This window comes from Protopterus annectens, chromosome 17.part0 (assembly GCF_019279795.1).
Source record: "Protopterus annectens isolate FY-2018-M chromosome 17.part0, PAN1.0, whole genome shotgun sequence".
Taxonomy (NCBI): Eukaryota; Metazoa; Chordata; order Ceratodontiformes; family Protopteridae; genus Protopterus; species Protopterus annectens.
In genome coordinates this window covers 351,392,220-351,536,398 of record NC_056751.1, presented here as the reverse complement: position 1 = coordinate 351,536,398, position 144,179 = coordinate 351,392,220, and the positions used below count along the sequence as shown (strand labels likewise).

The 144,179-nt window shown below is 40.0% G+C and overlaps 1 protein-coding gene across 1 annotated transcript; it reads right to left on the bottom strand.

Annotated features, from left to right (window-relative positions):
* Positions 1 to 27,271: 27,271 nt before the first annotated feature.
* On the bottom strand, positions 27,272 to 99,208 carry LOC122791343 (L-lactate dehydrogenase A chain-like). The gene is made up of 8 exons (XM_044059060.1): positions 99,066 to 99,208; positions 77,921 to 78,057; positions 68,492 to 68,609; positions 54,082 to 54,255; positions 43,877 to 44,050; positions 43,358 to 43,475; positions 38,004 to 38,127; positions 27,272 to 27,939 (listed from the first exon to the last, which is right to left on the bottom strand). The coding sequence occupies exons 2-8, from the start codon at positions 78,047 to 78,049 to the stop codon at positions 27,775 to 27,777; spliced, it is 1,002 nt and encodes a 333-aa protein (XP_043914995.1). The 5' UTR covers positions 78,050 to 78,057; positions 99,066 to 99,208; the 3' UTR covers positions 27,272 to 27,774.
* Positions 99,209 to 144,179: the final 44,971 nt, after the last annotated feature.

The window sequence follows — 144,179 nt, the reverse complement described above, 5'->3', positions numbered from 1 at the left end:
GTCAAATGTTTGCCTCCCCTCCACAAAACCACATTGATCCATATCTATCAATTTTGGCATTCTTTTAGCCGTTATAGACATAAATACTTTATAGTCATGGTTTAATATTGAAATGGACCTGTATGAAGCTAGATCTTCTTCTTTAGGTGTTATGTCTAACACCACTATCTTCCAGGATGTTGGTATTTCTCCTCCTCTTAAAATACTGTTAAACAAAACATTACAGATAATTGTAAGTTTGTTTCTCTCCTAGCTTCCAAACTTCCACAGGAATACCATCTGTTCCTGGAGACTTTCCTGTCGATTGGTTATACATCACCATTTTTATCTCATCTTCTCCTATCCTAACTGTTAGTAATTGAGCCTCCTCTTCCTCTAACCTTGACATATTTAATTCTTCCATAAACACTTCCATTTGCACCTTTTCTTGATTTCATTATTTTTCTGCTTTATACAGACTCATAGAATTTCCAAAATATTTCTAATACTTGTACAGGATCCTTTGTTATCTTCCTTGCTATAGGCTCCCTAAGCTCAGTGACAGCCCTTTCTACTTTCTGTTGCCCGAGTCATGCTACAAGCTTTTGTGCTCTAGTTATCAAAAACAGTTGCTTAATGGCAGTCTTTCTAAACTAATGCACATTATCGAGGTAGTCCCTTATTTTCTGTTTAGCATTCTGCAGTTGCTCATTTTCATGTTTTCTGAGATCCCCCCAGTTTACAATACTTTAACATTTGTCAGTCCCTCTAAATAATTCTTACTTCTTAACGATATCTCCCTTTCATTTCCACCTTTTTTTTAAACTCCACTTAACTCCCTTGTTATATTTTCAGAAGACATTTTATCTTCTCTAATACTTCCTGAATAATTTTCACTACCCATTCCTTAAATTCCTCTCTTTTCAACAGATAGGTGGAAAAGCATCAGTGTCCCATTTTTATTTCATTACCCTGTGTTTTTATTTGTTGTTATTGGTGTGTGATATGAAAAATTATTGGATGCATATCAAGACCTTGATTTAAATGCACATGTTCCTGAGGAATGTATATTCTGTGTAGCCTAGCTCAGCTTTTGTATCTTGGAGAATAATATGTAAATTCACTCCGAACCCCTAGTACTGAATTCACATCTTCCATACCAAATAATTCCATACATTTCTTTAAAAATCTACCCTCCTTTGTTATATTTTTCCATCTGGACCCCTCACACACATCTTCACTATCATGTTCCAGTCCTCACTTGTAAGTAATATTCCTTGCCGAAAGCTGATGATTTTTCCCAGAATTTTCTTAAGTTCAATTATAGCAGTTTTTGGTGGAATATAAATACATGCCATTGTTAATTCTCCTCCCTTGCCAATAGTCCCTTAGTAGTACAAATCTGCCATTATTGTCTTTTTGTCCTCTTCTATTACTATTGGAGCTCCTCTTGCAATTAATATACGTACTCCTGTCTTCCTTTGTCTCTGGTATTCTGCTGAATAACCATCCTGAAAACTGTTATCACATTCACATGTTCAGTTCTTTCCAACTGTGTCTTCTGTAGCATAGCTATTTGCACTCTACACAGTTCACTATTTTTCTTTTTGTATTTATCTGTGAGACCATTCACTTTTATAGACTTTATAGAAAACATCATATTCTTGAGTGATTATAATTACCACCTTTTATCTATAACAGCTTTTTGGTTAAATGCTGAGTTTCAACTTTTGAGTTACATGCATGTATAGTTTGGCAGGTTAATCTTTTATACAGTTGTCTCTTGTCCTCTCCATTTGATCCTATGCCATATCTTACAGAATGTTTTGTTTTATTGAAAACCCTCAAACAAAAATACACACACACACAAAATACCCTCTAAAACCTATTAATAAACCACAAAACTATGTACATATTCAAATATTAAAGTTTTCCTCTCCTATTTGGAACAAATGTTCCAAACTGACAGCTGCACACACAGTCTCAAGCTAACCTAAAATAAAGGTTATCCATGCTAAAAGCACATGGTATAGCCTGTGGTTCAATTAAGTCCTGTCTCATTTTGTCTTATCTTTATAGCTCTCTCAACTGGAAAACACTTGAATACTTTCAGAAAACATTTTCTCAAAGCCATTTCTCTTTATCAGATCGTCTGCTAGATACATAAGAACCAGATGCAAAACTATTCACTAGAAGAAAAGCCTTATAGTATTCAATATTCTTTTTCATTTACTTGTTTTCTCATAAAACTTGTTACTAGATTAATATAATGGCCTTAACCCAGTTATTCCCCCATGCAAGAATGAGAAAAAGCAGAGAAAGTTTTTTTTGTCATGCTCTAACTAGATTTTTTTTTTAATTGCAGTGCCTACATTTCTTAAAGCTGAACAAGGAGAAAGAGAGAAGAAGGGAGAAAGAAACAACAAGAAAAAACAGGCGCACCTGCTTAGATTATTATCCCCATTACACTTAAAAATAACTGAAAAAAATACTTTATAATGATATGCACAGAAAATTATGCACTGTTTAAAAAATACTATTAAAAAATTTTGTTTTACTTGCAGTAAGCTTTCTCCTTTCTCATCCCCCCTCTCCTGAGTATTTTTTGAATATTAATGATGTGAAGTAAGGCATATGCTTTAGAGTTCCTACAAGTTTAACAAAGTCCAAGAAAGTCCAATATTTCCAGATTCTTTTGTTCTATTCCTGTTCATCTCCTTCTACCAATTCATCTCTGCTTCATTTCCAATGTACTCTTGATTCTTCTAGACAACTTATGTGCTTTTTCCCCTCGCTCAAGCATTTTCTGTTGAAACACTGGAAAAGGTTTCACTGACATGGCCTCTGTGGTCTTTATTACCAGAAGAACAAGAAGCAGAATCTCCTTATGTTTCACAGCTCACTTTTTGTTAGACAAACTTTTGAATTTTTTCCTTATAATGTACTTCATCAAAAAATGATTTTGTTCCTCCAGGGAAAAATATTTCAAATATAGCTGGGTACAGCAGTTTGGATCTCATGCATGCTTCTCGACACTGCCTGAATAATAGAATAAATTCACTCCTCTTCTGCCTGGTGTACAGTGAGTAGTCATATTACCTCAAGGCTGGTCAAACAACATGACATGCTTAAGCTACTCCATGTTCAACTAACTATAGGAAAAATCCATTACCATATTCTTGCTAGCTATAACTCCCCCTCCATGAATCAGGATACCCACACATCATTCCTACAATTACTTGAATCACTTAACATCCAGCCCAATACCATACTTGTGGGTGATTTTAACTACCCCTCTATAAACTGGGAAGTATACACCACCACTAACATACAGGCCAAAAGATTCCTTGACTTTGTGAACTCAAATGCCCTAAAGCAGCTGGTCCTTACTGCCACCAGGGAACAAATATTCTAGATCTGGTACTCATAAACATGGGAGAGTACTGCACAACCCCCTCCCCCCATGCATGATATCCTCACTTGTAAGATCAGATCACAAAATGGTGTCCCTGGAAATTAAGGGAAAACTAGACACCCCCCCCCCCCCAGAACCTAAAAAAATTAAACATTTTTCTAAGGCAAACTACTTCCTATTAAGAGATGGCATAGCTAGAATCCAAGCTCCCCCAAATCCAGAAAAAAAAAACGTTTATGCAGAAGCATATGACTACATAAACAACTGCATAGAAATGGCAGTACCAAACCAAAATAAGCCCAGGTCAAACAGCAAAAGCAAGCCACTCTGACAGACCCCTGGTCTTGATATGTTGTAAAACAAAAGAAAGAAAATCCTGTTGAGAAGTAAGAGGGAATGTGCCCAACAGAGCAATAATTCCCTCATTAGTATAGAAAAGCTAATCAGGGAACAGGTATAGTCTCTGAAAGATGATTACGAGGTAGAAAATAACCTTCAAAGCTAAAGATAACCATAAAACTATTTTTAGTTATGTCCACAGTCTTAAGGGCAGCACCCAACAATGTACAGAACTTGTTATAGAAGGCATATCCTATACTCAGGAGATATAGTAAATATGCTAGCTGATAAATTCAGCTCAGACTTCACTGTTTCCTCAGCCCCAGTTTCCTTCAAAGAAATAACCCTCTACCACTCTTCTACCAATTATCATTAATGAACACGTAGCCATAGTGTTCTCTAATGCTAAAAACATGGCTTCTTTGGGGACCGACGATATACCAGGTTGCCCCTTAAATAGTTTAAATAAGGACCTATCAGACCCAATAGGAACACTCTTTAACCACAGCTTCCGGACCATTTTTGTTCCAATAGAGTAGAGAACAGCTATGATCATTCCTCTGCATACCTGAGGACTGTCAACTGAGCCAGGAAATTACAGACCTATAAGCTGGACTAGCCTTTTTGTAAGGCCATGGAAAGAGTAATCATGGATCTGATAAAGAGGGACATAGGAATCTTCCAGACACTAGACCTGACTCAGTTTGGCTTTGTCAAGGGCAAGTCATGTCTAGTAAGTCTGGTGGCCATCTCTGAGAAAGTCACCAAGGCCACGGCTAAGGCTACCACTTACCTTGACCTGGCCAAGGCATTTGAAACAGTTCTCGACTCAGGTATTATAAGTAAACTCACAAAACTGGTCATAAATCCCTACATCACCAAACTGATTGCCAGTTGGCTCTAGGACAAAACGCACAAAGTGGGTGATTCAAGTTCCAGCAAGAGGCCTATAATTAGTGGTGTGCTACACAGCTCAGTGCTGGGACTACTCCTTTTCAGAATTTACTTATTGGATACAAAGTTAATGTGGAAAGCCTCTGAATGACAAAGTTTGCAGATGACTGCAACCTGGAGGCAAACACTGAATCCCCAAACCACGTAGCTATCCTTCAGGAGGGTCTAAATCAGGCAAACAATTGGTGTCAGCACCACAGCCTGAAACTAAATGCAAATAAATGCATCATTGTACCCTTTGGGAAATCAAATACCCCTGCTAACTACAGTACTAACAACACACCCTTAAGAGCAGCTTCAGAGGTAAGGAATCTAGGTACACAGGTGGATAGTAGCCTGAACTTTGGCCATCACATGTCTGCAGTGGTGAGGAAATCATTCTATGTGGCACAACTTGTAAGTTAAGGTATGGCATCCAGATCCAAGAAGATTATAGTCCCACTATACACAACCCTCATTAGACCGATAATCGAATACAATGTGCCATTCAGAATATACTTAACAAGGCACTTACCACAGCTAGAGTGACTCCAGAGTTTCTTCCCTAAGAAAATATAGGGTGTTAACATATTCTATGCAGATAGACTGAAAGCCCTTTCTGTACTTTGTCTCCTGCCAACTATTAAAGGGTGACCTATCCCTGACCTACAAGGCACTCACACATCCAGCCTTGATGGAGCCTGGTACATATCCTAAGACAACCAGTACAAAGGTCACACATTCCAGGGACCTAAACTTAACCAGTGAGTCAAACAGAACTTGCTGGAGAGACAGACGTGTCCTAGAAATTGCTACTTCTTTAGCATACGCTTCCTATTCACGTAAAGCAGAATCCCTCCCTGGCCGTCTTCAAGATCAATCTGGGTCAATGGATAGAGAATCATAAATTCACACCCAGGGTGGCACCCATGCCCTTATGTGTGTGGAAATCTGTAAAATACTCAAGGCATAGGCACAGACATGTGACTTCCTCCTGCCCGTAGGGCTATATACTGGGTAAAATGGGGTTAATTGGCAAGGACTGTAAAGGCTATTGAGCCGTTAGCCTAGTAATTTCCTATGAACCTATCAGCAGGGTGTACTCTGATCTTGCAGCTCTCTTTGCTACTTTGTCAGCTGACCCACATGTGGTTTCTCCAGCTGCCAACTCTAACAAGAGAATCTTGGCTTTTCTAACCATACACCACCTGATAACTTCAGCAAGTGGTTAGAATCTTAGAGAAAAAGTTTGCTCAGTCTAGTAATTTAGTCTTTAGAATTTTAAGTTATCATGGCACATTGTGGAAATTTATTTTGTAATATGCTTACAGTTTGGATGACTTTGCTATACTTTTGCCTGCTGAATAGAAGTATTATATGAATAAGATTGTTTCTAATATGACTCACATTTTGAAACATGCTAGAGGAGTGCCTTGGCAGCTGTGTCCATTATTTGTAGAAATGCAGCTGCTTCTTGTTTTATTGAGAAGGTATGCTTAGTTAAATAACTATAATTTTTTTTCTGAGGATTTAAAGAAATGAGATTTTGAATGCTCCTTTAAGTTCTGAATTTGTGTTTGGTCCTGCTACTACCCAGATTCTCAAACAGTTGCATGATAGAGGTAAACTGATGCATGGGATATCTAGAATGTTTCATAACCCCAGGTTCTCTCTTAACAAAACACCCAACTTCAAAAGAGCAAAACAAACAAAAATTCCAGCCCAACTCTAGTCAGGTTACCAAGAGGATAATTATTTCAAATCAAATAAAAGGAGGTCCTTTCCCAAAAAAGTTAATTCCCCTGCTAAAGAATGACTATGCCAAGACTTAGTCATCCTGTCCCTCCTCCCCTTCCACCAGGCTTTAACTCAACCCAGCAGCCTGGCCATAAAATGGCTCAGACAAGTGTGTGTTGACAGCAATTCAGTGAGGATATTCTTGGCAGTAGACAGAAAGTCCTCCTCCCTTGAGGAAAATCCTCCCCCTGTACCCACCAAACAAGACACACTGTTTTCTCACAGGTTGAAAGCAGGGGTTGTAAAAAACAGTTTCTGCACCACAAAAATTAAAATTATTTTTCACCAGAATCATTTTGGTACCCAAAAAGGTGTTATCATGGAGACCAGTGTGATTTGCTGTACCCAAATACCTTTCTGAAAGTACCTAAATTCAAAATTCTTATTCTGTAGACCATCTTACCTCTTCTTCCATTCAATTGTTTCATGGTGACTTTACATCGGATTATCACATTCCAATTTCCACATCAAGTTAAACCTACAAATGATGTTCATCGTGTTTCACTGTTGCAGTCATTACTCTTGGGTTATCCTGCTGGCAGGCTACCCTCAGTCAGCCTGAATTCCAAAGTCTTGGTCCGGTGTCTGTTGCTGTCGCTTCTTCCCTGACATCAGTGCGCCAGGGGTATAAAAGATGCAGCTGACGCCATTTTCTTCAGTCTTTCTTGCCGCAGTTCGCAAGTGCCGGTCGGCCGACTCCTGAGATTTTCGTTTTCGAATTTCAGATCTGAAGTCTTCATTTAAAGCTAAGTACCCCGTTGGGGAAACTTTTTTCTTGCTCCAGACCGATGTCAGAAAAAGTTAATAATTGTATTTCTTGTGGGAAGCAAATACCTCATAAGGACTTCCATTTTTATTGTATTCCTTGCCTAGGCCCTGATCACGACATAGCTAACTGCAGATTTTGTGCTAGATTTAACCAATGCTCTATTAAGCGTCGGTACGATTTTGCATTTCATTACTTTGGCCGAAGATTTAATTACATGATGTCATCGGATAGCCATCCGACTACCGCAATTCACAAGAAATGCAAGGAAAAGGAAAAGGACAGGCATCCGAGGTCCAAAACTGATGACGAGGCTTCTTCTAAGCCAGTCGCCGGTTCTCAGTGAGGCACTTTCGCAGGTTCTCAGTGAGGCGCTTTCGCAGCCCCTGACGCCCGCTACCTCAGAGCCGCAGGCTGCTTCCGACTCCCACGTGGAGCAGACTAGGCCTCTGGAAACTCAAGGTATTGGACACTTGGAAAATATTCCCTCAGAAGGGTCCGGAGCCGCTGAGCAGGCATCGGCTTCTGAGGGTGTTTTCCGGCCTACACAGTTATATATAAAACCGACTACAGCTTCAAAGGCAAAGACAAAAGCACTAGTAAAGGTAAAGAAACAAGTGCAGCAAGCCCATGGACAGGCCTCCATGCCTAAAAAACAGATGCTCAAAATGGCCGAATTTCTAATTACTTTGATCAGGGGTTCCCATCCCCCACCTGAGAAGAGGCCTAGGCAAGAGACAGAATATGAATCTTCAGATCAGGTTTCCATTTCCTCTGACTCCTCTTCTGACCAAGACTACTCCCTCCCTATGAGGATTCCGATGCTGAAGAATCTATCTCTTCAGCCTCCCCTCCTGAGGATTATTCTTTTGGGAAAACCTGCATACCATGAGGGAGCACTTCCACTAGGAGAGCCAAGACTACTCAGAATCTCAGAAAAGGCTTAGAGATTTTCTTTTACTACCTCAGCACAGGTCTCTTGCTATCCCTGCAGTTTTAGACATTGTAGATGATGTATTTTCAGAGTCTGGCCTGTCCCCTGACTCTTTACCTCCTGCACCTGTTAAGCCAGACAGATACTACAGGGTTCCAGATTCTCATTAATTTCTTTTTAAAAACCCTGCTGCTGACCCAGAAACTATTTCTCAGGGTCCCAAAGGGGTCAAGGCTTCCACTGCAACAAACCCTATCCCCTCTGATAGGGATTCAAGGGCACTGGACAGATGGGGGAAAAGGTTTACACTTCTGCTACCTTGGCTGTGAGGGCTTTAAATTGTCAATTTCATATGCTTAAATATCAGCAATACTTATTGTCACTGCTTAAACAGAAAATATTAACAAATTCTGAATATGCAGAAAACAAGGAAATGCAGGATTTACTGCAAGCAACTGAACAAGTGGGAAAGCATACTTTGCGATGTGGTTTTGATTCTCTGGAGGTCTCTTGCAGGGCCGTTGTTACAGGTTCTGTCATTAGGCGACATGCTTTTGGTTAAAGGAACAGAATCTGCCTGATCATGTTAAAGCAAAATTATTAGATGCTCCATTGCAGCATGATACTTTGGTGTTAAAGCAGAAGAGGTGTTGAAGAAAATGGAGTACAAAGCGAAATCTATGCAGACAGTTAAGGATTTCTTACAGGTGCAGCCTCCCAGATTTAGCAGGAACATGCCTACAAAGAACTGGTCCTTTCCAGTGTCGACAGCTTTCAAGGATCTACTTCATCCAGGACAACTACTGATAAAGACGGACAATACTACAGTCATGTGGTACATAAACAAGCAGGGAGGCACACATTCCCATCCCCTCTGCAGACAAGCCATGACTTTGTGGGACACAGCATTGACTTATCAAGTTCACCTGCAAGCACAATTTCTGCCAGGAAAAATAAATACTCTGGCAGACGATTTAAGCAGAAACCTCATGGATCCCCACGAGTGGAAACTGGATCCACAAGTCTTCGGCATGATGACAAGGAAATGGGGATGCCCAGACATAGATCTATTTGCCTCCCCTCACAACTGCCAACTACAGAGATTCTGCACAAGGACTTACCACAAGCAAGCATGGAAAGTGGATGTCTTATCCTTCATATGGAAAAACCTAACAGTATATGCCTTTCCCCCACTGCCTCTCCTCCGCAAGGTACCCCTAAATGTCAGACAAGAGAAGCCAAAAATGATACTGATTTCCCCAGACTGGCCACGCCAGCAATGGTATCCAATCCTAAAGAACTTGTCTCAAGGTCCAGCCTGGACATTGCTTCAAATTTCTCACTTACTGACCCAACAAAACAGTCAGATCCTGCACAGCCAGCTCAGGACCTTAAATCTGGCAGCATGGCGGATAATGTAGCCATTCAGAACACTCCTCTCTCCAAAGCTGTGATGGATGTTATTTTGGAGGCCAGGAGGCCCAGTACCAGAAAATCTTATGCAGAAAAATGGAAGGGATTCTGTGCTTGGAACCAGGCACAAGGAATTGACACGTTTGTACCAAATATTCCTCGGATTTTACAATACTTAACTGAGATGCTGGACAAAGGCCTATCCTTTTCATCAATTAAGATTTATGCCCATATCAGCTCATTACAATACGGAACCACCTATCTTTTCTCATCCTTTAATAAGGCAGTACCTCAGAGGGGCCAAAAACATAAGACCTCCAAGGAGACCACCAATACCTGCATGGGATCTCAATTATGTCTTGGAAAAACTCACACTGCCTCCTTTTGAGCCAGCCTCAACAGCCAATATAAAATTTTTATCCTGGAAAACAGCTCTCCTCCTAGCAATAACCTCTGCAAGATGAGTCTCGAAGTTACAGGCACTCATGGCTGTGGAACCTTTTATCATTTTCCATCCAGACAGGGTTTCTCTGAGCACGAACCCGACATTTATGCCTAAGGTGGTGTCCAGTGTGGCCTTTAACCAAACCATTCACTTGCCTACCTTTTATCCAAACCCACAGAACAAGGGTGAGAGGATTCTGCATTCTCTGGACATACACAGACAGCTATGCTTCTACTTGGACAGAACTAAAGCTTTCAGAAAGACTGAGCAACTTTTAGTGGCATATGCTGCAGGATCACAAGGAAAGGCTATCTCAAAACAGACTATTTCTAAATGGATAGGCCATTGCATTTGTTTCTGCTACTCACAGCATGGCAAATCAGTGCCTAGGGGCATTAGGCCACATTCAACCAGAGCAGCAGCCACTTCAGCAGCCTTCCTCAGAGGAGTACCAACCAAAGACATCTTAGAGGCTGCAACTTGGAGTTCAGTGCACACTTTTACAAAGCACTACCACTTACTTTTGTACTCTAAATCCAGAGCAGGCTTTGCCACTGCAGTTCTGCAGGGCCTCATAGCCTCTCCTAATCCTATTTATCCCAGCCACCCATCCTCAGCTTTGGGATTCAATCCAAGAGTAATGACTGCAACAGTGAAGCACGACGAACATAGTACAGTTGTGTGCCTACCATAAATGTAGATGTTCGAGTGTATTCATTGTTGCAGTCCAGGTTACCCTCCCACCATCCCCCTTTCTTTTGCTGGGTCTTATCTGTACTTCTCTATTCTATACAACCTATGTGGTGTATTTGCTTGTAGATGAATGAAATGTTTACTTTAGTGCATGCATGTTTATTGGCATAATTTATTTAGCCTACCCTTTTGGGGGCACCTGACATCTGGGGCAAGAAAAACTGAAGAAAATGGCGTTGGCTGCATCTTTTATACCCCTGGCGCACTGACGTCAGGGAAGAAGCGACAGCAACCGACGCAGGACCAAGACTTTGGAATTCAGGCCGACTGGGGGTAGCCTGCCAGCAGGATAACCCAAGAGTAATGACTGCAACAGTGAATACACTCGAACATCTACATTTATGGTAGGTACACAACTGTACTTTCTGTCTCATACTCTCACAAAAGTGTCTTCTTAGAGTGTATGATGTACACATAAAAGTATGACCTTTCTACCAGAAGTCAAAGTCCTGACTGTTCAGAACATATTCTGGAATTTCTTTCTTCAAGAAGCTGCCTCCACAATAGTTTCCTCAAAATTCTAGGCATTGTGATATCAGTGACCGTCATAACACCATTGTCCAAACTCCACATGAAAAAGATTCAAGTGGTACTTAAAAACAATTGTTAGACCCAGCACCTGCTTCCCTTGGAGTTCTAGTTACCAGTGGTGGATTTTGTGAAATGAGAGTTACAGTGATGGAGGGATCCGTTGCCTCTGTCTATACAGACTTCATCAAAAGTGTCTCATCTGCCTGCTGTGGCAGATAGGTCCATCTCCAGCACAGTATTCCTGCTGGTTAGAAAGCAGCTGCACAAGTCTTGCTCTGCTTGTCTATCGCATTTGACCTAAAGGAATGTGTGTTACATTCAGACATATTCCCTTTCTGCTGTAATTTCCCATGGCTACATGACAAATCTGCACAATACATGGGAGTGAGTCCCTCATTTACTTATTAGATCACTGTAGTGTTGTTGTCTATACCCATAGGATTTCCTCCCTTGCATGACAGGGAGAAAGATTTTGAGTAATAAAATGTGGAACATCATTTCCTTGTTGGTGTATTTTCTCCCCTCATCTTGTGTTCCCATGTCCCTTGGACTTGGAATCCACAATATGAGCTCACTGTGTATCATCTGAGTTGTCATACTGGGCCTTAGAGGCTGAAAGGACATTCCCTTGTCCAACAGTCATTGCTGCAACCACCATATTTCCTTCCTTATGTATAGTAGCAGAGGCATTCAGATATTCTCCCTTGCCAGGTCTGGAGGGTTCTTGGCCAGAGTTTGAAGGCTTGGTCTTCAGTGTGAAATCCCTGGTATAACTAGACATAAATGTCTGAAAACTCTGCTTAACAGTTTGGGTAGTCTTACTCTTCTTTATTTTTGTACATCTCTTCAACAGGGTTAGAACAGAAAACTGTTACTTTGTAGGGATTTAAGGATCTTCAACTTCATATTAAATAATTAGGGGGGAAGTCCTCAACAATCATGCCTTCTGATGAATGACTACACTATTTCTGCCATGAACGATGCATCTAGAGCATCATAGTTGCATTTCTTAAGTGTTTAGCTACCTGGTAAGAGAAATCACACAGGTCCAGTAACTCCTTTTTGAGGTCTTTATTCTTAATCCCTTTTACTTTGGCCCTCGTCTGCTCGAACAGTGTCTGTTGATAAGACACCTTGTGGGACTAGCAGTTTAAAGCTCTGAAAGCCAGGGTAGCAGCAGTGTATATTTTCTTCCCAGATCTAACCAGAGCTATGTTCTCTTTGTCATTAGGGATACGTTTCCTGAGAGGTACTGAAACTGTTGCCTTGCAAGGATGCAGAGATTCCACAACTAGATCAGGCAAAGGATTTGTATACAGGCACTTGATGGAGTTCTTGACCCTGTAAAATTAGCATACTTCATGGGAGCAAGGGAAGGGAGTCAGGCTCTAGAGATACATTCTGAAAAATATCCTCCTGGACCTCTATCACTACAGAGACAGTTAGGGGCCCTAGGGTGAAGGGGACCTATGAAGGCAATATATCTTTTCTGGGATTCTGGGTACCCCTTCAAATTCCAATGAAAGTCCTCTTTCTTTTTGTACAGAGTATTCCCAAAGGAAATATGCTGTGATGGAGAAGAAATCAAGGTATCCGATTCTATGGTCTCAGCTGATGAGAAGCTGCTACACAGGCTAGTTTGTCAGCACTGGAGTCAGAGGTTTCAAAATCTCCCTGTGGGGTATTTACCATCCTCCTCTTGGAAGGTATTCCCATTATTGATAGTGTAGTTGGCTCAGGCCTTTTAGATTTCAGGTTAGACAGAAGAGTTTTGGTCAGCTAAAAGTGGGTGTCTAAAGATGAAACCTGGGGATGGTAGAATTGAAACACTGCCCTACCTTGCCTAGGTCAATGGAAACTGAGGTGCACCTGCTTAGCTTTCTTTGCCTGGCTTCTACTATGTTCAGAAATGACTGTCTTTTGACGCCTTAGTCAGGGAGAGGGAACTGAAACCTCAATATAGTCACCAAGAACCTCTTCACATACAAATATTCTGGGGATACTTCTTTGCTCTACTGAAATCAAAATGTATGCCTCAGTTGCAGGAGGATCTCCAGTTGTTAAATGTGTGATCCAGGAAGGTATGCCAGAAGCCACATGCATGGGTACCTGCCTCACCTCATATAGAATCACAATAATGCGGAAATCCTGAAGAGTCAGTTGAATAGGCTCATAGGCTAATGACCCTGGAGCCTTTACAAGCCTAGCCCATAAGATTACCCTGGCATCATGCCACTCAACCTTAATTCCTAGTGCTTCTGTCGAGTAAAGCCACTGGCGTGATCTCTGGGGTGAAGTTTCTATTTCCCATCCACTCATCAAGATTTTTCTTGAAGAGGACCAGTGAGGTGCTCTGCTTGACATGTATGGGAAGTCTATTCCATAGTATGGGCAGTCTCTATGTTATGAACCTGTCCCTCCAGCACGTTCTGTTGATTGTGGTAATTAGGTTGAGGTCTCTGGAGCATGCGGTGGGGAGGGATTGCAATTTCTTTAGATGTAGCATTTCTAACAGAGCTGGGTTAGACATGGCTTTGTAAGTCAAGCAGAGATTGCCTCTAAGTAGGCGATATGAGACAGAATAGTTGGAGTTTTTTTGAGTCTGTCCATATAGAACAAATGTTTAATGCCTAGGATCCTCTTCGTGAGGTAATTTTGTCGCCTCTCCAGTTGTTGCAAGTGTTTAGTGAGGTACATGCCAAATGGGGCATTGTACTCAATGACTGGCCTAATGAGAGAAGAGTAGAGGGAGACAATGACCTCTTTCTTCCTGGATGCAAATGTACCACATCAAAAGGCTTTCTGACCACAGTGGCAATATGGCGGTTAAAATAGAGGTTGCTGTCAACCTGTGTTCCCAGATCTCTTATAACACCTTCTGTGATTACCATTGGTGTGGTAATTCATGGGAACCGGGTTTTTCCCAAAGGGGATGATGACACATTTTTTGGCATTGAGCTTAAGGCCATGATTCTGACACCAGTTGTTGGTCTCAGTGAGGCCTTTTTGTAGGATGTCAACATAACTTGGGGAGTTAATAATAGCTCCCAACTTGCAATTGTCTGCGAACTTTGTCAGCCAGAGTCCCTTTCGTGTTGGCCTGGACTTCTGAGAGTAGATACCAAACAGGAGAGGACCCAGGACCGAACCCTGTGGGACTCCACTTGTGACTGGTCAGCAGTCTGACAGAGTCAGCTACTTTCACACTGTGGGTTCTACCTGTGAGCCAGTTTGCAACCCACCTAGAGATATAGGGGTTGATGCCCAGCTTAGTGAGTTTTTCTATGATTCATGAGTGGGGAATGGTATCAAATGCCTTGGCCAGATCAAGGTAGGCTGTATGAATCACCTTGCCTTCATCCACAGTTCTGGTGACTGACTCAAAGAAGATGACCAAGTTGAGCAGGCATGATCTAGACTTCACAAAACCAAACTGTGTGGGATCCAGAGTTTGGTGATTTCCTATATCCTTGTTTATTAGGTCCATGATGACACATTCCATAGCTTTGCATAGCAGACTTGTCAGGCTAATGGGGCAATAGTTCCCCGGATCTGTAGTTACTCCTTCTTTGTGGAGAAGGATGACTGTAACAGTGTGCCATTCAGTAGGGACAAAGCCTGAGGTGAGGCTGTGATTGAACAGGGCACACAGGTGAGATGCCAGTTCACTCTGTAGTTCATGTAGGACACAGCCAGGGATATTGTCAGGCCCCATAGAAGCTGTATTCTTGGCCTTGGACAGTATTGTTTTAACCTGTGCAGCAGTAATACTGGGTGCCTGGCAATCTACTGGCATTGTGACTGGTCCTTTGGGGGGGGTAAAGTTGGCACTGAATCTGTCAGCCAGTATATTGGCAATATCTGTTGGCTCTGTATAGGAAGTACCATTGTGCAGCAATTCAGAGCAAATCTGGGTATTGCCGTGGCGATTCTTTACGTAACTATAGGCCTTGTGGCTGTCTTTACTATCTACTGCAATTCTGTTTTCATAGCTAGCTTTAGAGGATTTGATGAGGGATCTCAACTTTTTGTTGAGGCTGATAAGGGAGTTTTTCCAGTCTTGGGACTTCACCTTATTCTGCATCAGTTTTCTCCTTCTGTTGTAGAGTTTGTTTATGGCAGGGGACCATCAGATTGGCTTCCTTTTTTGGGGGGAGAGCATCTTGGTTCAGTTGGGTATGGCAAGATCCTTGCATTTGTGTACGTGTTCATAAGTGCAATGGTTTATGAATTGGCAGTCATGCAACTAGTCTCCATTTGCATGGGTGCCATGAAGTTAGCCACCTCTGTTTTTAGTAGCCCAAAGTTAGCTTTGGAGAAGTTTTTCACGGTGGATACCTTTGCGGGGTGGGATGGATGTGGATTTCCAAGGTGATTAGTTTGTGGTCTGATCTAATCAGGCAGGAGTTGACTATTGGTGTATAGCAGCGATCGCCCATGTTAGTAATGACCAGGTCAAGGATGTTGCTATCTCTAGTGGGGATAAGAACGAGCTGGTCCAGGGCATTGGAATTAATGAATTCCAGGAAACATTGGGCAAGTGTATTGGTACGAGTAGTTTTCCCAGTTAATGAAGGGGTAGTTGAAGTCGCCCATTATTAGAGTGTTAGGTTGGACCCTAATATTTTCCAGGGTACTTAGGAATGTGGAGTATGAATTTTGGGACATGGTTGGGGACCTATAGCAAGCTACAACCTGAATCGCTGTCTAAGCCAATGTTAGCTGCACCAGAAGTATCTCAGATGCATTATGTTGAACTACCAATCTGGAGTTGTGCGCATCCTTTATGAATATAGAAACACCACTGCCTTTGGAGCTTCAGTCCAAGTTCTGGGGCCGAAAAGTGTGGAATGAGTTATAGCCTGGTAGTGCAGGGGTGCTTTCTGCTGCCTTGAACCAGGTCTCTGTTACAGCACAAATATAGATGTTCTCCATTTTAAGGAGCGCTTCAAGTGAGTGCATTTTGAGATTTAGACTTCTGGCGTTGAGCAGCATGACCCTCAGATTACATTTGTTTGTAGCTGTTACGGTGGTAATTTGGTCTTTGGAACACCACCTAAAAAAGCACTATAGGGGTGGCATGAGCCTCGGTCAGTATCCGGAAGCCCAGGGGTGACGGATGCAGGCCATCTCTGGCAAAGCATTGAGGTCTGTCAATCATGTCATCCCAGGCAGACAGATACTGGATCCCCATAGAATGACACCAGAAACGTAGCCAATTGTTGAAATCAATCATTTTCTGTTTGTACTGTGGTATCATTTTGGGTGATGGTAGGATGCTGTGCTCAGGGCTAGGGTCATACCTGCCTGGGCTACATAATCCGACAGCTCCTCCATGTCTCTTTTCATGTAGTCCGGGAGGTACATCTCAAATCATTCATACCCACATGTACAATGACAGAGTCATATTTGTATCTGTTGTTGAGGGACCTGCATGCGTGCGTTATGTGGTGAATCCTGGTGCCTAACAGGCAGCTGACTGTTACTTTCTCCTTATTCAACCTAGTGAGTAGGACATCAGTGTGCCTCACTATCGAGTCCCCTATAACTAGTATATTGGGCATGCTGTTTTTGCCTTAGGGGCTTTGGTTGAGTGGCACACTGTTTAGGAGAGTTATGTGTCTCTTGATTAGTGTTGTGGTGGTCGAGTGCATTTCTGCCTTGGAGGTCTCTGTTTGGGTAGATTTTTATTGCGAGCCTCCACGAAGGTGGGTGCGTGTTTTATGTGAAGGCAGTGCTGGTATGTGTTCTGGAGGGCTATATGTTCCATGTGGTGTGGTGCAAGTGTTGACCTTCTCCTCTTGACTAGCTATTACGGTCTCGACTGGAGAGTGTGTGGATTCCAATTTGGATATATAAGTGCATCTCTCGCAAGTCTGAGTGTTGGGAGGTAAGAGGAGAGGGTTGTCAGTCTACAAGAAGTAGTTGCTACATTGCTTCAGGATGCCAAGTTCATCAGGTTAATAGGAGAAAGCACAGGGAATTGACCTTTAGACATACCTGGAGTGGTGGGCATTAATAAGTGCTGGAGCTGTTTCCTTGTAGAATGTTTAGTGCTGGTATCACTTTTGTATGCTACAATAATTGCTACAAGAAGTCTGGTAAAGTGCTAGACTACTAAGCTAGTAAAAGTGCAGGAAAGGAGAGAATTAGCAGATCTAAGGGAAATTTTGAAGAGCAGACTTTGGCACTGCTCAGAAGCTTACAAACAGTCCTAGATACAGCAAATCTGTATCTGGACTAGATTAGTTACAGGAAAGGCGGGAAACAAGCGCAAACACAGGCTTTTAAACCAGAAAGTTGAAAGATATGGAAAAACTGCCCCAAAAAATGCAATTTCTGGGACAGAAACCACTCCTCTTGTGGTAGATATGCTACCTAGTGCTTACCACTCCTACTGATAAGCTATAAGGCTTCCCTCCAACACAGAAAGGTTTGGTGGGGCTCAGAAGTTTATATACAGTCCTGGGTACAGCAAATCTGTATCTGGACTAGACTAGTTACAGGAAAGGCAGTTTCCTTGCTGTTCTTCCTCTTCTTGGAATGTTCCTTTTAGGAGGAAGGCTTCTGAGTGCCCTGGGTGATGCCACAGTGGCCTAAAACATTTAGGGCAGCAAAGTACAGGAGAGATTTTTGACAATGATCAGTAGTCCTCGAAGTAACATATGTGCAATGTGGACAAGACAAAAAAAAACTTATTGGGCTTGCTGCAAACTAAACAATCATTAACCTTGGCTGAAAACTCTTCTGAGCTAAAGTCTGAGTCAGGCATTAGCTACAGTATTAGACATGAAATAATAAAGGAAAGACAATTTCCTTTGGGGTATTTATCTGTCCTGGAAGACATTTTGGCTGGCTGACAGACTGCACGTGCTGCAGTGCAAACTGTCAGTGCAACTGCATGGCAAGAACGATCTGAAGAGTGCATCTTTTCCAATGTCTCTGCACTGGAAACAGAACTCTGGCCAAAGCCATGGGGTGGGAAGAGCTTTGGAAAACTGGCCCCAGCCGTATGCTGCCTCCACAACAGGGTATTCCAAGAGTGAGAACTGTAACAGTGAACACAGCAGTGAACATGAGACTATGCTAAGTTAAACACTCTTGAGTGCATGAGCCAGAGGAAGCCACATTAATTTCTGCCCACAGTGCTGAGTATCTGCTGGCACAGTGTCTGGTCCACACCCCATGAAGTAAGTTATGAGTTTATTTTTAAAGCATATCAATGGATGGAGTAATCACTGAGGAAGTTTACTGAGTGGCTCCATATATTTTACTATATCAGGTACTAAGGCAAGGAATGAGTTCTTGGACCACCACCTCTCTGCACAATTTTCAGATCTTTCCTCAGCTTGAGATCTTCAAAAGGTGGTGAAGAGGAAGCCCACATCCCTTTCAAATTGAAAAGGCTATTTGGACAAGACCTATAGCTTTGAGTTGGTAGGTCTTGTATGTGTTTTAGCCTTTTTTTTGCTTCATATTCCTCAAAGGAAGTAGTGCAACTTCTTACAGATATGGGGTGCCAGACTGTATTAAAGTGGCCTCTGCAGGAAGGCAGACAAGTACAGAAAGGACCAGGACTTTTGGTCAATGTTAAGGTCTGAGCAGTCAATGATTGGGGAGTAGGCTGATAGGAAATTTAAACTTAGCATGGAGTACAGTGGGTTGAAAGGGAGAGGCAGCTGCAGAGTTGTCATGTGATGAGGTGCAGATCTCTGGTTCATTGATATCAGAGAAATCATTGTTTGGACACTGGTACCTAGAAAGGATGGGAAATTGGCACATTGGGAAACAGCACTGTCACTGCCTGCTGCTCATGCATTTACAGGAAGGATGCCTACTGCAAAGGCATCTTGCAGAACCAGTGCTTGCATCCACTGGGAATGATCAACACTTTGAACAAAGAAAAACATGAAAAGAACTATGGGGAAGCAGTCTTCAGGAACTCCAAAGAATGTGGCATGAGCTGAGAAGGCCTCTGAGAGGCCAATGGACAGACAACTGCTGGTTACTGCAAGCCCATCACCTCTTTTAAAGAAGGTTTAAGGTATTACACAGTGGAAACTGGCTTGCCTGGATCCTACTCTGTGTTTGCCTCTGCGTCCTTTCTGTGTGACCTTTTCACGTGTAGGTTTGCCTGCTAAGAATATGCAAGAACAGGAGAAAGTACACTGCAAGAGATTTAGACCTCTGTAGATGCTGTGTTTAATCTCTAGACCTCTGAACTGGTGTAGATTTGAAAATACATTTAAAGCATACTACATCGGTATTTAATTTCTACTTTAACAACTGACTTGGCTACATTTTTCATTTCTTTTCTGTTTCCTCCATCCAACCTACACCACTCACACTAATTCTGGGTGTACAGGAGCTAGGCATCGCAACAGCCAATTCACTTGTAAATGGGTATACTTGCTCTGCCATCTGTTCCCCACTGAGGTTTGGGTAGTATGGAGAAGGCCATCTTACTGGGCCTAGGGGTTGGCCAACTCCCCCACCCCCCCCCCCCCACTTGGCTGCTCTTTTAAATTCTGCATTCACTGTCACCTGATGGGTAGCATGCCCCTACATGCCAAATTCCCATGGCTATATGGAGAAAATGTACTGCTGGCAGCACAGGCTCGAACCTCTCTAAGTGAATACCTAGTGTTCCCACTAGGCTTGCCACCTGTGTAGTGAGTCATAGCTGCTTCCCTGGCTCCACGACTGGCATGCCAGCAATAGTTGCACACTCCCATCCTACCTGGCCAGCTCCTATTGGTGCCTAAGCCCCAAAAATCAATCTTGTTTTGCCTGCGCCATAGTCAGGATTTACTTATTTACACAGTTTGGTGCTGGCTGTGAATCGGTTACATTATAAGAACTAACCAGTGGTTTATGACTGTTTATTGCTACTGGCTTGCAAATAAATTAACTGGTGTGTTACAGAAAGTTCAATGTGCGATGATGTGGCCCTTTAGAAATATGTATGTTTCCTATTTACTATTATTGTATATTTAAAAACACAAATCATGTTATTTAGTCTACTTTACCTCAAATACAAAATGGATTTCTTCAAAATGTGAACTGCAATCAAACTAGAGACCTGAATTACAAAATGTAGTGCAGTTTATAGTAATGTTCATGCAGTACAGAACACAGAGTATGCATTTATGCTTCTTAATTTAATTTGACACTGTAGAATATTGCCTTCTTCATGCAGTATGAAAGGTGCCAGAGATGTCCAATTTTATTTTAAGTATGCTAGCTGAGGTACGGCTTACCATTTTAAATTTTAACTTTCGCAGCAACCGTTTTAGAAGACCTTGTGTATTTACAGAATAGGGAGCTCTACAGATCTTCCATTTTACTGTTTGAATACTGTTTCATGAGAAGCTTCTTAAAGCAAAAACTGTCTAGCAATCTGATCATAATAGTTTCCTTAAAGGTCTGCAAATATGGCTAAAATTTGCACTGCTCATGGATGCTTTCTTACTGCCCATTTAGTGTAAATTAAGGGACATTTGTTGACCTGTTATTCTTATCAATTAACTTGTTACTTGACTATCATTTTCTCAATAGTTTAAACAACAATCGAGGAAGGCCTAAATAGGTGCAACAAGAGATGGGAATAACTATGCAAATTAAATGAAGCACACAAGATAGGACACAGCACGAAAAGGAGCAGAGTCAGTGAAAGAATAGCGGAAGACTGGTGATGTGCTTAGCACAGGGGCAACTGGCTGTGGCAGCTTTATTTGGCATAGAATATGAGGTCTGCAAGATAATGTGGAAGCTTTAGGGGGAGAATATGGCAGCTGGAGGCTCAACTGACTGTGTCAAGTGAGACAAAAAAGGGCGTGATGGAACTATAGAAAAGGCAACCAGAGACAAATAGAAAAAGATGCGCAGGAAGGAAGCTGTCAGAGAAAGTAAGGTGAAGGAACAAAGTGAGAGATGCAACCTTAAAACAATGAGAAGGAAGCCAAGGTAGTGGGATATGTGCAAACAGAAATAACAAGCAATTAGACAACACCTGAGGTGGCCATGCTAGAACCAAAAGTATAAAGAGATCAAGAATAAAGTAGGCAGAGAGGGTTGCTTGACCAGATGAGACAGGGACGGAGGAGGGTGAAAGGGACAGAACAATGGCAGTAGCAGAAGCCTGTAGGAATATTACACAAGGGCTGAGATTGGGTCATATACAGCAAAAGTAGAGAGTCGTCGTTGACCCTGTGGAGAGGGCTGGGATGTTGCAACTGGAGGGGAAAGGTTTCAAATGAGAGAGCAGCAGGATATGGGATAGGAAATTGAAGGAAGGACAACCTGTGTAGAGCGAGATGAGGGCTTTGGCACTTGGTAGAGTCTGTTAATAAGGGGATTAACAATATTGACAAGGACTTCACGTGGAGAAGGGCTTCTGCAAGACTATTTAAATGAATTAGTGTCTTTTTTTTTCTAACCAACCCAGTAAAATGATTTCTGCCATTCAGTAGTTAAGGGAAATGGTTCAAAGACAAGCTTATTTGCTGGGAAGCCATGTGGCATTTTAGATCAACAAGGTATAATGGAACTGACAGAATCTAGCTAAACTGAGGAAGAAAGTCAGCTGACTGTAGCTAAGGTGCTAAAATGAAAATGGATCAGGTAATTGCAACAGCAGAGGCAACTAAGGAAGAGCTTGGATACGTGCTGCAGCTCACACTTAAGACTGATGCACTACAAGAAATGTCTAGGATTAAAGCCTGATGCCATAGTCACTGAAAATCAATCCAGGATAGTGGAAATGGATCAAGAATAGCTGAGCTAGAAGACAAAGCTCGCAGAAACAACCCGTAGTGTCTAGGAATCCCTTAGAGTGAACATGAGAAACAATGTGCATGCTTTACTCATAAACAGTTTGCTAAATTGTCAGACATCCCAGAACAGGTCATTTTTATTAAAAAAAAAGAACTACTGTGTTGTATGAACTGTTAACAGAGTGGGTCACATGGTGCATAGGCAGATTACAGTTTTGCCTCGTGTTCAGTTAAGAAAAGAGTTCTGTCCTACCTATGAAAACTCAGGTAATATTTTGATATGCAACAGGATAAGGATGTAATGTCAACAACATTTTTCATTTCATACAACAGGTATGACAAACACAGAAAATAAAATTAAAGGTAATGTATTTATTTTCCTCAAGATTCTCCCCCAGCAGGTGCTTAAATATTTTTAGATCCAGAAAACGTGAAAAGGGCTAGGCAGCAGTAGTCAAAAGGCAAGGTCCAACCAGCTAGGAAAGAGAGGCGATAACTGGCCAGTTTGACCTGAGAATCCAGAGTGAAAACTATTGAGGACAGAGGAATGGGAAGAGAGTCTCATGAATTGTTTAAAAGAATTGCTTTTCATGAAAAAAAATTTGGCTGCCAAATTGGAAGGTAATTCCTTGATCATGCCACAGATAATGTAATGAAGAGTTCAAAACTGAAGAGGAACTCTGTACATGGGCACGTAGTGACAACAGAAAAAAAAAAAAAATATATATATATATATATATGCACATACACTTCTTTAGCAATCAATAAATGTGTACAAGTATTTTGTAAATGTTCATATTACTAAATTACAGAGGATAGACTGATGCTAATCAGGACATGGAAATATAACTAGAGACATTACTATTCTACATGCATTAGGAAACTATTTTGTATTTTAACATTTATATTTTAGTCTGTTTCTGAAAATGCTTTAAGCACCACTGATACTTGGGCACACATTTGGATAAATATCATGAGTATTAAAAGTTTGTGCAGAATATTCATTGTTTCGGCTTTTGCAGTCCATTAGGTTAATGTTTTTCATACTGCAAAGGACCCGTACTGTATTAGAGAGTCATGTCAAGTGGTAATCATTGGCAGTAAGGTAAAATAATTAGGATGCTTAAACATTTTATATACGACTGTGGAAAATGGGTGTGACATTTTGCAGTGATTCTTAGTTGCTGTGTGTAAAAAGTAATTTTCTTAATATTTTAACCATATTTCTAAAATGTATGTAGAAGTTGTTGCATTCACCTAAATTTAGAAATGAGGGACCTTTTCAACAAGATAACGGGGAAGTAGGAGTGCAGAGGTGACCAAGATGAAAATCACCTAAACGTAGTTGCATGGCACTCTTAATGAGGATGAATAAAGTACAGTAGATTCCCTCTTATCCGGTCTCGCTGGGACCAAAACTTAAGCTGGATAAATGAATGACTGGTTAATCAGAAAAAGCATACAGAATACCATTTACATGTTATAAATCAGCTAGAATGACAGGATTTGTGTTACTATGCATTTTTCTAATGACTATGAAGTCTAAAACTCAAACGTCTGTCATTATTTAGCCCAGAGGCGGTGGAAGTGTCATTCTTCTCTTTTGTCTTTTGCTATGGCTACGGCAGAAATATGATGGCCGGTTAAAGAGAGGCCAGATAAGAGGGAGTCCGACTGTAGTTGATATGTCATCCAAACAGCTTTTGCATATGGTTCTAACAAGTTTATTGTTATTTTTTGCTTCAAGATGCATCTCATAGTAGCTGAATAGGTGAAACAGGAAACCTTTGTAAAACTAACTGCGTCAGTCTCATATCTGATAAACCATACTCTCACCTCTTCCTGATGGTGGTCTGTCTCATGTTATGATTGTATGAAATTATTAAAAGGGAATGTGAATGAGCTAAGTAGACCACTTAAAAGAACTCAGAACACATGCTAAGTGATTTAGCCCATAATTCCTGTGTCTCCAAGGCGTACACATATCTAGACAAGAACATTTAAAGGTAATGCAAATAGGGGTTCTGCCAGAGTTTTTTTCATGGAATTTATGGGTGCTAGGTGACAAGGGGTAGCTATCTTGGTTTCAGGAATACACAAGAAACCACCCTATGTCAGAAAAGTGACAAACAAGATGTGTAAAGAGAGATGCTGCAAAATTATTTTAACAGTTGTGAGTAAATATATTCAATGAGGTACTATTATAACTGATCTGAATGGAATTCTGAGTAATGTATTAGCTTTCCATGAGGGTATGTTATTATGTTAAGGGGAATTAGAATATGGCATTTTATACAGTGAAAGGTCAGAAATGTTTAGCAAATAGGATGTTTAGGACCAGAATATTTCTGACCCTACTTGTTGCTATTTATTCTTAACTTCCACAAAAAAAAAAAATAAAGTTCAGGAAAGAAAGGCAGAAATTGAGACACTTTAAGAATGCAGTACCCTCTCCAAGATCTCTTTTCTGCACTTGAGGTACAGTAAAGGTGAAAGGTCAGATTTGGAGAAGAAATCTGCAGTCATAACACAGAATGTCTTTTGGATTTGTCAGAATCTCACTGCCCAAGGCTCCTGAGAGCATATACTGTGAAATTGCCCTAAGACAGCTAGTTAAACAGAGCTACAGGACACATACTACTGTATGGGGGATGAGACTGGATGTTACTCTACATTACCTGGTCTCTCCCAAAGTAGAAGGTCCAACTTCCCATCAGTGTAGTCTGTTGGATGTCTGTGTAATATGGGCTTTCTCAAGACTTAGAGGGCAACAGGACTACTAATAAAAGCAAACTATGGCATGTCATCAAATGGCTTCCATGGTTGTAGTAGCTGGGGGATATGGCAGAGGACTGAAGTGGTTAAATTGACCTAAGGATGGAGATCTCTGGTAACGGCTCAACAGTCAATGGGGGAAACGCAGATAGTTTCTGTAAAACCCCAAAGTAGATCTCAGGCCATTATGACATTTAGGATTAGATACTTTCTGATTAGTTATTAGTAATTAAAACTCAAAATTATTTTGATATATGTCATATCCTGCTGGCTGAGAAGACAATACTATTTTTTTTCTTATTTCTCTTGCCTTGTCACCTGTGTTGTATGTAAAATCTTATTTAAATTTTCATGAAGGTGAAAAACATCTTGGCAAGGGAAATGGGGGTAGAGGGGTTCAAGGGGTGGACTTGTGGACTGTCAGGAGACAGTTCAGGTGGTAACAAGCTCGGAAAAAGATGTGGCCAAGATGTTAGCATTTTTGGAAGTGTTACCTCTGTCAGCCTCCAGCACACTAAGAACACAATTAAGGGCTTGACTATGGGTAGGAAGACTGGGGAGGCCTGGGAGAGAAATCAGGTCTGTTGCTAGGAACAGACTCCATTTTAGCCTGAAAGAGACTGAACTTCTGTTTCTCTTTCATGAGGTGGTGATTTTCATTCTTTTAGATTTTTGTATTTGATGACCTCCTTAAGTCATTATTCCACCCTCTTTCTTTTTGTTGTTCTTCAATAACTTGTACCTAGGCTCACAGGCTCATGTTTGAGTTTCAGTGTCCTAGACTCTCATATCACTGCTTACAATTTCCCAGTCTCTCTACCTAGATTGATAACTACACAATTAAGCCAAGACAAAATGGAGGGAGGCATCACAAATGAGAAGTCAGGTGCTCAAGCAACAGATATACAGCAAAGAAGAAAAAAAAATGGTGCCCAAGAGTATCACTGGGAGATCCATAAAGTCAGGGTGTAAACCAGGAAATGTGATACTCTGGACTTTGCAAAAGAAGGTAGAAGGTAGGAAGTGAAACTTACTAAAATATCACTTTAAAAAAAATTCTACTTTATCTCAGCTATTTTTTTTATCTGTGTGCCAGTACTGTTTTACAGTTGGTGTAACACCTGCGTAGAAAGCAAGTAAAAGACACTGCAACCTATTCACTGACATTTTTACTGAAACTTCTCAAACATGACAGCACTTATCACTGTTTATATTCTATGTGAATAGAACTCTGTCTGTTTGAAAAGCCTAAGGTGGTGTAATTTTATCAGCTGTGCTCTCACAGTGTATTATGAGCAAAAGGCAGCTTCGCAAGAAAACAATCCCATCAGGGTATTTGCTCCATTGAAAGCAGTCAGTGGTAGAAGACAATTAAAATAGGCATTGCACTACCGGCAGGTTTGGGTTGTACAGAACTTAATGGCAAGTCAATTTTTCCCAGGTCAGTCTGTAGTTCTTCTTTAACCAGTCATGCTGAGTTTATACAAGTCCATCACCACTTTATTCTGCAGCCTCTAACTACAGCAACCACTTTAGTATGTACTAGGATAAAGTACAAATTCTTAACCTATGACATTTAAGCAGTAAGTAATTAAAGCTGCCCTTCTTCATTTCAACTCATCTCCAACCATTAACATGTATATCACATTAGTGGCTCCATTACAGTTTGGCAAGAAAATTATAAAATGTCACAGTTCAAAGCATAACATTTCCTTACATTAAATCTTGCTTTTAGGTGTGAAAAAAAGTGATCTGTATATTGTACAAGCAGCAGCTCTGGATCACAGACCAGAAGCAGAAATTAAGGAATATGAAAATACAGCCAGCCACATTGCAATCTCCAAATGGGCAAGCTTTGTCTATGCACAGAGAAGGGCACTGGGAAAAAGTAGGCAAGTATTACTTGTGTGCCTGTTTTTTTTTTTTTTTTGGAACGGGGTATAGAAACAGTTTCTGTCACCAACAATCTACTTGGTGGAGCTAAAACATCCCTCCAGTCCTAGGTTTTTGTGTGAAAGTAAGGTTCAAGTCCATGCTCCAAAGTGAAAAATTTCTCTATTCCACTAATGAGGTATCTTCCTCAAAATTAAAAGGTACAGCCCACGTGCCACTGCATAAACAACACTCACTAGCTGTGGCAGCTACTACTGTGTATCTGGCTGCCATGCAGCAAAATCTGCAAAACTATTAAGACCTGCAGTTGCACTGGGCTCACGATAGTCTGGCTGCTATATGCTTAGCACAAATAAGTGAAAACTTGAAGTGACTGTTATGGGTAGTATCAGTGAATACATATAATACTAAAGAGCCTCTGTACCCGATGCAAGGTGATCTCAAACAATATTGCACATTGTAGGCTTTCCAAAGGTATCGGTAGATTGCAATCATTAAAAAAGGAGACTGGGTAATCATCCACTTGGTGTTTCAGTTTGACTTTATTCACAACACATCTTTAACAAATTAATGAACTGAAGGGAAGCAGAACAGATCAAAAACGAAATACTAGTAGATGAAATTATCAAATGAACAGCTCTAATGTCTGTTCACATTCTCTGTTCGGTGTATGATGCAGTGTGAGGGAAGACTGTTACTCCTCATAAAACTTACTCCAAAGTATGTAACAGTACTTCTTATGTTCTACATAGTGTGCAGGCAGATTGCAAAGAAACCAAAACTTGATTAAATCTGGCTTCTAGCATTCCACAATCTCTGTACGACTTGGCCTGTACATTATTTCGGTCCCATTCAAATACAAAAACAAGCACAATGCAAAAAATGCAGAGAGAATACAGGCAACTAAGTACATTACGGGCCAGTGACTAATCTGGAGGGAATGCAGACTAACAATTGACCCTAAGTAAAAGGTTACAGTTAACCTTCACTGTACTGCATTTTCTGAAGTACTGACAGAGTTCACATTTAGTATTGAATATCCTTCTGGACACTCCAGAGAGTCTCTGCACTCTTCTGTAACTGCTGTTCCTCATCAGGTTTCAGAATCATGTTCACCACATCAGAAATTCCAGCATTCCCCAGCACACAAGGCACACTGAGGAAGACATCATTAGTCACTCCATGCATGCCCTATAAAACATTGGTGGAAAGGAATAAAAGGAGATGGGTTAGGATTGATTTTTTTCAACATTACCAAGTCAAAAGATTGCAAACACAGTGAATATCTTAGAATCTAGGACTCCTTTTCTAGCTTTTTAAAAACATTACAAGATCTTAATGAAAAATAATTCTGCACAAACATTTTAATGCAGCTGTAGCTTCTTAACTCAAGTACTATTTATCCCAGATATAAAACTCCTAATTCTGCTAGCAGGGAAACCAAGAGAAACCCATTTTAAAATCTGAGACAAGGACACAGTAAAAATCATTCCTGCATATACAAGACAGATAAATGAGATGTTTAAGTTCAACAATAATATAGTACAAGTAAAGACTAAATCTGCATTTAACAGCAGCATTTAGAGATTTCTAAAGTACAGCAACAATAGTTCAAGGAGTTATTAGTTACAGCTGGACTGCTGCAAATCACCACAATGAGTTTTCAAGGTTTTTGTTGTCTAACCACAACAATCACATCTGCCATATTTGAACTCCACTTTTATTACTGTTTAACTATCTCTCTATGAATACTCCAGTATGCTCAACTAACAGTGTACTTTCCACCTTTATTTCTCCCAATTCTTCTACACTTATATTTACTACAAGCCTTCAAATTTAGTTTACAACTATTTACAGTTTATCTACAATTGTGAACTCTTATAACTAAGTAATCATTATCTTTTGCCTCTATCAACTTAAATGTACAACTGGTTCTCCAATCAACTATGTAAATATGTTAAAAGAATTTTTCTTCCATTTTGCATTTGTACTTTATCACATTACTTTGTATAATTTTATTTTTGTTTACTTGTATGTAATATGGAGCTTTTCTCCCCAGGCCTCCAGTGAAATCAGGCTCACTGAGCCCAGTGGACCTTCCCGGTAATCAAACTGGAAATAAATAAATAAATTTTATCGGACTTGTTTTCAAGCAAACAACTAGTATGTTCTGAATCAAGGGTAGAGTATTTAATGGACTGTTGTACTGCTTATGACTGCAACAGTAGTGAGCAGAGTTCATTTACAAGGCTAGGTTGCAGAAAAGCCAGCCAAGAAAAGAAGCACACGAATGTCTTAAAAATCCGCTCATTCGGTGGGGGGGGGGGGGATGGGGGGGGGGCAACTTGAACTTCATTTACACCAACAAACATCTCCTGACAGCGACTAGCAGCTAGAAACAGCATGGGATACCTTGGATTTGTTCTTTTTGGATTTAAAGAAGGGGAAGAAAGAGTAGCAGGGCTGCTTAAGGTCCCACCCTAATCTCCAGTAAACATGTGAAACTCAGCAATGCCCGATTACTGATAGTGAGAGAGGCTGAAGAGAAACAGTGGGGTCCACCCATGTAGGCATAGCTTAAATAGAGGAACAGCATACAGTTACTAAGAGTTAAAGGGAAGGGAAAAATCTAGAGTAACCAAAGGGTATGGGAGTGCAAGTAGTACCTGCAGGTTGGATGGCATCCACAAGTTCAAAAATGTCCATAAGGAAGCAGCAAAAGGTTACTAGGTGCTGGGACCGAGGATGGCACAATGCAACCAAGGGCAGGGATGGTGTTTGTGTCCACAGTGTACTGCATAATTCTTCAAGTGCAGAGTGTGCTAGTGCTGTGCAGCCAGGGTTGGGTGGCATCTGCAGGTCTAGAGAGACCATTTTTTCATGGCAATTTATTCTGTCAGGTTCAGCTGTACAGCAACTGACACAGCACTCTTTGGTTACTGGCAAAAGTTCAAAGCACTTTGTGTTTGTAGAATGACTAAACAAGACAGGACAAAGTCTTTATTTGGATGATTCATCCAGGCTGCTACATCTGATGTGAGGGATTCTAGTAAATACAGAAGAGGATACTTTTCATAATCTATATGCACCAGAAATACCCTTCATAAAGGAAAACATTCAGTACAACATTCCCATTGCAGACCTGCACGTTCAAATTCTGTAGAACACAATTAAGCTTCACAGTAGACATTCTTCCTTCCCAGAAGGGCAAGCTACATCAAGTGGAAGGCCCTTTAGGTTAAATGTCTCTAGTCTATGTAGTCCTAAACTCTGGGCTGTGTAATCCAAGAATAAATGGAATCTGTGCCACATTCAGTGAGTTGCAGCTATGTAAAACAACAGCAACAAGCTAATTCTATCCTCTGATCTTCCTGGAAGTCAAGTCTGTTTCATCCACTGTGGCTGACCCATGCTTGTGGGTGAAGGCACATACATGATGAAAGCAGGGCGAATAGACTGTACCAAGAGTGTTCGTACTTGCAGAATGAGGTACTTTGTGGACAGTAAAGAGGGCAAATGCAGTTGCTTGACTACAGAAGATGTTTCATACCCATACTACTACAAACATCTTTGAAAGGTAGGGCACTGATATCTACACTACAAGAGCCAGTCCCCTCACCCAGTGCATCGCCACCCCACACGTGCTGGAAAGTTGCTGGAGCACTGACATATATATCAAGATCTGGTCCAATCAGCAAATATAATGCCACAGCAAACATTATGTAAAGATATGGCACTGACATCTACACCAAGAGCTGATCCTTTCAACCAATGCAATGACACCTCAGACATGCTGGAAATTTACGGCACTTAACAGGTACACTAAGATCTAACCCCTCACCCACTGCACAACAGTATAAGGCAGTACTCTTGCTGAAGACCTTTGTCAAGGTCTAAAAGTACAATTCAAATAACTGTTTCAGTTGCCATGGGGGAATGCCTCTGGAAGTAGGCAATTTGGCACAATCTGCAGTCTGTATCCTGGATATAACCCAACAATGCCCAGGAAAATCTCTGGCTCACAAATGGTAACAGAATCCATCAGTCTTTCAGCAAACATTGGCACTACAGAGCAAGACAAAGGTGGACCAATTAACCGTCTACTGGACAATCAAGTTTCCATCCTTTGGCTCCCTCCACCACATAGACCCCCCCCCCCCCGGCAAGTCATTGTCTCATGTTTCTTTCCCTCCAATTCTAATTACTCACAAGGTCCTTTGGGCAAAGCAAATCCGATTATTATAGCTCCAGCTTGGCTAAAATGACTTCAGCCTTCTCTCAGTGCTGCTCACTTTCCTCTCAACAAGTAACTACCAAGGTGATTAACATGACACCACATGGCAAACCACTCAACCTGAACAAGTATGAGTAGTCATTTGAGAAGTACGCAAGTTAAGACTTCTGATTCTGAGTTGACCCTCCCCTTGTTGCTTAGGGCCAACCTAAGTATCACATGTTAATGTGCTAATCTGTGTCAGCAATTACGTACTTAGACTTGTAGAGTACAGAATTCACAGATGCCTGTTCCATGCAAGTGCTGGGATCCAAAGGCATTGTCTGTACCACATTCTTATGGTGCACACATATACCTTCCAAGCATAGGAATTTGTGCAGGATGAATTGGAGCCACTTTACCTTGCACAGACAACTGATAAAGGTAAGCACTGCTGTGCAAATGTATGTACGGTTATATCTTTGTGTGAGAGAAAAGGAACAGAGTTTGTGTGTCTTTGGGCTCTGAGGCTTAGTGTCATTGTGTGGACCTCTTAGTACCTGTGCTACTAGGTAGATGCTTTACTTCACAGTTCCTGCTGTGTAGTGAACGATTTGCCATGCAATTGCCAGGTAATGAGACGCTGCTCTTTTGGGAATGGGGATTACTATGAATTAATAAACAACACCGCAGCACAACTCAATTCATCAGTGGATGGTGAGCTGGAATACAGTACAAGTTACTGTTGAACTTTCAATATGGAGAACCAAATTTTTTATTCAAAGTGCTTTTTTTTTTGCGCTGAAGTGCAGAACCTTCAAGTAAGGCAAAGAGACCCACTATTCGCCTTCAAAAATGGTAAACAACTAGTAGCTTGAGCATCTAACCAAAAGGTCTAGATTCTTTGAAATATCTAATACCAGAACTGCTTCAGTAATCTCTTTGATGCAGTCTTTGCCTATACATTTCAAAGTTTTGCAGTCTCAAATTTACTGCACTGTTTTACTAGATCACAGCACATTTTAGTTTTCTTAAAGGTGTTTCTTCAAGTGAGAGGAAAAAAATCCATTTCCCCTTCCCAGCACTCACATGTTATGCTTGAAAAGCTTGACTACCAGCTCTGAATTCTGAATTACAAGCATTAATGTGTAGTCCCATTACAGTTTTTCACAAGAAGATTCACTAAAACAACACCACCACCCCCCTTTTTTTGCTCCAAAGTTATTGAAGCTATACACTGATCAAGTCAACAAGTCTTATCTAGATCAATGCAAAGGTCAAAATTATGCCAATGTTGTTTCAGCCTTTGCCTTGATCATTTCAGCTAGTCTTTCAACACCACTTTGGATGTTAAGACAGTTGATACACCAGAAGGGTGTTATGCTTTCAGAAAAAACAAATTGTTTATATCCTTTAACACAGGAGGCTGCAAACAACCTTTATAAGTGTGTACACAATACACTGACTTTTGTTATGGATAAAGAAAAATCAGTTGCAGGGTCCTGTTAGAACTCATTCTGCTATTATAGCAGCTATGCTGGCAGTACAATATGAAAAGTTTAATTTGGGACATTCTAGAACGAGGTAACTGGACTACCACCTGGAAATTCACAAAATATTACAAGCTTGAAGCGCGGTCTAGAAAGAAAGGTTTTAGCATGGCTATCCTATAAGGAATCCTGTAACTGTCCAACTATCAACATGGTGAATTTTACTGCTTGGGATGCTACTCAAATGTGATTTATGATTTATAGCCTTGGTGGCCACCACTGAAGGCAAACTGTTAAGATAAATGCCATCTTCAAAGAGTGGTCACTAATAGGTTCATACTAGGCTATCTGCCCAAGGGCATTTATAAGCCTAGCCCATAGTTATTTGGCTTTCGCCACCCCTTTAGTTTGAATAAAACTATGCCTATTATTTTGCTGTGCCTCTGTCAAGCAGTGATACTGAAGTAATCCCTGGGGTATATCTGCGATCCCCCATCCACTGGTCAAGATTCCTCTTGAACAAGGCCAGCGAGGTGCTCTGCCTCACATGTACCGGGATTTTGTTCCACAGCATAGGGAGTCTCTGGGTGATGAATCTGTCCCTCCAGCATGTTCTATTAATAACCGTGTCAAGGTTTAAGTCTCCGCCCTTGTGGTTCTGAGGGATCTAGATTTTTGAGGTGAAGCATATTCATCAAATCAGGGTTTGACATGGCCTTATATGTCAGGCACAGGTCACCTCTGAGCAAGCGGTATGAGACTGAATAGAGCTGGAGTTCTTTCAGTCGGGCAGCATAAGACATATTTTTGAGACCCTTTATCCTTTTGGTGAGGAACTTTTGGGGCCTTTCCAGCTGCTGCAGGTGTCGGGTCAGATACATTCGAATGGGGCATTGTACTCAATCATAGGTCTAATGAGTGATGAGTACAGGGGGACGATGACCTCCCTTGATCTAGATGTGAATCCCTTCATGATCAGGTGGGCAATGTAGAAGGTTTTCCTAACTACTTTAGCAACATGAGTGTCAAACGAAAGGCTACTGTCAACCTGGGTCCCCAGATCCCTGATGACTTCTTATGTGCTCAGTGGATTGCCACCTATATGGTAGCTAGGGGTAACCTTGTTTTTCCCGAAGGGTATGACTATGCATTTCTTGGCATTTAACTTTAGGCCATGGCTCTGGCACCAGTTATCCGTTTCTGTGAGGCCCTTCTGAAGGATATCTGTGTCAGATGTGTTTTCGACTATGGCCCAGTTTGCAGTCATCTGCAAACTTTGTCAGCCATAACCCTCCTGTGTTTGCTTGTACTTCAGAAAAGTAGATGCCGAACAAGAGTGGACCCAGGACTGAGCCCTGTGGGACACCACTTGTGACAGGCTTTGAGTCTGACATGGCTCCAGCAACTCTGACCCTGTGGGTTCTGTCACTTAGCCAGTTTGCAACCCATCTTGTGATGTATGGGTTTACATTCAAGCTGATGAGTTTTTCGATGATACCTGAGTGGGGTATTGTGTCGAAGGCCTTTGCCAGGTCAAGGTAGGCTGTATGGACTGCCTTTCCCTCATCAATGGCCTCGGTGACTGTCTCGAAAAAGTCAACCAAGTTTAAAAGGCATGATCTGCCTTTGACAAAGCCAAACTGGGTTGGATCCAAAGTCTGCAAGTTCCCTATGTCTTTATGTATGAGTTCCATTATGATCCTCTCCATGGCTTTGCAGATAAGGCTTGTCAAGCTAATGGGACGGTAATTTCCAGGGTCGGTGGAGGCACCGCCTTGTGAAGTGGGACCACAGTCGCCGCGCCACTCCTTGGGTACGTATCCTGAGGTGAGGCTAAGATTAAACAGCTGTCCTAACTGCGGGTTTAATTCCTCATTGAGTTCATGGAGCACACAGCCGGGGACACCATCTGGTCCCATGGATGCTGTGTTTTTTGCTTTGGAGAGAGCAGTTCTCACTTGGGCGTTGGAGATGTTTGGGGGGCTACAATCCTCTGGTATAGATATCTCTCCTTTTGGTGGGGAGGGGGGGAGAAGTTTGCACTGAACCTGTCAGCCAGTATGTTGGCAATGTGTGTAGGTTCAGTAATCTTCACATCATTTTGAACTAATTCTGAGCATATCTGGGAGTTTCCTCCTAGGTTTTACTCAATAGTAAAGCTACCCACTCTTTCCTCTGTTAGGCTGGATATTAGTTATTCATGTGAACTGTTAGTCATTTCTTGTTAGTGTTCTGCATTATAAATTATGCATGAGCACCTCTTTGTGGAAGCATTAAAGAACTGAAAAGGAAAAAGGCCACATTTTTGCGCATATATGCTGGTGTGAAAGGTTTATACTGAAAAAAATGGCTAGTCCAAAAGAGTTCAGCTGGTGAGTAAAATGCACCGTACAAATTACTGTGACCTCACCTCAGAAACTTGCTGTTAAGGTGATCTTTCACAAATTTACTTTCAAATCCCATTAAGACCTGAACATAGAAATCGACCAAAATTACTTCTACGAAAAACATCTACTGATGAAGGGTAGACAGAAAGAATACATCCCCAGGACAACTGAAAGGTGTCAGAAAAATATTAAAAAATGCAGAAAAAAAGCCACTTACATATTTCCTCATTTGATTTCTTAGATTAATATCTTTATGACCTTCGTAGCAGTGGAATCCATGCCCCCCCCCCCCAAAAAAAAAGAATTCTCCATTTTATGATTAAATGGTTAAAATGCTTTCAGAACCTTTACTCTCACTATGACAAAATGCTCAGCAGCCTTGTGCTGCATGTGGAAAGATCTGTATGTTAAAACTTATTACCACCCTCTTGGTGATAGGAACTGTAACAAATAATTGCCAAGTAGATTTGTGGATCAGACATACTTCATGCATTTAACACTTTTCAGAACAAAATGGAAATCGGAGTGGCATATAGATTGTACCCCAGAAATGCTTATTTCTGGTCTAGAAAGAAAAAAAAAATGCTTGTGTGCAACTGGTTTGAATGCAAAGATCAAAACCACGGTTCCCAAATGGGTAATGATGTAACAGCGTCTGCATCTCACCACAGACATATGTTCAAGGGCAAAGCCAACAAGAGCACACTGCACTTGGGACTGATGGAACTCCACTGGGAACTAGTCCATCCAATAATCCTAATCGGTAACAGGAGAAGGAGGATGGCTTCAAAAGCATCCGAACTGTTGTGTAACAACTCGAGAGTTCCAGCCCAGTCTGAAACAACCCTGTGTTTGACAAGGCTATAGAAGCACCAGGTGTCATCTGCAAGGTTAGTGTTAGATCTCGTTCAAGAGCCTCAGTGTTTTAGAAAGAGTACTCTTACCCAGAGAAAAATCCCAAAGTATTTCTACATTTCAACACATTAACTATGGGAAATGTCCACAGCGCAAGTTGAGAGGTGACCTTTCCAAGTCTCAGAAACACTGTTATGATCACATGGCATGAAGACAGTAAGAGGTCAGCTTCTTCTAAGTACTTCTCAAAGACTGAAAACCCTAAAAGTACAGGGTTAACAATTACATGGCAGCCTTATCAAAAAGAGAGAGAATGTTTGCTTAAGTAGCTGAGGTAGGGACCACTAGTTAGTTTAGAAAACAGCTTAAGTATGCCACTCACAACAACAGACCTCTCAGGAAGGACTAGGCATATTTCAATAGAACAAGGAAAACCTAGAAAAAAACCCAGTACTTTTAAATACCTTCATACCTTCAAGCCCTTCAGTGATACGTTTCTTTGGACTGTTATTGGACTTTTTGTGCATCCATCATGCGCCAAGTAAAAACTGGTTGAAGGTTTGTGATACTATGTTTTTTTGTTTGTTTTTTACACACATATGAATGCTTGAATTTTGCTTCTGCTGTCCCAACATTGCCTACACCAAATAAGCTCATAATTCAACATCAGAGTTAAGACTGCTTACATGCTATACCAGCTTCTTAAGCAATCATAAAAGACAAAATGGACTAGTCCCACATGTATAGTTATCAAGTACCACGGGAATGAGGGAGTGGTTTTAAAAGAAGATTTATGAGAGTATTTTGTCACACTTCTTACCTTACTGAAAGAAAGGATGCTTTTTGCTATATTTTTAGCTTTTGTTGCATGAGGACCATCTAGTCCATTACTGTAAGAAACTGACGGTTGTAGTACAGCTGCAGACTAGCCAGCTATCTGGGGTTTTTTTTTTTTGTTTCTTTTAACTCCTTCCCCTTCACACTCTGTCTCCTCAAACACCCAAGGAGTAGGCAATGCTGTAGCAAGGTGATTTGCTCAAGCAAGCATTTGTAACACCACAGCATCTGCTTTCCTTATAACAAAAAACATGCCGGCAGACCCCTACGCTCCAGTGCTCACGTACTACAAAGATCCATGTGTGCTATACCTCTACCCCACAAAAGGTGTCTTGACTTAGCCCAAGTACTTACCTCCTTTCACAGACAGCTGACTCTTGTATATGCCATGAATGTAGCTGAACAACAACAGAATGAAAGGCAGACAGCTACTGGGGGATAACCCCTGCAACCACAGATTAGGAGGAATTTAGCCATTATTTCTTACAGGAAAAATAAGACCATGAAATGCGTCTCAAAATATACCTTTGCTTTAAGAAAAAATCCATTTCAGTGGGGCTACCATTGTCATTCTGGGGTAAATGAACAATCAGCTTAACTGATGCAGAAAGCTGTTTCAATAATATCTGCAGCTGACCTAAAAACACAATTTTCCCTCTATAACAACAGTAGTACTCATGAGTTTGTCCCACTAGTAAACAAGTCCAATGTCTACAGTGAGGATAGAAAAACATACAGCTTCTCCAACTAGAGGAGCTACCATATTAATAAACACCATGCAAGGGCTGTAGGGACCTCCCTGTATATGCCCTGGGTAAGACCACATAAGAAATGTGGTTAGGTTCATGGTCATGACAAGTATCCCAAGAGCTATGTCAAAAGTCATTTTTGACTGGCTCTCAATAAAAGTAAAGAAAAAGGTTACAATATCCAATGAAATATCTCGTGCCTATAAGATCGTGTGTAGTAGAAAGCCAGAAGGAAATAAAAGGGATGAAACTAAAATAGTGGAAAGAGTGCCCCATCCAGGCAGGGCTACCTGCCTTTCCACAAAATACTTGACTGTTAGTCTATATAGGTTTTCATTCCACAATAATAATGTGAGCAATGAAAATGAAAAAAATAAGCAGTAGTGCCTGGGGGTGTCACTGAAACTACAAAAGGTGGAAAAGTACCCGGGTTTGTGCTATCAGTATGGCCCATAAGCCAGGTACAGGCTGCACAAATTGTAAGTAATACAGCTAGATGTGTCATCATTTCTAAGAAAGAATATACCATTTCAGGGACTGCGTCAGGAAAGTTTTGGTGTAGATATGTAAATACAAATGACTAAACTGCAAGTTATACTTCATCTCAACAAATTAACACACCATCAGACTATAAACATATTTTGCAGAATCTTCATTGTGCCAGATCTAAAAGTCAGTTCAACTTCTACATCAAAACAAACAAAAAATTCAATATCTTCCTTACATTGACCAGCGTTGAGACTGGATGCACTTTTTTCAAATTCTTGAAAATGGATAGCGCTAGGTCAGCTACAGACAATCCAATGGCCCAGGATGTGTAACCTTTCAGCTTGATAACTTCATAAGCACTGCAAAGAAAACATTCAAACCTCTTTACACACAGCACAAAAAGTAACAGATGAATATTAATTAGTACCCAGTTAGTATACCCGTCATGTTAATGGCAGAACTCATGTCAAGGAGGGAGCTAGACCAAGTGAAAGTGTATATCCAAATAGCCACTAAAAATAATGGTAACTGCTCAGCAATTTCCATTCTTGGTTTATGCTTTGAAAGTGGAAGGTTATTTGTTTCTATCCCCTCCATCAACCAACGCTGAATTCCTAAAGGATGAGAGTTCAAGAAAACTACAGGTCTTTGTTTGCTACAGAAGAGAGTTCTGTGGCAATTATGCAGTAGTGTTCTAAGAACAGGAAGCTTCCCTGGACCAGCCCCCATCCACAAAAAAACAAACACACACACACAAAAAAAAAAAACGTCCAAGCCACAACTGAATATTTTGTGGGAAATGACCAGTCAAAATAATTCCTGTCACATTTATCTACAAGCAGAATTGCTTTTTCTTACCCACATTAATAAGGTCTTAATGCAGTGACATTGTAAGTCAGCCACCCATCTTACGTTAACACAGAAGTACAATAATACAGGTATAAATCCTAAGAATTCAGCTCCACACTCTATACACGTAAAAATCAGCTTTAAATTACAGAAGCCAAAAACATGCAGCAAGATTAAGTATATTTTTTAAAAAAACACCTTTATTGAATTATCACTTGTGATATAGGCACACTTGCATTTGTAAACAAACCATTTATGAATCACATTTACAAACATTTTACATCACATATATTCTCCCTTACAATATAATCAACCCACCATTACATAAATTGTTCAGTTCCTGTTTTTTGTTAAATCTCATTCCTCCTCCAAAACATTTTATGCAAGTATTTTCACCACATTTATTTCTATTCAATTTACTCTTATTCTTTTCAAAAGATCACACTTCCAGTTCTTTTACCTCTGTTAAAATATTCACTACTTCAAGTACACATGTTTAAACGTTGATTTCCATTTTCTAATAATTGTTTTTTTTTTTTTTTGGCAGCCACCAGAATTAAACTCAACAAGGCCTTACTATGTCTAGGCAATTCAGACCCTGTATCCCAGCTCAAAAGAATAATTTCCTTAGTTACATACATTTGCTCACCCAGTATTCCTGACAGAGAACTCTCTAGGGAATTTTTAACATCTGCCAACTCATTGCATTCCAAAAACATATGCTCCCCGTTACTTTTTTCTTCACCCTCACATCTCCAATATTTGCCATTTACCCGGGGAAAAAAATTATCTGGAGTCTGCTTGCGGTATAAAAGTACCTACGCAAACAATTCTAAGGAAAAATTCTGGACTTTGTTGCATATTTGGGAGACATACATATATTCTCCCATTGTAAAACTACATATTTTGACTCAAATTCCTTCCCCTCACACTAAACACTACACATGCAAATACTCTAGTCCTAAAGGGCTGACGAAGCATTCAAGCACTCAATCACTTTCAGTGCATTAGAATGAAGCAGATAGACTTTAGCTTAGCTACACTATTTTCAGATTTACAGGAAATATACTAAGCATTACTTTATATGCATCCAGCAGCTGTGTTTCCTCATCCCATATGGGTGGGAGATTTGGGTAGTGATTTTGAAACACTTTTCTACCTGATTTAAGTCACACAACACACAACAAATAACCTCTTCGGTCCATTTTTAGCCAAGGTATGCAGCTCAGAGAGTTACTATGAACTAAAGTTAATAAATGCCAAAGTCAGTATCCACAAAACCTATCATATACTTTCACGTTTTCCTTTCAGTCCCTTCACTGACTTTTAATGCATCATATTCTCTCACACACACAAAAAATGTTATCACCTAGTCCCACACCATGGTTGTACATTACAAGTGTCCCTTAAGACTTCAAAATGCTGTTTTACATCTATCCAACTTTAGCTCATATTACACTGCTGCTCAGTTACTCATCTAGATAAGTAACCATAGTTTCCCCTACAACTTCTGTAGCATAACACATCACAGCACACTGTGATCTTGTTCTTAACTCCATTCCACCTACCTTTATACAATGGGCAGGCAAAATACTTTGTCTTAAAAAAAAAACTGCCCTCATCCTTGACAAGGTAGTTCCCTTAGAAACCCCTACTTAAGATCTTTGTCAGGATTTTCTTTACAAACCAATCTGAAATTCATTTAATGAAGCTATCCATGCAAACCTGCTCCCAAACTAAATATGTGTATCTCAACCTACCTCACCAAAGAGACCTGCATCTTTCACCCCATGGTTTTCACATACTGACTACAACTTTCGGTACTCCATAGTGCCTTTTTAGGCAGAGTTCACACAATGGACATCCCAACATAGCAAACTCCAATCTGAATACTAAGGATAGCACTGCTGAATGCCAGAAAACTAAATAACACAATCTCTGAACTTGAGGTCTTCCTTAATCTTGATGACATCAGCATTTGTGTAATTATAAAAACCTAGTTCCACGTTAGTGACTGTACTCCCTGCATTCCAGGGTACAATTCCAATTATGTACTGAGATCCACTGGAAACTGGGGGAAGGGAGTTTGTGTTTATTCGTAACACCATTGTCTCTCACCAAATTTTGCATGATATTAATCTGGAACTGGCTAAAGTGTTAGTAAAACTCAATAAAATTAAATCACATTATAGATTCCTGTCTATGGCCCCTTCAGAGCATGTTAAATACCTCAACTTAGAAAAGTTAATAATTAAGCTAAATACCTTTCCTTTCCTATGAGTGACCTCAATTATCCACGCATAAATTGGCAAACATTCACTACCAGCACAAACTTGCCCAAAGACTTATGTACTTTATAAATGCCAATACACTTCACCTAACTGACCCCTATCTACCAAAATCTTCTTCATTTTGTCCTCACAAACATTTCTTCCAGCTGCACTGCACTGCTTGTTACCCCCTCCCTATTCAAATCTGACCATCTTTTTGCATTTTGTGACCCTTAATAACTGCTCTACTTTCAGGGACTGCTCCAAAACCAATTATTTACTTTTTCTGGTCTCATTGATAATCACAAACTGTATATTTCTCTAGCAAATATTGTAATTGAGGCTTCTGCATGCTCCTCTGAATTTTACTCCTTCCTGGACAGATATATTGAGGCATCTGTACCAATCCTGTGCAAGAATAATGGCAAGTTTAAAACCAAACCCCTACGGTGGAATTACACATCAACAAACTCTATAATAGAAAGAAAAAAAGCTCCTGGCCATCATTACCAGATGTCCACTTCATCATTATAAACGGAATTTAAAACGGGTAAGTAAGATTGTCAAACTTGACATTAGAAAATGTATGGCCATGTATAAACAAAAAGATGCAACTGATTGAAAAAACAACCATAAGTCCTTTTTTCCCCAAATATTCTAAATCCCAGAGGTAACCAGCACTTCTTCACTGTGCTTATCTCCAAAGGTGCTTCCTTCTCCGACCCCAAGGACACTGTGTCAATGTTGTCGATAAATTCTCTTCCTACCTCATCCCTACCCAAAGTCAATTGGGAGCAAGTCATTTTGGCACTTTCCAAACTAAAAAACACTACTTCTACGAGTCCATAAAAGGTCTCTGCAAGTCTGATGAGATGTATAAAGTCCCACCTGACAAAACCTCTCCATCAACACTTCAACCGGAGTATCTCTATTGGTTATGTCGCTGGGTTGTGGAGAATAGCAGTTGCAGCCCTTAAATAAAGGTGGTCACTCTACTGATCCTGAAAATTATGGGCCTATTAGTTTCAGTCGTATAATCTGCAAAGCTGTGGAACATATCGTAGTTGAACTAATAAAGCAGTTATACAGGTGACCTTGCATCCTGGGATACACATCAGTTCAGGTTTGTAAAAGGCAGATCGTGCCTGCCCAACCTGGTTGAGTTCTTTGAAAGGTTACCAAAGCCATGGATTAGGGGTATGCAGCCCAAATTGCTTATCTGTATCTTGCCACAACCTCTGATACTATCCCTCATGCTGAGATTACTGACAAACTCTCCCAACAATAACCCATACATAGTCTGTTGGATTGGTAACTGGATACCTGACAGAACTCATACCATTAAGGTTGGCGACATTACAGGAAACTGTCACCAATGATGTTGCTCAGGGCTCTATCCCGGGGCCCCCTTTGCATTGTTATAGACTTTTGTGACATAAAAGCCATGATCAACAGATTATGGCTAGTCGGGCTTGTTGGTCACAAACTGGGAGCAGTGATCAAATTCCATTCTGATATTTAAATTCTCCAGAAAGGGCTGGACCAAACAAATGCTTGCAGTATTAATCATGGGCTTCTCCTCAACACTGAGAAATGCAGTCTAGTTTTCTTTAGTAAATGTAGCACTGATACTGTTTACTATGGAGATAACATTCCAATTAAATCTGACAAGAGTTATCAAGGACTCAGATTCATATGTTGATAATAGACAACCATGACTCTTCAGCAGTCAGAAGGGCCATCTACCTTGTACAACTTATCCATTGCGGTATCTCCTTAAGGTCTAAAGATGTTATAGTACTTCTTTAGTCACACCTTGTTAGGCCCAACATTGGATATAATGCACCCTTTGGCATGTACCTTGCTAAACATCTTACCCAGCTTGACAGACCTTGACATTTCCTCACTAAAAAGATCTCTCTGGTCTTAGTATCAATTTTTACTTTGACAGACTAAAAAGCCCTGTCCTTCTAGCAAGTGTCATACAGACTGCTGAGCAGTGATCTCTGTTTAGCTTCCTGTGCCATAAATGACCCAGCTATCTTTAAACTCCTTCACATAAATTGAACCCAGTGGTAAAGCAAAAACATATTCAAGAGTCCTATATCAATGTTACCACATCAACAACAGATAGTGTGACAGATACATAAGCCAACGAACTCCCTGTTTTTGGAATAGTCTGCCTTTACTTAGTTAGTGGAATACTTCCCCGGCAATCTTTAAAACCAGTTTGGATGACTGGATGGGTGATTGGGGATTTGTGGAGATAGCCTGCTTAATGAGGGGCACTGTTAGTTACACAAAAGTATTGGGTGATGTAGCTGAGGTTCTCAACTGTTGGCTGTAAGCTTAGTAAGAACCTACTGTGCTCGTAAACTCCATGATAAAAATTATAGGCCCATAGTACACCATATCCCTACTTTCCTACAAAGCCAACACAGGCTTAATAAAACGGTGTACATTTTTTTACCTGTTTATCACCTGTTTGTGGACCTTTTTCCAGTGCTCTGGATCATTGTCTGTTCCCATCTCAGGGTTCAAAGTCTTGAGGCATACACCAGCAACATTAACACCACTCCAAACAGCCACTAAATATAAGGGAAAAACACAGATACAATATTGGTGATTTCACTTCAGTTCAGGGATACAGGACAAGTTATGCAAGTAATAGTCACTTGTCATTTAATAGTATTTTCAAAGGTATTTTAAACATACATGTGTCATCAGTTGTGCTATAAAATGTTACCTATGACTGTGCAAGGCACTGAGTCGAACTCTTAACAGGATACTCAAGTGTTTATATATGTTTCTGAGGCAAAACGTCAGAGAACTGCAGTGTTATGCTATACATCCAAGATGGCCAAGAAAGGCACTGTTACAGTACTGCATCCAAGATTATCTTTATATAGTTGAATTATACAGATTTAATTTGTGAATACACAAAAAATGCAAAATAAATACATTACTAGAGCACAGATTGTAAACGTACCACTAGAATCTCCATGCTCTCCTATCACCCATCCGTGGCAGCTAGATGAATGAATTCCTAGTATCTGTGACATCTCATAACGGAAACGAGCAGAATCCAAGTTGCATCCACTACCAATCACACGATTCTTGGGGAGTCCACTTAGCTTCCAGGCAACGTAAGTCAAAATGTCCACTAAAAAAGTTAAACATGAGTGAGATAGGGATCCTGCCTTGTGCATGGCTAGTATATCTTTCTTCAGCACTACTAAGCAAGAGATCAATAAAATCCTTTAAAGGCAAACTGCTCTGTATACACACAACACTTCATGGCAGACAGTGGCACTGCCAGATAAAAGAACAAACCAAAACAGTAGAAAGTGCAACAGTGTCTGTAAGCAGCAGAAGGTAGTCCAGTCAAGTGGACTACTTCACCTTTCCATCAATCTGGAAGACAAGGGCAAGCCATAAAAAAAGAAGAAAAATGAAAACTTACTAAGTGTCGCAGTCATTTTTCTGCTAAATTAAGTAAGTCACATTCCCTTGCTATTGTGCTTTTGCCCTTCCACATGGCAAATGCACAATCAGGGCTATCCACTGAGGGGGATATGAAGTACCTGATTAAGGCCACTGAAAGGAGATCTCTTTACTTCAAAATGAGCTAGTGAAACATATCCACTTCAACTGTGAAAGTGAAAGGGCTGCAACTAGGAAATTAAGAGCCAAGCCTACCAGGGTCCTGTAGTTTTAACTCTATGAATTCACTACTAGCTGAGGGAAGACAGTGTAGGCCTAAATATTCACAGAACCTAAGAACAGCACGGAAGTCCAGCATTAGGCTGCTCCATTTACAAGAGCAATCTGATACTGAACATCTATTGCACAAATTAAATGCAGCACCTTGCTTCTAATGAACGCGGGTAGCCTTGAAAACTGCAAGTCATTAAACAGTCAGGATATTCCAGACAGCCAAGTAAAAGGGATAGGACAGATTGCACCAAAGCCTAGATACACCCTTATACATGGTTCTTAGAATGGGTACCTGTGTTACAGCAAGCTGTGTTACAAGTACTGCTCAAAAATATACAGCACACATCAGCTTCCTAGCTGAGGGTTTCATTTAATATGCAAGGACAATGGTCACACACCATACTGTGTCTACTTTAATGCAGCAGAAGCAGACATGGTCATGCATAGCCAATGTAAAAACGCAAACCATAAAATGGGCAAGAAAGGATAATTCTTTCAAGGTGGCAATATCTTCAGTACATTCTTTCTTTATGGATTCAGGTGGGAATTTACAATTGTTAAATGGCATGCACAAAATACTTAAAATGGCAGTACTAGACTTCTAGCAGCAATCATCCCATATGGATATGCCACCCTTAGATGTGTCTTTTTCAAATGGGTCAAGAAGCTGTTATGCTCCAGTACACCAGCCTTACACTGAACACACCAATGACATGCAAATCCTAAGCCCCAGCTTCTTTACTCATTTTCTAGGCTTCCAAGTGCTTAAAGAAGAAGAAGAGCTGGTTCCTCAATCTTGGCAACAGCTACAAGAGGCGTTTAAGGGTATTTAGAAGACCCAAGTCTGAAGACTAAGCTACACATATACAAGAGCAAAAAGTGGCAAGTTTACCAAAGTACCAGCCCAAAAGTAGCAAGAAGCTTTTTCCCCCTCACTAAACTGATCTCACCTTCTCGATCAGTTCTTCACACCCAAGTGCAAGCACTTGAAGTGTCTTGAGTTACACCGAGACTAGTCACAAGTAAGCAGAAATACATAAAGGCTTTGTTCCTTTATTTAAAAAATTATGGAAATTAACTCCTCTACTTCCAAATTATATTTTTACATAGGTTCACATGTTGGTACTAGGCTATCAGCCCTAGGGCCTATACAAGCCTATCCATAACAATTCCCTGGCTATTTCTTCCTCGCTCTACACCTAGAGCTCAGTATCTCTATGAATACTTCAACAGTAGTGAGTAATCACTAAAATGTCCCACCTGTTAGGAGAACTAGTATATGTATCTACTGAACTTAAGGATATATACCTCACTGACATGCAGCTGGTTCTTGTGGACATTCCTTCTTAGCACAGCCACTACTGTCCACACTCCCTACAAACACCATATGGCGTAAGTGTCCCCTAACCCTGAGCTACCTTGTTTTGCTTTCTCTAGAACAGACATAGCCCTACTAGAGAACAACACAAAGCCTAAGGTTATGAGCTGCTAACAGATTTCACCCTGCAAACCTGGGCTTTACTTCATCACATACCTCTCAATTTGAAAGAAATTTCTAAAGCTGCTGTGTTACAAATCAGTCAAAAACGTGACAATTTATGCTACTTTTCTTCTTAATACTCAGAAGCACTGTAGTCTTGATTCAATCAGTGTTAGGCTTTTCATGAGGTATGTTTTGCTATCAAAGTTGCTGTACTTTCATGGCCATCAAATAGTATCTTTTCTTACCCACCGTCTCATTTTCATTTTCAAATCCACTGTTTGCTGGTACTATCTTGATGCACACGGTACCTAACTAAAATGTTTTTCTTAACTTTACTTTTCCAGCAATACTACTGTTCCTGCATAAAGCTTTTTCCAACCTCTTCTGCCCACAAACTGTCTGAAAAGAACTGCCATGCTGGCAGCATTTTGTTTTTCAGGCAAGGTTTTAATTTCAGTGATACACAATTATAGATGCTGATTATTTTACTGTATTTCATAAGAATCCTGTATTAATTGTTACATTTCTCGCACTTTATTGCAGTTTCAAAACTAAACTATTTGCACTGCTGCTGTAGTATTTAATCACATTCTGTCTGTTCGTTTTATAGGACAGTATTATCTAGACTGTGCGGTTTCCATGTATTTCAGCTATAAGATAGTTTTCTGCCTGCACTACTGTGGCAGAAGTGTGCTGTAGCAAAACTATCTGAGTTGGAGGCTGATGGCTGAAAGATTATTGTGTGTTTACCTGATTGGTCTGCAGGCCTTGCTGTTGTAAAACTTGTTTTTCTGATTTTATATAAGCCCTTTGTTTGTGCTAACCTGCTCTCCATGCAGCGACGGTCAGCAAGGCCCTGTATATACAAACACTGTCAAGTTAAAATTTCCTTTAGAACCATCTCTGCAACCTTCCCCAGTCCCCTTGCTGCTCTAGGAGCATCTGAGTTGCACACGGAGCAGCACTGCCTTGTTGGATAACTGCAGTTCACACTGAGTATAGTGCCCATTCTTCATCCGTGTGCTGCTATCTCAGTCCAGTTAAATCTCCCCGCTCTCTTACCTGGTCAAACCCATAGTACAACACCTGAATCCATGGATAGGCACTTTCCTGCTATCTCTATGGCCAGCCTGGTGGACATGGGCATCCTGAGGCAATGTAGCAATTGCCTCATGTATACTGACAACCACTTAATACTGAAACAAACAAACATGTTACGTTAGAAATGTAGTTACACTATGAAAATTTATACACAACTGTCACATACTGAGAAATCAAATGACAATGACAAACAGGTTGCCAGCCCACACACATCATTTCCCTCACAAAATAAGGTCTATACACACAAACCAACATATGCAGAGGTACAGTAACTTACCAAAACTTCAGAAGCCTCACATGAACTACCCTCAGAATCCAAATGCAAACAAAGCCAAATCAACAACAACCACTACACATAAAAATACACATCACAGTGTCTGTACAAGCAAGTCCCTAAGTCAAAACACTGCACATTCAAACATCTTGGCCATAGGAAACTCCATCATGAGACACACACAAGCACCCCCCCCCCCTCACCAGCTTCGATAAAGTGAAGGTTACAGTCAGTTGCCTATCATGGGCTATGATTCACCAGATCATGCAGGCACTAGGGTCATTCAACCACAAGTACCAGTATGACTCAGTCATAGTCTACATGGGTGTGAATGACCTGAGATGTATCTCCCTGGACTATATGAAGAGAGACACAATGTAGGTTGGTATGACCCTTGCATTGAGCAACATTGTACTCTCACCAAGAATGACACCACAATACAAACAGAACTCCAATAATTGGCTTAGCTACTGGTGTCATTCCAAGGGGATCCAGTATTTGTCAGCCTGGTATGACATGATCGCCAGACCACACTGCTTTGCCAAAGATGGTCTGTACTTGTTGTTGCTAGGCTTTCAAATACTGGCCAAGGCATTAGCCACCCCAGAGTGCCTTTTTAGGCAGTGCCAAACCAACAGACCTACCAACATAACACATTTTTAATGCCAAGCTGAAGGTACTACTGCTCAGTGCTAAGAGTTTAAACAAGAAATTGCACTCCCTGGAATCTCCCCTCACCCTGCTGAAGGCTGACATCTGTGCAGTTATAGAGTTGTATTACAAAGCTGTGGAAAAATACTCCAGAAGTGCCAGGCTACAATTCCTATCAGACATTCAGACCACCCTTTGAAAAGGAAAAAAAAAAAAAAAAAGGAGGAGGAGGTGTTTCCATTTACCTAAAAAAAAAAAAATCACCCCTCTAGACTGGTCAAGCAGGATGATTCTCTTGAGCTACTCCATGTCCAGCTGACCACAGGCAACACCCCCCCCCCAGCATAACATTTCTAGGTACAGGCCTCAAACCATGAAAACCAATCTGCATACCTGAAGTTACTAGAATCACTTACCATTCAGCCCAACACACTACCCATGGGTGATTTTAACTACCCCTCCATAAACTGGGAAACATATATGACCACTAACATGTAGGCCCAGAGGTTTCTTTGTCAATTAAATGGGAAGAGCTGGTCTGCACCCCCACTACGGGCTCAGATATTCTTGACACAGTACTCACAAACATGGGGGAGCATTGCACCCCACAGCATAATGTCCTCATTGGTAAGATCTGATCATAAATTGGTTTCCTTTGAAATAAATGAAACGGCAGAACCCCTTATCAAACCCTAAAGAATTTCTCCAGTGGAAATTACCTTCTTTTAAGTGACAACATGGGTCAGTTTATAGCTCTCCCTTACCCTGAAAAAAAAACATGGAGGCCTATGCAGAAGTATACATGAATGCCCTTTACAACCACTTAAATAACTGTATAGGAAATGGCAGTACCTAACAGAACTAAACCCAGGTCTAACTGGAAAAACAAGCCACACTTGTGGACCCCTGCCATAAACAGACCATACAACAGAAGGAGGAAATTCCTGTCTAGAAGTAAGTGGTAGGCAGCACAACAGAGAAAAAATCCCTCATTAATCTCAACAGGGATATAGTCAAATCTTCAAAAGCTAAATACGAGAATAAAATAGCTTCCCAAGCAAAGGATAACCAAAAAGCATTTTTAGTTGGGTCCAAAATCTTAAGGGAAACTCTCAACAATTTGCAGAGTTGGCTGTACATGGCACTACCTACACTCAGCCAGAAGTAGCAACAAACCTGCTGGCCATCAAATTCAGCTCAAATTTCACCCACTCATCACTTCCATGTCACTTCATGTGAAATATCTCCTACCATTCTTTTGCCTGTTATCATAAAAGAACAGGTCATCAATGAACCACCTAAAGCTAGGAACACGGCATCAATGGGCCCTGCTGAAATCCCAGGGTGCCTATTAAATAGCTTGAAAACATGACCTAGCAGATCCACTCGTCTCTCTATTTAGCCACAGTCTCCAGAAAGGCTTTGTCCCAGCACACTAGAGGATGGCAACAATCATCCCTATGCACAAGGGCAGACCATCAACTGACCCAAGAAACTACCGCTCCATATGTTTGACTAGTCTCATATGCAAGGCTATCAAAAGGATAACAACGGACCTAATTAACAATGACACAGGAACTCTCTAGACTCTTGACCCAAACCAGTTCAGTTTCGTCAAGGGCAGGTCCTGCCTGCTCAGTCCAGTGGACTTCTTTGAGGTCACCAAGGCCATGGATGAGGATAAGACAGTACATATTGCCTACCTTGACCTGGCCAAGACATTTGATGCAATACCCCACTTGGGTATTACAGATAAACTCACAAAATTGGGCATAAATGTCTATGTCACCAGATGGATAACCAAATGGCTCACAGACAGGACATGTTGTGTTAGAGTAGGGGAATCCACATCCAGCAAGAGGCCAGTCACCAGTGGAGTACCACAGTGTTCAGTTCTGGGTCCCCTCTTGTTTAGGATATACTTTTCAGATGTCAAGGCAAAAGTAGATGGCCTTTGGCTGATCAAGTCTGCTGATGACGGCAAGTTGGGGAAAATCGCTTGACTCCCCAAACAATGTTGATACCTTACAGAAAGAATGGCAGGTGTCAGAGCCATGGCCTGACACTAAATCAAAGAAGTACATAATTATTCCCTTTTGGAAATCAAATACCCATGTAAATTACAACATTGACAGCCCCCCCCCCCCCAAGAGTGGACCCAGTGGGGTACTCAGATATATATTAATCTGAATTTTGACCACATATGTCCATGGTGATGAGGAAATCCTTCTATGCTGCTCAACTTGTAAGTAAGGGTGTGACATCCAGATTTAAACCTTGGCCTTCATCAGACCAATAATTGAGTACAATGCACCTTTTGTCATGTACATCGCCACGCATCTGCAACAGTAGGAGCATCCTCAGAGGATTCTCATAAAAAAATACAGGGTATAACCAACATGTTATTTGTGGACTGATTAAATGTCATATCATTGTATTCAGCTTCCTACCAATTACTGAGGGGTGGTCTATGCCTGGCCTGCAAGGCAATCTCTGACTCAGCCCTGATGGAACTATTGCACATTCACAAAACTAACTGCATGAGGGTTACCTGCTCCAAAGATCCAAATCTCTGACATGAAAAGATCATGCTGGAGAGACAGATATGTGTATCAGAGACTGCTTCTCTAATGGAATAGGCTTCCTATTCACATGAACCAGAGCCCTTCCCTGACCATCTTCAAGCACAATCTGGACCAATGGATGGGAAATTGCAAATTCAGTCCTGGGGTGGCATCCATGTCCCTTGTGGACAGAGGCAGTCTGTAAAAATAGTTAAAACGCCAATTACTGACCCTTTTTATCTTTCCCCATAGGGATTTAAAACTGTCTAGGCTAGTAAGGGCTCTTCAGCCTTTAGCCTAGTAATCGCCTATCAACCTACGAATGCAGAGTGCAGTCTCTGCCAAGAGGATTTGCTTCTTGTTCAGTAACTGATACTTTTTCTCCAAGAAGTAGCAAGTCTACCCTGCCTATGTCTCAGATGTAGGAAACAGTAAAGGAAATAATAGATAATTTTACAAAAAGTCAAACTGGTGTGCAGATAGCTGCTCCTGGTCAAAAAAACAAATGTAACAGGAAAGTCTTTGTTTGTGACACAAGGATTTACTAAGGGAAAGACAGGAGTAGAGGAAGAATTCTATGATGAGAATCCTGATGATCTGTCAAAGTTTGCATTTAAATTAGTGAAACAGTATATAGGATTTGGTTACACCAACCTTTATGAATTTAGAGGTTCTATTTAGGTACTATTAATTTTCAGATACTTAGTTCATTAAAACGTTTTTTGTCTCTTACTAAAAAGTGTTATTCATGCTCTAATTTTATTTGTCAAATTTCTGCTAGGTAATGCTTTTCTAACCCAAACTACACAAGTAAGGTCATTTACCAAGAAAGCACCTGCCCAAGAATTAATTTCCTTTACTAGAAACAATTTTCTATGCCACTTCCTCTGTCCTTCAGAAGGATAACTAACACTACTGTTAATCTTAAAACATCGTTTTTAAGACTAACAAGTTTCCTGGAGAACATGCTCAGGAGCTCACGTCTGCAATTTCATTTCCAGTCATGTTAAAAGTGACTGAAGGCACCAAGTTAGACAATTCTGCAAGGATGCTATACATCACTATACACACATTTTCTAGATGAAGCCATTCTGCTGGGGTGAGATAATCCCAGTATATTTGCCTTTCTTCTCCAGAATCTCCCATTTCTCTCCAAGAGAACTACATTTAAGCATATGGTGCTAGCTTTGGGAGTAGGTATAAAGGAAATGCATTTCATGGACATTCCCCACTAAGACTGCAAACTGTATGTTGTTCAGTTTGGGAATGTTAGACCTGCCCAAGTAATAAGATTAGCTGTACTGTGCATTGTTGTTCTCAGAAGAATGCTTGTGTACCTTAAGATGGCACTCGCATCTCATATTTCAATATCATATTCCATGTTTCTTCAGGATTTTAGACTCCAGTTTGGACTGCATGCACTAACTGAAATGTTTGTGGATAAATCTCTAATAATGCTGTACAAAGAAACTGAAAGGTAAGCTAAATTTGCAGGTTCTGACAGCATCCCCTCCCAGATTCTTTACACAATCCTTTGCCTTTCTACTAAGTGAATTAGTACATCCCTTCTACATGGAAGGCAGCTAAAGCTATTAATTCTAATAAAGTAGGTACTTCATTTCAAGCAAAAAATTGGACCCCTTCCAGTGCCAAATGCCACAGTCAGAATATAGCTGCTTAAAGGCTACAGTATAGAAAATTATTTCTTAGATAAGTTAATTAAAAAAAGGTATTCCAAGCGCCACTTTCAGAAGGCTGCCTGTCAATACTGCCCTATTACCTGAATATGCAAGGCAGTTTCAGATGGACAGGTTGCAGCAGCCTGTATGGAGTGACATCATCATGTTAACACAAACTGGCTTCAACAATATCATAAAATGGTTCAGTGTCTACTTATCAGGCAGAAGATTTACTATAATGGGATCAGATGGGCAGTGAGCTACTACCAGAACTTCAAAGGAACATGTACTGTTACTCTATGTTTCCACTTTGTTTTAATGGTAAGTATTAAAGGAAGTCTGCAATTCATTCTCCCTCATGTGGCCTTGTTTAAGTCATCTTTCTCTTCACTGTTCATTAGCTGCATCTAATACACCACTTAACATAGGAGTACCCTACCACTTGAACAGCTGCATCACAAAATGTGCAAGCTTCTGTCACCTAGACCATCTCTAGAATTCACTTGGGACGCTTTACCATGGTATAGAAATACAGAGGTTAGACAAGAATTTATGTAATGGTATACCTCAACCAGACATCTAAGGTTTGCTAGAAGCTACTCACTGTAAAATCATTTGCACTTTTCCTAACGTGGGGAATATCCTTCCCTACAAAAACAGTGGCTGCAGTACACTCCATTTTGAGGCAGTACTGTACCATAGGCATCATACTCAACCTAAAAGTTCGACAATAAAATTTACCACAGTCTAAAATCTGAAATTAACTACTAGACCTTGGTCCTATAAAGAAAAGTCAAGTGAAGGAACCTATCCTTATATTATGAACCACTCATTCACTGTTTTTCCATGACACGACGCTTTTATTTAACCACATAACAGCTATGCTATCACTAGGCTAAATTCTGTATGTGATTTGTAACTACAAAGGTCTTTTTAGGACTCATTTTGTAAATACACAAAATGACAATCATGTCATTATCAATGTGCTACTTGACAATTTCAGAATCAGGTGACCAGCAAAAATCTTCAACACTGATTCCAAGCTAAGCTTGCATTGCAAGTCTAGGTATGCACTGTAATGTAGGCAGTACCCAAGTTAACTCATACAAGTAAACTGGCTCAGGATGTACCTTGTATACCTAGTTACTGTTATTACCAATGACGTTTTCCTTATCCAGCGGTCTTCTGCATTCAAGTTTGCTCACCTTACCTATTAAAATACATTATGCAATTACTGTAAAGCTCTCCCTCTACATGCATTCTCTGAAAATGAGCTCCAATCCAATAGGATCAACCCAGTTACCAAACATTGTAACAGATCTGTAACCATCAAAATTGGGAGGAAGGGAGTCATAAATTGGGTAATCTCAAACAAACAGTCCATCCCAATCAGTCCTAGACGTGAGCCAAAAAGATTATGGTTTCTGCCAGAGTTAAAGCAAAGTACTATAACAGTATTATGTGTATACTTCCCAGTCATCATTGTGTGTCCCAATAATCTTTGACCTTGGTATGAAAGGGTTGTGGGGAGACAGCACACCAGCCACTAACTCAGGCAAAATAGTGTGCATGTGGCAAGCAGCACCAATTAAGCTCTTACAGACACAAATATCTCTTCCTAGTTTAAATGTTATTTAATAAAATGGCTGGCAGAATACTAAAAATAAAATAAGAGAACTGTATTATTCACTCTCAAACTTTTTAACAAACATGAGGTGAACTGACCTGGATTAGACACAACAAGCAATATACAGTTTGGGCTGTATTTAACAATATTGGGTATAATATATTTGAAGATATTGACATTGCGCTGCACCAGGTTCAAGCGACTCTCTCCCTCTTGCTGTCGAGCACCAGCAGTAACTACAACAAGTCTAGAATTGGCAGTGACACTGTAATCTGGAAAAGACAAAACAGTTTTTAGTACTAAATCAAACCATTCATTTTTGCCAGGTAGCTGTTTCAATGGTTAACAGTTCAACAGTCTTAACACTGTAAATGCTTAACGTTTTAGCCTACAGCCAAACAGTCATCCCACACCAATATGAACAGACAAAACAGCTGCAAGAAAAGCAATTCTCCTTATAATGCTGGTTACCCAAAGCCATTCATGTTTCTCCAAATTACTTAAGACTAAGGCCAGAAACTATTTATTCCAAGACTGTCACTTCAAAAGTGATGGAAGCAACTGTCTCAGCCCTCTGCCAGGAAATACACAGGGTCCTACAGACAATGGATTCCTGTTGAATTCCCAAAGACTATAACTGCAATCTTTAGAACAGCAGCAATGAAACTGCAAATATGGGGAATATATTTCAAATACAAAGCTGTAGCACTTTCACTTACTTGTAAAACTCTGATGTACGAGGAATTCTGAATTAGGAACATATAAGGATGTGGGCGGCACAGGCATGAGGTCTGGAGATTAACTGTGTCTTGGCACTCAATTCACAACTAGGCCACCTCTCTCAGTTTAAGACAGGAAAGACCAAAGGTCCTCAGTCATTGTCTCCCATCCAACACTGTCTGAGACAACTGAGATTTTCACAAGTGACATACATGTTAGTTTCAGCTACCACCACTCCTGATCAACTGCCATGTTTTCTTTTATGTTTTTTGCATATAAGCACCCTCTGTCTTCCCCCATCCACAACCAGCTGGATATACCTGTCTGTTATTCCAACACAGTAATCAACTAAGCATCTCTGTGTGCCATGCTCCTCACCCACAACAGCATGCTGTCATACTGGTTCCTGCTGGGCTAAATTAAAATAACACGATGTATTAAAACAAAGGGGTCTTTGGAGAGACAATTCCCTTTTTCCATATTGCTGCCACATGTACATGAGGTTATGTCTATTAAACTGTCTGGCTGCAGTCCTGCACTATCCCTCCAGAGATCATTGAGCCATCAGTAACATTTATGTGGGCATCTTCTAATAAAAGGTTTATAACAAGGAAGTCTTCCATATAAAATGGGTCAGAACAAAACTTATTACAGCACTTATGTTGCAAAGTGCCACAGTGAATATATTACAGTAGAGAGTCGATTATCTGAACTAACTGGGACCTAGTGTAGTTTGGGTAATCAAACATATAATTGAACCAGATAAAAAACTTCTAAAATCTTGTTTTTTTCTGCACACAGGAATACACCTTTCAACCATTCAGTGATTCAAGTGTACAATAAAGAATATTTTTCATACACAAGCTGGCTCAAAAAAAAACATGCTCATGCGAATAGGTATGATGTTTACATATTCAGACTTTATCATTTTTCCTACCCGAAAACTTTGGAAGACTGGTTCTGATAACTGACGTTTGGATAATCGACTCTACTGTAAGTGCTTCTGTACATGTTAGGTTATGCTAGAAGCCACATAAGTAACTGTGTTTATTTCATAGGTGTGGTACTGGTTGAAAATGCATTTTTTCTGACCTTTTAGAGTATTTGACAGCCTGACATTGTCATATGGGAAAAAGAGAAGAAAAAAAAATGTAGGGGCAAAACACAGCTCAGGCTTACTGCAGGAAGCTCTGATTAAAGTGTTCAGTTTAGAAAACTTTACTTGAAAAAAAAAACTTTCATGAGAGTTTTTTCAGTCCTGTAGGCACCTGACAAGTGTTGGTGAACTGAGGTTTGACAGCTATAACTAGTACTGTAGAAAACAGTCCTATTTTGAAGGGCAAATTAGTACTAAATACATATTAACAATTGACTGTTAGGGATGTAGTAAGTCCTTAGCTGTGTTGCATGCCACTTAAGTTGTTTAATTTTTTTTTTTACCACTTTGTAAGACATAGTATTTTTAAACAAGCAAGTCGAAACTTCTTTTGGCATTAGCATCAACATCATCTCCCTTTTTCTCGTTTTGTATATGAGGTTATGGTGTGACTTCAACAGTGACAATCTCCTAGAGGAAATGTCTCCTCAACTGATGCTCCATCTTGTAGTGCTTGGACACACAGTATGGGCCTTTATTCAAGTTGCTACCTCACAAATACCTAGCAGATGCCTCTTTCGTTTTTCAGTAACCCGCCCAATTTAGAGTGTCCAATCCACCTACTGTATTTTTCAATATATGGGAGGAAACTGAACTTCCCCTTGCTCAAAAAATCAGACCATATTTTGCTTGTTTTTCTTTCTCAATTTCATTCTTGCTCTTTCGGGGTGCTCTATGTTGTTTGTTGTAAATTACTTGTTTTTTTTTTTTTTTTTTTGCCTTTTTTTCTGTTGTGTATCTGTATTCTTTGGGAGCTGTTTTTTTGTTTTAGTTAACATTATGGTGGACTGGACCACATCATATGTTTTGACTGATAACTCTCAAAACTGTTATTTGAAAAAAAAAATTCTAGTGTTATACCCCGAAAGTACAGATAGGACATAACACTATCTTTTGTTTTGGAGAACGGACAGCCTAAAATCTACTTTTGTTTTGGAGGAGAGTGGACATCCTGGAATCTAAGGAACATTTGATGGCTCTAAAGTGCAGAATTTTTTTGCATCTTTTTCTCCTCCTGCTGGTAGACAGACAAATCCTCTCCTGTTAGTTTGGGGCTCTCTATGAAGACACAGTTTGTGGGGCCATCACCAGACAACCATAAAAGGAAATTGTTCCATCATGTCATTTAGCATCTCCGACTTCAGCTGTGCTCTTGTCCAACAGCTGGTAGTGGAGGGCTGGCTTTTTTTTTTTTTTTAGACCAAGGCCACCCATAGTTAAATGCGGACCCTAATTGTCCCAGGCTGTAACTACATGCCAAAAGCAGTGCAGACAGTTTTTGAAAGATTAAGCATGCCCCCCCCCCGAGACCTCTGCTACTCATACCTAGTAACCATAATATGGGTTTCTAGCCAGGGTCTTAGCATTGCATGTTAAAAGTGAGTTATTCATATTAATCACACTTCCAGTAATACCAACTTGTAGGGATTTCTACCACAACGCCTAACTTTAGGCCTAAATTCTAAAGCTCAATACCCTTCCCCCTCCAGACCAACTTGAGGATGTCAGTATGATGTCCTTCTATTCATCTGTTACAGTATTCCTTACATGAGGGAGTTGCCTGCCAAGTGAGCCAACGTCGGCCAGTATATCATAGTCTGTTCTATGGAAAGCCTGCACATGCCAGTACTACTTTAGATCTTTCTTGTAGTTTGTAGTGCATATATTGTTGTATAGAGTATGTAGTCTGCCACTGCTTGGCTTGCGTCTTTTGGCTAGATATACTTGTATTGCTTAGGCTGGGTAGATAACTAATTGTGGGCTAAAGGTATGTCTGCTCCAAATAAGCAAAGCATGTGCTCTTGCAGTAAGATAAATTCTGTGTAAAGGTTTTCACAGCTATTATATATTCTGCTTGACACTTGAACATGACATTAAAAGCTATAGTGCTTACCATAAATCTAAAGCTGTCTGCTTTACATCCAAAACAAGTAGGAGAAGTGCTCATTCCCATCAAAGCTGTTCAGACAGGAAGCATCTCAAGGCTGTGACCAGTACCACCTTGTTTTTGAGTTTAGCCCTGACCTTGGGCATTCAACATAAAAAGAACATGGAGAGGTGTCTCAATGAGAGGTGGTAGTCAGGTACTTTCAAGATGCAACCAGGATGTCTGTCCCTTTTTGAATCAAGTAAGTGGGTCCTGGCAAGGTACTTTCAAAGCATATAAATCAACAAAATTGATGGCCTCAATCCAGACACTTGCAGCTTCAAGAAGAACTTCTTGAAATGGGTGGGTCTCTTTGTGTATGCATTCCTTCACTTCATTTTCCTCTTGAGTAATCCAGACAGTAAGGGAGGAGGGACCACAGGGTGCAACTAGTAATATTCTTTTGGCCCAGGCAGTACTGGTTCTTCCTCCTCATTCAGGTGACCTATCTTCCTGAGTTTGTCCATCAGTATGTCCAAGTTTAAATAACTTAAACCTAGCCTAGCATTGATACTATTGGCCCTATACCACTTGAGAACAATTTCTTGGAAGAAGTGCTACCTACTTTGTCAGTGGTGAGAATGCCCAGAGCCAAGAAATTGTTTGGCTAAATGAAAAAGGTTCTTCTTAAGAGTGTGAACATAATGCGCATCTCTCCAACTGGAGTCACAGAACCAGAGGTCCTTGTGCACCTGGAAGAAGTCCTCAGCCAGTGCCTTTATCTCAGTAAAGGTATATTTGTCTCTCTCTCTCTCTCCGCTACTTGTTTCCATGTGGACTCCCCTTTTTTCTGACTCATTTATGAGTGAAGCAGCTTTTTAATGGGTCCTTTGCCCTAAGTCATATATGACAGCAACCTCTCCACTTGTTTATGTTGTCCTATTAAAATACAGTGTCCCTCTCTTTTGAGCCAGGCTTCTCACTGCAGTTAAGTTCCTGTCCTGGAAAGCCATATGTGCCTTACATGATATTCTTGAGAAACAGTGTGTTAAAGAGAACTTTGTATCAAAGGTAATGACTGAAATGGAGCTTGATCAAACAGTTCAGTCTTCTATCCTATCCTTAGAACAAAGGGAAAAGGGATCTTGCTGCTGCTGATGCTTCTAGTACTAGTACTACTACTACTGCTGCTACTAGTACTAGTACTACTACTGCTGCTACTAGTATTAGTACTACTACTGCTGCTGATACTAGTACTACTACTACTGCATGGTTGCAGGCATCTCAGAAATGATCAGACTAACTTAAAGATCATGTGAAAACTGACAATCACAGTAGCATATCTATTCTCAAAGTACATTTCCTTATTAGTTGCCTTGGCTGTGTTTCTGTCATTTAAGTCTGTATTTTCACTTTTCTTTTTAAAGAAGATTTCTTCCAAAAAAATGCCCTCCAGAGTCATAACATGTTCTATCCTCTTTAATTACTTTGCAGGAAGTTATGCATATTTTGTTTATGTGCTGACATCATGTTGTGTCAGCAGAGTCCATTACTTTAGTCAGCAAGGTGTACAGAGACGATTTTCGGTTTAAGCAGTTTTACTTTTTTTTTTGTGTGTGTGTAAGGTTCGATTTTCAGGTTAGTTACACATTGTTGGTTATCTGGTCTTCAAACCACCATGCATTCCATCTTCCTTTTATGTGGAAACAAATGAAGACTGCTTCTGTCTGTCACACAAGTATATTGTATGCAGCGCAAAGTCCATAACTCCTAGTTGTCCCTGATTTTTCCTAACATCACCAAATCTTACCTTTAATCTGTCCTTGATTTTTGCAGAATGCCCCTAATTTTGCATAATATTGTTACCCTGACTACCCCTCACAAAACTTTAGATTTTCTAGTAAATCAATGAGGATATCAGTCAGACTAATGCTAGATATTAGAGTTTCACAATTTATAGTTCATTTTGCACAGAAAATTCATGCTAATGCACATCCTGCACCATTAGTAAAAGGGCATACTGTATTCAGCCTGTGTGCAGCAATAACATAATATTTACTTTAATTAAAAAAAAAAAAACAGAGGAAAGAGACAGTCTAATGCAGGAAGTACAAGAAAAGATCCAAGTTTACATCAAACTGATAAGTGTGATGATGCAAAGACAGGAAGTACTGCTGTCGTATGTCTGTGGAGAACCAAAGTGTATGAAAAGGAAATAACAATAAAACAAAACAATGGAAAGTAGTGTATTGGATTTGCAGAGCAGGAATCCATCCTCATTCCAGAAGAAAGAAAAAGACTGCAGGTATGTTCAAAAAATGGTTGTACGGGATCTTTTAAGAATTTAAATATCATCATGCCAAGTACACATGGAGACAGGGGCCGAATGGAGAGATAAGTCAGCAAGCAAAGGAAAACAGTATTTCTGGAACTGAATTCATCCTCAAGTTTTGGTGAGTACCTTCATGAAGTGGACCCTGTCTTTCACAAAATCTCACCAAGGTGACACTGATATGTAGCATGTATTTTATATAGCATATATCAAGGACAGAAGTAGGTTAAAAAGATAGCTGGGTGCACAAGACCCATGATAAAAAGTTCCCATTCCTGGTAGGCGCACTGGTACCAGGACTGGAAAAATTGACAGTGTAGAATCTTCAAGACACTGAAACACTCCTACAATAGGGCTAGGCCAGACCCAGGAGGAGGATGGCCTCACTGTTGTAGAAGGAAGTAGTAGTCCACAAAACTCACAAAAACTGATAGGCCAAGAGAGCTATAAATATGACAGAATAAACTTTTGAGGATAACAAAGAAATTATGTACTGTTACTATTATGCAAGAAGACTAGAATTTCTAGAAAGAAGGTATACAAAAAGACTGAGAGAAATTAGAGGAAAGAAAAATACTTGCACAAAAAAACTATCGGAAGCTTTAAATAAAATTTGTGTTCATTAATACAACATATTTATGAAAAAATTATATAGACCAAGAAACCTTGGGCTGTTTGAAAAAAAAAAAGCAACTGAGGAAGTGCGAAAATATAAAGAACAAAACCTAGAACTTTTTGAAAGGTATAAAAAAGAAATATGGACATGGGGAAAGAAAAACAGATCTGATATGGCACAATATTTATGCAAAGGAGAAAACCAAATTAATCAGTATAAAAAAAGCAACCCCAAAGATGTTTGAAGAGAAATGCAGGCAAAGGCATCCAGATGTGGAAAATTTCACAATACAAAAAATAAGATCACCAAGAGGGAATGTAGGACAGAAGATTAGTAAAGTAGAAGTTAAAAAAAATAGAAGTTGAATACCAGAGAAGTGAAAGTTATAGTCTAGAAAGTCTAACATGGGTTTTATCACAGAGTGATAAAACAATGAGTTCCCCACGTAAGGAGAAATAGGAGGAGCGGGAGACATCAGATTCTTCTGAAGAAATTTGGACATGGGAAAGAAAAAGAGATTTAATATGGTGCAGTATTTATGCAAAGGAGAAAGCAAAACTAATCAATACAAAAAGAGCAGCACCAAAGACATTTGGAAGAGAAATACAGGCAAAGGTATCCAGACGTGGACAATTTTACAATACGAAAAATAAGAAAGCAAAGGGGGAAAGAAGAAAAGAGAATTAGTAAAAGAAATTGAAACTGAGGTCACGGATTACCTTAGGGTTGCCACCTTCGTTCACGACTAAAACCGGAGCCACGCCACGCCCCTCGCGTCACCAGTAACCCCGCCCGCCCCACCCCCACTCCCGCCAACATACCGCCTATTTTGTGATGTCACGACAGCATCACTCAACGGGAACACCCTCTTTTTTCGTTCCCGCCGCCTGCTTTTGGTTGATTTGCTATGCTTTTCTGTAAAAAAAAGCATAGTAAATCAGCCGATCAACAGGAACACCCTCTTTTTTCCTTCCCGCTGCCTGCTTTTGGCTGATTTGCTATGCTTTTCTGTAAAAAAAGCATAGTAAATCAGCCGATTTACAAACTCCGATACTCTGTTTCCTTTTTGAAACAGAATACCGGAGTTTGTACAGTGTTTTCCGGACTACCGGAGAATCAGTTTGATTTCCTGATAGTCCGGAAAAAAAACGGAGGGGTGGCAAGCCTAGATTACCTGCGAAGTGAAGGATTTAGTGTAGAAAATCTAACTCTGATAACATCACGGCAGGATGGAGCAATGGATCCTCAAATTAAGGCGAACCCAGTGGAGTGGGAAATGTCTGAACTGTTGCCATATGAATATACTTTGGAGCCTTCTGTAGGAACCCAGTACAAGTCTTACTGCAAAAACACGGGGTAGTAAGGGAAAGGAAGGGGAGAAATTGAATGCCATTATGGAAGTATCAAATATAGAAAACCATAAAGGAATTAAGACAAGAACTGTCACTGTTGGATGAGTATAGAAGAGGGAACAGATGAACAAAGTACTCAGAAAGATAGACGTGATAAAAGCAATGTGCAGTACCAGAACAGATCAGGATCTATCATGCACTATCACAAATGATAAACTAAAAATACCAGCACAGGCAGAAAAACTTGGATGATCTGCAGTTAAAGGAAAAGAACAAAGTAAGCAATTTGTTGATGACCCAAAAAAAGTTTTATAGAGAACTGGGAAACAAGGCAAAAGGAATTCAAACACCACCAAAAAAGAGGTAGTAGATACATTTTGGAGACATATCTATGAAGAGCCAGAGGAACATAACAAAGATGCTAAATGGATAGAAGTAAATGAAAGAATAAGAACAAATATACCGGACATGAAATGGGATGAAGTAACAGCCAGAGAGACTGAAACAAAGTTAAGAAAATTGGAAAACCCCAAGCCCAGATGCAGTACCTAACTTCTGGCTAAAAGTATTAACATCTTTATATGAAGATTTAGCCATGAGTAAGAACTATTTATATGTGCACCCCGGACAGACACCAGCCTGGTTAACAGTGGGGAAAATCAGTACTCCTACTTAAGAGTGAACCTGCAAGCTATCTTAAAACTATAGACCAATAACCTGCCCTCCAACGACATATAAATCATACACTGGAGTTGACTTCTTGCTTAGTTTAGCAGAAGCATATTGGTGTCAAGCAGGAATGAAAATCAAACCAGAACAAATGCTCCAGCCTGTAGTTCATGGACACAGTATGCACTTCTATCGCTGCCTCACAAACACTCAGTGGATACATTCCTAAGAAAGGCTACAGTGGTTACAGCTGTCCTGGTGGAATGGGCTTAGACTTGTTCCTAAAGGTGTTTCACATTGCCGTCATAATAAAAAGAGATGCAGCTTGTCAGCCATCTGGCTACTACCTGATTGGAGACAGATCTGCCTTTTTAATTTTCCAACGTTTGGGTTTCTAATACCAAGATGGGAATGGACCCCATTCCTAAGTCAAAGTATGATTCAAGTTCATGAATGAAATTAGTATTGTTGCAGTTTTTGATGTTATCCAGAAGTGCTCTTCACAGCACCCGCAATGTGCCCAGTAATGACTCCTTCTGCAACTCATACAGAGTTCCACGTATCTGTAACATATCTAAGTACAATTGTAAATGTTTTGTAAGACCCATTCCTCCTCCTACTGTCCTTCTTACACACTGCCCTTGTTTCTGCCTGCAAATCCTGATACTTTATGATTTTGTCTCTCTCTGTATGCAAAACACTGTAGTCACTCTGTGTAGCAGTTTCTGTGATCAATGCTGCTTTTGTCTTCTTTTCATGGACTACTATATTTGGTTTTCTTTCATCTATTTTTGACCTGTTTGTAATGGATGATCCCATCTGATACAAACTTCACCATTTTCTTTAATGCTTTGTGGCTCATGTTTCCAGTGTTTTTCAGCTACTTCCTTTTATAATCTCCTCCTTTTCATGGGGCCAGTTACTTCTCTGGAACTGTACTACAGCAGTGAATCCTGTGTACTTGGCATATAATAATCGATGTCCAAGTATGGTTAGTGCTACTGTGTGTGGCTGACCCACACTCCCACACTCTGTTCAGACTGTCTTGCCTACACATATGCAAAGGCAAGTCATCTTTCATCCTAAAGTCCTCACACAATTATGTCTTCATGGGAGTCTGCTGGGGCTTTGCACACTGGAGTCAGACCATCTGTTCATTCTCATGAGTGGCCACATCTAATGGTGGTCATCTAGCCAAAGAAAAACTGAAGATGCCACGGGATGCCCTTTTTCTTTAGCTGTGTGTTGCCTAACATCTTGTATTAGGGAAGAGACCAGCTTCACAACTGGCTAATTCACACAGATAAAGAAATGTACATAATCAACCTTCCTAGAACCTGTAAGACTATTAATGTACTCCACAAACTTCTACTTTTTTACAAACAGACTGGCATACTAAGCAGGGTGAGCACTTTGGGTCTGCAGTCATAAAAATGGAGCTGCTCAGTGCTCATTATTTGTGAAATAAGGGGCATTATTTATGAACATGAAAACTTTTCTTTATTTTTTTTTCTATAGAAAGCTTTTCTCTTTCTGGTGAGTTTTAATTTGTGAAAACATGGTTTAGGCTGCTGGAAAGGACATGCTTCTCTGGCCTTCCCCATTAAAGACTAGAGACTTTAAACTTCATAGAAGAACATTGGCAGGAGAAAATGTTTGTAGGATGTTTTTTCTCCTGAAGAATTGTTTTTAGGGGAAAAGTTACTGATTTTTGTGAGTGGGATATGTCTTGTATGGAGAAGAGAAAGACATGTGTTTGTTGTAATTAACTTTCATCTTGAGTGGCAGATATAGAAAGTAGTTTAGAAATTGATTAAACCTAATGAGTGTGAAAAGTTAAATTTATACCTTAAAGACAATGACTATGGAAAAACACATTTTTCACAGATGTACCTGCAAGATAATAGCCACCAGAATAGATAACTGGAATCTTGGATTAGCATTTAGATAGGTCTACCAGTGGTCAAATTCTGTCAAGCCAGGTGGCAGTGTGGAGTACAGGTTTTGGCTCTGATAATGCCCTAGTCTTCCAGAGTTTTAGTGCCCTGGGTGCTAGAAGAATCTGCCATGACAGAATGGATGTGATTGGCTGATGCTGACTTTCCTACCCTGAATGGGAAGACTGTGCTGGCCAAGTATCGACAGAAGGATTCCACGTAGGGGGGACAGAATCGATGCTCTTGTGTTACACGCCTGAGGGCATGAAAGGGCACTATGAAGTAACTGAGGGTGTGGAAGCCCACTGCGGAAAACACTTTTTGTGTTATGGACCTGAGGACCTGAGAGTGGAAGTTCACTGTGGAGTACACTTGTACTTGGACTACCATCTTGGGTATAGGTGGTTCACTTGGGGTCCAGAGTAAAAGGTATTTTCCTGTGCTTTGCAGCTAGTTTTTGGGTGTTTCTGGGATACAGAAAAGAGTCACTTGACTCCCACTGGATGATGGGCATGACCCTTGCCTGTTGCCTCTGCTCTTGGTGTCCAAATGTTGCAATGGCTGGGGGAGAACCAATGGAGTAGGGAGTGGTGCTAGAAAATTATCCACAACTCACACAGAAAAGGCTTTTTTAAACCTTCAGAAGTAATAATTTATGTAAAGTGCAGTCATAAAAATGATTTGTCTTGGTCTGTGGTACATTTTTTTTTGGGGGGGGTGGTATGCATTGCCTCTGCTCCTAAGTGCTGTACTTTTAACACTGCAATATTTGACACTTGTTTTCACTTTTCTTTCACCAACATGACTGCACAGCCTAATCCATTATGCCAGTTGGCATCTCTTTAAATAGATTTTTTTGTAGTATGTGATAATGTGAGTAATGAGTAGCAGAGCACAGAATGATTTTCAGACTTCCATATGTTTCATACATGTGCAGACTGAAAATGCATATTATTTTTGTCTGCCATCTGTTAAAAGATATGATTAAATAAGTGACTCAACAGTTGGTGTACATGTATTTTGAACTTTAGTATTTGTAATAAAGTAATAAAGCAACAGCATTTGTCTGATCATCGCAGTTGTGCCCCTGGATTGTGTAAAACCTTTTGTTGGCACAGTGTGTTGCATGGATGTTGTTTTTTTCATATTGTAGCTTTTGCTTTCTCCCCGGGATTGGCAGAGAGAGGTAGATCCTGTTACAACATTTTGGAAATGAACTGTGTATCAGGAGCTGTGCCAGATTGATGGTGTGTAATCTTATCAAAAGTAAACATGTTAGTATGGGTTGCAGTGCAGCAGACCGGCTGTTTAAATGCTTGAACTTATATTGCTCTAGAACTCTGCCAAATGGAGCCTTCGAATGACAGCTTAGCAAGCTGAGTTATTACAATGCATTTTAGCTTTGCTGCCTCACTGAGTTCAATTTTCCTCTTCATTTCCAAGTTTGGTTATGTTTTGCATGGAGTTTTCAGATTCTTTCATTTGAATGGGTTGTCTCAGGTGTCTACAGTTCCTGTCCACATCCCAGAGATGTAGCTGATGTCGACGATATTCCATATTGTCCCTGTGTGTGTGTGTGTGTGTGTGTGTGTGTGTGTGTGTGTGTGTGTGTGTGTGTGTATGTGTGTGAGTGAGCCCGTGCATGCGTGTTTGTGTTTCCTGTAGGCTGAAACTCTGAACAGTATCAACTTCTGGCTTAAGCTTATTGCTTACAGACATAGTGCCATGCTCCCCATCACCTGAGCTGAACAAGCTGGCAATGAAAGTGAAATGGTGTCTGAAAAGTGGGAAAACCAACAATATATGAGCTCTTCCCTTTGGGAGGGACTTGGAAACAGTAGTCTGCTAAGTGTTATATGAACAGGGAATATGTTCACCTTTTGTTGTTTTTGCTAAAATGTATCTCCTGATTTGCATAACATTTGCCTATTTAATTTTATAACATTTATTGTTTTAGCACTTGATTTAGCCTTTAATTATTTTCCTTTTGATCTCTGGATGTTATTTGTGGGTGAATGTGGATTCTCTGTTTGCTTGCAGATGCTGAGATGAGTTTATTACATTTTTATTTTTCAAAAACAGACCTGCAGTGTCTTGAAAACTGAAGCTTTTATTTTCTAAATTCTCCAGTGCTGGAAATCGCATTTAATCAGTAAAGTTTTCATTATTAATACATTGTTATAAAATCTTTGTACAGTGCAGGAATATAATGGAGACCGCTGATTTTTTTGGATAAGTGGAAACTTAAAATGATACCAGTTTTTTAGTTTTCCTGTCCATTTTGTGTCACATCCTGCTGATTTAATGACTGGCTTGTCTTACTTGCATACAACTCAACTGTCCATATTTTTTTGCCTTGTATTTTTGGCCTGTTTATCATAAAATTTGCAGTTTTCTGGCAAATCACTGAGGATTGAATGCACTAAATAATAAGACATTTTGAGTTTTAGATGTTATATCCTTCAAAAAATGCATGGCAACACATTTGTCCCCACTTTGTCCCCACATTGTCTTTGGTTTTGTTCAGACTTCTTGTGCTAAGCAGTTGAGGGGTATGCTTATTAGTCCCCAGGAGAGAAGACAGGGTGGCAGAATCCTCCTTCCAGTGCTCTTGTACTGCAGGGCCTAGTACACTGATAACTATTTTCCACCCCTCCCTTGTGCCTGATGTGCAGTAGTTTTTATGCTGTTGCTTACATGTGTACTACTATTCGCACTACCAGGGATTGCAATGCACCCGACGTTGAAAGATGTTTGTTTTGGTGCACCACATGATTGCCCTAGTACCACCCATTTGCTTTGCTGCCCGTCCTTAAAAGGAGTGTGACACTGAGTGAACCTAGTCCACCTTCTCTCCTGCCAGAATAGCCTTGTTCATCCTCCCCATCCCAGATCCAGCAGCTGCCCAAGCCACTAATCGAACTCTGGTCACCTGTGTTGAAGTCAGGGTATTATCCATGCTCTCCACTGGAACTGACTTGTTACTCAAACCTTGACATCTTACTGCTAAGACACACACACCTAAAGAAACCGCTGATGCTTACGGCATGTGTAAGAGTTTCTCTTGAAGCAGACCAACTAGCAGAATGAAAAGACCTAAAGCACAGCAATAACACTTCCAAGTTCTTTTTTTCCAAGTTGCTTGGTTGTGGTCGTATCTCAAACTGCAGACACAGAAAATGGGTGCAATGGCCTTTGGAAAGTAGGTGCATTCAGCCAAAAATCTAAATATTAATTAGGATAAATTGTGAATGCCAAATAGGAACCACACAATTCCACTACTTCCAATTGGACTAGGACTATTCCATGTCAATAACAATGAGTGAAAGAAAAAAAAACAAACAAGGATACAAAATTCAAGTTAAGCACTTTCATCTTTATTTATTCAACATAACAGACTTCATCAGAACTGATATCCAACCCTGAAGTCCCCATTTTAAAACCTAAAAATGTCTCTACTCGACAAAGGCACTAGGAACTAAGGTTGGGTGGCACAATGCCAGGTTAATCCTATGGGCTAGGCTTGTAAAGGCTCCATGGCCATTAGCCTAGTACACACCTATGAACCTATATGTCCTACTGTCTAGTGAGCACTGTACTACACCCCTTCCATCTTTTCATGCTATAGTAAATAAAGCACATATTTATAAAATGGATGGAAGTCCCATCTAGCTTAATTTGTAATGACATGGAGACAAAGAATGGCTGAATTGATATCCCCACTTCATTCTGATGTTCCCCTCCCTTATATTGTTTATCCCTTTAAGTTCTAATCAACAGTTGCACATAATCTTGGAAATGATCACATATTCTGTGTTATAGTTCAACACAAGCAGATATTATAAAATATGTTTCTAACCTTTGCCAGATACTATCTTTGGTGTATGTAGAAAGAGACTGCCATGCAGCAAATCCAGTGTCTCTCCTTGCAGTTTGTCCTCAATCACATCAACCAGTGCAAGCTCATCTGTCAACTCCTGTCAAGAGATAAGCTAAGAATTAGTAATCTTCTCATTCAGTAATGCTTTCCAGTTCTTGTCCCACATTTGTTAATTACAACAGAAAACCCCAAAGCTTCCTGTTTAAGGAGGCAGACACTGGTTCTTGTAGAGTGATAGAAAAACATGTGGGCATGCAAATACTGGTTATTCTACACAAAGGAAACATGTACAGTTACTCCCCTAATGACCTTTGAAACTTGAAAGGCAGTTAAGCTGCTTAGTACTTCCGTAGAGAACCCTGCATCTGAAACAGTCAAGTATGACCACATGGCGAAACTCCACATACTAATCCCTCTCAAGCAGAGACAGACAGGGAGAGAAAAATTACTTAAAATAACACATTTTAGAGCTCATGTGAGGCTTCCACAGTACACACCTGCAGGGTTAATTTATAGCTGCATTTCAACAAAGACATAAATGTTTGCTTGACCAGGATAACTGCCACACTACTTCACCCTCTCCACACAAAATGTTAAAATGGCATGACCACTGCTTTACTAAATGTTCAATTTCAGCAAGCCAGGCAAACAATGCAGTAAATCCTCACAACAGTTAAATATGGACAGTGCAGAAAACAGCTAATGCTCTAGAATTAATATAATCAGAACATACTAAACTCTTGCTTCATATTGCAGTTGTGTTCAACACTATTCCTACAGCAGCAAGATAGCTTTTTCCAAAACGTAACTACATGTTGATTAAATTTGGGAAGCATGAATGTAAACCAATGTTCTACTGTTATCACAAAATTTCCCAAAACCTTAGAGAGTCCCATGAAATTTACAGACAAAAGCAGCACAGCTATTTGGTCATGTTCAGGAAAGCAGGACACAATTTGGTAAAGCAGATTTGGGAGTGGCAGGAATAAGGCAAGAGGGGTTGAGGATGTCCAGCTAAGAGATGGATGGATTGAAAGAGGGAGAACCTAAAACAAATGGGCATGACTGTCGAAGAAAAGTAGACTGGCTTTGAACAGAGAAGAGGTGACAGTTCAAATGATTCCCCAACCCCATGTAAAAATGGGAAAAAGGGATGGTGATGATGATAGCGGTACAGCTTGAAATACTGTTATCTCTGTGTGCAATTTCAAAAAGTTCAAACCTGCATTTTACATCCAGATGTTCTTCATCTCACATTGCTGCAGTCGTTACACTTGGGTAGTCCGCTGTCCTCGGTCGGCCCGAATATCAAAGTATTAGGCTGACGTCGGTCAAGGCGCTTAAGACTGACATCAGGACGTCAGGGTACAAATGCGCATGACCGACGTCATATCCTCAGTCTTTTTTGCCGCATGGTCCGATGCAGAAGCAGCGTTGCAAGTGCCGTTCGGCGTTCTGAAATTTTTCGAATTCGGAGTTTCAGACCGAGTCAAAGTTGGCTAAGTACCCGTTGGGAATATTTTAGTTTTTCTTGCCTCAGTGGTTTACCGGATGTCAGAAAAAGTGAATAACTGTATTTCTTGTGGGAAACAGATACCGCATAGAGATTATCATACTTTGTGTATTCCTTGTTTGGGGCCTGAGCACGACGTTGTTGGGTGTCGCTTTTGTGCTAGGTTCAATAAGCGCACTATTAAGCGAAGGTTAGATTGTGCCAGGTTGGTCTTCGGGAAGCGGTGCAATTATAATATGCCGTCGGATGCTCCGGCCGCTTCTTCGAAGAAGCGCAAAGACAAAGCAGCTAAACCCAGGCAAGAAGAGTCATCCGTACCGGACGCCGGTTCTTTAGAGGTGTCAGTGGAACTGGTGGTTCCGCCGGAGGTTTCTCTGGAGTCCCAGGGGGAGACTTTGTTATTGCAGGATGTGGCCTCTCAGGAGGCAGGTCAGGCTGAAGGGGCTTCTCAGGTTACTGTACTCCCCTCCCTTCCTAGGGTGGTTAGGCCCTCTCCTTCTGTTTCCAAGGCTTCTCCCAGAGGCAGGCCAGGTTTAGCTTCTGTTGGTGTCACTCCTAGTTCATCAGGATCTGTGCCCAAGAAGCACATGCTTAAAATGGCAGAAGATTTAATTACTTTGATTAGAGGTTCTTTGCCCCCTCCTGATAAGAGGCCTAGGGTGGAACCAGAATTGGGGTGTTTTGAGCAGGCTTGGATGTTTCAGAGTCTTCGACTGAAGACTTGCAGGAGTATTCTCCTTATTCTGATTCTGATGTGGATGATTCTACTCCTTCTGCTTCTCCTCCAGAGGATTTTTCTTTTTCAGAGACTCTTCATTCCATGAGGGAACATTTTAAGTGGGAAGGTCAGGACTTCTCTGATTCCAGGAAAAGGCTTAGGGAATTTTTGTTTTTACCCCAGCATAGGCCTTTGGCTATACCTCCTGTTCTGGATGTTGTGGAAGATGTGTTTGCAGAGGCTTCACTTAATCCTGATTCTTTGCCTCCTGCTCCTGTTAAACCGGATAGGTATTACAGGGTGCCTGAAGCTCATAAATATCTTTATAAGAGTCCTAGGGCGGACCCAGAAACTGTTAGTCAGGGACCTAAGGGTGTCAAGGCCTCTATTGTAAAAAATCCGGTTCCTCCAGATAAAGAGGCCAGGGCTTTGGATAGATGGGGAAAGAAAGTCTATACTTCTTCCACCTTAGCTATGAGGGCTTTGAATTGCCAGTTTCACATGTTGAAATATCAAAACTATCTACTTTCTCAATTGAAGTCTAAGGTAGATGCTCTGGCGGAAGGTATTGAGTGTAAAGAATTACAAGATTTGGTACATGTTTCTGAACAGGTGGGTAAGCATTCTTTACAATGTGGTTTTGATGCTGTACAGGCCTCGTCTAGGGTGGCTGCCACTGGGTCAGTTCTTCGCAGGCACGCCTGGCTAAGGGATCAGAATTTATCTGACCATGTTAAGACAAGGATTTTAGATGCTCCTTTACAGTCTGATGTGTTGTTTGGTTCACCTGTGGAGGCAGTCTTAAAGAAAATGGAAGACAAGGCTAGTCTATGCAGACTGTTAAAGATTTTTTGCAAGTTCAGCCTCCGAAGTTTAGTAGGAATTGGCCTGCTAAGGGGGGGACGTACCCTTCTTATGATTCACAGTCTAGGGGTAGATCTAGGCGTGGTAGGGGCAGAGCTCAGGGCTCTTTCAGGCCTAGAACAGGGAGTTCACCTGCACAGTCTTCGGGTAAGGGCAGGGGCCAGTCCTTTCGTAAACAGGCCCAATGACCTACCTTTTCAGCTGCCAGAGCCTTCTCGTCTGGCAGCACCTTTGGGAGGAAGGTTGGCACTCTTCAAGGAAAATTGGAGTTTAATTACCCAAGACAGATGGGTATTGGATATCATACACCAAGGTTACAAGTTTTATTTCCATACCTTGCCTCCTTTCAAAGGCATGCCAGACGTTCCTCCTCAGCAAAGAATAGAGGCTCACAAACAAATTTCTCTGTTGCTCCAAATAGGGGCCATACAGCCGGTCCCTCTGCCAGAAGTGGGCCTAGGATTTTATTCTCGCCTGTTCCTAGTACCAAAGAAGGGGAACACGTGGAGACCAATTTTGGATTTATCTATCCTCAACACTTATCTGGACATTCCCAAGTTCAAAATGTTGACGTTACAACAGCTTTTACCTCTGCTGGGCAAAGATCACTGGATGGTAACTCTGGATCTCAAGGAGGCTTACCTTCATGTTCCTATCAGGCTAAGTTGCAGGAAGTATCTGCGTTTTGGCTGGGACTTCTCATTATCAGTTCTCTGCATTGCCCTTTGGCTTATCTACTGCGCCCAGAGTGTTCACGAAAGTTCTGGCTCCAGTGATAGCTTTCTTCAGGCTAAAAGGAATACAGATCTATCCTTATTTGGACGATTGCCTGATTCTGGCTCAAGGAAGGGACGAACTTCTTCATCATTTGCAATATGTGATAGCAGTGCTAAGATGCCTGGGGTATTCTGTGAACGAAATAAAGTCCAGTCTAGTACCCTCTCAGGACATGTGCTTTCTGGGTGTGAGGCTGAATACAGCATCCCAGATGGCCGTTTTGACCCCGGACAAACAAAAGAATCTTTCCCTTTACTTCCATCAATTGTCTCATCAGTCCAGGCTGACTGCAAGGACAGTCCTTCAAGCCTTGGGGTTCATGGCATCTTGTATTCTGGTGCTTCCCAATGCCAAACTGCATATGAGGAAGCTACAATGGTATCTCAAAAATGTATGGACACAGCACTGCCAGGATATGGACACTGTCATTCAGATAATACCTTGCATTCAAAAGGAATTTTTGTGGTGGGCTCAGGAATGTCACCTAAACAAGGGACTCTCTGTGACCCGGCCAGAGGCGAGTCAGATTCTAACAACAGATGCCTCAGACAAAGCTTGGGGAGCTCATCTAAATGGAAAGTGGATACAAGACACGTGGCCTGCCAGACTACAACATCTACATATCAACTTGAAGGAGATGTTAGCAGTCCAATTTGCATTAATAGCTTTCAAGGATTTACTTCTTCCAGGGCAGGTGTTGATTCTAACAGACAACACAACTGTCATGTGGTACATCAACAAGCAAGGGGGAACACATTCTTATCCTCTATGCAGGCAAGCAATGATTTTGTGGGAGACTGCTCTCAGTTTACAGCTAAATCTTCAGGCAAGGTTTCTGCCGGGAGCACAGAACTCCTTAGCAGATGTGTTGAGCAGACGAATTATGGATCCCGACGAGTGGAAATTGGATCCTCATGTATTTCAGAAATTGACAGTGTCATGGGGAACTCCAGACATAGATCTGTTCGCTTCTCCACTAAACTACCAGCTGCCAAAGTTTTGCACAAAGCGGTTTCATCCCACAGCCTGGAAAGTGGATGCTCTTTCTTTCAATTGGAGCAATCTTCATGTGTATGCCTTTCCACCTCTGCCTCTCCTCCCAAAGGTACTCCTAAAGGCCAGACAGGACAAGCCAAAGATGATTTTAATAGCTCCAGATTGGCCTCGACAGCACTGGTACCCATTACTGAGAAGTCTGGTACGGGAGCCTCCATGGCCTTTGCCTTCGATTCCACACCTGCTGTCTCAGGAGAACAGTCATTTACTCAATGTCAAACTTCACTCTCTTCACCTAACAGCCTGGCATATTCTGTTTTGAACCCTGGAGGGTCTCAGCTTCCACAGCAAGTTTTGAATGTTATTTTGGAGGCCAGAAGGCCTAGTACAAGGAAAGTGTACGCAGATAAATGGAAGAGATTTTTATTTTGGAGTACAGCAAAGGAATTTGATGTTTCTGAGCCTAATTTAAGTGTGGCTCTTCAATATCTTACTGAGTTACTGGACAAAGGTTTGTCCTTCTCTTCTATTAAGGTTCATGCTGCAGCAATTTCTGCTCACTATGACTGTGACCCACCATTGTTTTCTCATCCTTTGTTCAAGCAATTCCTTAGAGGGGCAAAGAATATAAGACCCCCACGTAGAGCTCCTACTCTTGCTTGGGATCTCAATTTTGTGTTGGAGAAACTCACTCTACAACCTTTTGAGCCTGCAGCTACTGCCGAGTTGAAATATTTATCATGGAAGACTGCTTTTTTGTTGGCCATTACCTCTGCAAGAAGGGTTTCTGAATTACAGGCCCTTATGGCGGTTGAGCCTTTCTTAATTTTCCATAAGGACAGGGTATCTTTGCGTACTAATCCTTCCTTTATGCCTAAAGTGGTTTCTAGTGTGGCTTTAAACCAAACTATTCATTTGCCTACTTTTTATGCAAATCCCCAAAATAAAGGGGAAAAATTTTGCACACTTTAGATGTACACAGGCAGTTGCGATATTATTTGAGCAGAACTAAAGGGTTCAGGCAGTCTCAGCAGTTATTTGTTTCATTTGCTTTGAGTTCTCAGGGCAAGCCTGTGTCAAAACAAACTATTTCTAAGTGGATTGGGTTTTGCATTGCTTTCTGTTATTCCCATCATGGTAAGGAGATTCCAGCTGGGATTAGGCCTCATTCCACTAGGGCTACTGCCACTTCTACAGCTTTTTTAAGGGGGGGTGGCAACTAAACATATTTTGGAGGCAGCTACTTGGAGTTCAGTGCATACTTTCTCTAAGCATTACCACCTTCCACTTTACTCTAAATCTAGGGCTGGTTTTGCCACTGCAATTTTACAGGGCATTTTGGCAGCTCCTGCTGCTTTATAGTTTTGCCATCCTCCCTTACCACTGCTTTGGGATTCTACCCAAGTGTAAGGACTGCAGCAATGTGAGATGAAGAACATAGTACAGTTTTGTACCTACCATAAATGTAGATGTTCGAAGATCCACATTGCTGCAGTCCAATTTTCCCTCCCTCCTTCCCCTCTGTAGTTAGAGGCGGTTGTGTGGGTTGGGTTGCAAATATTGTGTATATTGTATATATTGTACATATAATTAGTGCAAGGGTGGTTGGTTGGTTTTTGCTGTCTTTTGGTTTTGACCTTTCTTTTTAGGGTCTTCTGACATCTGGGGCAAGAAAAGACTGAGGATATGACGTCGGTCATGCGCATTTGTACCCTGACGTCCTGATGTCAGTCTTAAGCGCCTTGACCGACGTCAGTCTAATACTTTGATATTCGGGCCGACCGAGGACAGCGGACTACCCAAGTGTAAGGACTGCAGCAATGTGGATCTTCGAACATCTACATTTATGGTAGGTACAAAACTGTACTTTTCTCTGTTCTGTGTTTCAGATATTTACATTACATTTTCTCTGTCTATTTTTAGAGAGACCTTGCATTTTAATATTTACCCTTTCTGAGTGGTTGATATTTGTATGCAGCTTTCTTTTTGGAAAAATAACTTACTTAAAAAATGTAAATCCTTCGACCATGTTCTGAAGAACATGTTATTCATCTCCAAAATATCTACGGAAAGACTGCGTAAACACTGAATTGGTCCCTATATCCCACTAATGCCTTTGTAGAAAGTCTCATCTGATGGAAGCTCTAAGTAAGAACTCCACGAAGGGGAAAGGATGGAAAGCATGAAAAGATTAGATTGTAAGCTCTACTGAGACAAACCTTGTGTGTGTGTGTGTGTCTTTTGGCTTTTCCCGGTTAGGGGTCGCCACAGCGGAACTCCGGTCCGCTAATGATTGGTAGTTGATTTTTACGTGCTGAGTTACCAGCCCTGACGCACAACCTTCAACGAAGGTACACCCATTCACGCATGTCTCCAGGCAGAAGACGCTCTAGCTGAGAATCGAACCGGACAGCGTCTTACTGTGGGGTGACAACGCTACCGCAGCACCACCACCGCGATCTCTGAGACAACCTTAATCAGTGGTTTAAGGGATGGAGGGCCCCTAAATATGGCAATACTTCCCAATAAGCACATTTTGCTGAGTTTCTTGGTGGGGCAAGGAAGCATTAAGAATTTGCATATTACTAAGGTAAACCAGCACTTAATAACATAACACCCCTTTTGGGTTGTCAAGTTTTTAACCTTCCTTAGCAAAGCTGGGCTTGGGTCTTTTCCACTTGTTCTAAACCAATGTCTAAAGGATTTGGGACTGAGGGAGGGAACCAGTGCATAATATTGTAGGGATTTTGCCAGCATCTTGATGCACCACACCATAGCCTTCCAAGCCAAATCAGAATGCCAGCAGTCCTATGGGACAACTATGGTCAAAAACTGAAAATGTGTTTCAACCTTGATGTTTCCAAACATAGTATAATTAGAAATCCAGAAGTAGTAAATTTTATAACTCATGGCTGAGCTATGGAACACAGATGATCCTACATAAGAGGAAAGCAGATGTGTACCTGTCTTGATGGCATCACAAAACTGTCTCATTTAATTCTGCTTAGAGGGAATCAAGCTAACCCATGAAATGGAGTCCTAGGTGCCATCTGTGATGCTTTATGTAACAGTAAATACTAATGTTCTTCACATTTCTGAAAGCTTGTCTGCCACATCAAAGTGCACTGGAGGAACAAAATGCTCTGAGCAAAGGTTTTGCCACAAAATGAAATGCGTCAATAATGACACCCTCCTGCAGCCTTAATGAGTGGCAGTACCCAACTCTGAGCATCTGTGAAGAGATACACTACCCTTTTGTGTTACCCCCTTTGCCTAACCATCCTGACCCCCCATCCGACTCATTCCCCTGCTCCTCACCGGCCATAACCTTTTACTGCTTATGAAAGTCTCTGTTGGTAGGCTGTCAGAGATTGTTTGGATTTCTTATCTTTGTCCTTCCCCAATCCCACTGAGGAAAGAGGACACAAACACAACATGGCTGAAATAACAGGAAAGGGTATATGCTTCCACACATCCAGCCCAGTCACAGTTCTACATGTTTTCAGCCTGATGCAGCATCTGTAAAGAAGGCTGTGCTTGTCCTGCAAGCAGAATGTACATAAAGACAGTACTTTTCCCTGAAGCCGGAGAGTAAACTCATTCTGTTATTACCAGTTTAGTTCTTCCAACTCCCAGGGTATACAATCAGGGCCCCATCTCTCCCTCTCTGCCACAAAGCTAAGACACTGTTTCGATTTAACTGTAAATATCTACATTTACTCCTTTATGCTGATAGTCAAATGGCTTGTGTAAATGGTCCAAAATATCATGGTTACAAATATATATATATATATATATATATATATATATATATATATATATATATATATATATATATATATATATATATATATATATATCCTTCCCCCACCAAAAAATACACAAAAGAAGCTAATAAATACAGTGGCCTAAAGATGCCTTAGGGGCAAGGCTTCACAGCAAGACAAAACAGTGTGCAAAAACAAGATGGATATAGACAAACACTTACACTGTACTTTATCAGTGCAATTACACAGTCTGTTTTGTTCGTTTTAGCCCACTCTGTTCTGCAAAAACAAACAAACACAAAAACAACTTTCCCTGCACACTTTTTGTATACAGTGAGTAACCCTTCTTTCTTAAGACTCCCATTACCTTCACAGCCTTTTGCCCCAGTCAGCTACCAAAGTAGTACACACAAAAATGCTAATAAAATCTGTGTGGTTGGGGACCAACCGAATACCACCTGATGCTGTCCACAACTTATAGCTTCAATATTATTCCAAGAACTTGCATTGATCTAGAATCTGTCAACAGCCTGCAGATACCCAACTATCATCCATTCAAGAATTTTGGGACGGACTTTACTGGGCCAAAGTACCTTTGTCCAATCAACCACCTTCAGTTCTTTGTATAACCCTTGGTCTATGTACAATGTCTTTCATCCAGAGCTATCATATTTATCAGGATGCATAACATAAAAACTTTTTATAACCAGTTCCACCCATCCAACAAACTTGTCTATTGCACAAAATACGTCATTTAATAAGGGAGCACAAACCTTCAAAAGGACACTGATGGCACATGCCATACCAACAGCACCAACTCCTACTACAGTGATCTTGTTGTTGGAGACTGGAGCTTCTTCTTTCAGCACATGTTTGATCAGATGCTCCTTCACACCTGCCATTTTTAAATCTGTGAAAGAAATGGATAATTATAAAGGGATATACTTACACTAGTCATATCAGCCAACAGTGCAAGATAGTAGAGAAACACCAAGCTACTAATATACTGCTGAAAGACGAAAATATCAGCTGTAGTTTGTGGTCAAGTAAGCCATGCAGAGAATATTAATACATAAAAACTGATCACACTTTTCAACCATCTCTTACACCCAAATTACTCCCACATTATGAAACAAAATCAGAGTACTGTATTATGAAGCCGGAAGAAAGTCCATGGCTGTCTGGTTTAAACTTCAGGACTAGTTATATCATGAAGGTGAAAATCTACTAGATTCATTACGGTATGGATATTTAGCTGTGGCATGTAGCTATTAAGGCATGCATAATGTACATTCATTTGAAAAAAGACAAAACATTTAACATTTATTTTAGCCAGGCCGCGCAACCCAACTATTCCTACACTGTGTGTTAAATGTAGTGTAATGTATTATGTATTCAAGTCCAGGGTTGCCTGTTTTAAACTTCAGGACTAGGATCATCAAGTTGGGAATCATTGCCAGATTCAGCAAGTGTTTATTGGCAAACCCATTATCTGCTCTATATGGAAATTTCTTAAAAAATTAAGACTTAAATTAGCATTGGTTCATAGGTAGGTACTAGGCTATCGGCCCAAGGCCCTACATAAGCCTAGCCAACAAGGTTCCCTGGCTTACGCCACCCAAGTAAGTTATTTTCCTGTGCCACTGTCGAGAAGAGACACAGAAGTGATCCCTGGGGTGTATTTCCTATTTCCCATCCACTCATCAAGATTTTCTTGAAGAGTGCTAATGAAGAACTTTGCTTGACATAGATGGGTAGCCTGTTCCAGAGTATGAGAAGACTCTGGGACAGGAATTTATCCCTCCAGCATGTCCTGTTTATTGTGGTGACAAGGTTTAGGTCCCTAGAGCATGTAGCTCGGAGGGATTGGGATTTCTTTAGGTGTAGCATGTCCAACAGCTCTAGGTTTGACATAGCTTTATATGTTAGGCAGAGATCACCTCGGAGTAGGCGATATGCTACAGAGTAAAGCTGGAGTTTTTTGAGGCGGTCAGTGTAGGGTATTTTTTTGAGGACGGTAATCCTCTTTGTGAGGTACTTCTGTGGCCTTTCCAGCTGTTGCAGATGTCTTATGAGGTACATACCAAAAGAGGTGTTGTACTCTATAATGGGTCTAATGAGTGTTGAGTAGAGGGGAACAATGACCTCTTCTTTCCTGGATGAGAACCCTTTTATGATGAGGTGTGCCACGTAGCAGGACTTCCTTACTGTGGCGATGTGACTATCAAAGGCGAGACTACTGTCTACCTGGGTCCCATGGTCTCTTATCACACATTTGGTGTTAAGTAGATTGCTGCCTATGTGGCAGTTCATGGGTACAGAGTTTTTACCAATGGGGATGACACTGCACTTTTTGGCATTGAGCTTGAGGCCATTGCTCTGACACCAGGCATCTGTCTCAGCAAAGCCCTTCTGTAGGATGTCCACATCATTTGGGGACTTTAATATGGCTCCTAGTTTGCAGTCATCTGCGAACTTCGTTAGCCAGAGGCCTTCTGTGTTAGCCTGTACTTCAGAGAAGTAGATACCAAACAGGAGAGGTCCCAGGACAGAACCCTGTGGTACTCCAGTTGCCACTGCTTTGAGGTCAGATTTGGAGTCTGCAACTTTTACAGTGTGGGTTCTGTCAGTGAGCCAGTTGGCAACCCATCTTGTGACGTAGGGATTTATACCTAGTTTAGTGAGTTTAGCTATAATTCCAGAATGGGGGATGGTATCGAAAGCCTTGGCGAGGTCAAGATAGGCTGTGTGAACCACCTTACCCTCATCTACGGCTTTGGTGACTGCCTCAAAGAAGTCGACCAGATTCAGGAGGCATGATCTGCCTTTCACAAACCGGAACTGGGTGGGATCCAGAGTTTGGACGTTACCAATGTCTTTGTTTATGAGTTCCATGATGATACGTTCCATGGCCTTGCAGACCAGGCTTGTCAGGCTAATAGGTCGATAGTTCCCGGGATCAGTGGTGGCTCCCCCTTTGTGGAGTGGGATAACTGTTCCTGTGCGCCATTCAGTGGGCACAAAACCTGATGCGAGGCTATTATTGAACATGGTACTTAAGTGGGTTGCCAGATCGTTCTGAAGTTCGTGTAAAACGCAGCCTGGGATGTTGTCCGGTCCCATGGATGCTGTGTTTTTGGCTTTAGAGAGTGCAGCTTTTACCTGCGTAGTTGTGATAACAGGGACTCTGCATTCTTCCTGTATAGATATGGGCCCTTTAGGGGGTGAGGGGGGGGGGGAGTAAAGTTAGCACTGACCCTATCTGCCAAAATGTTGGCATGGATGTTTAGCATAGCATAGCAGCTGTCACTTTATCAAATAACCCAAAACGTTCCATGTGCACCTGCACCCTATTATTACCAATGCAAGGCAGCTGCTTTGCCTTGTTCTTACCAAAGCACCAATCCAAATGTCTTGAATGTGCTGAGGTCACTCTCTGAAAACAAGAGCACCTCCCTAGCCCCATGAACCATGTGTGTGTGCCAGATGCCCTACAATTCCAAGATAACTGCATGGTAGCAAACACAAAAGCAACGGTTACAGCAAAGCCAGACATCAACATGCTTCAATTAGGGCATAAGATCTGTAGTAGTTTTTAAAGCTACGTAATTCATTTGAATTGGTGCACTAATTTCAGGCCAGTTTATTGGAACCATATTGGTTTGATACATAATTTGTCAGGAATTACAAATGAATCCCTTTTGTATACAGCACCACTGGAGTTAAGAATTTCAGTCTCCTATTGGCTTTCTACATTCACTGCATCCTTATACTGAAGGAGCAAGCAGCATACATTAGAACCTTATGTATAACAGCCATCCTCGAGTGTGCAAAAGCAATTGAAGAACCACACCAGTTCTCAGATCTTCAGTTTTAAAAACACTTACCCACTACTGCCCTTTCAAAAAGGGCATACTTCTGCTTTAAAGGACATTACAAATGTGTGTTCCCTCTTGACATAATGTTCAGAGATCTCCTTTAAAACTGAGTTCCTTAACAATTAGCACTGCTGGCTACAAACAAAGCATGCAAAGAAACAAACAAGATAGAATGAATATGCCTATTGTGCCCTCACCTATGAGCTTTAAACCTACAACTCCTGTGCTCGAGTTATATTCCCATTGGACCACATTAGTGGTCTTGCAACAGCGACCAAGAAGAATGTGCCCCCAAAAACTAACAGTTGTCCCAAACATCTTTTATTAGTTTTCCACAGATAAAATCTGGAACGTTATATTGACAGATTCATCAGCTTTACTTTTAAATTACACAATAGTGGCACGAACCCAAACTACAAAAATTCACATTTTGATACTCTAAATTGCCACTTTTTTTCAAAGAAACATGTTCATAAAGATTATTCAAATATGAGCCAACAGCAGAATTGTAAAATACTTTTATCAGGCTGTTGGTATATACTTTATCCCAAACTTAGCATCAAAGTCATTTCACCTGCAGCACCATGTATTTTTCATACCTAACCCTTCCACCACCTACTGGCTATCAGCACTCTACAATCACTCATCTAATTTTTCCCCATAGGTCATAAACCAATTAGACAGACCAGCATTCAGGCAGCCATCATTTTTTCCATCATTAGGGTCCTAACTTGGCCCCACTGGTGGCTGAGATGGGTTCCTGCATTACTGTGAAGGCCTACCACTCCCCTACCCTGCATGCAAGTGCTCCCACCCACACTGCAAGGAGGCTAACTATCACCGGCTTGGTGGGCCAAGCGCATGTTTCCTATTACAGCTGTTTCACAACTACACGCAGTAAAACAGCCAATGGAACACCAGCCCCCCCTCCCCCGTGGTAGGTGAGGCAGTATTTTGCTGCTCCCTCATACCCTTTTCTGAGTAGCTGTTCCAGTGCCCAAACCACTAACCGAACTTAGATTATCTGGATCAAAGTCAGGGCTTTATCCTCTAAGCCACAGAGCTGGGCATCTTGTATGTCTTGGTAGAATGGGTCTGGGTGGTCATACAATTATTGGAAAGACTATTAACCATATTAATCAGGCTAAGAAGCAGGAAGTCTACATGTGCTCTGCACAAGTTTGGTGCTCAGAACCACCAGAAGCATATCTACAGCACTACAGACACATTAAGCCATTTGCAAAAGAGGAATGGAGAAAAGGGGTGAAGTGTTGCAAGGCCAACAGCAGAAGCCCTTATTTCAAGAGCAGTTGTTAAAAAGTAGAGGCACTGTTTGAGTACTGAGTACTATTGCCCTGAAGTAAACCATATATGATCTGTACTGCTGATTTACTGAAAAACAGCTGTATGTGGATGAAAGTATATATGGACTTGTCCTGGACAGCTAAATAAAGGCAGTTGCATCCTACACACAATGATCTTAAAGATCCACTGCAGAAATCTGGTATATACTTTATCCCAAACTCAGCATCAAAGCCATTTCACTCATAGTCCACTTTTAAATGACCATAGATGATAAGCACCATTAATCCAGACAAAGAAAAAAAACAGATGCGTGCATCAGAATGAATTTCTAAGCCTCAGGTTACAGCCAAATATGTGAAATGCAGGTTGCTAAGTAGAGTCCAGATAGTGGGGAACTGAATTTAGAAGTGATATGCTACTAGACAAAAGACAACAGCTATGATTTCTCCTCCTGATCTTATCATGGAGATAGCCATACCTTAGGTCCAATGACCATATCCATTATTCTTGAATAAAGGTATCAAGAACAGAAATATGCACATGCAGACTTCAATCTGGGTATATCTTTACTTGCACTTGTTAACTGGGATAGTCTGACTGGACAAAAGCCCCTTTTCAGCACAAGCCCAGGGAGAAAAGCTCCATTAACCTAGGAAATTCACAAAATACAGGTTACATATACTACGTAAATAAAGTGTATTTTTTATAATACAATGTTTTTAATGCTGGTAATTTTTCAGCATCCTGAGTAATATACAAACAGAAACACAGTATAGAAATCAGGAAGAGGTACAGATAATTCAAAATGTATTATTGTATACATAGACTATAGGTGTCATCCATTAATACTCATGGGAGAAGAGTACCAAAAATGTGACAAAGTGAATATATTAAGACTTATAAAGAGGGTAGACAAAACAAGTAGTTAAAGTAATAAGGAAAAATGATAAAGTAGCTGTAAGAGTTGAGGAGTACAACAAAAACTTCTCTACAGGTTATGCTAATATTAGTAATAACAGATACATCACAGATGATAGGATATGGATAAAAGAGTTGACAAGGAAAGTGATAACACTGTCTCAGGTCTGCAACTAACTCTAGTAAAGATGAGCTTAGGAGAGAGTGAATAACAGTATTTTCAGAGTGGAAAAGCACATGGTTGGGTCCATTCTGGAAATGTGTTTTTCACAACACTCAGAAACTGTTTAAAGATTACATTCAAGTCATTCTTCAGAAAGTAGGCTGCTCCTGTTTTTGGAGGAAAAAAAATCTCCATGCTGATTATCAGATAAGGTTTGTCGTAACTGTCCCTAAATTGTATTACAGCTTTTCTGTAGTGTATCGATCTGGGTAGCTTCAATATTAATTACAATAGTTGAGGTATAAAGCAGATGTCATCTTACACCCATTTCAGCAAAATGTACAGTTAATGCCCAGGTCAGTGCTCTTCATACGGTACCAAACTGAACAAACAGAGTCACAGAATTGGACAGTCTTCATTCCAACCTCCCCTGACTCATTAAGGATGGATGTCAGAACTAGGCAGACCCTCAGAAAGATGTTCTTCCTCACTGGGATTACTCGGGGCTTGTCTGAATCAACAACCTGATCCCTAACAAAGATTATGCATCACCCACTGGCTGCTAGCTGCTAGTTGCAAGTTCTTGTCTTGGTTTGCTGGGCCATAGGAAAAGTACTCCATGTGACAGGAGGAAAGCAGGAGTTGGCTCTTCCTTCTTTGCCCTGGAAAGGAATGTAGAGCAATTTGAGCAGCAGCAACAACCGATTTGGGAAAAAGATTGATAACAGATGACATGTTACCATGGGAACCCCAGAAGCAACTCCTGCACCAGGGGCAAAAGAGAAAAAAAATCATACATACCCTGGCACCTCTGTCATAAAACTTAAAAGCTGACACAAAATAATGCCCAAGAGGCAACAACGTTGTTTTTCTTAAAGTTCTCTGAAGCAGTTAAGTAGATTTAGGTTTCTCATCAGAACACTTAGATTTAAGTTGCACAGCAAATGAACAAAATTAGCAATCTTGATGTCCAGAGAATTGCCCCCCCCCCCCAAAAAAAACAGATTTTTCTCTACATCCTCTATATATGCAATTTGACATGTGACCTTAACCTATACTCTTATTTTTTTTTTTTTCACGCCGCACCCTTCTCTTGAGCACAAAGGCCTGACCACTGAAATACAAAGACTGTCTGATGGCTCCCTGAGGCATGTACATGGTTTTCTAATTCATTCATTTAGGAAAGCAAGATTTGCTTTTTTAAACAAGAAAATTAAGGTCATTCAAGCTTTTAATTCTCACAGAAAAGATGGGTTTATCTACACTTTTCCCCTCTGGGGAAAATAGTTTGACCTTGCAGGCCATCAGCAGTGGACTGTCCAGACAGCACAGAAATGTCAAAGTTAATCATGGGATTTATTCTCACACAGATAAGTGCCTAGCTTTTGCAGTAACATGCTGTTTCTGATAGTGCGTTTAATAACATAACATAATTTCAATATTCAGACACAGTCGTGAATTTAGTATGAATCTAAATTATTACTATTTTCTTATACATTCATAGGTGGTTACTAGGCCATTGGCACATGAGCCATTTTAAACCTATCCAAGCTTATCCCAAATTTACTAAAATACTGCTAACGTGTCAATACCCCAGGGAATTTTATGAGTTACAATGTAGGCGTGTCCACATCGTGTTCACACACTGTCTGCCCCTGTCCAGTAAATTTATAATTTCCTATCCACTAGTCAAAGCTATGTTTGAATATGGTTACGGATGAGCTTTGCCTCACATGGATGGGAGGCCTGTTCCAGAGACAGGGTAATCTTTGAGACATGCCTGTCCCTCCTACATGTCCTGTTTAAGTCAGAGACAAGGTTTAGGTATGTAGAATGGTTATTTATTATGCTGTTTGTTTTGCAGATATGCAACAAATCTATCAGTGTGGAATCACAGGAGTCCTTGTAGGCTAAGCACAGATCGTCACGCAGTAGTCTGTAGAAAACCAAGTAAAGGGAAAGAACTTTGAAATGGTCCAAATAGAGTTGGTTTTCTCCATGTATTCCTTTTTGAGGATCTTCTATGCTCTCTCAAGATGTTTCAAGCACCTGTTCAGGTACGTGCAAAAGTTACATTGTACCCAATGATTGGTCTGATAAGAGCAGAGTACAGTGGAACAATGGTCTGGTTGGACCTGGATGGCATGCCCTTAGTTAACTGTTGTACAATGTAGAATGACTTTCTCACCACAGTAGTCACATGGTGGTCAACCATCATGTTACTGTTAACATGCACTCCTGGATCCCTGGCCACTGTGTCTACTTTTAGGGGCGTATTATCAATGTGGTAATTCCCAGGGACGGGCATCTTTGCAAAGGGTACTGTTATTAATTTTTTAGCATTGAGGTTTTGTTCATTGCTCTGGCACCAGTTGTTTGCCCGCATAAGGAAACTGTTTGGTTAATTCACACTGCTGAATTAATAATGTGATAATAGGCAGGAAATATGATATAAACAAATATATTAATTTAACAATATAGGTTAAAAATGTCTCTCTTTGCAGACAGTTTGTTGTATCTTGCTTAATGTCACATTTGAGACTGTGTCTCTGTGTGTGAGGGGGGGGGGTGTCAAAATTTTGTACTAGCTGCTGCGAGTTTCATCTCTGTGTCTTACTGCTGCATTCCTGATAGTATGTTATGTTTTTTTTTTATCACTGTAGTTGTAAATGTTGCCACACATTTTGATCTGTGTTACATATCTAATCTCTGCGCAAGTCACTTGCCAGACAGAGCTCCTAGGTGACACCTGAATAGAGATACTTTTATCCACTGGGCTTACCTGGTTAACAAATGTATAAAATAAAAATACTGTTCTTAAGGTGTCACTCAAATGTAGTATACTTTACACTACTGAAATACACCACTGAGAAGCACAGGATGGTAGGAAGAAATGACACAAAAAAGACATCTGAAGCTGTACAGCTTTGTTTTTTTTTCACTGCAGTTATGAATAATAGTAATATTTATATAGTAATATCTCAAATGGGACTAGCAGCATTAGGCAGCAAGGAGCCATATGGAAGCGGACATGGCTGGTGTAAATTAACAGTGAAACCAGCACTTTGGGGATGTATAGGGCCTTTGTAATTAAACAGTTTTGCATATGGTTATGAAAATCATCAAATATTTCCTTATTTGCACTATTAAAGTTAACATGGAGTGTGCTCAGGTTGTGGGCTGTGCAAACAGTATCTCTTAGACAAAATGATAACAGTAAGAAAAGTTGTGCAAAGTATACCAAGAAATGTAATTGTTGGTTTTAAGTTATGAACAGTAACTATATTCTTATGTAAATAATGAGTCTTGCAATAGCAGACATAGTAGCATTGGCCAGCAGACGTAAGCTTGTAGGCCTGCACAGTGAAATAGTCACTGTTGGATATACAGAGTTGAAATTATTCAATAGTTTTTTGCAAAAAGTAATGAAAACCATTTACATTAGGAAAAGCAAAAAGACTGAGCATGATGCTATCAAGTAAGCGGGCATTGGGAAGAAATGGGTGTTATAAAAAATGATAAACACTATTGGGGTAAGAGAAACACAGTCAGACAAAACTTTCTGATGTTCACTTTAGTAACATCTCAACTAATCAACACAGTAACACGCCCCTCAAAGAACCTCCCTGGTGGCAGTATACTGGACTGGATTCTAGTCTCTCATCCCCATTATTATTCTAATAGTGGCACTCTTTCAGATTTCCTTAGTGACCATACACCCATCTTCACTCACCGACTCCCCTCAAAACTACTTCGCACCCATAATTTCATAACTACCCGTAACCAAAAAAAATTTAACCCAACAACCTTTTCAAACTCTCTAAAAGCTATAAACTGGAACTGTCTAAAATCATTACCCCTAGATGATGCAGTTGCCCACTTTAACTCAACATTCCTAAAACTACTAGACTCACAGGCCCCCTTACAAACAAAAAGAATTAAACTTAAATCCGCGCCTTGGTTGACCAAGAACACACTTTCAACCATGCGGCTTAAAGATAAAGCCTGGGCACACTATCAGAAAAACAAGATCCTCTTACTTCATAATGAATACAAAACACTTCGAAATAAAGTAAAAAAACTCATCATCTCTGATAGACAAAACTACTTCTCTATACTCCAAAATAATAATAAAACAAACCCTCAAAGATTCTGGAAAGGTATTTCTATCCTACTTAACCCCAGTAAACCAGACACCCCAACCCCAGACCCCAATGCTACTGAATTAGACCTAGCTACCCAATTTAATTATTTTTTTTTTACTGAATCTATTGCCAAATTAACCTGTTCATTTTCAAACACCTCCACATTCTCTAATACACCCCCACCCTTTACTATCAACACTCTGTCCAGCACTGTTACCACTCCCTCTTCTCAATCTTCTAACTCTCTACCCTCTTCTCCTACTGTAACTTCCTCATCATCCCCATCACCCCCTAATGCTCCCTTCTCCCACTCCCCTGAATTCTTACTAAAACCTATTCCCACTTCTATCATAAAAAACTCCTCCTGAAATTGAAGCCATGCACTAACGCCCCCGACAATATCCCATCTTACTTTCTCAGCATAGCTGCTGAATCAATTGCCTACCCCATCAGCAGCTTAATTAACCGCTCTCTCCAAGAATGTATAGTACCTCAAATCTGGAAACAGGCCTTTATCATACCTTCACATAAGGGTGGTAACAATAACAATATTACCAATTTCCGCCCCATCGCTATCCCATTTCTAAACTCCTAGAAAAGTGTGTCCAACTTCAGCTACTACCACATCTCTTAGATAATAACCTTCTAACTCCTACACAACATGGTTTCAGACCAAATCACAGTACCATGACAGCCCTCCTCTCCTTCCCCGAAATTGTAAATAAAGCCCGCGACTCTGGTCTACTTGTCTCCACCCTACTACTTGACCTCTCCAAGGCCTTCGATACTATCTCACATAGCCTGCTTTTAACTAAACTCTCAGAACTTAACCTATCTCCCCCCTCCCTGAACTGGTTCTCCAGCTATTTATCCAATAGATACCAAGCTGTAAAATGGAAAAAGGCCACCTCCTCATTCCTCAATACCCCTACCGGAGTTCCACAGGGCTTATTACTGGGTCCTCTTCTCTTCAACATATTTATAAATGATTTCCACAAATCAATTCCATTCTCAAACATCATTCAATATGCTGATGATTCAACTATTATCTGCTCTGCCACAGCTATCCCCACACTCACAAAACTTACACAAGAAGCTTTCTCAACCACTGAATATTGGATGAAAAAAAATCACCTAACACTCAATGTTTCTAAAACTAAACTAATGGTATCTACCCCTTCTAAAGTCACTCCTGTCGATATCAATGTGTTCTCAATTACTAGTCAAAATAACACACCTCTAGAACTGGTGACAGACACCAAGTTACTCGGGGTCCAAATTGATAGCCAGCTCAAATTCAACTCCCACATACAAATAAATATCAAAAAAAACCATCAAAAACTAGGTATGCTCTGCCGATAAAATCATTACCTCACACCTGCCTCCAAAATCACTCTCTCTACTTCCTTTCTTATCCCCTCTCTTCTATATGGAGCTCCACTTCCAACTAATCTGCAGTCCACTCTAAAAAAACAACTCTCCTCTTGCTACAACAAAATCGCCAAGTTTGCTACCAGCCAAAAGTCCTCCACCCACCACTGTTTCTCCCTTCAAAAACTAAAATGGCTAGAGCTTCCCAATCATCTCACCTACATTCAACTATCTCTTGCCCATAAGCTCATTTTCAACGCCTCCCTCTGCCCATCCCTCTCCTCTGCATTTAAAATGTACCTTCCTAATAGAGTATTAAGGTCAAACAATCAAAATCTATTAGAAGTGCACAAACCAACTCATCCCCCAGGCAAAAACCTTCTATCCTATGGCACTGCTCGCCTCTGGAACTCCCCACCGCCATCCATTCGCACCACCCCTAACCATTTTATTTTCAAAAGATCTCTTCATTCTTACCTATCTTCCCAGTGGGAATGCTCCTGCTCCCACCCCTCATAACGAACACTAGAACTGCTTCTGCTCGCACCCCTCATAACTAACACTAGAACTGCTTCTTTCTTCATCTTCCTTCATCCCCCTGTTTATTCCAGCTATTTTTTCTCTAACAACTACTCTATTATTTCTATGGTATATGCAATTAATGTATCAGTCCTAACCTCTTAAGTTTATGTTTTTTAACATGTAATAATCTTCTTGCACTGCCTTGCAACATGCCTTTGATAAAATGTTTCATCTGCTAGTTCCATCACAACTCTGTATTATTTCTACTGCTTGTTAACTATTTGAAATTATTTGTTTGAACATTTTAGAATTGTATAAATTATCAACAATAATCTATTGTACTTAGACTGTTTTGGAGCTTTTCTCCCCAGGACTCCATTGAAAACGGGTTCATTTTGGCCCAATGGACTATCCTGTTAAACCAACTGCAAATAAATAAATAAAATAATATTAATGATATTCTAATATTCAGTCTAATATCTCTTGAGCAGTATACCATATGATAGGAGGCAAGGTAGCATTTGCAGGCTTACAGAAAAGTTTAGGTATCCACAGTTGAAACATCACTGTGAGATAGAGCTTCCCAATCATCTCACCTACATGGGCATGAGCTACTGAGGGCAGAAGGCTATAACAATTATGAACTATTTCTCATGCTTGCATCAATAGGTTCATACTAGGCTATCTGCCCGAGGGCATTTATAAGCCTAGCCCATAGTTTTGTGGCTTACGCCACCCCTTAGTTTGGAGAAACTATGCCCATTATTTAGCTGTGCCTCTGTCGAGCAGTGACACTGAGGTAACCCCTGGGGTGTATCTGCGATCTCCCATCCATTGGTCAAGATTCCTCTTGAACAAGGCCAGCGAGGTGCTCTGCCTCACATAAACCGGGATTTTGTTCCACAGCATAGGGAGTCTTTGGGTGATGAATCTATCCCTCCAGCACGTCCTATTAATAACCGTGTCGAGGTTTAAGTCACCCGCCCTTGTGGCTCTGAGGGATCTAGATTTTTTTGAGATGAAGCATATTCATCAAATCTGGGTTTGACATGGCCTTGTATGTCAGGCATAGGTCACCTCTGAGCAAGCGGTACGCAACTGAATATAACTGGAGTTCTTTCAGTCGTGCAGCATAAGACAGATTTTTGAGACCCTTTATCCTTTTGGTGAGGAACTTTTGTGGCCTCTCCAGCTGCAAGTGTTGGGTCAGATACATTCCGAATGGGGCATTGTACTCGATCATTGGTCTGATGAGTGATGAGTATAGGGAGACTATGACTTCCCTTGATCTAGATGTGAATCCCTTCATGATAAGGTGGGCAATGTAGAAGGTCTTCCTAACTACTTTAGCAATATGAGTGTCGAATGAAAGGCTACTGTCAACCTGGGTTCCCAGGTCCCTAATAACTTCTTCTGTGTTCAGGGGATTGCCACCTATATGGTAGCTAGGGGTAACCTTATTTTTCCCGAAGGGTATGACTATGCATTTCTTGGCATTTAACTTGAGGCCATGGCGCTGGCACCAGTTATCCGTTTCTGTGAGACCCTTCTGAAGGATATCTGTGTCGGATGTGTTCTCAACTACGGCGCCCAGTTTGCAGTCATCTGCGAACTTTGTCAGCCATAACCCTCCTGTGTTTGCTTGTACTTCAGAAAAGTAGATGCCAAACAAGAGTGGGCCCAGGACTGAGCCCTGTGGGACACCACTTGTGACAGGCTTAGAGTCTGACATGGCGCCAGCAACTCTGACCCTGTGGGTTCTGTCACTCAGCCAGTTTGCAACCCATCTTGTAATGTATGGGTTTACATTTAAGTTGATGAGTTTTTCAATGATACCCGAGTGGGGTATTGTATCGAAAGCCTTCACCAGGTCTAGGTAGGCTGTATGGACTGCCTTTCCCTCGTCAATGGCCTTGGTGACTGTTTCAAAAAAGTCAACCAAGTTTAAAAGGCATGATCTGCCTTTGACAAAGCCAAACTGGGTTGGATCCAAAGTCTGCAAATTCCCTATGTCTTTATTTATGAGATCCATTATGAATCTTTCCATGGCTTTGCAGATCAGGCTTGTCAAGCTAATGGGACGGTAATTTCCAGAGTCGGTGGAGGCACCGCCTTTGTGGAGTGGGACCACAGTCGCTGTGCCCCACTCCCTGGGTACGTATCCGGAGGTGAGACTAAGATTAAACAGCTGTCCTAACTGTGGGTTTAATTCCTCGTTGAGTTTATGGAGCACACAGCCGGGGACACCATCAGGTCCCATGGATGCTGTGTTCTTTGCCTTGGAGAGAGCAGTTCTCACCTGAGCGTTGGAGATGTTTGGGGGGCTACAATCATTTGGTATAGATATCTCTTCATTAGGCGGGGAGGGTGGGGAGAAGTTTGCACTGAACCTGTCAGCCAGTATTATGGCAATGTCTGTAGGATCAGTAATCTTCATATCATTTTGAACTAATTCTGAGCATATCTGGGAGTTTCCTCCTAGGTTTCTGACATAGCTAAGGAATGCTTTATGGTTGTCTTTAGAGTCCTTAGCTATTTTTTTCTCAAAATTAGCTTTGGATGATTTTATGAGAGCTCTTAGCTTTTTACTTATAGTGATCAGCAGTGTCTTACCTTTTAAGGATTTTGCTCTATCTTGTAGTAGCTTTCTCCTTTTATTGTAGAGTTTGTTTATGGCTGGGGTCCACCAGACTGGACGCTTGCCTTTGGTACAAAGAGTCTTTGTTTTGCTTGGGATTGCCTGATCCATGCAGCCCTGCAGGTGCTGGTAGAAGGCATTTTTAAGTGATTCAGCGGTTTGAGTAATGTTAACCGCCGGCTCAGGGGCCTTAAAGGAGACCACACCAGTCTTTAGAAGTGTGAAGTCGGCTTTCGAGAAGTTCTTTATTGTGGTCTTTTTCATTTCGGGTGGGGGCGGGATGAGGACCTCCAGCGAGATTAGTTTGTGATCAGATCTCACCAGTGAGGGGTATACTTCTGGCGTTGAACATTGTGCTCCCATGTTCGTGATGATGAGATCAAGTATGTTCTCTCCTCTTGTGGGGATGGTGACTAGTTGTTCCATGGCATTTGAGTTTATGAATTCCAGGAACTTTTGGGCTAGAGTGTTTGGGCTTGAGTAGTGTTCCCAGTCTATATTAGGGTAGTTGAAGTCACCTAGTATGATGGTGTTCGAGATACATTTATCCTCCAGTGTTTTCAGGAAGGCCATGTGAGGTTCCTGAGTTTGCGAGGGTGGCCTGTAACATGCTACAATTTGCAGAGCAGCCTTGCCTATGGTTAATTGCACCTGGATGGTTTCCGATGCATCGTGCGATGCCACCAATCTTGAGGTGTGGGTGTCTTTGATGAATATGGATACCCTCCTCCTTTCTTGGTATTGTCCGGGTTTTGTGGCGGAACGCATGATATGAGGTAAAACCTGATAGTGCTGGGGTGCTCTCAGGAGCCTTGAACCAGGTTTCTGTCACAGCACAGACATCGATGTTCTCCATACTGAGAAGGGCCTCGAGTGCGTGCATCTTGAGGTTGAGACTTCTGGCATTGAGCAGCATTACCCTTAGTTTTTATTTTCTTTGTTTTGTTCTAGGGTGGTAGGTTTAGAATTTGAGCCTTGCCTAAAAAAGGCACTATGGGGTGGCAAGAGCCTTTGCCAAAATCCGGAATCCCAGGGGTGACAAGTGCAAGCCATCCCTTGCGAAGCAGCATGGCTTGTCCAGCATGTCATCCCAGGCAGACAGACATTGGATCCCCTTTGAATGACACCAGAGTTTAAGCCAATTGTTAAAGCTGATCATCTTATCTCTGTATTGTGGCATCATTCTTGGTGAAGGTAGGATACTGCTCAAGGTCAGGGTCATACCTGCCCGGGCTACATAATCAGAGAGCTCCTCTATGTCTCTTTTCATGTAGTTCAGGGAGGTACGTCTCAGGTCATTTACACCAGCGTGGACAATGATTGAGTCGTACTTGTACCTGCTGTTGAGAGACCTGAGTGCATGCGTTATGTGGCGGATTCTAGCACCCGACAGGCAGCTTACTGTGACCTTCTCCTTACTCAGTCTGGTGAGCGGGACGTCAGTGTGTCTGACTATGGAGTCACCAATGACTAGTGTGTCTGGCATAGTGTTTGGCCTTAAGGGCTGTGACTGCTTGACACTCTGACTGTGTGGTCTATGTGATGCAGGTGTTGTGTTCTGAGGTGGTAGTTGTTTGGGTGTCTGCTTTGGTGGCCTCTGCTGTTTTGGTAGATTTTTGATCAGAGCCTCCGAGTATGTCTTTGTGTGTTTATGTGTATGATTTGAGGTTGTGATGGTATTATGTGAGACTGGGTCTATTGTGTGTGTGGTTACCTTCTCCTCCTGTCTGGTCTTGCCAGTCCTATGTTGAGAGAGCTCAGCCTCCAGTTTGGCTGTATAGTTGCATCTCTCGCATGTATTTGTGTTTTGTGGGAGGAGGAGAGGGTTGTCTGTGTACATGAGGCAATTGTAACATTGCCTCAATAATCCCAGGTTCACCAGCTGAGCAGGAGAGGATATTAGCAACTGATCCCTCGACATGCTAGAAGGAATAGACAGAAAAACTTACAAAAAGGTTTTGGGGGATGTGGGTGACCGAGAAATGGGGTTTGCTTTTTTTGGTGTACTTTCTATAACAAGAGTGCTTTATCGAGGTGATAAGTACTGTAGGAGCAAGTGCTTAGCTATACGGATAGAGAATAGTCTACTTGGGAGTCAAGTAGAGATAATTTATAGTTGTAGGATACACTAAATAGAACAGTAGTACACTATGAGGAAGGTAGTTTTAACGGAAAATTTGAAGAGTGAACTTTAGGTAGCCCTAATAGTTTAAATCTGCTTAACCGGCGCTGCCCTAGTGTAACGGTAGTAGCTCAGCTAAAGCTTAACGCTGCTTTATAGCAGGGGCTGGAAAAACAGGAAATGACCCAAAATGGCCAACAAATTACAAGTTGCTGCTTCTAACCACTCCTCTGAGGACAAACAAGCAGCTCAGTACTCCCCACTCCCACTGGTGAGTAAAGAAACTACCTCTGGCCACACAAGAAAATAACTTCAAAAAGATGTATGATACTATGCAAGCAGTAGTTGTTATAAAACAGGGTAAACACACTTAGCAAGAGAAACACAGCAAAAATAAATAATTATGAGGTAAGCTTTATTAATATTAGCACTGTTGTAATATGGATACTAATATGGGATGAAAAAACGATTGTGGGTTAGGAAGCAAGCATCTGCATTCTGATAGGATAAGGAAAGTACCAGCGGTGAAAACACCACTATGAGATGTACAGGAATTGAGTTAATGAAGTATGTTTTGAAAAATATTAACTATTTTGTATATTTTCATTAATTAAATAAAAACGGAACATGATATTCATGCCAAGGTGGCCTACACAAGCAGCGTATGCTAGAAGAAAAATACTGTTAGGAACACCTGACTTGAGTAAAACAGGGACACAGACATAACTATATGAGGTACACAGTATTAGATTCAGTACTATAAAATTGTTGATAGTATCTCAACGACTGTACACGACAATGATGCCTTGTTTCCTTTGAGACAACCAGACTGTGGCATTAGTAGCCCCCAGCATTAGTTGTAAAGGTGGAGGGCTGTTAACTTGGTCATACCTGTCAGCTGCCCTTGATTTTGCCTCATATTTTACCAACGCTTGCAAAATGTTTAACCTTCTAATCACCGATGATACAATCCTTCAGAAAATGCATGTTGATGTGATACCTGTTGCTCTAGTAACTCTGCAAATAACTGACCTGTTTCTGACATCACCATTAAAGTTAATAATGTAACGTATATTACATATCCGTTATTTTCTGTTAACGCAAATCCAGGCCCAGAAAGCTGCTGCCCCGTTAACGGAAAAGAACCGTTATGTTATTTCTACAACAGAGAACTATACCGTGTGTAGGCTTTATATGCATTTTTAGTCATATGACTATTATACGTAGCAAGATCTGTTTTGGTGGCAGTAATCGTGCCTCTCAACTGTCCCTGATTTAATTCAAACTTAATATTAAGTCTGTCCCTATTAATCCCACCCAAAACTGGTGACTTTAGGGTGAAAGTTGACGAATCACACTTAATTACTTCAGAAAATGTATATTAATACATCCTCATATTCTGCGATGCTGGAAGTTAATTGTACATTTTAAAAATGTCTTAAATTATTTCTGGATTTGTCCCCGATTCGTTGAGAGATATACTTTCTAGTATTTGTCGCAGCACCGCCCGGTCTCAGTCTTTGCCTTTGTTCTGTCCGTGACGGACTGGACTTAGACGTAGTAACCGGTCATGTGCACATTAGCGTCTTTCAGAACTTTCACAACTCAATGAAAGCACGCCCTAATCTGGAAGGCGGGAGGGGTCTGTGGGGCGCTTCTGGGGGGGGGGGAGTGGGGGCTTATTGCATGTGGCATGTGCGAGTGTCGCTGTACTTACATTATATCTAATGTGCATTTATCAGCTTAAGCTGTGATAGTAGCTTAATGACATTGGTGGCAGTGCGTAACAGTAGGAAATGGCCAATGCCCCCTTGAAGTGCCCGTTATTAGAAGCGAACGTCATCAGTATGACCTGAAGCGCCCATTTGTGTACTAATGTATTACTTCTGGTTTAAAAAATACAGAGTAGAAGATCAAGTGTTAAATCACAATTTTTCTTATGTTCTGGACCGTTTCTACATGTCTTTACGTAAAACAAACTTGGACGATCGTAGCCATCTTTCAGTTGCAGCTGTAGTATCTACTAAAAAGTGTACTTTGGTTCCAGGAAATGGACTTGACAGTGACGTTCAATACCTTCATGAACTACAAAGTCCTTACGTTAAGGCCTGGCAGGATGTGTCTCGTACAAAAACAGACTCCGACAATTTATGTATTTTCTTCTATATTTTAAAAAGAACAATGGATACTCCTTTTAAAGAACTTAAACAAAGTAATCGTGAACGATGACGATGAGGGAGTGACGATATTACCACAACACACCGGTTACCACCCGTCCAACTTTGCGAGGGACAGTCCCTTTTTGGGCAGTTGTGTCCTGCAAAAAAAATTTTAAAAAATGGCAAATGTCCTGAGATTTTAGGACAAAAATATTTCCTATGTTTTATGTAATAGTTGCATAAAACAGTTATTCTGTATCTGAACCACCTAAATGTTATAAGAAACAGAATATAAGCAACTAAAATGCTACAATAATAAGCCTTTATTTAGGCAAAAAAATGAAGTCATGTCCTTTGTACTGGCCGTGGGTATGTTTCGCCTTGCAAAATCTGATGTTTCTACCAAAAATGTCCCACTTTGGGCATCTGAAAATGTGGCAACCCTACGCGTCATCAAAGATAGAGACACGCTTTGTTAATAATACCCACCTTGATACCACACTGTATAGTACTGCCAAGTAACTGATCGTGTGGACGTAGTAGGAGATCCCCACCCTACCCTATTCCCGTAAAGCGAACCAACGCTGAATAGCCAAAAATTCGACCTCTCAGGCATCTTAATCGAGGTTTACATGATTTACTGGAAATGTATCGGCAAAAAAAGCTTAGAAATAATGCCTCATAAATCCATGTCACTAATCTATTCTGTGTTACCTGAGAGTACCAATTACACGGTTTCAAAAGTTACTAACTGCTATGCATCTTAAATTAATACACTGCATCGTTGTCATTTGTTTTGATCGATCGTTATACGGCCTAAGAGTATAACTATATGCACAAGATGTTTCTGCACACCATATTTCCCAGAACAGCATTTGTAATGTATTGCTGGTGCACCTTACTCCATTTCCCCATATCACCGTAAACACTGTCAGAAAACGTACACTTTGTCCACTGTTACTTCGCCAAGGTGGCGGTCCGGTGTGCAGCAGTTTGACTACTTTATTTATACACAGTCATATCATGTTGAGGTCGTAATACTCAGTCTGTCTTGTATTTTACTGGACTACTATGTCAAAATTTTGTTACACCTCCCATACCATCTATGATGTCATACCACAACATTGAAACTGACAGTAACTAAATATTGCCGGATTCAGTTCAAGAACATCTTATCAGTATGGAAATGCACATTAAAGCAAACCCTGTGTTATTTTAACAGCTTGGGTAACAACAATAAATGCATCTTAAGCCTAAGATTCTGAACTTTTATTATTTGACCCTGGTTCTCGATTCTGTAGTGAATAAGTCGGTAGCTGTATTTTCTTCTTCTTCTTTCGGCTTTTCCCGGTCAGGGGTCGCCACAGCGGATCACCTGTCCGCTCATTATTGGCAGTGGAGTTTTTTACACTGTCGAGTTGCCAGCCCGGCGCCCAACCTTCCACAGAGGGCACACACACACTCACACCTAGGGCCAATTTAGAGTGTCCAATCCACCTATGGCAAGTCTTTGGGATGTGGGAGGAAACCGGAGCACCCGGAGGAAACCCACGCGACCACAGGGAGGACATGCAGACTCCGCACAGAAGGCATCCCAGCCGAGGATTGAACCGGAGAAGCTCTTGCTGTGAGGCGGCAACGCTAACCGCTGCACCAAAAAACTCGCATCCTGATATTTTATTAACTTTCTTAGCAAACATAGAAAAACGTATCCATCTTTTGGGTGATTCTTTCCTCATTTTGACTTTTATCCTCTAGTCCTCAGTAGAGACTGTCAGCTTAAAACTACAAACTATATCCTAAACTATTTATTGTGTTCTTTAATTTATCTATAGGAATAAAGCAGAGTTTTGATTTTGGGAGAAATGTGTCCCTCGTACCATCAGCCAACAGGTTGAGCGCTGTACAACAGCACCATTTTCACCTAGCCTACAGCAAAGATGGCATCAGCCTCAGTCCCAGACCGACAGCAGAAAGTCATAAAAAGAAGGGCTTACTGCAAGAACACGATTTTATTGGATACTTAATTATAACGTATACGCCCCTAGAATCTGTAGAACCGCTGATCTCAAGACCGCTAAATGACGCGCTTCTTTCTCCCTGGTAAAATCAGTGGTTTCAAAATGGACGCAAACAAGCTGCAAGTTAAAGAAGACCGATATAAGACAGATTAATGAAATGCATTATATCTATACTTTAATATATATATATATATATATATATATATATATATATATATAATCATCTCCACCTCCAGTGGTTGCAGGAATGCAGCCAGCGCCTTCAGATGATAACCCAAATCGTCCTCCAGAAGGTCATTGGGCCAAATGTGAATTTGGAAGAGCTCCATCAACCCCACACTCTCAAAATCTTAACATAAATACATATATATTAACACTATCACATATTATTTTAAACACAAATTGTTTTGCAAACATTCACACTTACCCATATTACACACACAATCATTATTAGTCTTCTTGACAAATCAGCCACTGATTTTAAATATTTCAAGTTAATACAGTGCTAACATTGCAAGAATATTCTTAAAGGTATCCAGAATAACTCATCACCACCTGCTAAGCCATCAGTTATATAAACTATTAATAGTCATATTTTGCATCACATACATATATAAAAACAACTATAAAACCATTAATTTACTATATTTTATAAAGACAATATATGCATGCATACCTTAGAGAACAGTAGCGATTATATAAACCCTAAAACTATTAAGTTCTGCAGCTTCCCCCGCTTCTTGCTTCCCTACAGTGATGGCTCGTGGTGTCGGTGTCCTGTCTTTTAGTAATAGATGCGTGACGCAAAAGAAACGTCATATTCTAATTTGCATAAATGGAACGTGTTTGCTATCGCATCTGTAGCTGGGTGCTCTCCAGTACGAGTATATAAACTGCAACTGGTCCTTATTTTCAGCTTCCCATTTTGCTGTGTTCCTCCTCAACAGTGTGTATGTGTGTGTGTGTGTGTGTGTGTGTGTGTGTGTGTGTGTGTGTGTGTGTGTGTGTGTGTGTGTGTGCGCGCGCACAGTGAAATATAATGACAGCTATCATTCTTAGTGACTTATTTTACTTAAGAAGACACGTTAACGTTATTTTATTAACATTTTAAAATAGTAGTAACAGTGTTTTAAAGTGTACCTTTGGAACCTTTGTCCCCAATTAGTTTTGACTTTGACCTAGACAGGTTGAGAGATATGATTGCGTGACATTCCCTTGGCAAATTGTTAACAAAAGGCTTGTCAATAAAAATTTCTTTTTTTACGCAGCATATATGACTATTACTTATTACTTACAGATAAGGAATCTTCCTATACTTTCTACATATAATGAGTTAAAAGGAGCCTGTGCAAAAAATGATGTTATAGTAGAATACTATTAAAATCGTATGCTGGCATAATAATTTGTGTGGTTATCCTATTCAGATAAAAGTTTCTCAACTATTACTGCCTTATGGCCAATAATATGGCTTCTGATGCGGGCAGCTGTTGTCCAAGTGGACTTAATTGACAGCAGCCAGACTAAAAGAAGGGCGGTGCCTGCAACGGAGCACGAGCTGGGGTAGTCTGTCAGAAAATTTCTAATTAACATTTCAACTGTCCAGATTTTTGCCTCATTTTTTGGTCTGTCCCTCATAAAAAAACTGTTGTGTTTTTTTTTTGTGGCATATCACTTAAGATTGAAGTCATTAAATACATTTGCGTTTCAGATATTCATGTCCTTCAGAAAAAAATGCATGCTAACACAAATCCTATAATTCTATAAACTGTCTAAGTTTTTTAAGTGCAACCTTTAACATTTGTCCCAATGTTCAGGCCTTGTCCCCCCCGTTATTTTAGGCTTTGTGCAGATTTTTTGCAGAGGTTGACAGGTATGCCAATTAATGTCTTTCCTTGCTGTAAAATATATGCTGTATGTATTAATTACAGTAAGGAATGAATTAATATGAAAAAGGAACACCAAAAGAAAATCGTTTATTTTTTTTAACTTAAAACAGCTTTCAAAGTGTGGTATAAGTTTCGACACTTTCAAAACCTTAACTATGTCAGCTAAGAACCGTTAGTGAGCAAGATGAAGGTCAAATTCACTCTTCCGGTGGCCTGTTAGCTCAGTTCCGCTGTGGACTTGGTTGTCTGCAGATGCAGTTGTTTGCATGGAGAAGGGCAGCTGCTGGAAAGGCAGCGCATCAAGTTCAGAATTTGAACAACACAGCCGATTAGTAATCGTAATATTGTAGTTTTCTTTTAGTTCAGAAAAATGCATGTTCATTTAATATATGGTAGTATGTATTCTACGCTAAGTGCCCCTGATTTGGGGCCTTTGTCCGTTGCTATTTTTGTCTTTGCTCTGATTCTGGTAGATGTTAAGAGCTACGACTATTTCCATCGCGCCTAAATATGTTGGGAGGTGTTTTTTATAAGGGAACCCCAGAAAGGACATCATAGAATACGGCAACCACCTTTTGAAATGGCTAAAGTGGGTCTTTTTTTTTTTATAGAAACGTGATATTTTGCAGGGTAAAGCGTACCCATTGCTACTGCAAAGGACACAACTTCACTTTTTGACAAAATAAAAGCGTATTCGTGCAGCATTTGAGTCGCTTATCCAATTTATATAACATTTAGGTGCTTCAGATGTAAAGTATATGTTTTATGCAATTAGGGAATCTTTTTTAGTCCTAATATGTCAGGACATTTGCGATTATTTAGGTCCCCCCGCCACCTTTGCAGGACACATTGTCCAATGTGAGACTGTAGCTCACAAAAGAGAGGCAGGTTCAATCTCAGAATAACGGAAGAAGAGAAAAATCACGGTAATATTTTGTCAAAGATTTGCGTTATAACTGAAGTTTTCTTAAAAAGGGTTAAGCGATGCAAAAAACTGCAACTATGAAGCCTGTACAACGGACTGTGCTACGAGCTTTGGGCAAATAAAATCCACTATTGTGTGGCAGTTGACATGGAGAGTTAAAGCTGTGAGCTGTAGTTCCAAGGATACAGAGTTTGATTCCATCAGTACACGTTAGCCTGTGTGACCTTGAGCATATCACTTAACCAGATAGTGCATGGAGGGGGATTGGGAATTTCGGTTTAGACTCTACAATGGTCCCTTGGCCTGTAAACTTACGATTGCGAAATTGCTGCTTACTCGTTATTCTTGCAAGAGCTGCAGATTAAGGACTGTGGCGTTAGTTTACCGACCTTCATCAAATTACGCACTAGATAATTTAATTGTTTAGTTACGTTTTGTAAGTGGCATATTCCATGATACCGTTTATAAGAGAGGGATTGTTAGTCCCTTAAACATCCCCTTACACACACACACACACACACACACACAGGGCTGCAGGAGTATAGATGTATCCAGAGTGACCTTTCAAGGCAACGGACTACATTGTACCCATCACTGTCTTCTAGCATGCACCCCCCCCCCCCCACACACACACACACACACACACCTTGCCTGCATCATGACCTCCCCATGCAATAATTTATTTTATATATATATATATATATATATATATATATATATATATATATATATATATAATTGTAATATTTCACAGTCTGTTTTACATTTTCTTATTTCCTACACCATTTCAGCACTCTCTGACTGACCATAACTGCAGAATAACAACAGTGGAGTTGTACTCCAGGTGTATTTTAGAACTTTTTCTCCAAACATTTGATAACCTTTGTACTCAGGTTGACAACGATCTCACATTTGACCATCATGTAGCAGCAGTGTCCAGAAAAGCCTTTTACTTGGTTCATCTCATAAGTAAAGGGATTGCATCCAGAAAAAAGGAGGTTATTACCTCTCTGTACTCCTCCCTCATTAGGCCAATAATTGAGTATAATGCCCCGTTTGGTATGTACCTCTCCAAACACCTGCACCAACTGGAAAGGCCACAGAAATACCTCACAAAGAGAATCCATGGCCTCCAACACCTGTCCTACACGGACAGGCTCAAATCACTATCACTCTACTTGGTATCGTACAGATTGTTCAGAGTTGATCTGTGTCTCACCTACAAGGCAATATCAGGCCCTGCTGTAGTAGAGATGCGCCATATCCATAAGTCTAACTCCTTGAAAGGCCTAAATCTAATATGTGACATCAGCAAAACCTGATAGAGAGAGACATGTTTGTCTCCCAGAGGCTGCCCCGTCTCTGGAATAGACTTCCCACACATGTCAAACATAGTATCTCGCTGACCCTCTTCAAACACAACCTTGATGAATGGATGGGAAACCACAAATTTTTCCAAGGGTTCTACCTGTGTCCCTCATTGACAGGGGTGGCATGTGCTGACTGAGGTTTTTTTTGGGGGGATAAACTCTTGGCTAGGCTGGTAAGAGCCTCAGGGCCATTAGCCTAGTAACCTCCTATGATCCTATGAAATGATGTCCTGAAGATATATCATGACTAAGGAAATAAATAACAGCCTTATTTCTTTTTTTTTTTCTTTCAAGAAGTTCTAGCTGCTGTGTGGTACATTTTAGAAGTTTTCCACACTTTTGATTTATATCTATTGATGATCTCAACAAAAATCATGGTTAAGGAAAGAAATTCAGTCTTTGTATTCTTTTTCAAGGAATAAATAAGTTGTGTCCAAGATATTAGTTAAAAGCTAGCAAAACAATAGTTTCCAACTAAACAGAAAAGACAAATGTTGTGAGGACACACAAATCTTATCTGGGAATATTGCCTGCCCCCTATCCTCCCAAAAAAGGCACTTTCTGTGTAACCCTATGGTGATGGACTGGTATGAAGGCAAAGGAACAAATGACCACTGTCATATAGTTCACATTGTTACTGTCATATATATATATATATATATATATATATATATATATATACACAGTATGCCCCCCCCCCCAAAAAAAAAAAAAAAAAAAAAACCTTTGGAGTATCCTTCTGGCAGACTGAGATGAAAGTGAAAAAAAAAGAAAAAACAGAATGTAGCAATATATACTGTAGTTTGTTGTCAGATGTATGTATATATATATATATATATATATATATATATATATACACACACATACACAACATAAAAATACTCAAAACAAACTAAAACCAAGTAAAAAAAACGACACCAAAAATCCAGCTGGAGACAATGAATCCAAACACAGGACTGCAAGTGATAGTTAGTTAAGCACTTTCACTCACTTTTATTCACATGAGCTTCATCAGAACAAATTTCTTTTCATTCAAAATCATTTATAAATGGTTACCAATTAAGTCACATGACATTCTTAAAGAAATCATCATGTATAAATACTAAATGTGTATAAATGTATACAAATACAAAATAATCTAGTATAATAGCAATTACAATATAAGTATACATAAAATAAAATACTATACTAAAATACTATAACATATAAAAATATGTATATATGTATCTAAATGGTTATAACTACACTATGATATCGTATAGTACAATGTTAATAATGATAATGAATCAACTTGATGAACTACCTATTTCTGGCCATCTGTAAAAACATTTCATATTAATAGTGCCATTAAGGCAAGGAGATTCATCAGCAATCAAAACTGTTTGCCACAAACTTTCTCTGCACTCTAGGAAAGTCTTGTAGTCACCAGAAAACAAATCAGTATTCACTCTTTCCAAAACAAAAAAGAAAATTTCTTAAAAAGTGCACATTCTGTAGCATGGACTGTCAAGGCACTGTTACCATCTTTTTTTCTTATGGCTAGACAGTGCTCATAAATCCTCTTGTTTAAAGCTCTGATAGTTTTACCAACATAAAACTTCTGGCATGTGTCACATGTGGCACAATATACTACATTAGTAGTATTACAGGTGTAACAGCCCCAGCCAAAAACCTTCTTCCCAGATGTTTAAATTCAATGCTAGACACATTGCTCACGTATCTACACTGTTTGCATCTACCACAGGAAAAACTCCGTACAGAACAAGTCACCGAGCTCAAACCCACCTGATTGTTCTTGCTTTCCAAAATATGTTTAATACTGGTGATCTTCTTATAGGAGAAACAAGGTCTGTCACCCAAATCTTTACAAGTTTAGTATTACCCATTAATACCTTCCAATGGTCCAGTAAACTTTTCTTTATATGAATCATCTCATTACATATTGGAATGGCAAAGGCTAAAGAAAAAGTTGAAAAACTTTTATTTTGAACACTATGGGACACTCCCCTAGAAGTGTCACTGTTGCTCAAAATGGGACAAGCAGAAGTGTCTCTAAGTACCAATACTTCCTGAACTAACCTTTTGAGCCAACCCAAATCGTAACCTCTCTCTAGAAAAAACTGTAACAATCTGTCTACCTCATTTGAAAAGACTGAGTGCTCTGTAGTCAACCTACTCAAACGTATACATTGACCTTTGACCACTCCACTTTTCATATGAACAGGACGCAGACTTTCTTTATGTAAATACTGATTGACAAAAGTGTTTTTCCTAAGTATTTGACTCTTAAATCTCAAGGAAGTAGTGTCAAAAGTGAGATGTAGGTCTAAAAAATCTATAGATTCACCAAAACTTCCAATAGTGAACTTCAAAAAAGTGGTGCTATGGTTCAGATGTTCCACAAAAGATAAAAAACTGCCATAATCACCCTTCCAGAGAAAAATCAAATCATCTATGTATCGCCTATAAAACAAAATATTGTCTAAAAAAGGCAACACATAGAGATATTTCAACTCCCAGAGGGCTATGACTGTGTTGGCAAAAGATGGAGCAACTCTTGGCCCTATAGCGACCCCAGATGTCTGCTGAAAAAAACTTTGTCCAAATCTAAAAAAGTTGTTAGTAAGGACTAATTCCATGAGAATACAAGCAATGTTGACAGTAGTGCTTCCAAGAGCTGTATACTGTGTCAAGTATTCTCTCAAATATTCTAGACCAACTTCCTGATCTATGCTGGTGTATAGAGAGGTAACAGCTAAACTGGCAAAGAAAAAGACATCAGACACATCAAGTTCACTTAGCAGTTCAAGCAGATGCCATGAGCCACGTAAATAAAATCTAGATTTCTGAACAACTGGGTTACAAATACTATCTAGCCATATGGAAATGGGCTCTGTTTTTGAGTATGATGCAGACACTATGGGTCTAAAAGGAGGACTAATACGATCTTTATGTACTTTGGGAATACCAAATAGCATAGCCATTTTAGGGTATTCCACTTGTAAAACCTATAGGTGTCAAAATCTATGCTAACCTCACAAAACAAATCAAATAATGTGATGTCCAACTTTCGAAAGCAGTTAAGAATGTATTCACTGCTGACTGCTTTGTAACACCTGTCATCATCCAGTAAGGAAAACATAACTTGTTCATAAGCTATGGGCTTCATAACAACTAATGAGCCCCCCTTGTCTGCTTTCATAACTCAAATTTCTCTGTTGTTACTTAAATAAAAAAGAGTCTTTCTTTCTCCTTCTGGCAAATTAGAACTATAAGAATATCCTTTCATAGTTCTAAACTGTTTTTCACAAAGTGTGCCAAATATTTGTATAGTAGAATTTAAAGCAGGATTGTAAGTACTATTTTTCTAGAAACCAGTTGTTTTAGTCCTGACTTCAGGAAGATTATCAAAAATAAACTTCAAATTCAATTTCCTAAAATATAATCTGAAATCAACAATTAATCTAGGAATATTTACAGTGTTTGTAGGTACAAAAGGAAATCCTCTTTTCAATACAGAAACAACATCTTTGTTAAGTTCATCACCAGTTAAATTCAAAACCTCTATATCAAAGGTCAGTTCTTTTTGCGATATTTCCCTTTCCCCTTGCTCTTGTTGTCTGCTTGTTGTGACCATTTCGGAGTCTTTTTGTTTCCTGTGGAGTCCATCAAAAAACGACCTGCACCACTAGTAGCACCCAAATTATTATTGGACCCTTGACCGGCCTGTCCGTTGACATTGGCATTAACAGTGGTGCCAGAACAGTCAGACTTGTCAGCCATCACAGCCAAACTGTTATTGTTATTTGCACTATTGCTGACAACAGTTTTGTTGACCGTCGACTGAAAATGCTTCCTACCACGGTTTAAATTGTTGGAATTGAGAGGATATGCTGAACCATTCGAATAGGCATGCAAGTCTCTAGTTAGTTTACCTCGCTTCGTAACAATGACGGAAGCTTTGTGTCGATCAACTTTGACATTAATACCACAATATAAGGTGTTAAAGAAAGAAAAACTAGGTGAGGACTTAATGTCTTTATCTAAAGTCTCAAATTCACCTTTCATAGAAGAAATGTAATTTCTATATTGAGCAACCAAAGCTCAATATAAGTGAAATACCTGTCGTATTAAACATTTCAACCTATTCCTTGTACAAAGTGTCACCATAGTTAATGCAGTTAGGGAACTTGAAAACTCTTAGACCTTGTGGTACACAGCCATGCCTAATGTTTTCTTCAAAGTACAAATTTTCCAACTGTAAAGAAGCTATTTTAATAGTTAATCTTTCAAGTGTAAAAATGTTGTCTTTACACAACTCAAAGTCTCGGTCATCATTACCAGCACTAGTGGCACTTACTTGCAATGAGCCGCCACTATCCTTAACATCGGAAAAGGGATTAGAGTTGGGAGAAAACAAATTGCTGACTAAATCTTCTCCATTTGAGTTGGAAACAGCCAAAGGAACTCCGTTTCCTCTGATAGTGGAAAACGTCCGACTTCCATTATCCTGAGCGTGCACCTCTGAACCAGGACCGCCCCCTTCACATATTTCGCGCCTCTCTGAGCTTTAATTCCTGTTGCCATAGTCACTGGAAAGGCCCGATAGCCTCAAGAATCCCTCACGGATAGCACCTGTGATAATAGAAGTAAGTTGGTCAGAAACTCCACCCAGATCCCCTGGTGTGGAGTGTATAGTTAAATTAAGATTGCTGTCCTGTGTAGAATCGCCTCCAATCATGATGCCACACAAAAAAATGAAATAAAAATACTCAAAACAAACTAAAACCAAGTACAAAAACGACACCAAAAATCCAACTGGAGACAATGAATCCAAACACAGGACTGCAAGTGATAGTTAGTTAAGTGCTTTCACTCACTTTTATTTACATGAGCTTCATCAGAACAAAATTTTTTTAATTCAAAATTATTTATAAATGGTTACTATACACAACATACTTACTCATCTCCACCTCAAAAGAATGCTGTCTGCATACACTTCTGATTTTTGATTGTAAAGAAAGTTAAAAAAATAATGATCACAGTAATGTGTAATGCATTCCATCATGTTGCTGTTGGATGGTACACTGCCCTAGACAAGCTATAGTGACCTTTGCACACCTCTGAAGTTTGATTGTGAGGAAAGTTAAATAATGACCACACTGCCACCATCTCCCAAAGAAGGTAAATTGGCCTTCTATGCAGACCTTTGAAATATAATTGTGGAGAAAATTAATGAAATATTGACTACACTGTCTCCAGACCCTTATACACCTCCTGTGCACACCTCTAAGTAGTGCTGATTTTAAACTGGTTGGGGTCCAGGACAGAGATACATTCTATTGTTGAGTATAAAATGATCCATTCCACTGGTATAACCACAAAAGTTGGACTTGCCTCACAGAATTGTGCTGTTGTCATTGCAATTGTCATTGGGAACATGGAAAGTCTGCTTTTAAGGAAATCTTTGATACTCTTGACCCTCCTATTGTAGAAATCTGTTGCTTTGTCCTAGGGAGCGGCAGATGCTTTTGCTCCCTTACATTATTTTGTTTATTGTGTGCATATCTCTCACACACACATGTATGTGTATGTATATACATACATACATGTATATATATATATATATATATATATATATATATATATATATATATGGGTTTACTTCAGATGATCAACAGACCATTTGATCAAAATTCATTTGGGCGACAGCTCATTTGGTTGACAACCAGTATTCAAGGCACTTAAGAGGGATTTGCCCTCCTCCCCAAAGTTGTGCGACCCTGGAGTTGATATATATAGTTAGGGGGTGTGTGGGGCGAAGCCCCCTACCTATTTTCATTGAAAAGCATGACAATACAAGAAAAACTACACATTTTAAATGAAAATAGGTGCCCCCAACACCCCCTAACTATATATATCAACTACAGCGTCTCACAGCATTGGGGAGGGGGGAAAATCCCTGTTAAGTGCCTTGAATACTGGTTGTCGACCAAATGAGCTGTCGACCAAATGAATGTCGATCAAATGGTCTGTTGATCTTCTGAAGTAGACCCATATCTATATATATATATATATATATATATATATATATATATATATATATATATATATATCCTTGATGTTACTTTTAACTGAACCACACATGGTTCAGCTCTTCTATGAACAAAGAACCACTGACCCAATTAAATTTACTCAGTAAATAAATCAAGTAAATACATATACAGTTGTGCATTTTAAGAACTTATGTCAGGTATTTAGATTTTCTTTCTATATGGTGCTGTCTGTGTTTCTGTTTTTTGCTTAAATTAAGTGCTTCTGCCTGCTCTCTGATTTCATTAATACGTATTCTTTTTCTTCTTCCACTTTCAAGTTACTGAATTTTTGCCATGAAATGTTGGTGTAGAAATATGATCTGTAAATTCTGCAAGTTCCACAATCAGGCTGCTGTTCATTTAAGGTAATTATGGTAAAATCTAAAATGACCTGTATGTGGGTTTCAGACAAATAAGTGAACAATCAGAAGAGCTTTATTTGTTTTTTTTTTAAATTTCTTTTTATTGAGTTTTAAACATATAACAAATCATATCCAACAACAAGACAAAAAGGTATGTACAAACAAAAATTTCTCTACAATAAACTAACTATATACAAACCCCATCTAATCAAAGTACCTAAGAAGGAGGTTTAAATACTGTGTGTTTATGATAGTATAAACTCATACACCATTTTCCATGTATCCCTCTGTGAAGGATTTAGCCTCATGGAATACCACAAATATTTGTGCGCAGAAATATGCTTCCCAGCTATCTGTTTGAGTCCTTCCCATGAAAGAGCTGATCTATCCTTCCAATTTAGGGTGATATAGTATTTTATCAGCATAAAAGACGTTATTAGAAAAGGAATATTCTTAATGTCCATGCCTACCGGGGGTATATGAAGTAGAGCGAATTGCCAGGAGAGCGTAGATTTTTCATAGCCCATTTTTTCTAATTTAACTCTAAGGGCACGCCAAAGCCTATACGAGCATTTGTAACTGCAAAAGATGTGAATGATATCAGCTTCAATCATAGGGCAAAATTGGCAAAAAGGTGGAACTTCGTTGTACATTTTGTTTAGTAAAGCTGGGGTGTAGTATGCGTTATTTACTATCATAAGTTGGGTATACCTGAATTTTAGCAGATGAATGGCTTTGGAAAATTTTTGAATGGCTTGGGCAATGGACGTAGTGGAAATCGAGGGGTCTTGTTTTATCCAAAAATCTGAATGGATAGCTTCTTTCGAGCATCTGATTGCAGAGATTAACTTATAAGTGTGAGAGACCATTTTTTTTTTACGGGTTAGTAGATTCCATAATACCTTACACAGCTCTATTTGGGGTTCAGGAATATCAATATCCCTCCAGAATTTGCTGCAAATGTCCTTTAGTTGTCTAATCATGATAGTGTACTTGATCAGAAGCTTAAAATTATTTCTGATGGAAGAAATATGCTCCATCTTGACTGAAAAGAAGTCCAGAACCGTTTTACTTTTGATTAGTGGGAATGTATTCAAATTGACCAGATTCTCGTTTAGTTTAATGTTAGGATTAAGGTGTATAGGTTGGAGAAGGTGAAAAGCAAAATGTAGATTTAGGGATTTAAACAGATTTTGTGTACATCTGATTTGGGACCATAAATCATTTTGAATTTTGTACTTTCTTTTGGCAGAGATGTCTAAGAATGGAAGGGCCATGGGATTAATGGAAAGAGTTTTGATATAATTGTGATAAAGCCTGACCCAAGATGGACACCAGGCATTTAATTCTTCTCTGAAGGTCGCAACATTAATTATTCTACTGCTTCTATTTATTTCATACATTAGTCTAAGATCTGGAAGGCCTAGACCACCTTTATCTTTAGGGTAAACAAGTTTTGGATAGCTTATCCTGATGGGTCTTGGGTGCCATATAAATTTCGAGAGAGATGAGTGTATATTATTAAAGACTTTATTATGTATCAGGGTGTTGGTAGCATTTAGAACATACAATAGTCTCGGTAGAATATTCATTTTGATAATGGCAACTCCCGAAAGCACCGGGAGTTTTAGTTGAGTCCATCTTTCCAGGTCTTTTTGTATCAAGTCCCAACATCTAGATAAACCCTCTTGGTGCTGTATCTTTCCATCTGTTTGGAAGGGTATTCCTAGGTATTGGAGATGGTCATTGACTTTTATATTAGGTAAAGATCTTTCACTAGGTAACTGCGAGTAAATATTAATTGGAAAGATCGTTGTCTTATCTATATTCACCTTATAATTCGAGAATTTGGAGAAAGCTTGTAAAGTATTATTAATTTTGTTAATATCCGAGTTGGGAAGGGAGTAGTAAATATTTAAATCGTCCGCGTAAGCTGATAAAGGTATTTCGGTATTAAATAATCTTGGAATATAGTGGAATGTTCTCTGTTTAATTAGTAAAAGCAGAGGTTCTATATAAAGGTTAAATAACAGTGGTGATAAAGGGCATCCCTGTCTGATTCCATTATTAATCATTATCCTCTTTGAGCTATGCTTGTTTATTTGTAAGGTAGTATATGCATTTTTATAAAGGGTGTTAAGAATGTGTATAAACTGTGCAGGGAATTTAAATTTTTGTAGAACCGAGAACAAGAATTTTTTGTTTATTCTGTCGAATGCTTTGGATGCATCGATAGCAAGGGCGTATATAGGAGTATGTTTAATCAATGATAAAGAGGACATAGCATTTAGGGTGAGAGTCTGGTTAAAGGTTTGTCTTTGGTTTATAAACCCTGATTGTTCAGGAGAAATGATTTTATTAATCACAGCTTTCAACCTACTTGCTAAAATAGCTGCCAAAATTTTAATGTCTATATTAATGATAGAGATGGGTCTATAGTTATTAGGATTGGTATTGTCTTTATTTGGTTTGGGAATTAGGATAGTTCGGGATGCGTTTAGGTGGGGGTCGCAGACATCCTTCTGGATAATGAAATTAAAGAGATGACATAGAATGGTTGTTAGTTTATGACCAAAGGCTTTATAAAATTCTGCTGTGAAACCATCTGGTCCTGGTGCTTTATTATTTTTAAGGTTATTAATCGCAGACATAGTATCCTTTTGAGTGATATCGGCCGCTAATACAGATTGATGATGTTCGTCAATATTTGGAATTGTTAGTTTGTCAAGGAATAAGCTTAATTCATGCTCGTCTATAGTACTAGGGATAGGATTGTATACTTCTTCATATATTTCTTCAAATATTTTTATAATGTCTTGTGTGTTACATATATAGTTTTGATGGACCTTAATTTTTGAAATAGGGGGAGTGTTACTATGCTGATTTATTAATCTCGCCAAAAACCTAGAGGGAAGCTGAGCCCAGTGTGAATAATTAGCCAGGGTTTTGATCTCGTAGAATGATAGGTTTTCAGCCTGTAAGGATATTAATTTTAACTGTAATTGGTTGATCTCTTTCTCTAAATCCGATGAGTGGTTTTGTTGAATTCGTGTTTCTAGGGATTTTAATTCTTCCTGTATACTCCTCTCTTCAGAGATAAACTTATTCCTATAATAGGTGGATTTATTAATTAACAACCCTCTGATCAAAACCTTAGTGGTAGCCCATGTTATATCATACGGAGTGTTGGTATCTTTAATGGCAAGTATACATTGGTCTAATAAGGTATTCATTTCTTTCTTAATATCGGCCTTTCCTAGTAGATTAGGGTTAAGTTTCCAGCATCTCAACAAATTATTAGGGGGGGGGAAGGGCGGGATCGCTCTATAGTTAATGTAATCTTTGAGTGATCAGAAATTGATCTCGGTTCGGTGCAGACAGTAGTTGTAAATTTTCAAAATATGTCTGAGATTATAGTCCAGCCTGGACCAGGACTTATGACACTGTGAGAAAAAGGTATAGCCTTTGTTATTCAGGTTATCGGGATTATTACGGTAGGGATCAAATAGATTAAAGTCATTTTTAAATTCTGAAATAGCGGAGAAGGTCTGTGAATTAATTGAGGACAGCTTATTAGATCTGTCCAGAATCGGGTCCTAGATAGAATTCCAATCTCCCCCCACTATAAAGTAGTGCCCTGGGAAGTTGTGAAGGATGTTATATAAGTTCATTATGAATTTGTGTTGGAGCGTACAAGGGGCATATAGGTTTAAAATCAAAATAGGTTTATCCAAGTTGTCCATTTTAGTTACAAAGTAACACCATCTACCTTCAGGGTCAAAGTCTTGTTTTAAGATAGTGTGAGTAAAGGAGTTTTTAATAATGATAGCTACCCCCACTTTATTAGTTCTATTCCCTGCCGCAATAATTTCCTTAATCCATTTTTTATTATTTATGGTGTTCCATTGTTCTTTTAACAAATGTGTTTCCTGTAATAAAATGCAGTCTAAATTGGATTTGAACAACAGATGAAGAATTAATTTTCTTTTGCTATCAGATTGTAAGCCTTTGACATTCCATGAGGCTATCTTCCACATAATATTCCTAACATTGTAGGTAACAGTAGAGGTTAATCCTTTCTATGGTATAAAAGTGTAACACAGAGGGCATAATAAAGTACAATATATCATATAGCAATAGATGGGCGACTCCCCCAGCATTCCTCCCGTGCATAACCACTTTCTCCTTCACCCTGGGAGAGGCTGGAATACATATACTATTTGAACGAGTTGCAAACATTTGAAACAAAAACTTTCTAACTACTAAGATAAAACACAAGTACAATATAAGAAATATGTATCCCAGTTTATAGACCTCAGTTATACAACGGCTAGAGAGCTACGCTGTCTCGAATTACAATACTGACTAACTCATTCAGAGCATATCTTAATTGTAAAGAAACAATGCAAATACTTGTTTATAATGGTTAGTAAGACTTCACAAATTTATTTAACGTGTTCAGAATCCTGTTAGTAAAAACCCAAGTTCTATTTCCCCAAAAGAAAGGTACTTTTGAACAAATCAATCTTGTCAACATAGGTCTATGCAAAGTGTATGTCACTGTAGACCTCTATTCCAATTTACATCTTTATTCCTTTTAGTGTGTATTAGTCGTAAAATATACTTATATCTCACGGAAAATTCGTCTCAGCCTTTGGGTGGATCGCTAATCTACTCATTGAGTTAAATGGTGTTATAGGAAATACCAGAACTCAAGAAACAAGCTCTAAAAGGGTGTCCTAATATTTCCCTTCCCAAGCCCTCTCATGATCTGGAGGTCCTTGACGATACAGAGTTAGTTTTTATTCTGTATGGTTGTTTGATTCTTATTCATATTTTAAAGGGTTGTTGGTGGGAAACCATGTTGTCTCCACCTTATAGAAGTTGTTAACTCAATCCTGCGTAGATACACTTGTGGTGTGAGTTGCTCATTATATTCACTACCTTATAATTTGTGAGTAAATAGACAATGTAGCCTAACGCCCTACGAATCCTGGAACGTCATTGAAGTGTAAGGGCAATTAGATGAGCCAAATTCTTACTCATCTCATGAGAATTACTTGACTATAACCTAACGTCTGCATGTTTCTCCTCTTTTCTTTCGGTCCATCTCCCTATAAATCCCCAAAGGTGGTATTCATATAAGAACTGTGAGTGCCTGAGCAAGTGCATTGGTCTATCACCAAAGTATATGTTTTCCCATCGAGGTGTAAAATCCTGAACCTAACTACTAAGCAGTGAGGGAGTGAGTGAGGTTAGTTTGAGGTTGATCTTTGCAGATCGTATGAATATAATATGTCTGGTGTCTGCGTCAGGGAGTCTCCTACGGGGGTGAAAATTCCAGTACCCCTATCTGGTTATCAGCAACCTAAGAGAATGATAGAAGTTAGTATATACTGCATTTTAACTTCCTTAAGTAGTTAGGCCAAGTAGTATATCCAGCACCTAGCATCTGTGGTCTTTAGGGCATAGTAAGGTACCACCTTTGCAAAAACCAAACATAGATGTAGTGTAACATTTAACTAAATAGTTGAGATCATAACAGTGCCTTCTTAAATTAGAGGATTACTTTGTTCAGTTATATCCTACAATTCCGTATTGGGTAAGGTAACATAATTCTACTGTTACCCATCTCAAATGCTTTAATTAAAAAGTAATTATGGATAGGATAAAATCCTATTTATGACCAATTATATTTCTTCCTGTTTAAGCTATGGGTTATGTCTATCTATATCAGTACCGCCCTTTTGATCAGCCTTCAAGGTTTTGTTGTCATATAAAAGAAAAAAGAAAAAATTTAAAAGAAAAATTTGATCTTGTATATTATGCAGTGATTAAACCATCAGGCTATAGTGACCAAATATGTTTTAACATCGTGGCTATTGATAGTTAGGTCATCCTCGAGCGACAGGTAAGTTCTTGCTGTCAAGTAGGATAACATCAACCCCTGCAGAGCATACATGAATCATATCATTGACGTAGAGTGACCACCTAAACATTAAAACACACACTGGTGTATCCGATCAAAACACTATGATAGTGCGGGTCACCACCTTAACTAAGTAAATAATGTAAACGAGGCTTAAAGCACACCAACCACAACTTCATTCTATGAAATGTATACATCTCTTATTTGCTGTTAAAATAAAACCATATTTTAGTTTCAGACTAACCATCCATCCGGGTATATGCCGGTAAATGTACAGAGACACTGAGCCTATCCCACCCCACCTGCTAGCTCACCGACCCACCCGAACTACATTAACAATATCTGTTAACAAAAATGAAATAAATATGAGAAGAGATATGTATGAGCATATTTGTAGAGAAAGCTCTACCAAATAATATTTTACTAGAAGAGCTTTATTTGTGAATGTGCATTTCTATGTATTTGTTAACTAGGTAGGTATATCATACACAGATGCATCTTTACATGGACTACCTTCTCTTTAGTCAGCAAAACCCCAGTGTAGTCAAAAGAAAATTGTGGGATTGGAACCCAGGCCCACATAATGAAGGTCATTAGTAGCGCCATAGGCTTAATCCTCTGCTCTAAACTGGCAGACACTTGATGCCCCTGGGTATAGAGTAAGCAAATCATATTTCTCCCACAAAGTAACAAATTTATGTATTTCTTCTTGACTGTCATTATTTAATCTAATTTTCTGTCTAATTCCTCGTATCTGTTGTCTTTCTGATATGTTTTCGCAACTGATTGTATTTAGTTGCAGTTGTCTGTGATCCATCCTTTAAAATACTAGAGTGACAAACTAGTCTTTGTTTAAAGGGCAAATAAAAAAAAATGAGTATTTCCACAACTGAAAACGAAAATGAATGAAACAATAAATATTAGATCTGTTACTTTTGTACTTGTGTGTATCAGTGGGTCCTACAATGCCCATACAATAATTAGTGCTTTGCATTTATTATTTAAAGCAGTTTTACTTTTAGTGCTTCAGCTGAAGTTCATTGCCGCTTGTCACAGTATGAAACCACAGCCATATTAATGGCAAATAGCTGAGTCTGAATTCAAGACTGATTGCAGCATTTAAGTGGACTGACTTGCCTATTGTGTGACACAGATTTGGACCATTGCTAACTGTGGTGTAATGCTAAAGAATTGTCACATAGCTGTTTTAAAGTATTATGTTTAAGTCTGTATTTTAGTTGTTGACAATTAAAGCAGTAATGAGTCTTAGGATCCATATAAGTTATAATTAAGAATTTAAAAGACGCAGAGGCTGCACTAGTGGGTTCAGTGCAAACATTGCATATCATGACACCTAACACCTGAATGGTACCAGAGGTCAGGATGCAGGCCCTAGCGGTACTCCTTCACAACAGCATTCTGTATGGGAGCTAGGGTGCTAAAGGCTGCCGAGTGTGACCTCAATCTTCAGAAAAGATGTCATGGCGAAGCTATGAAAGATCTGACTTGTGGGATTCCTCAGTACCCTCAGACTGTCATATCTGTGACAGCATGACCTCATGGGTTGCTAGTCCATCCTGATCCAGTATTGTAGCCATTCACCAGTGCATTGAATAAGATCCAACCAATGGATCAGGCAAGAGCTTGATTAGAGGCTGAGTGAGCTGAAGTGGGTCCAAAGTGGCTTTATAGTAAGCAGTAGAGGCTCATGGTGATGTGAAGCAGTGTCCCTTTCAAAGACAATAACTAGAGATGTACAACTTTGGTCATTCCATGGCCAGGACCACTTCACTTGGAATCTTCCATCATACACCAGTAGGAATGCTTAACTAGAATAATCCCAAGGAATGGCTGGTTTTCACTAATGCACTTTTTACTACCCATACTTGAAAATGAACTATGTAGCTTATCAGGGTGGGTGAAGGCATGGTAACTTTAATGAAATGCTGTGAAACTACAGATTTTGGCTGTAAGAATCCAATAAGAGGATATATCTTGACGTGAATGGCATAGAATCAAATGGAAATGAGTATATGAGGTTACTAAAATCATCCAGAATGACTTATGCTACCCAGTCACTTTACTGTTTTGATCTTATTACCGCCACCAACACTGAGAAGACAACTCTTACCTGCATGCCATAGTGGCAGTGGCATGTGGGTATGATTTCCAATATGAATCTATTGAGGTATCTACTTTTTAGTCCATCCCTTAATCTATCCATATGTGCAGTGTATACAAGCAAGCTGTTACAGGTAAAGTGACTCTATATGCACCTGCCTAAGGATCCCCCCAGAAGGTAGCCAAACTATTTTTAGGATTATAGTGAGACAGTATCCTATCCATCATCACAGTGCAGTGTAACAACAACAGGTTTACTCCCTCCTACAGACCGAGAAACAGAGAGCTGTCATCTGCTGTATCCCACCCCAGCTCACCCTGTCATACAATGGACACTAGTCTAACCCCAGTCACTGGTAATGGAGTCAGAAGCAAAGACTTGTACTAATGAGCTGATGGCAAAAAGATGATTAGAAAGATAGAGCTGGGATGTAAAACCAAATGGCATGAAAGAAAGAGAACTTGAGGTGATATTCTCATAATATGAAGTTCAGGTATTATCTTTCCTGGAATTCTATGCACAGTTCTGCAGACTGCATCTGGTGAAGAGACTTGTGCTATTACAAAGGATTCATACAAAAGTGACATTGTTTATCATTTGACAAAAGGAGTAGTGTTATTTGGACTGGATGAGTGTTGGTACCATCTTTAACTTGAAATGCCAATGGTAGATGCTATAAGGCTCCACAGTATCTTGAAAAAAAAAAGGTTATTGCAATAAGCCTCTAGAGGAAGGACAGTGGACAACAAGAGGCATATATTGGTGCACAAATGAGAAGTTTTAACTGAAATTCTAGGAAATATTGAATGAGATAGTACTGGATCTATGTGAGTTACAACCCCAGTGTGTATAGGACTGTCATCAAAAAGAAAAGATGAATAAAGGCATGAGTTTAGTCTTAAGGTTGTATTGTCTATGTGGTAATTCCTAGGGGTGGCTTTCCTAAGGATACTATTATACTTTTTTGGCATTCTGTTTTAGGCCATAGTTCTCACACCAATTATTAGTTTGCAACACGCTGTCTTGGAGGATATTAGTACCTTGGGAAATTCTGTGATTATGCCTAGCTTGCCACTCATCTGCAAAGTTGGTCAACTAGAGATCTTTGGTGTTAGCTTTGACTTCTGAAAAGTAGATGCCAAAAAGGAGTAGCCCCAACACTGAATCCTGAGGGACTCCACTAGTGACTGACCTTTTTTTGTGGGGTTAGAGTCTCCTATTCTGACTTCCTGGGTCCTATCTGTGAGCCAGTTAGCTATCCAACAGGCGACACAGGGATTTACCATAGTTTTGACACATAGTTAGACACTGATGATTCTTTTCTAATATGCACTTCAGATAATTTCATACATTTTCAGAGAATTACTCGAGAAGCTTTAAACTCTGATGACTTCCAAGATGGCTTGCATATTGAGAAATAGCTTATTTCAGCTCTTCCAGTGTGAAAACAAAAACTCAGGGAAGAGAGAGATACTTGTCTTTTTTGGTGAATTTCAGTAACTGGCTAGTAAGTGCACTGCCTGGATGCCAGCAAAAAGGAAATTCAGGGAACCCGAAAGAAAACCAATCGGAAAAGGTGAGGAGAAACCACTGACTGGGAAGAATACTGCAGCTCTTCAGCAAAAAGCACTGAAAGCTTCAGCTTTGGTGCAATATATGACTACCAGTAATCTAGAGTAAAAATAAGTCAAATGTGTTCAGAGCATTAAAATAAATGAAACATTGAAGGAGTATATCAAGTCAAATAACAAAAGGCTGGAAAAAATGGAAGAAGCTTTAAACAGATATTCAGATGAAGTGATAAAACTGCAAAAATCAGAGGTCAAAATGAAGAAAAGGCTGGCTGAATATGAGACTGCTCAAGAAGAGATGTTTTAAAATAAATAATAGAATTAGAGGACAAAGCATGTAGGGAAAACCTGAGATTTCAGCTGTACCAGAGAAGCTGGAAGGAACAGAATGTATTAATTTCATGAAAGCACAAATAAGAAACTGGACTGGTATTCCACTAAAGGAGTTGTTAATTGAAAGGGCACATCATGTGTATGCTCCAAACCTGGCCATGAGAAAGCAGCCTAGATCAGTGATGGTAAACCTTTTGGGTTTGGCGTGTCAAAAGCTCCTGATACAAAATAATTCAGTGCACTTCACAAGCAAAGAATGCAAAAGCAGTGTGTTTGGTAAGTCAGGTGTTGGTGATCGGCGATGTGTCACCCATAATGTCATGGCATGTGTCACCTTTGACACACACGTCACAGGTTTGCCATCACTGGCCTAAACCTTTAATAGTAAAGATGCAGTCCTATTAGCAGAAAGAGTTGATTCTGACAAAACTGTGGCAGAAGAGCAAAGTACTAAAAGTGAGAGACAGTAGAATGTTTGTGGAATATGATTACTCACTATACACCAGGCAGAAGAGGAGTAAATTTATTCCAGTAATCAGGAAATGTTGAGAAGTAGGCATGAGAGTCAAGCTGCTGTATCCAATTAATTTCAGAATATTTTTTCTTGGTGGATCAAAATCGTTTGTGATGCAGGACATTCTAAGGAGAAAATACAAAAATTTGTCCAAGAAAAATTCTCAGACAGAAGGAGATTCTGCTTCTTGTTCTTCTGGTAATAAAGCTCATAGAGAGACTGTGCCAGTGAAAACTTTTAAAATGTTTCAAAGGCAAATGCTTGAGAGACAGAACCACCCCCCCATACACACACACACAGAAGTTGAATAGAAGAGCCAGGAGTACATTGGAAATGAAGCAGAGACTGGCTTTGGGAGATGGAGATCAACAGGGAGAAAGCCAGCAACATGTAACTTGACAAATAAATGTGGGATTACAAATCATTAATTATATTTTTGAAACATGACATAACAAGAAAACCTGGAAATAGTGAACTTCTTTAACTTTGTTAAACTTGTAGAGGACTTCAAAGTATATGCTCTACTTTATGTTATTAATGTTTGGAAGAACATTTAGGAGAGGGGAAGAGAAAGGAAAGAATTTACTGTAAGCAAACAAAATTTTGTTCTTAGCAGTAATATTTTTATAATGCATGACATAACCTGCATACTATAAAGTAAAGGTTTCTCAGCTATTTTCAAGCGTAATAGAGATATTAAAGTAAACAGATGCCCACATTTCCCCTTCTTTCTTTTCTTTCTCCTTGTTCAGCTTTAAGAAATGTAGGCACTGCAGTGTAAAAAGAAAAGCAAAGTCTGGACAAAAGAGCATGGTACAATAAAAAAATATATGCTTTTTATTACTCTTGCATAGGGGAATGACTGGATTCAAGCCTTTGGCTTGAACTAGTAAGGGGAAGCAAATAAATAAAAAAAAACACTGAATATAATAAAAGTTTTCCTCTAGCAAATAACTGAGTGCTTGTAGTAGAAACAACTATCTGGTTTTTATGTTCCTATGGAACAATCTGATAAGGGGCAATAAAAACAGAATACTTCTTTCTTTCAATGGTTAGGAGATAGTGCTTTCTAAAAGCATTAGAGTGTTTTTCTCAGTTGGGATAGGAATAAAGATAAAACAAAAACAGACAACAATTAGTGAAAGTACAGCACATGTTGTACCATGCATACTAACATGGAAACCTTCCTTATAGTTTAATCCAAGTCTGTGAGTGTGGCTGTCAGTCTGGGACAATTGTTCCTGTTAGGATTGTTAAACCTCAGTATTTGAAATTGTACATAGTTTTGTGTTTTAGTATTAAGTTAATAGGTTTTAAGGTATCCTGGGGGTGTGTTTGTTTGTTTGTTTTTTTTTTGAGGGTTTTCACTAAAAATGCTTTGTAAGGTATAACATAGATTTAAATACATATGACAAGAAACAACTGTATAAAAGATAAACCTGCCAAACATTAGTGTATGCGTGCAATACAAAGGCGTAAACTAGACATTTTAAAAAGCAATTGTACATAACAGGTGGGAAAAATAACTTCTTAATATAATGATACTTTTCTGTATTATCTATAAATGTGAATGGTCTCAGAGATATTTACAAAAAAGGAACAGTAGTGAACTATATTTAAAAATGCAGAGTGCAAATAGCTATGCTACAGGAGGCACATTTGGAAAGATCTGAGCATGTGAATATGATAAAGAAAGGATTTCAAGATGGTTATTCAGCAGAATATCTGGGATAAAGGAAAAGCAGAGTGCTTATATTAATTGCAGGACAAGCTCCAATAGTGATAGAAAAAGAAAAAAAAAAACAATCATAGTAGTAGATTTGTAGTGCTAAGGGGCTACTGGCAAGGGAGGAGAATTATACTGGCATGTATTTATATTCCACCTAAACTGCTATAATGGAGGTTAAGAAAATTCTGAGAGAAATAATTAGCTTTCATCAGGGAATTCTGCTTATACATAGGGACTGGAATTTGATTTGCAGCAGTGAGGATGATCTGGGGTGCCCAGGAGAGGAAATATACCAAATGAGGGTAGATATTTGAAGAAATGTATGAAAATATTTGGCATGGAAAATGTGAATTCAGTAGTAGGAGTTTGGAATAAATTTACATACTATTTCCTAAGATACAAAAGCTGGCATAGACTGGACAAATCATATATTTCACAGGAAAATGTGCATTTAATTGAAAGTTTTGATATGCATCCAATAATTATTTCAGATCATGTGCCAATAATAACTAAAATCAAAATGCAGGGTAATGAAATAAAAATGAGACACTGGTGCTTTCCCACCTATCTGTTAAAAAGAGGAATTTAAGGAATGGGACAGTGGAAACTATTTGGGAGTTATTAGGGAAGATAGAAATTTCTTCTGAAAAATATAGCTAGGGAGTGGGAAAAATAGGGTGGAAATAAAAGAAAGACATATGGTTAAGAAGTAGCAAGAATTATTTAGCGGGACTAACAAAGGTCAAAGCATTGCAGAATAGTGGGAATCTCACAGACAAGAACAAGAAGAGGAGCAATTGCAAAATGATAAAAAGAAAAATGATTACCTCGATAATATGCATGAGTTTAGAAAGGCTGCTGTTAAGCAATTGTATTTTGATAATAACTGTAGAGCTCAAAAACTTTTAGCACAATGACTCAGGCAACAGAAAGTAGAAAGGGCTGTCACCAAGATTAGGGAGCCTATAACAAGGAAGCTAACAAGAGATCCTGTAGAGGTATGAGATATATTTCAGAAATCCTAGGAAAAAATTGCATACAACAGATAAATATGGAAATCAAGAAAAGGTACAAATGGAAATGTTTGTGGAATGAAATATGCCAAAGTTAGAGGCAGATGAGGCTCAATTACCAACAGTTAGAATAGGAGCAGATGAGATAAAAATGGTGATGTATAACCAATCTACAGGAAAGTCCCATGGAATAGGAGGTATTCCTGTGGAAGTTTGGAAACTAGGAGGGAAAAACTGATAAAGAACTGGAAGGTTTTGTTTAACAGTATTTTAAGAGGAAGAGAAATGCCAACATCTTGGAGAAAGCAGTGGTAGCTGTAATACCTAAAGAGGGTAAAGATCCATTAGATCCAGCTTTATACAGGCCCATTTCAATGCTAAACCATATGTTTATGTCTGTAATGACTAAAAGAATGGCAAAAGTCATGCCAAAAGTGATAGATATGGATAAGTGTGGTTTTGTGGAGGGGAAGCAAACATTTGACAATATTAACAGAACACCGATGATCCTGAGGGAAGCAGAATGCAAAAAAAAAAAAAAAATACCACTGTTGTTGGTAGGTCATGATGCAGAGAAAGAATTTAACAGAGTAAGCTGGGGCTTTATGAGCAGGGTAATGGAAGCATTTGCATTCCCTGAAAACATTATAAGGTTGATTAGCAGGAAACATGAGAGATCAGAGGTAAAAATTAAAGTGGATGGGGAGCTCTCTGATAATTTCTGCTTAAGTAGAGGAACAAAGCAGGGGTGTCCTCCTTCCCATTATTATTTGCATTATATTTAGAACCACTGGCAAAGAAAATAAGGGATTCAGAAATTAAAGGATATAATTGGTATGCTAGTCAAGAGAAGCTGGTTCTATTCTAGTCGAAGGCAGGAAGAGAGGAGAAAGGCTAGGACTGTGGTAGTGAGGGTTAGAACTTTGAATGTTGGTAGTATGACTGGTATAGGGAGAGAGCTAGCTGATATGATGGACAGAAGGAAGGTTGGTATATTGTGTGTGCAAGAGACTAGATGGAAGGGGAGTAAGGCTAAGTGTATTGGAGGTGGGTTCAAATTGTTTTATCATGGTGTGGATTGGAGGAGAAATGGTGTAGGAGTTATCCTGAAGGAACAGTATGCTAAGAGTGTTTTGGAGGTGAAAAGAGTGTCGGATAGAGTGATGTTTATGAAGCTGGAAATTGATGGTGTAATGATGAATGTTGTTAGTGCGTATGCTCCACAAGTTGGGTGTGTGATGGATGAGAAAGAAAAATTTTGGAGTGAGTTGGATGAAGTCATGATGACTGTACCCAAGGGTGAAAGAGTGGTGATTGGAGCAGATTTCAATGGGCATGTTGGTGAAGGGAACAGAGGGGATGAGGAAGTGATGGGTAGGTATGGTGTTAAAGGAATGCAGAAGGTCAGATGGTAGTGGATTTTGCGAAAAGGATGGACATGGCTGTGGTGAATACGTATTTTAACAAGAGGGAGGAGCTTAGGGTGACATACATGAGTGGAGGAAGGTGTACACAGGTGGATTATATCTTATGTAGGAGGGCCAGTTTGAAGGAGATTGGGGACTGTAAAGTGGTGACCGGGGAAAGTGTAGTTAGGCAGCATAGTATGGTGGTTTGTAAGATGACGTTGGTGATCAAGAAGACGATTAGGAGTGTGAGGGCAGCACCAAGGATCAAATGGTGGAAATTGAAAAAGGGTAATTGTGAGGTGGAGTTCAGGGAAGAGTTAAGACAGGCACTGGGTGGCAGTGAAAACTTACCAAATAGCTGGGTAACTACAGCAGAGCTAGTAAGGGAGACGGCTAGAAAGGTGCTTGGTATGACATCTGGACAGAGGAAGCACAACAAGGAGACATGGTGGTGGAATGAGGAAGTACAGGAGAGTATACAGAAAAAGAGGTTGGCAAAGAAGAAGTGGTATTGTCAGAGAGATGAAGAAAGTAGATAGGAGTATAAGGAGATGAGGTGCATGGCAAAGAGAGAGGTGGCGAAGGCTAAGGATAAGGCATATGAAGAGTTGTATGAAAGGTTGGACACTAAGGAGGGAGAAAAGGACCTGTACCGATTGGCTAGACAGAGGGACCGAGCTAGCAAACATGTGCAGCAAGTAAAGGTGATAAAGGATAATGAGGGAAACATACTTACAAGCGAGGAGAGTGTGTTGAGCAGATGGAAAGAGTACTTTGAGGGGTTGATGAATGAAGAAAATGAGAGGGAGAGAAGGTTGGATGATGTGGGGATAGTGAATCATGAAGTGCAATGGATTAGCAAGGAGGAAGTAAGGATACCTATGAAGAGGATGAAGAATGGAAAGGCTGTTGGTCCAGATGACATACCTGTGGAAGCATGGAGGTGTTTAGGTGAAATGGCAGTGGAGTTTTTAACCAGATTGTTTAATGAAATTTTGGAAAGTGAGAGGATGCCTGAGGGATGGAGAAAATGTGTTTTGGTACCAATTTTTAAGAATAAGGGTGATGTGCAGAGCTGTAGTAACTACAGAGGGATTAAATTGATCAGTCACAGCATGGAGTTATGGGAAAGAGTAGTGGAAGCTAGGTTAAGAAGGGACATGATGATTAGTGATTAGCAGTATGGTTTCATGCCGGGAAAGAGTACTACAGATGCAATGTTTGCTCTGAGAGTGTTGATGGAGAAGTACAGAGAAGGTCAGAAGGAGTTGCATTGTGTTTTTGTAGACTTAGAGAAAGCATATGACAGGGTGCCTAGAGAGGAGTTGTGGTATTGTATGAGGAAGTCTGAAGTGTCAGAGAAGTATGTAAGAGTGGAATAGGATATGTACTAGGGTAGTATGACAGCGGTGAGGTCTGCAGTGGGAGTGACAGATGTGTTTAAGGTGGAGGTGGGATTCCATCAAGGATCAGCTCTGAGCCCTTTCTTATTTACAGTGGAGATGGACAGGTTGACAGACGATATCAGACAGGAGTCCCCATGAACTATGATATTTGCAGATGACATTGTGATCTGTAGTGAGAGTAGGGAACAGGTGGAGTAGACCCTGGAGAGATGGAGATATGCTCTAGAGAGAAGAGGAATGAAGGTCAGCAGGACTAAGACAGAATATATGTGTGTGAATGAGAGGGAGGACAGAGGAATGGTGAGGATGCAAGGAGTAGAGGTGGCAAAGGTGGATGAGTTTAAATACTTGGGATCAATAGTTCAGAGTAATGGTGAGTGTGGAAGAGAGGTGAAGAAGAGAATACAGGCAGGATGGAGTGGGTGGAGAAGAGTGTCAGGAGTGATTTGTGACAGACAAGTGCCAGTAAGAGTGAAAGGGAAGGTCTACAAGAGGGTAGTGAGACCAACTATGTTATATGGGTTGAAGACAGTGGCATTGACAAAAAGGCAGGAGTTAGAGCTGGATGTGGCAGAGTTAAAGATGTTAAGATTTGCACTGGGTGTGATAAGGGTGGACAGGATTGGGAATAAGTATATTACAGGGTCAGCCCAGGTTGGAAGGTTTGGAGACAAAGCCAGAGAGGCAAGATTACGTTGGTTTGGACATGTGCTGAGGAGGGATGCTGAGTATATTGGGAAAATATGCTAAGGATGAAGCTACCAGGTAACAGGAAAAGTGGAAGGCCCAAGATAAGATTTATGGATGTGGTGAGAGAGGACATGCAGGTGGTTGGTGTGACAGAGCAAGATGCAGAGGACAGGAAGAAATGGAAACAGATGATCCGCTGTGGTGACCCCTAACGGGAACAGCCAAAAGATGATGATGAAGTCTTATACACAGGTCAGGCATACTTATATCAACCAGAGGAGACATTGTGGATAGCAATTAATAAATAGCTGTGGGATTTTATCTGGGAGGGGAAGACAGCAAGAATCAAGTGGGATAAGCTGATTCTTCCACTAGAACAAGGCAGAGTGTAACTACCTGATTTGAAAGGGTATTTCACAGCTACACTGTTAAGGCTCCTATACATAGCACAAGCAGAAATGTATAATTCAAAGTGGAAAGGGATGATGATGAAACAGGGTAGAAGATCAAGAAACAATGAGAGAATGGGATTTTGGATGCAGATCTTTAAGGAGAATAACAATATACAGAATATTATATTCATAAAGTAGCAGAACGTATTCTAAGAACTAAGCAGACATGAGAGTCTGCTGATAGGGATGACTGCAGTTAGGGCTACAGACAATAGACAAGAGGGATTAGAATTTATTGAATAAAACTGGCAAAGGAATCAAGGTATTTGGAACAAATAACTAGAGAGGGAAATGAAACGGGAAGATGCTAAGAATTTATTTGGAGTGCAGGTTAGAGAATGCCTTCCCTACCAAGGACTTATATCAGGGTATAGGCAAAGAGAAATAAATAGGGGGTCCTAAACTAAAGACCAGCACTGGTGGAGTTTTTAATTGACTCTATAACAGAAGTTACTGTTAAAAAATGAATAATTAGTAGAGCATATAAAATATTGCATGAAAACTATAAAAATCAATCATAAAATATTAGAAAGGATTGGGAAGAGAGAATGGGTAAGCAATTCACAAAGAAACAATGTGGGACATATCTATGTCTTCCAAATATACAACAAAATCTGGAAGATTTAGGATCTTTGCTTAGAAGTGTTTGCATGGGTATTTTTATACCCTTAAGTAGGCTCCAAAGAACTTTTCCTTAGTAGATAGCAAATGTTGGCGGTGTGATGAGGAAGAAAGAGGTAATTGGAAACATATTTTTGGGAGTGTAATGAGCTGGCAGACTTTAAAAATTCCATGCAGACAATTCTGTCAGAAATACTCGGTGAGCAAACTGGTATAACTAAGGAAATGATTTTTTGAACTATGATAAAGAATTGAAATTGCCTAGACAAAGTAAGGCCTTGTTGTATCCAATTATGGTGGCTGCCAAAAAAGCCATTTACTAGAAAATGGAAATCAGCATCTAAACCAACTGTACTAGAAGAAGTGAATACAGCAACAGAGATAAAACAACTGGAAATGGGATATTTAGAAATGGGTAGGAGCAAATTACATAGAAAAAAAACTTTGAATTGTGGGAACAATCCACTTAAAATAATGTTTTGGAGGAGAAATGAGATTTAAAACCAAGCAGGATTTGAATGAGCTATGTAATGTAATGTTTGACTAGCAATGACTGGATAGATTATACGTGATGTATAATGTTTGCAACTTAAAATATGTGAATATGGTTTGTTTTCATTTATATAAATTTATGATTGCCTGTACCATAAGTGATTATTTAATAAAGATGTTTCTTGTTTAAAAAAATGGAAATTGTTGAAACAATTCATGCATTAAAATGGTTTGGAGGAGGAATGAGGTTTAAGAGAATGCAGTCACGGAATAATTAATATAATGTTGCTTAGAGTATGATATATAACAATATATGTGCTTATAGGTTCATATGTTAGTACATGGTTAACTGCCCTCATGGGCCCTTTTAAGTCTGGTCATTTACCCCATGTGAAAATCAAACCCTATGCCTTGTGTTTGTAAGGTAAATGCCTTAACCATACTGCCATCCTCCCCTTCAGAATCAAACCTTGTACCTTGTGTCTATAATGTAAACACCTTAACCATTATACTAATCCCCCAACCCATTTCCATGAAAAAAAAAACAACTTTAAAATTTATTCCTCAAGTAATACCATGATCGAAGTTACCTCACATACAAAACTGATTGCCATGATGATTGATGAGAATCTTAAAGTTATTTTACATATCCTCAACAGCATCAGGAAACCCATCAAAAACTAGGTACCTTTCACAGAGCAAAGACATTCCTTGCAAACTCCACAAGATAAGTCTTGCCACCACTTATCTCTTACCCTGTCAGCTATATGGCACTCCTATCATGACCAACCTACAAGTTTCACTTAGTTCTAAACTTGAATAATGATACATCAAAGTTGCTAGATTTGCTTGCAAAAAACCTTAACAGGCCCACCATTTAGCACATAACCCATTTACCTGGCCAGGATTTAGTCCCATACTCCATTTCTGTCTGCCAAACCATCCCCTTCGGTTAAATGATAGGTAACTGCTTACCATGTACAAACTACAAAGGGCTGCTGAGATCAGTCTCTATTCCAATGATGTAGATGGAACTTGGAATAACATTCCTTTATTAATCAGGTCTATCTCACACCTTAATCTATTCAAACCATTACTAAAAGACTTCTTGTCTTCCGCCAGGCTTTGTCCCTGATCCTCATCTGAGACATGGTTTCGTCTAACATCCTTCATCACCTTCTTGTACCTCTCTTTAAAGCACTACCTCTCAACTGTACAGATTTTCGCAGAATGTCCAGATTTTTGGCTCATATTTTTGGCCTCTTCCTTTTTTTTCCTGGCAAATCACTGGGATGATCTCAGGATTTTAGTCATTAAATAATGACATACATTTGAGTTTCAGACTTCAAATCCTTCAGAAAATGTATATTAAAACAAATCCTGTTACTCTAGCAACTTTCTAAGTTTATAAGAGCAATATTTAAAATATGTCCCTATTTGTATCCCCATTTTGTCAAGCTTCGTCCAGATTTTTTGCATTAAGAGGTTGAGAGGTAGCCTGTTTATCCCCTTGTAATACTTCACTTTATCTTAGTACTTAAACTAGTATATCTGCTTTTAGTTAGCACCACCAAATTACCATTCCATCGCTACTGCTCTTTTAACACTTAAACTTGCTTATCCTCTCTAATGCCTCACTCTAAATTAATTTCTTAAATTACTCTTACCTGTCTTATACACTGCTCTTCTATCTGTAAATTCTAAATACAATGCTTGTATATTACTGTTTCTGAATATTAATACAAATTGTATTATATTGTGATATGGTACTATTATATGTATTCACTGAAACTGGATCATAAAATGTGTTATTGTAACTATTGTTTGCATTTCATTTATTACCTTGGAACTTTCTTCCTGGCCCTCTACTGAAAAAGGGCACCTGTGCCCAGTTGGACTTTCTCAGTAAACAAATATAAATCAGTCAATCAGTCAATAAATAAATACATTTTGTGAGTTTGTCTACAATGCCTGAATAAGGAATAGTGTTGAATGCTTTGAACGGGTCACAATAGGCAGTCTGTACCACTTTAACTGTTATAGTCCTCTATTCACTAGACACAAAGACAACCATGAAGTTAATGGATTAGAGGGCTTAATAGGTCATGTTTCATGCTATTCAGGAGGCATCCCTAGATATTATCAGGGTTCATGGATACAGTGTTCTTTGCCTTGCAGAGTACATTGCATACTTTTTTTGCTAGTGATAGTCAGGGGCTATTATTGTCAAGGGTATCTCATAAGAAAGACAGAGGGTGAAACCGGAGCTAAATTTATCAGCCAATAGGTTTGCTATAGTCTCTGGCTCTGCATAGGTGGTTTCATTTACATTTAATTCAGCGTACTGTTGTTTATTACCTTTTAGGTTGTGTACTTAGCTGAAGAAGGCTTTGTGGTTGTCCTTTGCCTGTGAGACAATATTTATTTCAAATTAGGCTTTAGTGGACTTGATAACACTCCTGAGTTGCTTGTTTAGTTTGATGAGAAATTTATTGCCTTGCTGAGCATTGCAGTTCCTAGTTTGGCCATGGTTTATTCCATTTTTATACAACTTACTGATGTTGGGATTTCCAGAAGATTTTGAAGAGCAACAACCTGCACAAGAAGAAAACTTGAAGCAGGAGTAAGGAAGAGTGTCGGATCTCAAGGAGAACTGCAACAGAGGCTCCCCCAACAAGTGTAAGCAAATCCACCCCCATCCAGGTAGAGTTCTTCCTAATACATCTGGTAGTTGTCCACACTACATATCCAGATGCAAACAGTTCCCCAGTCCCCAAAGTACATATCAGACCTTTTAAATAAGAAAATGTCAGTTTATATTTGCACAGTTAATAGTGATATCTTTTCCTTATATTTCTTTTCAAAAATATGATCATGTTACACTGATGCATTACTTTTTTGTAGCTCCTCCCCTCCTGGTCCATTTGCTGACTGCCATTCAAGCCACACTTTCACTACACAACATTCATCTAACCTAATGCAGTCAGCTTCAGTCTGTAGATGTGACAGACACTAATTTTATTTTTTATTATTTATTTTACATTTGATTACTGGGAAAGTCTGACTGTCCTTTTTCAGCGGAGGCCCAGGGAGAAATGTTCCATACAATACATACATGTTTATTATATTGTAGGTACCTCGAGCACAACATTGATAATATACAGAGAAATGTAATTTATATCACAAGCACATGTATACAAAACAGAGTAATACGATTCTTTACAGATTCATAGCAGGAAGAAAAGCTCCAAAAAAGACATACAAGTTCACTTTAGTGTACACTTCTCATGTTCTCATGTAATCTTCTCACATTTTGGCATAGCAGGGATTAGGAAAAAGCAGAGCATTTGTTTTCTGAAAATGCAGAAGTTTGCATTCTGAACTGAAGTTCTCCATTGCACAAACCAGTATGAAATATCCAAGTTCAGCATTTGAGCAACTGTGTAAAATGTTTCATTCTCGCACTACATTTCTGCACAAGAGTGAGTCAGACAAAAGATGAATAATTCAATTCTAACTGTTCTGTAATTAAAATTAAGCAAGCAACAGTGCCCAACAGGGTGTGTGTCATTGTGAAAATAGCACCCTCTTAGGGTTGTTCTGTGACGCCAGGCCTCTACATCCCTGGAAGAGCATTATTTCCACAATAACACACACCCTGGAGGGTGTTATTGCACTTAGAGAATGGGCTATCTGTAAAATAGTTGTTTTTTACTTACTTATTTTTTTATTACTATATTATTTTTTATATTTTTTTATATAAAATAGTTCTTCCTCCTAATGTTTCAGATTTGCTATATATATGTTAATGGTGTTTGAGGAAGCATTTTACATCCAAAATATAACACTTACTTTTTTTGGTCCCTTACTCCTTAAATGTTTGGTTTGTTGCTAGTCATTGGAGATTGAAGTTACTAAATAAAGACATACATTTGAGTTTCAGACTTTTATTTCCTTCAGAAAATTTATGCTAACACAAATCCTTTTATTTAAGCAAGTTTGTAATTAAATACAGGCAATGATTAAAATCTGTTCCTATTTTTGAGCCTTTGTTCCCCCTTTATTTTAGGCTTTATCCATATTTCTTCAGCTGAAAGGTCCAGAGGTATGCAAACTTCTTTACTGCTGCTGCTGCTGCCAGTGGTCAATCTCACTCACTCACACACACACACACACACACACACACACACACACACACACACACACACACACACACACACACACACACACACACACACACGTCTGATTCAGAAACTGCATGCTAACTCACATCCTAATATTCAGGTAACTTTGTCAATTTGTAACAGCAACATTTAAAATATGTTTCTATTTTGAGACTTTTTCTCTGTTTATTTTAGGCTTATCCAGATATCTTGAGCTAAGAGGTCAAGAGGTACACAAACCTCTTAACTGCTGCTGCTGCCAGGGATTGCTCGATTGCTCTTGCTCTTACTCTTCACTCTCTCTCTGTCTCTCTCACACACACACACACACACACACACACACACACACACACACACACACACACACACACACTTTTTTTCTGTTCCATTTATTTTGTTACACTGGCTAAACAGCAAACGCGCTGCTTAGCGGGTGTAAATAATAGTTTGATTGATCTCGTCTCACTCACATACACTTTCACACACAGACATAAACTCATGCACCCACACACACATGCACGCTTTTTTATTTTAATTTTTTTTTTTTATTTTGCACTTGCTAAACAGCAAAAGCGCTACTTAGCGACTGTAAAATAATGGCGGTCATTAGTTTTTTTCATTTCAACCTCCACGGCAGCTTGATTTGCTGCTGTGACGCCCGAGCACTGGCCCAGTAATCAAGGAGACTCAATCCTCACCACTAACACCAGTGAGGGGTGTCCACATTGGGAAGGATAACAAGTACACATGCAATAAAGTACAATTTCCCTTAAGAGCACACAGAGATCACAGTCAGTTAGGAGCTGGTTTCTCCCTTTCTCTCCAGATCCCCAATAAGACTCCCCACTGGCACAGCTATAGGGTACAGGTCTCGGCCTAGTGGTCAACCTAAAACCTCCAGCACCCTCTCTGTCCAACCAGTGCTTTGTGTCCCTGCCCAAGTGGCTGACACACACACACTTTAAGATATGAGATATAGACAAACACACGTACACTTCTCGGGAAGGCTGACACAGGTTCTCCAACTATGCCCCCTTCTCTGCCCAGGCTATAAGGTAGAAATCACTGCCACCAACCACTAATATCAGCTACTAATAAGACCCTTACCAAAGAGTGTCCAATTTTACTGTGCAATATTATTATCCAGTTAGTAAGTGTGATGAACAGCAAGGGTTATTGGAGTGGCTTTATACAGTATCAGTGTATACATGCAATGTACTTTAGAGCTTAAATTATCTCTACACAAAACAGCCACAGTTGAAAGGTTTAAAAATATTTAATAATAAATAATAAAAACACAAGACAAATCTCCTTAATTCAACACAGTGCTAGTCAAGAGTTCAGACATCTCAGGAAAATGCTTAAAATAATACTGTAGAATAGTCTGACATAAATATAGAAAACAGCTAGTGTAATATTACTATTTTCTATCTATTTCTAAGGCAAACTATGTTCTAAATAACTTACATACATACAGAGCAAAGGCAGAGTGCTGGTGATGTTGTCAGTTCTGAAGGCAAATGCAAAATGCTTTGATTCTCTCTGAGAAAGTCTTAAATTTATTATACATTAGTGCTCACTCATTTTAGATTACATCATTCTTAACAGTTAATTCTGATTTAGCTTCCCAGGCTAACAAAAACTCAAACTTTGCATTTTGTTTTTTAATGTGCACCTGCAGTCATATCTATCAATTAACTCTGGTCTCAAAACAATAAAAATAATTTGCTGGTCCAGACATCACAGCTCCGAGTTTGAGATCAGTCATGCAATGCTTGACTTATTAGCTTTTGTCCAGCAGAGTGCACTGTGGCTACATTTTTGAAGGTGAGTTTCCACGATGGTGCAGTGGTAGCATTGTTGCCTCACAGCAAGAGGTTCTCCCATTTGATTCTTGGCTGGTGCGCCTTCTGTGTTGAGTCTGCATGTCCTCCCTGCAGTCGAATGGCATTCAAAAGACATGTGTAGAATGGGCATGCCTTCATTGAAAGTTGGGCATCGAACTGGCACCTTGGCACCCGTAAAAAATCTACTGCCAATCATTAGTGGACCGGAGTTCCGCTGTGGCGACCCCTAACCAGGAAAAGCCAAAAGAAAAAGAAGTACAACATATAGTTTAATCATAACATGTAGTTCTAAAACCAAAAAGTGTGAACTCCCAAGGAGTGAAAGCTCTGAACACCACACACAATCCAAAGATAAAAATAAATAAGAACCACAGGTACCGGAGCAACACAAGCCTTTCAGGGTCCAAAATCATCCAATCCACAATGAAACAATTCAGTCCTCGAAAAAATTATTTATTCAGAGACCATAATAAAAATAACTAAGGTAAGCACTTTCACTCAACAGGGCTTCATCAGACCATATATAATCACTAAATAATTACTCTCTTTTTTATAGGAAAAGGTGCAAAACCAAAGTCAGTTATCAAATTTAAAGAAACAAGCATATCTACAGATAAAAAAAATCCCCAACCTGAAACTCAAATACTTGACAGCTCAATGAATACAACCATGTAAAAAACATAGGAAGTAAATATATATATATATATATATATATATATATATATATATATATACATATATATATATATATATATATATATATATATACACACATATGGATAAAATATGTATAAGAAATATGTACATATACATCTCTCCATATGCATATATATAATATATAAAACATCTCCTAAAATACATGCCTAGACATAAATATACATATACAATAATATATACACTCAACATAGCATAATCTAATCTCTACCTTAGCCCTCTAGACTTCAAAAAGGGCTTAAGGGGTACTTTGTCATTAAGTCCAGGATATTGATCTGCCCTGAGTCTAATGATCCATTTGGCTTCCTGACTTTCAGTCCGGTTCCTGATGTCCTCACCTCTAGGATTAATGAACACCACGTCAATAACTCTGAACCTAAACACATGAGTGTCATCTGCTCCCAGGACATATTTGGAAAGTGCAGTAACAGTGGACCCAATCCTAATCTGGTATAGGTGTTCACATATCCTGTCCCTAAACTTACTTTAGAACTTCCATTAGAAGTTTGTATAAAGCTCTCACTGGAATCTGATTATATAGATTTCAGTTAGAGCTTTATACATCCTTCTAATGATATTAGGTATGAGTTTAGGGTTCATGGTAATTGTATGTCTGAGCATGTAGTCTATCTTGCATGCTGTGCAGCATGCGGAGTATTCTATGTTGGCAAGATAGACAGGAAATTTAGGGGTAGGATATGTGACTACCTATACCAGATTAGGATTGGGTCCACTGTTAATGCACTTTCCAAACATGTCCTGGGAGCAGATGACACTTGTGTTTAGGTTCAGAGTTATTGACATGGTGTTCATTAATCCTAGAGGTGGGGACATCAGGAATAAGACTGAAAGTCAGGAAGCCAAGTGGATCATTAGACTCAGAGCAGATCAATACCCTGGACTTAACGACAAAGTACCCCTTAAGCCCTTTTTGAAGTCTAGAGAGCTTAGGTAGAAATTAGATTATGCTATGTTGAGTGTATATATTGTTGTATATGTATATTTATGTCTAGGCATGTATTTTTATGAGATTTTTTTATATATATATATATATATATATATATATATATATATATATATATATTTACTTCCTGTGTTTTTTACATGGTTGTATTCATTGAGCTGCCAAGTATATGAGTTTCAGGTTGGGGATGTTTTTTATCTGTAGATATGCTTGTTTCTTTAAATTTGTTAATTGACCTTGGTTTTGCGCCTTTTCCTATATAAAAGAGAGTAATTATTTAGTGATTATATATGGTCTGATGAAGCCCTGTTGGGTGAAAATGCTTACGTTAGTTATTTTTATTATGGTCTCTGAATAAATAATTTTTTCGTGGATTGAACTGTTTCATTGTGGATTGGATGATTTTGGACCCTGAAAGCCTTGTGTTGCTCCGATACTTGTGTGGTTCTTATTTATTTATAACATGTAGTTGTCTTTTACATTTGTAAAACGAGCCTGTGGATTGTATTAATATTTACTAATCACATATAATTATTTACAAGATTTTACAAGATTTTATCTGGCTGGGCTGGCAGCCTTTCAGTTTTTCACATTTCTCCCCTCCCTGAGAACTCAAGCTAGTTTTTTCAAGTGACCCTTGAGAAATTTTGCTTGAGAGGGTTAGGTCTATCTGAGTATACCTTACCACATTCCATGTCTTAAGAGCACATCTGCATTGGCATTGCAGTGCTGCACTGACATATCATAAGCTTGCAACCCTAGGCTCCATCTTAGCAACTTAGCATTTAGTTGACTGGCTCAGTGTAACCATGTTAGGGGATTGTGTTCTGTAACTACAGTGAATTTTCTTCCATACAGATAAGGCTGAAGTTTCTGCAGTGCCCACGCTATGGCTAGACATTCCTTTTCTACAGCTGCCTAGCATTCCTCCCTGTGTTGGAGCCTACGACTTGAGATAAACTACTGGGTGCTCTTCTCCCTCTGAAGAAATTTGGCTAAGTACAGCCCCCACCCCATGTTTTGAAGCACAACAAATTCTTTACTGTAATCCGGACTGGCTAACACAGGGGGTCCTCCCAAAGCTTCTTTAAGCTTCTGGAATGCTTGCTCACATGCTGTGGTCCACACTACCTTATCTGGCCTGTTTTTCCTTGTCAGGTCTGTGAGGGGAGCATGTCAAGAGAAGTAAATATTGTGGGAAGAAATAGCCAGGGAATTGTTATGGCTAGGCTTGTATAGGCCCTAGGGCCGATAGCCTAGTACCAACCTATGAAGCTATGGTACTATAACTGGGGACAGTCTTTCTGTAACACCTTGCTGTCCCTAAGAATGCCCTCACCTGCTTTTTGGTAACAGGTGCAAACCATGCCTGAATGGCTTCCACTTTCACAGGTTCTGGCCTGATCTTACCACTCCCCACTCTGTGTCCCAGGTAGGAGACCTCTGCCATACCCACCTGGCATTTGCTGGGCTTAATGGTCAACCTGCCCTCTGTAGTCTGCCCAGCACCTCTCTGACACGTTGAAGGTGCTCTTGCCAGGAATGGTTGTAGATGGTAATATCATCTAAGTAAGCAAGGGCAAACCCTCCTGCACCTGCTAGAATATGATCTACCAGCCTCTGGAGAGTCACTGGTGTATTTTTGCATCCCAAAGGGCATATTTGTGAACTCATACAAGCCAAAAGGAGTCACAAAGGCTGACCTCTCTCTAGCACTGGGATTCAAGGGTACCTGCCAGTAACCCTTGGTATGATCAATAGTGGTAAGATACTTAGCCCCAACCAGCTGCTCTAGGGCCTCATCTGTCCTAGGCATGGGGTAAGCATCTGACTCTGTGTGACTCTTTAATTTCCTGTAGTCCACACAAAATCTAGTGCTGTCATCCTTCTTTGGCACAAGCACCACTGGGGAGGACCAGGGACTGTTGGACTCTTGAATTACCCCTAGTTCCAACATTTCCTGGTATCTCCTCCCTCAGAGTCTGTTGGACTCTCTCTGGCACCCTATAAGGGGCCTGCCTAATAGGCCTTTGGGGTCCTGTATCCACCTGGTGCTGCACCAGGTGGGTGCACCCTGGTTTTCCAGTGAAGATGTTCCCAAACTCCTGTAACATTGCTCGGATCTTTCAAACCTGGGTAGGAGATAGCTGCAGGGATATTGCTACCCATTCCACTGAGGTGTCAGTCCAAGCCTCACTGAGGAGATCAGCCACCAGATCTCCCTTAGACTCCTCCTGCAATCCACTGCAAATGCTCAGCACAAGGGCCTCCCTATCATGGTAAGATTTCATCATGTTAACATAGTACAATTTGTGCCCTTGCCTCCTGCCTAGCAGTTGTACCATGTAGTTAACATCACTGACCTTCCTTACCACCTTGTAGGATCCTTCCCAAACTGCTTGCAACTTGTTGTGTCTGACAGGGATGAGAACCATTACCTGCTGCCCTGTATCATACTCTCTAGCTCGAGCATTCCTGTCATACCATGCCTTTTTCTGTTGTTGGGCTTCTGCCAGGTTCTCCTGGGCCAAGCTCATGAGTTTCCTGAACCTTGTCCTCAGGTTTAGGACATATGCCACAGCAGACTCCTTGTGAGATTCACACTCACCTTCCCACTCATCTCAAATTAAATCTAGAGGTCCCCTCACCCTATGCCCATACAACAACTCAAAGTGTGAAAAACCTGTGAATTCCTGGAAGACCTCTCTGTAAGCAAACAGATGGGGCAAATATTTGTCCCACTCCCTCTTAAACATGTCTGCAAATGACCATAGCATGAACTTGATTGTAGAGTTTAACCTCTCAACAAGACCATTAGTCTGGGGATGGTAGGGAGTGGTCTTCAGGTGCTTCACCCCACAGTGCTTCCATAGACAAGCCAGCAGGTCTGACATAAAACTGGCATCTCTGTCAGTCAGTACTTCTTTTGGGAAACCTACCCTGCTGAAAATCTCTAACAATTCTTAACAGCAGTATAATAAAAAAATCATGATCAGTTGATTTAGACAGCACAGTTACAGCTTTACCATGGAGTAAGGGGGTTAAGAACCATACCCAGAGCCTTTGGTCAACATCATACTGCTTATATATACTCTCAAATATATGAATGAAACTATCAAAAATATCCCCCTCTGTAAACTGCAGAAGAAATTTACTGATCTTTTGTGTTTCTGGGGTCCAGTTACTCCCTTCCCCATTACCTCCATGACTCTGGCAAAGAGTCAGCATCTACTTTTCGTGCTGCCTCTGCCTCTCCTTCTCCTCAGCTTCCAGGCATAGCAGTTTCTCATTCTCTTCAACCTGGAGACGTCTCAGTCTCTCTGCTGCTTCTATTTCCAAATGCCTGGCCTCCAACTCAAGTCTGTTTAGCTCCAGATGGATTCATACATCCTCTACAGAAAGGTTGAGCTATCCATTCTTGGAGTGTTGTACACCTCCATGGCCAGTTTGATCGTCCTCCTGATTGCTGTTTTCTGATGCAGCTGCGACCAAAGCTGCAATCATGTCTGCCTTAGTCAAGTTTCCATGCATCACTCCCTTAGCCTGGCACATCTCAGCCAACTGGCTCCTTGTCAACTTGCCATACTCCTCTGCTGACATGCTTGCCTGCTTTCCCTGACTAACTAAGCTAACAAAAGAAGTAAAACAATTGTGATCTGAACTCTGAATATTCACTGTGTGGCTGATTTAGAGTACAAAAAACCTTCATTGATCACTGTACACATGCTACAGGAATTCACTATCCACACCACTACCAAACAATTAATATTTGATGTGGATATCCCACCACTGCCAAGCAATTAATATGGTGGTGTGGATATCCTGCCACTGCCAACCAATTAATATGGGATGCCCATGCACTGGTCCAGTAATCAAGGGGACTCAGTCCTCACCACTAACACTAATGAGGGGCTTCCATATTGGGAAGGATAACAAGTACACACACACACAGTAAAGTACAATATACCTTAAGAGCACACATAGATCATAGTCAGTCCGGGGCTGGTTTATCCCTTTCTCTCCAGATCCCGACTCCCCACTGGCACAGCTATAGGGTATGGGTCTCAGCCTCCTAGTGGTCAAGCTAAAACCTCCAGCACCCTCTCTGTCCAATCAGTGTTTTGTGTCCCTGCTCAAGTAGCTGACACACACACACACACACACACACACACACACACACACACACACACACACACACACACACACACAGACACACACACACTTTGAGATATGAGTCATATACAAACACACAGACAATCCTGGGGAAGACTGGGACAGGTTTTCCAGCTATGCCCCCTTCTCTGCCCAGGCTATAAGGTAGAAATCACTGCCACCAACCACTAATATCAGCTACTAATAAGCCCTTACCAAAGGGTGTCCAATATTACTGTGCAATATTATTATCCAGTCAGTAAGTGCGATGAACAGCAAGGGTTATTGGAGATGCTTTGTACAGTATCACTATATATATATATATATTTATATGCAATGTACTATAGAACTTAAATTATCTCTACACAAAACAGCCACAGTTGAAACGTTTAAAAATATTTAATAATAAATAATACAAACACAAGACAAATCTCAGTTCAACATAGTACTAGTCAATAGTTCCGACATCACAGGAAACTTCTTAAAATACTACTGTAGAATAGGTTCATAGGTAGGTTCATAGGTAGGTACTAGGCTATCGGCCCTGGGGCCTATACAAGCCCAGCCAAAAAGGTACCCTGGCTTTTGCCATCCAAGAAAATTATTTTCCTGTGCCACTGTCGAGCTGAGCCACAGAGGTGATCCCCTGGGTAAATTTCCTATTTCCCATCCAATCATCAATATTTTTCTTGAAGAGTGCTAATGAGGAGCTTTGTTGTGAATAGACAAAAACACAAGTGTCCTTCACAATAAGGAAACCAACAAAAAGGATAAAACAGATTTCTTCTTTATTAAGACTTCTGGTACCTCGGCCTTTCGCTTTCAAGGAATAAATACACCAGTGAAATCACTTCCTTTTATACATCTAGTATCCCAATCAAATCACCACTTAGCTTCCCAATTAAATATTTCAATGAATAACTAATTAAACAGTCAAATGTATGTACAAACATCTTAAAGGGAACTAAGTTATATTAAGTTTTATGCAAGACACAAAAATAAATACAATGTTTCCCCGTTTTCCATCCAAAACATCCTTTTTTAATACAGATTGTAATAAATGCATTCAAAGGATAATGTTACTATCCAAATTCATACCATTGGGAAACAGTGTATGAATATTAATAATCATCATACATTAAAGTTTATTTAGTTCCCTTTTAAAATTACTATTGTTAGCTGATGGTCTTGTCAGAATACTAAAAAATAAGCTACTACATGATCCCTCATGCTTTAAGAAAAAATGAGCAGCTACTGGACTTTCAGACTTATTTCTCCTAATATCACTAAGATGTTCTAAAGTCCGCACTTTAACCTTTCCAGTGGTTTGACCAATGTACCAAGAAGTATTACTATATCCACACCCGACAATGTAAATGACCCCACAAGAATTACAGTTATCAAATTCCCTGGCTGTATACTTTTTATCATTTATTTTACACTCATTCAGGTTCCTAATACGATTACACACTGAACATCCACCACATTGGTGCGTGCCAACTTTACTACTCAACATTACCCTTGAGATCTTCCTATTAAATAATTCCTTGAGATTATTGTATCTTCCATAAGAAACTATTATGTGTTTGGAAAATAAGGAACCAACAAAAGTATCCTCATGCACAACATCCCACACCTGCCTCACTATCTTTTGCAAGATGGGAGAAAATTCAGAATACCTAGTGACAAAAAACAATCTCTCAAAATTAATATCCAAATCTGCCTGACTAATAACTTTTCTAGCTTGATTCCTACCAACCCCCAACACTCTATTTCTTGCTGTACTATATTCCCTATAGTGAATTTAGAAGAATTTTCAATAATACCTCTGAGACAGAGTTGAGAGACAAATTTGTGGATGAAGTGTTTGAACAATTACATGCTCATGGATACATGGAGCATATTTTATGTACAGCAAGAAATAGAGTGTTGGGGGTTGGTAGGAATCAAGCTAAAAAAGTTATGAATCGGGTAGATTTGGATCGTAATTTTGAGAGATTGTTTTGTTTTAAAAATAGTTTTATAAAATAGTTTTAACTATTGGTTTAAAAGCCCACATTTGCACTTGTTTCCCCCCTTTACTGTAACTAGTCTAGACAAGATACAGATTTGCTGTATCCAGGACTGTTTGTAAGCTTCTGAGCCCCCCCCCCCCATGCCTTTCTGTGTTGGCGGGAAGCCTGCTAGCTTATCAGTGGGAGTGGTAAGCACTAGGTAACCTATCTACCACATAAGGAGTGGTTTCTGGTCCAGAAATTGTAGTTATTGGCCGTTTGGGCAATTTTTCCATATCTCTCAACTTTCTGATTTAAAAGTCCGCATTTGCACTTGTTTCTTTCCTGTAACTAGTCTAGTCCAGATACAGATTCTTAGTTTTAGCGCTTGAATTTGCTTATTCGTGCTCAGCGCTTGTTCAGAACTTGTTGAAAGCACTAAATAAGCTACAAATCACTACAGCACTCAACCTTCCTCATTACCTAGAGGAAAACAGTTTTTGTACTTACTTGACTCACTTGCTTAGAGAAAAACAGCTCTTGTACTCACTTTCCTCACTTGTCTAGAGGAAAATAGTTTTTTATTCAGGCATTTCCAAAGTTCAGCTCCCAGTGTTCTCTCCTGTCTATCTGATGAATCTGGGCATCTTGGGGCAACGTAGCAATTGCCTCATGTACACAGACAACCCTCTCCTCCTACCACACAACACTACAACCTGTGAGAGATGCACTTATCTAGACAAACTGTAGGTAAAGCTCTCTCCAACCAAGACTGAACTTGACAGTCAAGAGGAGAAGGTAAACACTTGCACCGCACCACACTCATCACATAATCCCACTAAACCTGCACCACCAAAATTCACACATAGAAACACAAAAACATTCATGGAGGCTCTCAATAATAATCTGCTCAAGCAACAAAGCCGAAACGCAAGCAACCACCACCCCAACACAACTCAAATGACACATAGCCCACAGACTCAGTGTGCCACTCAACCACAGCCCATAAGGCAAAACAGCATACCCAACACACTAGTCATAGGTGACTCTATAGTTAGGCACACTGATGTCCCACTCACCAGGCTAAACAAGGAGAAGGTTGCTGTCAGCTGCCTGTTGGGTGCCAGGATCCGCCACATAACCTATGCACTCAGGTCACTCCACAAGTACAAATATGACTCTGTCATTGTCCATGTTGGTGTGAACGACCTGAGACGTACTTCCTGGACTACATAAAAATAGACATGAAAGAGCTTTCCGATATTGTAGCCCAGGCTGGTATGACTCTAGCCCCGAGTAGCATCCTGCCATCACCCAGAATGACACTGCAGTACAAGGACAAAATGATTGACTTCAACAATTGGCTAAGCTTCTGATGTCATTCTAAGGGGAGTATCTGTCTGCCTGGGATGACATGGTCAACAGATCACAATGCTTTGCCAGCGATGACCTGCACCTGTCGCCCCTGGGATTCCGGATACTGACTGAGGCTCTTGCCACCCCTATAGTGCCTTTTTTAGGCAAGGTTCAAATGACAAATTCACCACCATAACAGGAACAGGCAAGCAAAAACTGAGGGCAATGCTACTCAATGGTAGAAGTCTAAATCTCAAAATGCACTCCCTCAAGGCACTCCTTAAAATGGAGAACATTGATATCTGTGCAGTGACTGAGACCTGGTTCAAGGTTCCAGAGAGCACCCCTGCATTACCAGGCTATAACCCAAACCACAATTTTTGGCCATTAACCTGGACCGGAACACGAAAGGCAGAGGTGTGTCCATATTCATTAAGGATATCCACATCTCCAGGCTAGTTGCTCAGCATAATGCATCTGAGGTTATCCAAGTGCAACTAACTCTTGGCAAAACTGCAATCCAAATTGTAACTTGCTACAAATCCCACACCATGCCCCAGGATTCCCACTCCTCTTTTCTTGATATACTGGAAAATATTAGGGTTCATCCAAACACCCTAATAATGGGCAATTTCAACTACCCCACCATTAACTGGGAAAACTACTCATGTACCAACTCCTTCGCTCAACGTTTTCTGGAATTCATAAATTCCAGTGCCCTAGATCAACTTATCCACATCCCCACCAGGGGCAACAATATCCTAAACCTAGTCATTACCAACATGAGTGACCTGTGTTCCACACCTGAATTCAACTCCTCGTTGGTCAGATCCAACCATAAGCTAATCACCCTAGATATCCACATCCCGCCCCCACCCCCCATTAAGGAAACCATGGTCAAAAATTTCTCCAGAGTCAAATTCATGCTTCTTAAGACAGAATTGGTGAACTTCATGACACCCGTGTAGATGGACAATACAGTTATGACTGCTGAATCCTACACAAATGCACTCTGTAAGCACTTACAAGAGTGCATGGATCATGCTATCCCAAACAGAACCAAGATGCTATCCTCCAAAAAAAGGAAGCCAATCTGGTGGTCCCCTGCCATAAACAAACTCTACAACAGAAGGAAGAACCTGTTGCAAAAGAGAGTAAAATCCCATGAGTGGAGGAGCTCCCTGGTCAGCCTCAGTAGGAAGCTGAGATCCCTTATAAGATCCTCCAAAGCTAGCTACGAAAACAAAATTGCCACTGATTCTAAGAGCAACCACAAAGCATTCTATAGGTATGTCAAGAATTTCAATGACAACACCCAGATCTGCTCTGAGTTACAGCACAACAGCACAAAAATTACAGAACCAACTGATATTGACAACATCCTGGTGGATAGGTTCAGTGCCAACTTTACCCCCTCTCACTCCCTAAAGGACCCATATCTGTACAGGAAGAATGCAGAGTCCCCCTAATCACAACTATGCAGGTAAAAAGCTACACTCTCTAAAGCCAAAAGCACAGCATCCATGGGACCGGACAACATCCCAGGCTGCATTTCACATGAACTTCAGAACGAACTGACTCCCCACCTAAGCACCATGTTCAATCATCGCCTCACGTCAGGCTTTGTGCCCACTGAATGGCGCATGGCAACAGTTATCCCACACCACAAAGGGGGAGCCAC

Coding starts and splice junctions, on each gene's coding strand:
- LOC122791343 (XM_044059060.1), bottom strand. CDS start 78,049: ATGGCAGGTGTGAAGGAGCATCTGATCAAACATGTGCTGAAAGAAGAA. Junction 54,256..68,491: donor AAAGATAGTATCTGGCAAAG/GTTAGAAACATA, acceptor TGTCTTTTCCAG/ATTACAGTGTCACTGCCAAT. Junction 43,476..43,876: donor AGAGCATGGAGATTCTAGTG/GTACGTTTACAA, acceptor CCTTATATTTAG/TGGCTGTTTGGAGTGGTGTT.